Source organism: Phyllobates terribilis, unplaced genomic scaffold (genome assembly GCF_046119375.1).
Source record: "Phyllobates terribilis strain yellow unplaced genomic scaffold, ASM4611937v1 Scaffold_10__3_contigs__length_209671492, whole genome shotgun sequence".
Classification (NCBI taxonomy): Eukaryota; Metazoa; Chordata; class Amphibia; order Anura; family Dendrobatidae; genus Phyllobates; species Phyllobates terribilis.
In genome coordinates, this window is record NW_027362770.1 from 33,512,321 (window position 1) to 33,656,499 (window position 144,179).

Below are 144,179 nucleotides of genomic sequence, written 5' to 3' on the forward strand. Positions count from 1 at the left end.
CCAGGATCGCTAAGGAGCTGATACGTAACAGAGCCAGGAGACGCTTGGGCCCCGCATACTGGGAGCGTGAACTCCAAGAGAAGGCCCTACCACAAGGTCAGCCAGCGCAGGACAGAGACAAAGTTAGGCCTAGCTCCAGGCAGGTCAGAAACTTACTACGCAGAGGCAAGAAACAGGAGGCCCTACACCCGCTCATTGGGGAGGATCCTGATATGCACCCTTCACCCTACAGTGCTCCGGGATGTGCCTGAATTTCCTCCAGTAAAAGGTACTGAATTGACTACCGTGTCCGTTCCCGTTCTTGCTCTGACCCAGCTGGGTCTCGCCTGTCCTGCATTCCCCCTGCATACGCTGCCCTGAGACCGAGCTCCACCTGTGGGAGGCTATACCATCGAGCTGCCTTATCATGGGCCTCAGTGGACTGATGCAGCACTGGTGCTTCTCACCAGATACCACAGGTGGCGTCACGAACTCTTATAAAATTAACAATTATCCCCCCTTTTAAAGAGTGACCCCAGGGTACAGGCCAGGGAGCCGACCACCGCGACATCCCCAAGGCCAGGCAAAGGCCCGGGTGACCTCATCGACTGGCTGACTGTGGGTTGACAGTAAGTGGGATCTCCAACCTTGTCATCATCACCCTGTGTGTTGTCACACCCGTCGTCCTCAAAGCCAACCTCTTCCTGCCCTGACCGAAAAGTCAAGTTGTCGCTCCAATCAGGTATTTGAGTCTCATCATCGTCTTCATCATTGTCTCCACCAACAGGAGTTACAGTTTGGGAACGAGGGTCTACATTATGCTCAGAACCTTCTTCATCTGGTCCTGGATCCGACTTATAAAGATTCTTGGCATCAGTGCAGATCATTTCCTCATCTGGATTAACAGAAGCTCTGGAGCAGACCTCCATTTCCCAGGCTATAGTATGCAGACTCAATCATCTGTGTTACCCCATACTCAGACGCGCAGCTGGAGACTTGGGAGCTGTGAGGAAGCAAGTGCGATTGGGGTGACACCTCTGAGGACTGGAGTATTTGTGATGTTGAAATTGAGGTGGAGGAGAGCCCACTTGAAGGAGCACTTGATATCCGCTGAAGCACCTGCTGTTTTTGTGCCTCATCTGTAATTTGTAGCGATGGGCATGTCCGTAACAAAGGGATCGTATCACATTGTCCACTAAAAGAAGTCGACATGTTAGTTTGGCTGGAAGATGGTCTTTCTTCTGCAGATGTTACTCCCCCCCACCACGGGGGGGCTCGACCCACCAGCGGACAGGCACCAGTTTTGGGAGAGGGGGGCTGGCCGTCTGGGTCCACCGCGGCTCGGGCACAAACCCGGCGACACAGAGGTGGCACGGGCAGGAACGGACTGGCCGTGTCGGCTTCTCACTTTTTGGATTTTAGAAGGGCATGACATGCCTATTAGTGTTGAGCCACCCCCGTAGTGTTCGAGTTCGGTTCAGTTCGTCGAACACCCGTGTGTTCGCCGAACTGTTCGTCGAACTGTTCGTCGAACACCTTCGAACACCGTTAAAACCAATGGCAGGCAAACAAAAACACATAGAAACACATAGAAAACACCTTCAAAGGTGTCCAAAAGCTGACAAACTGCTCAGAAGACACAACTAACACATGGAAAAGTGACAAGTACATATAGTCATGCGAAAAGAAAAGAGGTGGAGGAGTAAAAGGAGGGGGAGACACAGATATAGGCATGTCATGCCCTTCTAAAATCCAAAAAGTGAGAAGCCGACACCGCCAGTCGGTTCCTGCCTGTGCCACCTCTGTGTCGCCGGGTTTGTGCCAGAGCCGCGGTGGACCCTGACGGCCAGCCCCCCTATCCCAATACTGGTGCCTGTCCGCCGGTGGGTCGAGGCCCCCCACGGTGGGGGGGGAGTAACATCTGCAGAAGAAAGACCATCTTCCAGCCAAACTAAGATGTCGACTTCTTTTCGTGGACAATGTGATACGATCCCATTCTTACGGTCACGCCCATCGCTACAAATTCTAGATGAGGCACAAAAACAGCAGGTGCTTCAACGGATATCAAGTGCTCCTTCAAGTGGGCTCTCCATCACCTCAATTTCAACATCACAAATACTCCAGTCCTCAGAGGTGTCACCCCAATCGCACTTGCTTCCTCACAGCTCCCAAGTCTCCAGCTGCCCGTCTGAGTATGGGGTAACACAGATGGCTGAGTCTGCCCAGCTGTTTACTCATACTATAGCCTGGGAAACGGAGGTCTGCTCCAGAGCTTCTGTTAATCCAGATGAGGAAATGATCTGATCCGATGCGCAGAATCTTTATAAGTTGGATCCAGGACCAGATGAAGAAGGTTCTGAGCATAATGTAGACCCTTGTTCCCAAACTGTAACTCCTGTTGGTGGAGACAATGATGAAGACGATGATGAGACTCAAATACCTGATTGGAGCGACAACTTGACTTTTCGGTCAGGGCAGGAAGAGGTTGGCTCTGAGGGCGACGGGTGTGATAACACACAGGGTGATGATGACGAGGTTGGAGATCCCACTTACTGTCAACCCACAGTCAGACAGTCGATGAGGTCAGCAGAGGAGGTGGAGGAGGATGTGACTAGCCCTGGGGATGGGGATGACTCGGTACTCGGGCATTTGCCTGGCCTTGGGGATGTCGCGGTGGTCGGCTCCCTGGCCCGTACCCTGGGGTCTCTCTTTAAAAGGGTGGATAATTGTTAATTTTATAAGAGTTCATGACGCCACCTGTGGTATCTGGTGACAAGCACCAGCGCTGCAGCAGTCCACTGAGGCCGGTGATAAGGCAGCTCGATGGTATAGCTCCCCACAGGTGGAGCTAGGTCTCAGGGCAGCGTATGCAGGGGGAATGCAGGACAGGCGAGACCCAGCTGGGTCAGAGCAAGAACGGGAACGGACACGGTAGTCACTTCAGTACCTTTTACTGGTGGAAATTCAGGCACATCCCGGAGCACTGTAGGGTGAAGGGTGCATATCAGGATCCTCCCCAATGAGCGGGTGTAGGGCCTCCTGTTTCTTGCCTCTGCGTAGTAAGTTTCTGACCTGCCTGGAGCTAGGCCTAACTTTGTCTCTGTCCTGCGCTGGCTGACCTTGTGGTAGGGCCTTCTCTTGGAGTTCACGCTCCCAGTATGCGGGGCCTAAGTGTCTCCTGGCTCTGTTACATATCAGCACCTTAGCGATCCTGGGACTTGTAGTTCTCCAGGGATTCCGGTTATGCCTTACTGGGTCATAGAGATACCGGTAAGCTCGGATCCTGTGTCCGGTAAATGCTTCGGGGTGAGCTGGTTAAGCTCCTCTGCCCCTTATGTACTAACTCGCCACTCGCCTTCGGCCTACTCGGGCCCTCACTAGGCTATACACACTAACGGCAGCTTGCCGCGCTTCACTGATCTTACGGCACCGGCACACCTTAAGCTCTATCTGGGCTCCCTGAATCTAGCAAGCAGGAGCCTCGTGCTCCACTGCTGAACTATTAACTGCGTTCTCTAGACTAGACTGAGCTCCACTGCAGACTGACCTCTCTTAGGCTTCTCTACTGCAGGAACTCTTCAGAGGAACTGAACTGCCTAGCTCCACCTTCCCTATTTATATCCCTAATGGGCTCCCTCTGCTGGTCTGAGGTGGAAGGTGGAGATGTGTGAATGTTTATGGGGGCCTCTTGTGGAGGATTCCATCAATGCACTCTTGTAGGATCTGTGATACCAAGCGCAGCGGGGCATCACAGATGCTATTGACGACGAGGTTAGGTTGCGCCTTCCTGAACAGAGACGGAGTACTGTAAGCACGTCAACAACTGCATCCTCAACCACAACTCTGCCTCTGACCACAAGTCGTAGTGGCTCTTCAGGTCACATGGGCTCTAAGCCTTGCATAGCCTGGGCATTTATTCAGATCGATAAGGATGACCCAACTCGTGTTATCTGTAATATTTGTCAGCAAAAGCTAAGTAGAGGCCAAAAAATACATAGTTTGAGTACTTCATGCATGTACCGTCACATGGATATGAAGCATAAGTTGCAGTGGGAAGCTCACTGTGCTACAATGCGGCCTAGCCGGCTGGGCCAACCACCGTCTGCCCCATCTTGTGCATCCGCAGCCTCTTCATCCTCTGTGACTGGGGGGACAGCAGTCACACATGTTTTTGGACGCAGACCTGCCACCTCTTTACCCGCAACAGCCAGTGTGATTGGCAGGTCGACAGTTCATTGGGAAGTGGAAACACCTGCTAGTGTTGAGCGCTCTCCGACATCGAGAGCACCACCTTTGGATCAAGGCAACCTAACATGTCCGCCTGCATCTTCCTCACAGACCGGCAGTTGCCGGGGACACCCTACTCAACACCGTCTAAGCACAACAGCCAGCCCTCGGTCCCTCAGATGTGGAAAAGTAAAAGACCATTTCCTCCTAGCCATGAGAAAGCTAAGAGGTTGAATTTCACCATCTGCAAGCTGTTGGCTACAGAAATGCTGCCTTTCCACCTGGAGGACACAGAGGATTTTCAAGACCTTATGTCCGTCACAGTGCCCCAGTACCAGATGCCCAGTCGGCACTACTTCTCAAAGAAAGGTGTGCCTGCGCTCCACTAGCATGTCGCACACAACATCACCGCTTCTTTGAGAAACTCTGTGTGTGACAGGGTGCACTTCACCACAGACACTTGGACGAGAAGGCATGGACAGGGGCGTTACATGTCGCTGACTGGGCACTGGGTAACTATGGTGACAGCAGGACAAGGGGCTGCTGTCCAAGTCTTACCGTCCCCACGAGTTGTGTGTTAATCCTCTTTATCTCGAACTTCCTCCACTGCTTCTGCCTCCTCAACCTCCTCTCGGTCCTCCACCTGCACCCAAAGCCTGTCTGGTAATGCCACCTGCTTTCTAACTGCGCAGAAGGAATCCAGCACACCTCCTTACTATGCTGGCAGCAGGGCTAAACGCATCAGTGTTTACTTTGAAATGTCTTGGAAATGTGAGTCACACAGCTGAGGAGTTTTGGTCAGCTCTGGAGACCCAGTTTCATGAAAGGTTGTCTCCACTGGACCTGCAACCAGGGAAGGCCATGTGCGACAATGCTGCAAACCTGGGTGCGGCACTTCGCCGGGGCAATGTCACACACGTGCCTTGTATGGCTCACGTGTTGAACCTGGTTGTCCAGCAATTTTTAGCCCACTATCCCGGACTAGATGGCCTTCTGCAGAGTGCACGGTCGCTGTGTGCTTACTTCCGCCGTTCGCATCCCACAGTTCAACGACTTACATCTCTACAGAAGTCGTTGGGCCTGCCAGTTCACCGGCTGAAATGCGATGTGCCGACACAGTGGAATTCAACTCTGCACATGTTGCAGCGACTGTGGCAGCACCGACAAGCCCTGGTGCAATACATTCTGACGTATAGCCTGGGCCAACGAGATCCAGATGTGGGGCAAATCACGCTGGAGGAGTGGTCTCAGATCAGGGACCTATGCACCCTTTTGCACAGTCTTGAAATGGCGACGAAGATGTTTAGTGCTGACGATGCCATTATCAGCATGACTATTACGGTGATTTACATGCTGGAGCACATGGTAAACAGAATTCGGAGTCAGGTGGTGGGACAAGAGGAGGTGGAGGAAGTAGAGGAGGAGTCGTATGTGGAAGGGATAACATATCCAAGGTCCAGACGGTTGGCAGCACCAAGGCAGGCATGGGAGGGTGGGGGAGAGGGATTAACCAGGGCGCATGGTAGCAGCCAAACTGTTGAGGAAGGTGCAGGAGCCGAGGAAGAAGTGGAGGACGAACTGGCAATGGGCATGGAAGACTCATCAGATGAGGGAGACCTTGATCACATTTCTGTTGTGCGAGGTTGGAGGGAGAGGGCAGAGGAAGGAAGCATGATTCTTACCTCGCTACCAACACAACAAGGACTTGGTCCTTCTGGATGCGCAAGACACATGAGTGCCTTCTTGCTGCACTACCTGCAACATGACCCCCGGATTGTCAGAATTCGAAGTAATCCCGACTACTGGGTTGCCACACTCTTAGATCCCCGGTACAAAAGTATATTTGCCGAAATAATTCCTGCCATAAAAAGGTATTGACGAATGCAGGAGTATCTGTTGCAGAATCTTACATGTGCTTTTCCACAAAACACCAGTGGTGCACGTAGTTAATCTCACAGTTCTAACTTGCCAACGGTGGGACTGTCGAGTCTTCATCACTCAAACAGTAACAGTAACACAGTATCTGCTGGTAACAGCAATTTTGTGGAATCGTTTCACCACTTTTTTAGACGATCCTTTGCAAGGCCACAGGAGACAAGAAGTCTGACACATAGTCAATGCCTAGAGAGGATGGTACAGGAGAATCTCCAAGTGAACATCGAAGCCATGACTGTGTCACTGGACCCTTGCTCATTTTGGTATTCCAATCTTGAAAAATCGCCGGAGCTCGCCACTCACGCCTTGGAGATCTTGTCATGCCATGCAGCCAGCGTTCTCTCTGAACGTGTGTTCAGCGCTGCTGGTGGTGTGCTGACAGATAAGCGCACGCGGCTGTCCACTGAGAATGTAGACAGACTCACGTTCATAAAGATGATCAAATAATGGATTCGCAAGGACATTTCTACCCCTGTGTCATCCTTGGGAGACTAAAAGCTTGGGGATTTGGTAAAATCACCTCACCAACCGTTTTAAGCAACAGTGGGGCAATTGATACCACTTAACCCTAGAACGCATGACCATAAAAATCTACACTTTCACATACCTGGGGCCCTTTAGGCCCGTGTGCAAATAACATGGAATAACTCAAACTCAAATGACAAACAACTATATACATGAAGAATACCTAGAGTTTCAAAATTCTAACTAAAGCAATCTTGCAGAAAATAGAAAACAATTAACTGGGCGGGCCTGCAAGGCCACAGGTATGCGTTCTAGGGTTAAGTGGTGTCTGTGCCACAATTTTGGGAGTCCCCTTGCTGTGTCTTACGTGACGTTGGCATCGTCAATTCCAGGTGGGTTGGGTCGCCCCACCCCTTTTTAACTGTAAGAAACTACATACACTATGGCTTGGGGTAACACAGATGGTTGAGTCTGAAGAGCTGTTTACTCAGAGGTCTGCTCCAAATCTTCAGTGTCTGCTAGTCAGCGTAGAATTTTTAACTGCATCTAGCCTAGGCAATACTTTGGGCGTAGTAGCCCAGCTGCGAAGCAAGCTGCACCGCCTGTGTATCTAATAAGAATATTTAAATTAATCTAGCCTAGGCAGACTGTGGGGACCCCCAACCAAACCCAGATGCTCAGCCCCCCTACCGCCCCCCTTTCATGGACAACCCAATAATGTAACTCTTACAACTGGATGGGTGAGGATCGGTCACAGCTTTATTAACTCTTTATACTCATTCTATTAGAAAGGCATTTTATTTCTAAAATAATTCAGCTTGTTGCAGCATGCCCTGGGTCCCCACTCCGGCAAGTTGGCCAACAAGTGTAACTCTCCAACATGTCCTTTCTATTTCCAGGCCACGGAGGATCCAGCCTACTCGTATGCAGGACTCTGACCCCCACCCATCACTCTTAACGCTTGTTCCACTCCGTCCTGGAGTCCTGACAGGAATATGTCCAGTCCAATATCTATTAAGTGAACACCGTCGGGCCGTATGAGGCCTGCTTTATCTCCTTCCAGTTGTCGGTGTCGTATCACTACACCACCTCTGTCTCTTCTAAATTTTGCCATCCGAATATTTATTACCCGCCTTGTCCATTCGATGGCCGTGATGTCTCGCGCACCTTGCCATACCGCTATCAGCACAATCTCTGACCATACTATAGCTAATTTTGTGAAAAATTCTCTGAAGCGCTCAGTGTCTAGTTTCATTATTGCCATTAGTTATGCGCTCTTGTGATGACCTAGGTTGTTTCCCCCGGCCTGTATAACTAAGATGACCAGACCTCTTGCCTCTCTCCCTACCTTGATTACCTCCATTAGTACCTGTGGCCATAGCAGGCCTCTAATACCTCTCCAGTTGAAATATGTGTTATGAAACTCTAATTTCCTCCCGCCTGGGCGGACTTTCGCCCTTTTTTGTGCCCAATATATATACGAGTGGCCTATCACTCACACTGTTGGCTTAGCGTCACCTGTAAAAGAAACAAACCACGTTAGGATAACAAGTCCGGTCTTATGTATCTCGCCAAACACGTGGAACGCCATCTCCCTATCCTCTGAACTTCCGTTTCTGACAGTCCTGCTCTTGCTGCTTCCTTGGCCGCACCTATGCGGAATGAGTGTGTCCCGTAATCTTTGGGGTGGTTCCCTGCCGATGTTATGCATTTATTAAATATAGCTTGGAACAGGTATCTTGATAATGGCGTTCCATCAATGTGTGATACGAAGAAATTACTTTGTGATCTGATGGTTAGATATGTTTTTACTATTGTTACCCGACTCAGTGTACCGTTTGTGGGTTGTAGAAGTACCCAAGTACCCCTGCCCGCTGGAACCGTTTTCGATTGGTGTATGCATACACGTATTGCATTATTGGCTATGACTACTTCCTGGTGTAATAAGCGTCCACTGGTGGTAATTTTGGATTGAGGGACTAATTCGCTTATACATAGCGCCCCGAAGAAGGCGATCACAAATGCAGTAGACATTAGTGTTGCTTCAAATTGTGAGTGTCATGTTAATGGTGTTAGGGATAAGATGTGAGAAATCAGTTTTAGTGACACGGGACGGGACGTCTACATTCCTGACTTGGCTGACCCCTTTTCCACCCTTTTATGGATTGTCTGATGATGAATCTTTGTCACATCTCCCCAATTCAGTAGTTGGAAGTGAAATGCTACTCCGGTCAGACACCGCTGCGCTGACGCCCCTGATATGCCCCTCATCATTAGCTGGTGGAGAAATTCTATGGTGACTTGTGATCTGGCTTGTTCACATTGGTCAACCCGTCTGCCTGCTACTAGTCGTGTCCACTCTTCCCATGCCTTACCGTATGCTTGCCACGTTGACGGGGCAACTGACGCTCTGATTAATGGCATCAACTATTCGCCATTAGATCCCATAGGGAGGGTGGGCAACTGTTGCCCGATGGGTGGGCGTTGTGGAAGAGCTCTGTGAAAATCTGCCAATTGAATTGTTATAAAGCGTTAGCAGCAGCTTTATACCATTCAGCATAGTGGCTAGCGCGGACCCATACATTGTGTTTTAGGCACAGGAATACTAGCCTGCGTAGTAGGCCTAGCACTGGGAGAGACGATGATGCCATCTTATTAATGCAGTGCGCTAGGCTGGTGTTTTGTGCTATGAAGCGTATATTTTTGTTAGCCAGGCGCGCGCCCCATATTTCTATTGCTACCACTATTGGGAAAAATTATTTTCAGGGCTAGATGCAGCTAAAAATTATTATTAATTTCAAAGCTGGTGGAGCTTGGTATAGATGGCCTAATACAATGAGTCCCACACACTGCTAGAAGCCCAAATATTTTTTCAGAGGTAGATGCAGAAAAAAATATATTCAGTTTGCAACCTGATGGAGGTCTGTATAGATGGATTAATAGAACAAGTCCCACACACAGCTAGAAGCCGAATATTTTTTCAGAGGTAGATGCAGAAAAAAATATATTCAGTTTGCAACCTGATGGAGGTCAGTATAGATGGACTAATACAACAAGTCCCACACACAGCTAGAAGCCCAAATATTTTTTCAGAGGTAGATGCAGATAAAAATTATTTTTAATTTGCAACCTGATGGTGGTCAGTATAGATGGACTAATAGAGAACGTCCCACACACTGCTAGAAGGCCAAATATTTTTTCAGAGCTAGATGCAGAAAAAAATTATATTCAGTTTGCAACCTGATGGAGGTCAGTATAGATGGACTAATAGAGAAAGTCCCACACACTGCTAGAAGGCCAAATATTTTTTCAGAGCTAGATGCAGATAAAAATTATTTTTAATTTGCAACCTGATGGAGGTCAGTATAGATGGACTAATACAACAAGTCCCACACACAGCTAGAAGCCCAATATTTTTTCAGAGCTAGATGCAGACAAAAAATTATTTTGAATTTGCAACCTGATGGTGGTCAGTATAGATGGACTAATAGAGAACGTCCCACACACTGCTAGAAGGCCAAATATTTTTTCAGAGCTAGATGCAGAAAAAAATTATATTCAGTTTGCAACCTGATGGAGGTCAGTATAGATGGACTAATAGAGAAATTCCCACACACTGCAAGAAGGCCACATATTTTTTCAGAGGTAGATGCAGAAAAAAATATATTCAGCTTGCAACCTGATGGAGGTCTGTATAGATGGTTTAATAGAACAAGTCCCACACACAGCTAGAGCCCAATATTTTTTCAGAGGTAGATGCAGAAAAAAATATATTCAGTTTGCAACCTGATGGAGGTCAGTATAGATGGACTAATACAAAAAGTCCCACACACAGCTAGAAGCCCAATATTTTTTCAGAGGTAGATGCAGAAAAAAATATATTCAGTTTGCAACCTGATGGAGGTCTGTATAGATGGATTAATAGAACAAGTCCCACACACAGCTAGAAGCCCAAATATTTTTTCAGAGGTAGATGCAGATAAAAATTATTTTTAATTTGCAACCTGATGGAGGTCAGTATAGATGGACTAATAGAGAAAGTCCCACACACTGCTAGAAGGCCAAATATTTTTTCAGAGCTAGATGCAGATAAAAATTATATTCAATTTGCAACCTGATGGAGGTCAGTATAGATGGACTAATAGAACAAGTACCACACACAGCTAGAAGCCAAAATAATTTTTCAGAGGTACTGTAGATGCAGATAAAAACTATTTTTAATTTGCAACCTGATGGAGGTCAGTATAGATGGACTAATACAACAAGTCCCACACACAGCTAGAAGCCCAATATTTTTTCAGAGGTAGATGCAGAAAAAAATATATTCAGTTTGCAACCTGATGGAGGTCTGTATAGATGGATTAATAGAACAAGTCCCACACACAGCTAGAAGCCCAATATTTTTTCAGAGGTAGATGCAGAAAAAAATATGTTCAGTTTGCAACCTGATGGAGGTCAGTATAGATGGACTAATAGAATGATGCTATGCCCAAAAGATTTTACTTCACTAGGTGCAGTAAAAAAATTGGTATTCTATACACAGGTGGTATATCTTGCAACACAGATAGGCTACTCCACTGACTAACACACTCTGCAATAGGCCAAAAAGGATTAGCTTTGCTAGATTCAGCCAAATGCTGTGAAAAAAACTTGCACAGCACTGGCACAGACCTGCCTGGCAAAAACTGATAGGAACTGATGTAACCTAGTCCTGAAAAGGACTCCAATTACAATTAGTCTTTACTCCCACAACCTATCTATTTAAGAGCACAGACCTGCCTGATAAAAGTCATAGGAAATGCTGTAACCTAGTCCTTAAAAGGACTGCAATCACAACTATTCCCTACTCCCAAGCTATCTGTAGATTTGTGCGAAAATTGGCTTGAAATTAACAAGGTATAGCGCACACAGCAACAGCGGTGCCGTCTAACACGCAGCTGCAGCAGTGAGAAAATGGTGGCGACGGGGAAAATGGCTTGGTCTTATAGGGCAAGGACATGTGACATACACTGCCAATGACACATGCCCTTGCTTGTGTGAAAAAAAGCACTTCGCTCCGTGTGTGCGCTGCTGATAGGCTGACAGATTGCACCTCCCCACTGTAAATGCGGGAAAGAGAAAAAAAAAATGGAGATCTTCATTGTTCCTGCAGAGATCCATCCCCTGCCCCTCCCCCCACCCCGCCGTACACTCAAACTGCGTATTAACATTAATTTTCATCATTGCTGAGAAAAAATCCAGTTATGATTTTGGTGCACGAACAGTTATCGAACATAACCTCGAACAGCCGAATTTTTCTCAAATTGTTCGTGTTCGCCGAACGGCTCGAACACCGCCCAAAACAGCTCGAATTTGAGATTGGCGAACAGTTCGAGTAGAACAACGCTCATCTCTAATGCCTATATCTGTGTCTCCCCCTCCTTTTACTCCTCCACCTCTTTTATTTTCGCATTACTATATGTACTTGTCACTTTTCCATGTGTTAGTTATGTCTTCTGAGCAGTTTGTCAGCTTTTGGACACCTTTGAAGGTGTTTTCTATGTGTTTCTATGTGTTTTTGGTTGCCTGCCATTGGTTTTAAAGGTGTTCGAAGGTGTTCGACGAACAGTTCGACGAACAGTTCTGCGAACACAAGGGTGTTCGACGAACCGAACCGAACTCGAACACTACGGGGGTGGCTCAACACTACTTGGCACCTGTCCACACTGCCAAAAGTACCAATACCTGGTTTAAAAACAACAGTATCACTGTACTTGATTGGCCAGCAAACTCACCTGACCTTACCCCATAGATTGTCAAGAGGAAGATGAGAGACACCAGACCCAACAATGCAGACGAGCTCAAGGCTGCTAACAAAGAAACCTGGGCTTCCATAACACCTCAGCAGTGACACAGGCTGATCGCCTATATGCCACGCCACATTGATGCAGTAATTGATGCAAAAGGAGCTCCGACCAAGTATTGGATGTATTTACTGTACATACATTTCAGTAGGCAAACATTTTGGATTTTAAAAACATTTTTCAAGCTGTTGTTATAAAGTATTCTAATTTACTGAGATAATGACTTTTGTGTTTTCATTGGCTATAAGTAGTGTTGAGCGAGCACTAAAATGCTCGGGTGCTCGAAGCTCGGGCCGAGCTCACCGTGATATTCGGGTGCTCGACCCGAGTAACGAGCCCAATGTTAGTCTATGGAAGACCAGAGCATTTTTGCGGCGGCACTCCCGGCAGTCTGTAGAAAGCCTAAAAAGTGTCCAAAACGATAGTGACAGTGCTCAAATGACATGGGGACAGCATGGGGATCGCCCCAGGAAGCATTTCTGACCCCAAGGTCACTGTTGTCAACAATGTGTTCAGAGGTATTAAGGCTATGTGCCCACGTTGCGGACCTGAAGCATATTTTTTACGCTTCTCCCTGGCGGGAAAATCGCATGCGGATATTACATGCGGTTTTCCCGCCAGGTAGAAGCGTTTGTGAGGCGTCTTTGCATGCATTTCCGCATGCGGGTTATCAAGCACTTCTCCAAGCATCACTTGGAAAAGTGCTTGACAACTTGTTCAGAATGGTAAAAAATAAAAAAATAAACTTTATACTCACCTTCTGATGCATTCTCTGCCCCGTCCGGAGTCTTGAGCGGCTCACGCTGTTGTGTGCAGGACCTGCGGTGACGTCATTGAGTCATGTGGTGGGTCACATGACTCAATGACGTGGCAGGTCCTTCAGACAACAGCGCGACGGAGGGAAAACATCAGAAGATAAGTATAAACTTTATTTTATTCTTTTTTTTACAGGTTCTTTGGTACCCAGGTCTGGATGAGAGTCTCCTCTCATCCAGACTTGGGTACCATCCGCACATTGATTCCGCAGCGCTTCCGCAAAATTAATGAACATGCTGCGGATTTTTGACTGCAGCATATACGCTGCGGAAAAATCCGCAGCATGGGCATTGACATTGCGGAATGCCATTGGGGACCCTGGGGTGCGGATCTACATGCGTTTTTCAAGCGTTTACGCTGCGGAAATTCCGCAGCATATACGCTTGAAAAATGCTACGTGGGCACACAGCCTAAGCCACTTTTACAGGCTCATAATAAAAAGTTCAAAAACGAAAGTGAAACTTTTTTCCTGTGAAATATGTTAAGGAATTTCTTTTCCAGGGTAAAGACTTGTGTATAAGGTAAAATAAATAACCAAAAACAAAAATACTCCTCGACACCTTGGGCTATGTTCACAAGTAGCATTTTTTATGCGTTTTTGCACTTTTGTATTGCTTTCAATTGTGAGAAATGCATTCACCGGGAAATGTCATTTTAACATTTTACAACCTTATCTGGCCATGTGCTGTGTGACACATGCATACAGTGCTGAAAAGACATGGGGACAGCATGGGGAAGACCCCTGGAAGCATCTCTGACTCCCAGGTCACTGCCTAAAAGTGTGCCCATCAGAAGTGATCCTTGCCGCATCAGAAGATGCAGACTTGCAACTATCCCCGTGCAAGTCCTTGTCCCAGGGCAGTGTTCAATTGTACTTCCCCCATTCCTTGCAATGCAAGCGCAAATATGCAGCCAACCACCCACCCGCAGGCTGCAATACAAAACTGCTAGCTTGCACTTGAAATGGGGCCTTTTAGTTTTGATGAGGCCGAAGTTGGCCACTACCTCATGGCTGCTTCGGCAGCGAGGTATCCATACTCAGTCCCCTGCCGCCCGGCAGCCGGGAGTCCGCGCTCAGTCCCCAGCCGCCAGGGGGCGGCCGGGAGTCCACACTTGGTCCCCAGTCGCCCCGCGGCCTGGTGTCCACACACGGTCCACAGCCGCCTGGGGGCGGCCCGGTGTCCATAAATGGTCCCCAGCCACCCCGATTTCTCCACGGAACATCCCCATACACTTTTCTTAGACTGGCCTGCTTTAGAGCAGCATTAGACGAGCCCACCAGAGAACCCGACTCCTCCGGTGGGCCCTGGCTTCTCCATCAGGGGAGTTGAGAGTGCCAAGGTGAGGAGCATGATGATGATAGAAGTTAGCATCTGCTTTGTTTTGTTGAAATGCGAGCGTAAGTGTGCAACCTGCCACCCACCCACCCCAAGGCTGCAATACCATACTGCTAGCTTGCTTGCACTTGAAATTGGGCCTTTTAAGCATGTGGAGGCAGACGCCGGCCACCATGTCATGGCTGCGTCGGTGGCCCTTTTATCCATACTCAGTCCCCAGCCGCCCGGCGGCCGGGTGTCCACGCTCAGTCCCCAGCCGCCAGGGGGCGGCCGGGTGTCCATACTCGGTCTCCAGCCGCCCTGCGACCGGGAGTCCACACACGGTCCCAGCCACCTGGGGGCGGCCCGGTGTCCATAAACGGTCCCCAGCCGCCCCGATTTCTCCACGGAACATCCCCACAGACTTTTCTTAGCCCGACCTACTTTAGGGCAGCATTGGACGAGCCCACCAGAGAACCAGACTCCTCCGGTGGGCCCTGGCTTCTCTATCAGGGGAATTGAGAGTGCCAAGGTGAGGAGCATGATGATGTAGAAGTTAGCATCTGCTTTGCTTTCTTGGAATGCAAGCGCATGTATGTAGTAGCGGCGAGGCCTTAGGTGGTCAGCGTTTTGGCGCATATCCTACCTCCTCCGAGGATTGCTGGATGTTTTCCTGCTACTATCCCAGTTCTATGACTCCTGTTAAAACAAAGCTTCAGGTGATAAATGATGGATGAGGTGGTGGCAAAGGAGAAAGAGCAGGAGGAACAGGGACCATTCACATCACTATCAGGCCAGTCAACCACACATGTCTTGTAGGATATGTTTCTGTAACAAAAGGAGCGGTTCTGCTACACAGTTATAGGGCATACAGTGAGTGCAATGCCTACCAAACATTTCGAGGAACTCCAATGCCCCTTGGAAGTGACATGGAGGTCAGAGGGCCATAACTAAATAGTTTTTTTCCATTTATAGCAACTGGATCTCCTGTACACTGTTGGCCTAAGCAGTGAATGGAAGGCTTTCCAAAAATTATGAGGAACTGCAATGCCCCTTGAAACAGACGTGGATTACAACGTACTAAAAACCTTCTACCCATTATTGGGGAGTGGGTCTCCATTAGTTTTCACCTTTGCATTGAAAAGCAAGAGCTGACTAAAATTAGGAGGAAATGCAATGCCCGTTGGAAGAGTCGTGGAGGTTAGAGGTAATTAAAAATAGCATTTCAATGCCCCTCGGTAGAGACGTGGAGGTCACAGTAGCTTAACAAGACAGTTTTAATGCCCCTTGGAAGAGACGTGGAGGTCGCAGTAGCTTAACAAGACGGTTTTAATGCCCCCTACAAGAGCCATACAGTACAGCATATTAAAAACATTATTCCCATTATTGGGAAGTGGGTCTCCCATAGTCTTTGCTTATGCCTTCCATGCAAAAGGTGCTAAAAATTAGGACGGAGGAATTTGCAATGCCTCTTACAAGAGTCATGCAGTACAGCATATTACAAACATTATTCCCATTATTAGGGAGTGGGTCTCCCATAGTATTTGCTTATGCCTTCCAAGCAAAAGCTTCCAAAAATTAGGACGGAGCAACTTGCAATAACCTTACAAGAGCCATGCAGTACAGCATATTACAAACATTATTCCCATTATTGGGGAGTGGGTCTCCGTTAGTTTTCGCCTTTGCATTGAAAGGCAAAAGCTGACTAAAATTAGGAGGAAATGCAATGCCCGTTGGAAGAGTCGTGGAGGTTAGAGGTAATTAAAAACAACATTTCAATGCCCCTCGGAAGAGACGTGGAGGTCACGGTAGCTTAACAAGATGGTTTTAATGCCCCTTGGAAGAGACGTGGAGGTCGCAGTAGCTTAACAAGACGGTTTTAATGCCCCTTACAAGAGCCATACAGTACAGCATATTACAAACATTATTCCCATTATTGGGAAGTGGGTCTCCCATAGTATTTGCTTTTGCCTTCCAAGCAAAAGCTTCCAAAAATTAGGACGGAACAACTTGCAATGCCTCTTACAAGAGCCATGCAGTACAGCATATTACAAACATTATTCCCATTATTGGGGAGTGGGTCTCTCACAGTATTTGCTTATGCCTTCCAAGCAAAAGCTTCCAAAAATTAGGACAGAGCAACTTGCAATACCCTTACAAGAGCCATGCAGAACAGCATATTACAAACATTATTCCCATTATTGGGAAGTGGGTCTCCCATAATCTTTGCTTATGCCTTCCAAGCAAAAGGTGCCAAAAATTAGGATGGAGGAACTTGCAATACCCTTACAAGAGCCATGCAGAACAGCATATTACAAACATTATTCCCATTATTGGGAAGTGGGTCTCCCATAGTATTTGCTTATGCCTTCCAAGCAAAAGCTTCCAAAAATTAGGATGGAGCAGCTTGCAATACCTCTTACAAGAGCCATGCAGAACAGCATATTACAAACATTATTCCCATTATTAGGGAGTGAGTCTCCCATAGTATTTCCTTATGCCTTCCAAGCAAAAGCTTGAAAAATTAGGATGGAGCAACTTGCAATACCCTTACAAGAGCCATGCAGAACAGCATATTAAAAACATTATTCCCATTATTGGGAAGTGGGTCTCCCATAGTCTTTGCTTATGCCTTCCAAGCAAAAGCTGCCAAAAATTAGGACGTAGGAACTTGCAATACCCTTACAAGAGCCATGCAGTACAGCATATTACAAACATTATTCCCATTATTGGGGAGCGGGTTTCCCATAGTCTTTGCTTATGTCTTCCAAGCAAAAGCTTCCAAAAATTAGGACGGAGCAACTCGCAATGCCTCTTACAAGAGCCATGCAGTACAGCATATTACAAACATTATTCCCATTATTGGTAGTGGGTCTCCCATAGTATTTGCTTATGCCTTCCAAGCAAAAGCTGCCAAAAATTAGGATGGAGGAACTTGCAATACCCTTACAAGAGCCATGCAGTACAGCATATTACAAACATTATTCCCATTATTGGGGAGTGGGTCTCCCATAGTATTTGCTTATGCCTTCCAAGCAAAAGCTGCCAAAAATTATGAGGAAATTCAATGCCCGTTCGAAGAGTCGTGGAGGTCCCAGTAGCCTAACAAGATGCTTTTAATGCCCCTCAGAAGAGATGTGGAGGTCAGAGTGGTATAACAACACGCTTTTAATGCCCCTCAGAAGAGACGTGGAGGTCAGAGTGGTATAACAAGACTGTTTTAATGCCCCTTGGAAGAGACGTGGAGTTCAGAGTAGTATAAAATCATGCTTTTAATGCCCCTCAGAAGAGACGTGGAGGTCAGATTGGTATAACAAGACGCTTTTAATGCCCCTTAGTAGTGCCATACAGTACAGCATCTTAAAAATATTATTCCCATTATTGGGGAGTGGGTCTCCCACGGTTTTTGCTTATACCTTCCAAGCAAAAGCTGACAAAAATCAGGATGGAGGAACTTTCAATAATGGCAACACGGACCACGGTTACCCTGGTGGTATAGTGGTGGTGGAGGCTGAGGATAAGGAGAAGAACATAAAACAGCCGAAATGAGGAAGCGTATACCCATGTGTGGGTGTGAAGCAGTGCATGTGAATACACCTCCCGAAATAACACAGTGGATTTGACTTTATGTTACTCTGCTGTCATTTGGTGGTGATGAGAAGTCTGGCCCAATCCAGCCCTTGTTCATTTTGATAACGGTCAACTTGTCAGCATTGTCAGTTGACAGGCGAGTGCGCTTATCAGTTATAATTCCCCCAGCGGCCCTAAAAACACGCTCCGATAACACGCTAGCGGCAGGGCAGGCCAGGACCTCCAAGGCGTACAGAGCGAGTACATTCCAAGTGTCCAGCTTGGATACCCAATAATTAAAAGGCACAGAGGAATCACAGAGGATGCTGGTATGGTCGGCAAGGTACTCCCTCACCATCTTTTGAAACTTTCCTCTCCTTGTGAGAGTACCCCGCGCTTCAGGGTCTGTCCGAAGGGAGGGTCTGAGAAAACTGTCCCAGAACGTTGACAGTGTTCCCCTGCCTCTGCTGGATTGGATTTGCCTCTCTCTCGCTTGTACGCTTTGGTTGGTCAACAAACTGTGACCTCTGCCGCTAGCGTGTTCAGATGGGAATTTTTTTAACAGTTCTGCAGCAAGGGCCTTCTGGTACTGGCCCATTTTTGTAGACCTCTCCACCTCAGGAATAAGAGAGTGAAAGTTCTCCTTGTAGCGGGGGTCTACTAGTGTCACCAACCAGTTATGACTGTCACCCAACATTTTGACAACGGGAGGGTCACAGTTAAGGCAGCGTAACATAAAGTCAGCCATACGTGCCAGACTGGTAACGGGCAAGATTTCCGTGTCCTCACCAAGATGACGACTGACCATGCTCTCCTCCTCCTCCTCCTCCTCCCCCCTGTCCTCAGGCCACCCACGCTGAACCGACGGTATGACAGTTGTACAGGTACTACCGTCTACAGCGGATTATACCAGCTCTTGTTCTTCCTCCTCCTCCTCCTCCTCTCCCTCATTGTCCCCCAATGCACGTTGGGATGAGATGAGGCTGGGCTGTGTGTAATCGACCGCTACGGCTTCTTGATCCATCTCAACATACTCTGGCTGCAATGCCTCCTCTTTAATTCTCAGAGAGCGTTGCAAAAGACAGACAAGTGGGATGCTGACTTTAATGATGGCGTCATCACCACTCATCATTTTGGTGGCCTCCTCAAAGTTTGCCAGGATGGTACATATGTCAGACATCCAGGTCTACTCCTGAGGTCTTATGTGTGGAGTCTGACCTGAATATTGACGACCTTGTTGCAGCTGGTACTCCACAACTGCTCTCTTCTGCTCACAAATCCTTTGCAACATGTGGAGGGTAGAGTTTCAACGTGTGTGGACATCACACACCAGTCGTTGTGACGGAAACTGCAAACGCTGCTGCAACACAGCAAGGCCGGCGGAAGCTGTAGCCGACTTGCGAAAATGAGCTGACAGGCGGCGTACTTTGACGAGCAGATCTGGCAACTCGGGGTGCGATTTAATAAACCGCTGAACCACGAGGTTAAGCACATGAGCCAGGCATGATCTTGCCTCGCCTCAGAGCCGCCACCAGGTTACGGCCATTGTCACACATGAGCATGCCTGGATGTAGGTTCAGCGGTCTCAACCACAGATCTGCCTGCTCTTTCACAGCTGTCCACAACTCACAAACAGTGTGAGGTTTCTCACCTAAGCTTATGAGTTTCAGCACAGCCTGTTGCCGCTTGGCGGAGGCAGTACTGCAGTTCTTCCAGCTTGTAACTGATGTGGTGATATCTGATATGGAGGCTGAACATGAGGAGGAGGAGGAGGATGATGCGCAGGAGCTGTACACTGTGGGGGCAACTCTGACTGACATAGGGCATGCCATCCTCGGTGTGGGGAGGATGTGTTCCATCCCAAGGTCCGACTGGGTCCCAGCTTCCACTATGTTTACCCAGTGTGCCGTCAGGGAGATGTACTGTCCCTGGCCACAAGCACTTGTCCACGTGTCCGTTGTCAGGTGCACTCTCCCATTAACTGCGTTGTTGAGGGGACGACAGATGTTTTGGGACACGTGCTTGTGTAGTGCAGGGATGGCACACCGGGCAAAATAGTGTCGGCTGGGGACAGAGTACCGAGGGACGGCCACCGCCATAAGGTTGCGGAAGGATTCCGTCTCCACCAGCCTAAAAGGCAGCATTTCCAACGCAAGTAGTCATGAAATGTGCGAATTAAGGACTGTGGCCTGTGGGGGTGTTAGCTGCGAATTTCCACTTTCGTTCAAAGGTCTGGGATATGGACAATTGAACGCTGTGGTGGGACGTGGACGTGGAAGTTGATGCTGTTTCTTCAGAAACTGCCAAAACAAGTGAAGATTGAGAGGAGGGGGCATCTTTGCATGCAGTATGGACAGGGGATTGCCTTGCACACGCAACAGGTGGTTCTTTTGCACGCACAACAATGGAAGAAGCAGTGGTGACACCCACTGACACTGGTTGTGGACCCTGGGGTTCGCCCCACAAAGTCGGGTGCTTTGCTGCCATGTGCCTGATCATGCTGGTGGTGGTCAGGCTGGTAGTTTTGTCACCCCTGCTGATGCTGGCATGGCAGGTGGTAAAAATGGCCTTTTTGGGGTTATCAGTAGATTCTTTAAAAAAATTCCAGATTCTGGTAGACCTACCGGTTGTACTGGCAGCGTCCTTCATGTTGGTGTTACGGGAAATGGTTGCCCGCCTTCTGTGTGCGGCCACCACACTGCTTCTTCCTGCCTGTTGGGGTACTCTGCCTCCCTCCACCTGTGTGCTGCTGGCCTCACTCTGCATGTCCTCCTGCCACGTTGGGTCAGTTACTAGATCATCCACCACCTCCTCCTCTTCCACTTGCGCAGCACGATCCTCCTCCTCACTTCGTGGCAATTGTGTCTCGTCATCGTCCACCTCTAGTGACAAATTGCCAGCGTCGACTTCCTGTGGCCGTGGCTGTTCAAATATTTGGGCATCGCAACATTGGATCTCCTCTTCCACCACTTCAAGAGGAGCAGGCGAGGGGCACAAATCAGGAAATGTACCAGTAAACAGCTCTTCAGAGTGTCCAAGTGTGGGATCAGTTGCTGTCTGACGACACTCGGCATGGTGGGAGGAAGGAGCATCAGGGTGAGGAGAAGTATGCAGTCGAGACTCACGGCTACTAAGAGTCTACAGTGTGGAAGACAGGCCGGAGGTGGTGGTGCCCTGGTAACTGGAACTTTTATCTGCTATCCAATTAATAACCTGTTCACACTGATCAGTTCGCAATACTGGTGTTGTTCTGTGCTTCCCTAGTAATTTGGTCAAGAATTGGGAGTGAGAAGATGTGGCTGTTGGTTGTGGCACATTTTCACTTTGGCTACGGCCCTGTCCTCTGCACTCACCATCACCAGAACGTTCACTTCCACGTCCCTTGCCACGCACCTTGCCCATTGTAAAGTAAGTAAAATAGCTTACACTCGCACTATCAATGGAAAAAGGGTAATAAAAAGTAGATTAGAACCGTGGTAGAGGAAAACCACAGTTCTATTTCTCTGGCCTACATCCGACTCTTTTAAACAATCTGAGCAATCAGGGAGAAAATATAACTGTTTTTCTTTACGGAAAAAATACCAAAAGCTGAATAATAGAGATTTTTTTACCGTGGAACAGCAAAACCACAGTTATAATTTACTGGTGTATACCAGACTTTTTTAAATATATATATATTTGTGGATGAACAGTGAGCGACACACTCAAACTGTTTTTTTTAGATACAAATGGCCCAAAAGTGGATAATACAGAGGTTTGAACCGTGGAACTGCAAAACCACAGTTGTATTTCTCGGGCCTACACCAGACTATTTTCAACAGATATATTTGTGTCTGAACAATCAGGAGACACTATTATTTATTTTTTACGGCCAAAAATTGTGAACAGCAGGATAATACAGAGATTTGACCCATGGAACTGCAAAACCACACTTGTATTTCTCGGGCCTACACCAGACTATTTTCAACAGATATATTTGTGTCTGAACAATCAGGAGACACTATTATTTATTTTTTACGGCAAAAAATGCCAAAAGCAGGATAATAGAGATTTTTTACCGTGGAACAGCAAAACCACAGTTATAATTTACTGGTGTATACCAGACTATTTTCAACAGATATATTTGTGTCTGAACAATCAGGAGACACTATTTATTTTTTACGGCAAAAAATGCCAAAAGCAGGATAATAGAGATTTTTTACCGTGGAACAGCAAAACCACAGTTATAATTTACTGGTGTATACCAGACTTTTAATATATATATATATTTGCGGTTGAACAGTGAGCGACACACTCAAACTGTTTTTTTTAGATACAAAAGGCCCCAAACTGGATAATGCAGAGATTTCACCCATGGAACTGCAAAACCACACTTCTGTTTCTGTGGCCTAAACCAGACTCTTTTCAACAGATATATTTGTGTCTGAAAAATCAGAGACACGCTTTATTTTTTTTTTTAGGGGGGGACACCAATAGGTTAATAAGATGGGTATTTGTACAGTGTGAAGTAGGGAAAAAAAAGAGGATTTAGATGAAAAAAAAGATTTTTCCTGGCCCCCGAGACCTGGAGCTAAGTCCAGAAATTTCAGAAACAGGAGCACACAGGACTGTAATGTAGCGTTTGCTGGTATAACCACTGCATCTCCTATACAGCCAGCCTGCCTGCCTGCCTGATATCTGGGATGGATATTATTCCTGAGAAGGACTAGTTGTTTGATCTGGCAGCCTTTACAGACCCTACACTGACTATTTCGCAGGATAAATCTCTCCCTAGCTCAGCAGCGCTGTCCCTACACTGTCTAATCCGGAGCGACTGTGTCCAAGATGGCGGCGCCCAGTTTTAAATACTCGAGGTGACACTGTGCAGCCAGCCAATCACTGTAATGCCCACAAAAAACATGTTGCGGCATTACAGTAACTGGCTGGCAATCCCTGCATGTTCATTGGCTCTGAAAAGAGCGCCAAACATGCAGGGCGGAGACCCGAGCTTCCACCCGAGTAACCCGGAAATGCTCGGTGCTCACCGAACATCCCGGGTAGCGTGATGCTCGGGCGATTACCGAGCAGTGTCGAGCATGCTCACTCAACACTAGCTATAAGCCATAATCATCAACATTAATAGAAATAAACACTTGAAAAAGATCACTCTGTTTGTAACGACTCTATATAATATATGAGTTTCACTTTATGTATTGAAGAACTGAAATAAATTAACTTTTTGTCCCAATTCCTAGGGGACAGCAGCACACCACTATTGAACCTAGAGCAGTGTCAAAAGGTTGTTGGTTAAATAGCGGATAATGCTTCCAGTCACTTAGCAACCACAACCACCACCACCCTGTCTTCCATACGGTCAAGTCTCAGTAGCCGTGAGTCTAGACCGCATATTTCTCACCCTGATCCTCGTTCCTCCAACCATGCTAAGTGTCCAGAGACAACTGATCCCACACTTAGACACTCTGAAGAGCTGTTCACTTTTCCATTTATAGATTTGGGCCTCTTGCCCGGTTCACTTGAAGCGGGGAAAGAGGAGATCACATGTAGCGATGCCCAAATATTTGTGCAGCCACGGTCAAATGAAGGTGACTGTGGGAAAGTGTCATAAGAGGTGGACGATGATGAGACACAATTGCTAGAAAGTCAGAAGGAGGACCAGGGTGCGGAAGTGGAAGACGAGGTGGTGGATGATATAGTAACTGACCCAACCTGGCAGGAGGATATGCAGAGCAAGGACAGCAGCACATAGGGGGAGGGAGGCAGAGCACGACAACAGGCAGGAAGAAGCAGTGTGGTGGCCGCAGACAGAAGGCAGGGAACCGCAACACCACCACGAAGGAAGTTGCCTGTACAACTGTTAGGTCTTCCCGAGTCTGGTTGTTTTTTAAAGACTCTGCCGATAACCCCAAAAAGGCCATTTGCACCACCAGCCTGACCACCACCAGCATGATCAGGCACATGGCAGCAAAGCATCCGACTTTGTGGGCTGAACACCAGGGTCCAGGAACAGTGTCTTCAGGTGGCACCATTGCTTCTTCCGCTGTTGTGCATGCAAGCCAATCCCCTGTCCATGGTGCATGCGAAGATGCCTCCTGCCCTGCACCTGTCGTTACACACTCTCAAGTATCAGCATCAGGAAGCACGTCCATGTCCTTGTCCCAGCGCAGCATTCAGTTGTCCATAACCCAGTCCTGGGAACGCAAGCGCAAATATGCAGCCAACGCCCCACAGGCCACACATCTAAATTCTCACATTTCACGACTGCTTGCGTTCGAAATGTTGCCTTTTAGGCTCATGGAGATAGAAACATTCCGCAACCTGATGGCGGTGGCCGTCCCTCGGTACTCGGTAACCAGCTGCCACTATTTCTCCCGGCGTGCCGTCCCCGCATTACACAAGCACGTGTCCCAAAACATAAGCCGTGCCCTCAACAACGCAGTTACCGGGAAAGTCCACCTAACCACGGACATGTGGACAAGTGCTTGTGGGCAGGGACAGTACATCTCGCTGACGGGACACTGGGTTAAAATAGTGGAAGCCGGGACCCAGTTGGACCTTGGGATGGAACACGTCCTCCCGACGCCAAGGATTGTGGGCCCTAGGTCAATCAGGGTTGCCCCCACGGTCTACAGCTCCTGAATCTCATCCTCCTCAGCCTCCTCCTCTTCAGCCTCTATCTCCAAAATGACCACATCAGTCACCAGCTGGAAGCACTGCAGCACTGCCTCGGCCCAGCAGCAACAGGCTGTCCTGAAGCTAATATGCTTAGGTGACAAACCACACAATGCTAAAGAGTTGTGGACAGCTCTGAAAGAGCAGGCAGATCTATGGCTCACACTGCTGAACCTACAGCCAGGCAGGGTCATGTGTGACAATGGCTGAAACCTTGTGGCGCCTCTGAGGCGAGGTGAGCTCACACACGTACCATGCCTGGCCTATGTGCTTAACCTCGCGGTTAAGCGGTTTCTCAAATTCTACCCGGAACTGCCAGATCTGCTTGTTAAAGTATGCTGCCTGTGTGCCCATTTTAGAAAGTCAGCTACAGCTTCTGCCGCCCTTGCCGTGTTTTAGCAGCGTTTGCAGCTTCCGGCTCAAAGACTTATGTGTGATGTCCCCACGCGTTGGAACTCTACACTGCAGATGTTGGGAAGGATTTATGAGAAGAAGAGGGCAGTTGTTGAGTACCAGCATCAACAAGGCCGTCGGTATTCAGTTCAGACTCAACACATAAGACCTCAGGAGTGGACATGGATGTCAGACATATGTACCATCCTCCAAAACTTTGAAGACTCCACCAAAATGGTGAGTGGCGATGATGCCATAATTAGCGTCACCATCCCGCTTCTCTGTCTTCTGAAACACTCTCTGCTCACAATCAAAGAAGATGCAGTGCAGGCGGAGCACGATGAGATGGAGCAAGGAACCATACAGGGTGATTACACACAGCCCAACCTCATCTCATCCCGATGTGGATTGGGTGACAATGAGGAAGAGGAGGAGGAGGAGGAGTAAGGACAGGATCTAGTTTCATGCACTATAGATGGTACTACCTGCACAGCTGTCATACTGGCGTGGATGGTCAGAGGACAGAGAGGAGGAGGAGGAGGAGGAGAGCATGGTCAGTAATCCTCTTGGTGAGGACATGTAAGTCTTGCCTGTTAGAAGTCTGTCATGCATGGCTGAGTTTATGTTACGCTGCCTTTCCCATGACCCTCGGTGACACTTCTAGACCCACGCTACAAGGAGATCTTTATATCTCTTATTCCTGATGCGGACAGGTCTACAAAAGTGGGGCTGTACCAGAAGGCCCTTGTTGCGTAACTAGTAAAAAAATTCTCATCTTAAAACGCTGGTGGCAGAGGTCACACTTTGTTGGACAACCAAGCAGTACAGGCGAGAGAGACACAACTTCAATCCAGCAGAGGCAGGGGAACACTGTCAAAGTTCTGGGAGAGTTTTCTCAGCCCCTCCCATCGCACAGGCCCTGAGGCGCGGGGTGCTCTCACAAGGAGTGCAAAGTTTGGGAAGATGCTGAGGGTGTACCTTGCCGACTGTACCAGTGTCCTCTGTGATTCCTCTGTGCCTTATAATTATTGGGTATCCAAGCTCCTCTGTGATTCCTCTGTGCCTTATAATTATTGGGTATCCAAGCTGGATATGTGGAATGAACTGGCGCTCTATGCCTTGGAGGTCCTGGCCTGCCCTGCCGCCAGCGTTTTATCAGAGCGGGATTTTAGCGCCGCTGGTGGAATTATAACTGATAAGCGCATCCACCTGTCAACTGAAAATGCTGACAGGCTGACTGTTATAAAAATTAACAAAGGCTGGATTGGGCCACACTTCTCAACACCACCGAATGATAGCAGCGTAAGATAAACTTAAATCCAGTGTCTTTTCTTGGGAGGTGTGTTCCCATGCACCTTTTCACACTCAGACATGGGTATACGCTTCCTGATTTTGGCTATTTGCTCTTGTCCTCCTCCTTCTCCTCATCCTCCACCACCATATCACCAGGGTGACCGTGGTCCATGATGCAACACCCACATAATTTTTTAAAGGGTGCTTATGATGACCGTAAAAAATTTTTTTTCATACAATATGTTCATGTATACCCCCAGGGATAAATGTTTGTTATCCCATACACTTAATGCACGGGCATTACAAGTATAGGAGGTCTGCTCCTTTCTAATGGGAACATTTTTTTATGAGGCCTTCCTCCACGTCTCTTACAAGGGGCATTGGAGTGCCTCCAAATTTGTGGCAACCCTTGCATTCACTGCATAGGTCAACACTATGGGAGACCCACTTCCTAATAATGGGAACATTGTTTTGAGGAGGCCCTCTGACCTCCATGTCTCTTCCAAGGGGCATTGAAGTGCCTCCAAATTTTTGGCAACCCCTGCATTCACTGTGTAGGCCTGCACTATGGGAGACCCACTTCCTAATAAAGGGAACATTGATTCAGGAGGCCCTCTGACCTCCATGTCTTTTCCAAGGGGCATTGAAGTGCCTCCAAATTTTTGGCAACCCTTGCATTCACTGCATAGGTCAACACTATGGGAGACCCACTTCCTAATAAAGGGAACATTGTTTTCAGGAGGCCCTCTGGCCTCCATGTCTCTTCCAATGGGTATTGAAGTGCCTCCAAATTTTTGGCAACCCTTGCATTCACTGCATAGGCCAGCACTATGGGAGACCCATTTCCTAATAATGGGAACATTGTTTTCAGGAGGACCTCTGACCTCCATGTCTTTTCCAAGAGGCATTGAAGTGCCTCCAAATTTTTGGCAACCCTTACATTCACTGCATAGGTCAACACTATGGGAGACCAACTTCCTAATAAAGGGAACATTGTTTTCAGGAGGCCCTCTGGCCTCCATGTCTCTTCCAAGGGGCATTGAAGTGCCTCCAAATTTTTGGCAACCCTTGCATTCACTGCATAGGCCAGCACTATGGGAGACCCATTTCCTAACAATGGGAACATTGTTTTCAGGAGGCCCTCTGACCTCCATGTCTTTTCCAAGAGGCATTGAAGTGCCTCCAAATTTTTGGCAACCCTTGCATTCACTGCATAGTTCAACACTATGAGAGACCCACTTCCTAATAAAGGGAACATTGTTTTCAGGAGGCCCTCTGGCCTCCATGTCTCTTCCAAGGGGCATTGAAGTGCCTCCAAATTTTTGGCAACCCTTGCATTCACTGCATAGGCCAGCACTATGGGAGACCTACTTCCTAATAATGGGAACATTGTTTTCAGGAGGCCCTCCTCTAAGTCTCTTCAAAGGGGTATTGGGGTGCATCCAAATTTTCAAAGTGGTATTGGGGTGCATCCAAATTTTGGGCAGCCCTGGCACTCACTGCATATGCAATAACAGTATAGGAGACCCACTCTTTAGTAATGGGAACAATAAAAAATAGCCTGCTGATGGCTCTCTAAGAATAGTGAGGGCCGACTGCTGGTCTTTTAAGAATAGTAAAGGCCGCCTGATGGCCCTATAAAAATAGGCTTTGTGACTTTCAGAGTCCCTCCTTCATAAATAAAACACCATATGTCTCATGATATCTCACACATCACATGGCCAGATAAGGTTGTAAAATGTTAAAATGACATTTCCTGGTGAATGCACACATCAAAAACGCTACGTGTGAACATAGCCCAAGGTGTGGAGGAGCAGTTTTGTTTTTGGTTATTTATTTTGCTTTATATACAAGTCATTACCCTGGAAAGGATGTTCCTTAACATATTTCCCAGGAAAATCCATTTTGGTTTCGTTTTTGTATGTGTTATTATGAGTCCGTAAAAGTGGCGTAATTCCTCTGACAACGTTGTTGACAGAAGTGATCTGGGAGTCAGAAATGCATCCAGGGGTCTTCCCCGTGCTGCTCCCATGTCATTTGAGCACTGTTCACATCAATTTGGGCAATTTTTAGGTCCTCTGCAGAGCTCCGGGTGGAGCCGCCTAAAAAATGCTCAAGTTTCCCATAAACTTACATTGGGCTCGTTGCTCGGATCGAGCACCTGAGTATTCCAATGTTCTCGACCAGAGCATCGAGCACCCGAGAATTTTAGTGCTCGCTCATCACTAATTGTTATTGCATCATGTGATGTGGACAATAGAAAAAAATGTATTCTAAAAAACACAGCATTTACGGCCTCAGCATTATATTTTTATTAAATTTTTATGGGCTTAGTAGAGAAAAAATATCAATGACGCCATTTTTTATGCCATTTATTGATCCCTGTTATGATTACGGTAACACTAATATGTCTGTTATTTGCTGATTTCTGATGTTTTTTTACTTTTTAAAAAAGGGCATTAAAATTTAATTATTTTGTTTTTCATTATTTTTAGTCATTTTATAGGAAGAAAATAATCTTTTTTATATGGGGACATAGAAATACACTGTTAAATTTAAGTGTCATCAGCCTGTGGGGTCACGGCTTGCCATACAGATCAAGTATACAAATTATCCTTGAAATTTCAGCAGAGACTGTGGTTCAAAGCTTTAGTTTCCAGATGCAATGTTGCAGATTGTGGGTTCAAGTCCCAGGGAGAGTCACAAAGAAAATTATATTATTTTAATTGTTTTTCATTATTTTTTACTAATTTTATAGGAAGGAAAAAAAATTCTCTTAGACTGCGGTCAGAAGACCGTAAGTTCTCTCATGCGAGATAATTGGTCTGATTATGCTAATGAAACTTGGCTCAAACTCTGTCAGAGATAGAGCCGAGTATCATCCTACAGTGACTTGATTCTCTTGCATGAGAGAATCGCAGTACAAGTGCGGAGAAGATGGAGTACTTAATTCTCCATCTTCTCTACTGTTTCACACAGGGTGTAGGAAAGACTAAGTGCAACACAAAGGGAAGGGGGAAAAGGATGCCCAGACTCTAGGGAAAGGGGTAGTGGAGACCTCCTAGACTGAAATTATATCACCCTGTCTCCCCTAACGTCCCTATATTGGTTCCGCACCAATCGCCGCACAGGAACCTTGCCCTGTCTTTCCCTGGCATTTGGCCCTGGCTAGAGAAGGGAGGAGATGAGTGCTAGTCGATCTCCACTGACTACTAAAGACAACAAGGGGGAACAAACATGGGAAGATAGCTTAGCTTTAGTTGACTTCAGAGAGATGAACACATGTCCTCTTAGTTCCAGAGAGGAAGAAGTAATGCACTTGTTCCGAACTTTCACAAGAGGTCATGTGAGTGTCACCTGCACCTCCCTTTAGCAAACAGCAGGTATTTATACACCCAGGCCAGGGTGTTAATTAGCTAGATGAAGGTAGCCACTGGGTCCTAGAAAGACGGCTTCTAAGAAGGTGACTATAATGCCAAACCAAGAGATCTGCAACCAACTGCAGGGTGACTGTCTGTCACTTCTGTCACACCCGTGACATATTGTCTCTGTGCGCATATATCGGACTGCACTCAGATGACATCCGAGTGCAATCTAAAGTTTCACACTCACCCATACAGTGCTGGCCAAAAGTATTGGCACCCCTGCAATTCTGTCAGATAATGCTCAGTTTCTTCCTGAAAATGATTGCAATCACAAATTCTTTGGTCTTATTCTCTTCATTTAATTTGCTTGCAAGGAAAAAACACAAAAGAGAATGAAGCAAAAATCAAATCATTGATCATTTCACACAAAACTCCAAAAATGGGCCAGACAAAAGTATTGGCACCCTCAGCCTAATACTTGGTTGCACAACCTTTAGCCAAAATAACTGGGAACAGCCGCTTCCGGTAACCATCAATGAGTTTCTTACAATGCTCTGCTGGAATTGTAGACCATTCTTCTTTGGCAAACTGCTCCAGGTCCCTGATATTTGAAGGGTGCCTTCTCCAAACTGCCATTTGAGATCTCTCCACAGGTGTTCTGTGGGATTCAGGTCTGGACTCATTGCTGGCCACCTTAGAAGTCTTCAGTGCTTTCTCTAAAACCATTTTATAGTGCTTTTGGAAGTGTGTTTTGGGTCATTGTCCTGCTGGAAGACCCATGACCTCTGAGGGAGACCCAGCTTTCTCACACTGGGCCCTACATTATGCTGCAAAATTTGTTGGTAGTCTTCAGACTTCATAATGCCATGCACACGGTCAAGCAGTCTCCATGCTCTATGTGGTACACATAAGGACACAGGACAGAGGTTGAGTCAACTTTAATCCATGTTAACTGGCTGCAAGTGTGATTTAATTATTGCCAACACCTGTTAGGTGCCACAGGTAAGTTACTGGTGCTGTTAATTACACGAATTAGAGAAGCATCACAGGATTTTTCAAAGGATGCCAATACTTTTGTCCACCCCCTTTTTTAGGTTTGGTGTGGAATTATATCCAATTTGGCTTTAGGACAATTCTTTTTCTGTTTTTTTCATTGAAGACAAATTAAATGAAGAGAATAATACCAAATAATTTGTGATTGCAATCATTTTCAGGAAGAAACTGAGTATTATCTGACAGAATTGCAGGGGTGCCAATACTTTTGGCCAGCACTGTATGTATGGGTGCACGTGATCCAAATATTGGATGCACTCACAGCATTATGTGATTGTTTTCTTAAATCGGATCAGCATGAGAAAATAATCTCAGATCTGTACTGCCTCATAGTATAATATTGGGTTGGATTGAGTGCTATAAAACAGGGTTCCCCAACTCCAGTCCTTAAGGCTCACCAACACGTCATGTTTTCAGGATGTCCTTAGTATTGCACAGGTGATGGAATTATTGCCTGTGCAGGTGATGGAATTATCACCTGTGCAATACTAAGGAAATCCTGAAAACATGACCTGTTGGTGGGCCTTGAGGACTGGAGTTGGGGAACCCTGCTATAAAACACCAGAGAGCACTCGGCTGTGCTATATGTCAATGTGAGCGAGACCTTTTTCTCGCTGTAGAACATGGGGACATAGAAATACACTGTTATGTACAATGTATCTTTACGTACGATTATAGTCTGACTGTGCGGTCAGTGGCTGCAATACATGTCAAGTTTTTAAAATTCTCATACATATGTCACTGGAGTTTTTTGCTCCTGGATGCACTTATAAAAGTTCTGGCCTCAAGTCCTGGGGAGGCTCACAAAAAATAGAAAATCATATTTTTGGAATTCTTTTTTATTATTTTTAGTTGTTTTAAAGGGACAAAAAAATCAGGCTTTTTATTCTCCTCTAGAATACAGGAACATAAAAATACACTGCTATACACAATGCATTTCTGTGCACCTGTATCATCCGCTTCTGGGTTCACTGACTGCAAAACAGCTCAAGATTACCAAATTTTCTTATATTTATCATTGTGCATGTGGCTCATAGGTAGAACACTTGCCTGCAAACATGAGGTTGTGAGTTTGAGTCTTTGGTAAACCAGGTCACAAGAGAAGGGAAGAAGTTTATTTAATTTATGTCACAGCAGAGCGATGTGTTCCTGCTCCAGAAGGAGGAGGAGCCATGGAGCGATGACGACAACATCAGAGAGAGGTGAGTACTAGAAGTCAGAACAAATCCCTAACCTGATGGGACCGTCCCGCTTAATCCGGGTTGGTTGGGAGCTATGTACATGGCCAAATAAGACATAGGAAGGGCATTCAACCATCTGCAGTGAGTACAGCCGGGATCCTAGAGAAGAGCTGTGGATTGTGAGGCCCGAGTGAACTAGAAGGAGTAGGACTGAGAGGCACCATGTTAGGCCCCTTAACTAGTGATGGGCGAGCACTAAAATGCTCAGGTGCTCGATGCTCGGGTCGAGCACATTGGAATACTCAGGTGCTCGACCTGAGCAACGAGCCCAAAGTAAGTCTATGGGAAACTCTAGCATTTTTCAGATGGCTCCCCCCGATGGGAGTGCCCAAATCAATGGGAACATTGCTCAAATGACATGGGGACAGCATGAGGAAGACCCCTGTAAGCATTTCTGACTCCCAGGTCACTTCTGTCAACAACATTGTCAGAGGTATTACGCCACTTTTACGGACTCAATTAAACATACAAAAACGAAACCAAAATGGATTTTCCTGTGAAATATGTTAAGGTACATCCTTTCCAGGGTAATGACTTGTATATAAAGCAAAATAAATAACCAAAAACAAAAATGCTACTCCACACCTTGGGCTATGTTCACACGTAGTGTTTTTGATGCATTTTTTCACTTTTGCATTGCTTTCAACCGTGACAAATGCATTCACCAGGAAATGCCATTTTAACATTTTACAACCTTATCTGGCCATGTGGTGTGTGAGATATCATCAGACACATGGTGTTTCATTTATGAAGGAGGGACTCTGAAAGTCACAAAGCCTATTTTTATAGGGCCAGCAGTCGGCCCTCACTATTTTTAGAGAGCCATCAGCCGGCTATGTTTTATTGTTCCCATTACTAAAGAGTGGGTCTCCTATACTGTTATTGCGTATGCAGTGAGTGGTAGGGCTGCCCAAAATTTGGACGCACCCCAATACCACTTTGAAAATTTGGACGCACCGCAATACCCCTTTGAAGAAACTTAGAGGAGGGCTTCCTGAAAACAATGTTTCCATTATTAGGAAGTAGATCTCCCATTGTGCTTGCCTATGCTGTGAATGCAAGGGTTGCCAAAAATTTGGAGGCACTCCAATGCCCCTAGGAAGAGACGTGGAGGTCAGAGGGCCTCCTGAAAACAATGTTCCCATTATTAGGAAGTGGGTCTCCCATTGTGTTTGCCTATGCAGTGAATGCATGGGTTGCCAAACATTTGGAGGCACTCCAATGCCCCTTGGAAGAGAAGTGTATGGGCTGACAAACATTTACCCCTGGGGGGTATACATGAACATACTGTATAAAAACTTTTTTTTACAGGCATCATAAACACCCTTTAAAAATTTGATGTGGGTGTTGCATCATTGGCCACAGTCACCCTGGTGATATGGTGGTGGAGGATGAGGAGAAGGAGGAGGACAAGAGCAAATAGCCAAAATCAGGAAGTGTAGACCCATGTGTGGGTGTGAAGAGGTGCATGGGAATACATCTCCCAAAAGAGACACTGGATTTGAGTTTATGTTACGCTGCTATCATTCTGTGGTGTTGAGAAGTCTGGCCCAATCCAGCCCTTGTTCATTTTTAAAAGAGTCAGCGTGTCAGCATTTTCAGTTGCCAGGTGGATGCACTTATCTGTTATAATTCCACCAGCGGCACTAAATACCCGCTCTGATAAAACGCTGGCGGCAGGGCAGGCCAGGACCTCCAAGGCATAGATGGCCAGTTCATTCCATGTATCCAGCTTGGATACACAAGAATTATAAGACAGAGGAATCACAGAAGATGTTGGTATGGTCGGCAAGGTACTCCCTCAGCATCTTTCCAAACTTTGCACTCCTTGTGAGAATACCCCGCACCTCAGGGCTTGTGCGATGGGAGGGGCTGAGAAAATTCTCCCAGAACTTTGACAGTGTTTCCCTGCCTCTTCTGGATTGAAGTTGTGTCTCTCTCGCCTGTACTCCTTGGTTGTCCAACGAAGTGTGCCTTCTGCCACCAGCGTTTTCAGATGAGAATTTTTTTAATAGTTCCGCAACAAGGGCCTTCTGGTACAGTCCCATTTTTGTAGACCTGTCCACCTCAGGAATAAGAGATATAAAGTTCTCCTTGTAGCGTGGGTCTAGAAGTGTCAATAACCAGTAATGACTGTCACCAAAAATTTTGAGAACACGAGGATCATGGGAAAGGCAGCATAACATAAAATTAGCCATGCGTGCCAGACTGCTAACAGGCAACACTTCCATGTCCTCACCAAGAAGATGACTGACCATGCTCTCCTCCTCCTCCTCTCTGTCCTCTGGCCATCCACGCTGAGCAGACGGTATGACAGCTGTGCAGGTAGTACCATCTATAGCCAATGAAACTAGCTCCTGTTCTTCCTCCTCCTCTTCCTCATTGTCACCCAATCCACATTGGAATGAGATAAGGCTGGGCTGTGTGTAATCACCCTGTATGGTTCCTTGCTCGATCTCATCATGCTCCGCCTGCAATTCATCCTCTTTGATTGTGAGCAGAGAGCATTTCAGAAGACAGAGAAGCGGGATGGTGACACTACTTATGCCATCATCGCCGCTCACCATCTTGGTGGAGTCCTCAAAGTTTTGGAAGATGGTACATATGTCTGACATCCATGTTCACTCCTGAGGTCTTATGTGTTGAGTCTGAACTGCATACCGACGGCCTTGTTGATGCTGGTGCTCAACAACTGCCCTCTTCCGTTCACAAATCCTTCCCAACATCTGCAGTGTAGAGTTCCAACGCTTGGGGAGACATCACACACGAGTCTTTGAGCTGTAAGCTGCAAATGCTGCTGAAACACGGCAAGGGCGGCGGAAGCTGTAGGTGACTTTCTAAAATGGGCACACAGGCAGCACACTTTAACAAGCAGATCCGGCAGCTCCGGGTAGGATTTGAGAAAACTCTAAACCATGAGGTTAAGCACATGGGCCAGGTATGGTACGTGTGTGAGCTCACCTCGCCTCTTAGCCACCACCAGGTTCCAGCCATTGTCACACACGACCATACCTGGTTGTAGGTTCAGCGGTGTGAGCTACAGATCTTCCTGCTCTTTCAGAGCTGTCCACAACTCTTCAGCATTGTTTGGTTTGTCACCTAAGCATATTAGCTTCAGCACAGCCTGTTGCCACTGGGCAGAGGCAGTGCTGCAGTGCTTCCAGCTTGTGACTGATGTGGTCATTTCGGAGGTGGAGGCTGAAGAGGAGGAGGAGGCTTAGGAAGATGATGTGCAGGAGCAGTAGACTGTGGAGGCAACCTTGATTGGGCCTAGGGCCTGCAATCCTTGGTGTCGGGAGGACATGCGTCAGGGAGATTTACCGTCCCTGCCCACAAGCACATGTCTACGTGTCCGTGGTTAGGTAGACTTTCCCGGTAACTGCGTTGTTGAGGGCACGGCTAATGTTTTGGGACACGTGCTTGTGTAATGCTGGGACGGCATACCGGGAGAAATATTGGCGGCTGGGGACCGAGTACCGAGGGACGGCCGCTGCCATCAGGTTGCGGAATGCTTCCGTCTCCATGAGCCTAAAGGCAACATTTTGAGCACAAGCTGTCGTGAAATGTGGGAATTTAGTAGTGTAGCTTGTGGGGCATTGGCTGCTTATTTGTGCTTGCTTTCCAAGAACTGGGGTAGGGACAACTGAACGCTGCGTTGGGACAAGGACGTGGACGTGCTTCCTGATGCTGCTGTTATGATCTGCAAACAAGTACTAAGGAAAGAAGAGGAAAGATTTCCCTGCAGTAAGACTAAGCTGAATTCCTATGATGTAGCGGGCTGCCTGTTCCTAGCGACCAGACCCACCTTAGTCCTAGGCTAATCTGAATGAAGACCTATAGAATAAAGGGAATGGGTCCCTAAAAGAACTAAGGACTGGAACAAAAATCGGAAACCCCCTGAACAGAGAGGCGTCTTCACATGCACCATGGACAGGGGATTGGCTTGCATGCACAACATCAAAAGAAGCAATGGTGCCACCCGCAGACACTGTTCCTGGACCCTGGGGTTCTGCCCACAAAGTCAGGTGCTTTTCTGACATGTGCTTGATCATGCTGGTGTTGGTCAGGCTTCTAGTTTTGCCAGCCCTGTTTATGCTGGCCTGGCAGGAGGTGCAAATGGCCTTTTTGGGGTTATCGGCAGAGACTTTATAAAACAACCAGACTCGGGAAAACCTTACATTTGTACTGGCAACTTCCTTCGTGTTGGTGTTACGGGGAACGGTTGCCTGCCTTCTGTCTGCGGCCACCACACTGCTTCTTCCTGCCTGTTGGGGTGCTCTGCCTCTCTCCCCCTGTGTGCTGCTCTCCTCGCTCTGCATGTCCTCCTGCCAGTTTGGGTCAGTTACTATATCATCCACCACCTCGTCATCCATTTCCGCACCCTGGTCCTCCTCCTGACTTTCTAGCAATTGTGTCTCATCATCGTCCACCTCTTGTGACACTTTCCCACCATTGCCTTCGTGTGACCATGGCTGCTCAAATATTTGGGCATCGCTACATGCGATCTCCTCTTGCCCCGATTCAAGTGGAAGGGGCGAGAGGTCCAAATCTATAAATGGAAAAGTGAACAGCTCTTCAGAGTGTTCAAGTGTGGGATCAGTTGTCTCTGGGTACTCGGCATGGTGGGAGGAAGGAAGATCAGTGTGAGAAATATGTGTTCTTGACTCACGGCTACTGAGACTTGACTGTGTGGAAGACAGGGTGGTGGTGGTGGCTAAGTGACTGGAAGCATTATCCGCTATCCAACCAACAACCTATTGACATTACTCTGGGTTCAATAGTGGTGTGCTGCGGTCCCCTAGGAATTGGGACAGGAAGATCAGGCGAGAAGATGTGAGTGTTTGTGGTGACACAATTTCAGCTTGCCCACGGCCTCGGCCTCAGCATCTGCATGCAGCATCATCATCACCATCACGTCCAGTTTCCCGTCCCTTGCCACGCACCTTGGCCATTTGAAATGGAGGACAATATCTTCCACGCGCACTACAAATGGCTGAATTTGGAGCGAAGTTATATGTAATCCGTGTGATGGAGAAACCACAGTTTTAAATTCCTGGCCTGTAGGTAACTATTTTGAACAGCAAACCGGTGCCAAAACTTTGCTGACACATGGAAAAAAAATTAGAATGGAAACGAGAAATGGCAGAATTTTCAGAAAACGTATATGTGATCCGTGTAATGGACAAACCACAGTTTTAAATACCTGGCCTGTATATAACTATTTTGAACAGCAAACCGGTGCCAAAAACTTTGCTGACACACAGAAAAAAAATTGAATGGAGGCCAAAAATGGTAGTATTTTCAGCGCAATTATATGTGATCCATTTGACGGACAAACGACAGTTTTAAATAGCTGGATTTTTAGCACTGTAATATGTAAAGGACCTGGCTGTATTCTGCAGTGCCAACAATCAAATGGCACAGAAAAACTGTGTTCTCTGGATTGCTTTTTAAGCAAATAATGAGGATTAAGATTCCAAAAAAATTATTCCTTGCCCCTGAGACCTGGGCCTTTGTCTAGAAATATCTAACAGCCGCAGAAGGCAGAACTGGAATGGAGCCTCTTGTGCTATATGCACTGCAGTCTGCTATATACCCTGCCTGCCTGCCTATATACACTACCTGCCTGATTTCTCTGCAGATGGATTAGTACTCAGAAAGACTGTTTGTTGAGATGGATATGTGCAATGCACTTGTTTTCTCCCTACACTACCTAATACACAACCAAATCTCTCCCTAGCTCAGCAGCACCTCTCCCTACACTGCCTGATTGTGGAGTAGACTGACGAGCATGGCAGCGCCCGTTCTGATAATCTATCCGTCTATGCACATGTCCATGTTTTCACACAGATCATGCGTCCGTGTGACCCACTTGTAGACATGTTCATTTTCTCCAGCAGCACGGATGACAATACGTACCGCACACATGCACAAGGCAATAATTATGTATGTCACGGATATCTACCTATCTATCTATCTATCTTTCTATCTACAAAAAATAGAAAAACCTGACCAGCACCTCCTATGTGTGAACTGGTGCCAGCTGCCGTGACTGCAAAATATAAAAAGAGAACGCAGAAGCACTCAGTATAGGACAAGCTACATTATAACAATGGAAATATTGAATCTAAATTGCATTTTTGCTCAGCAACATGTACTTACAAAAAACTAAGGTTCTTAGTGCATAAATTGGCCAATTCATGTGTGCCCGTCAACCGCAGCAAGGTGACCTCCCTCTGATGGGTAATTGCTCTACCCTACATGCCACTTTTGGGTTATAAGCCTACAACTAAACAGACAAACATGTTTCTCCTAGGCTGAAAACACCTACAATTAACTGGGCAAGTAGAACTGATTGTACATCACCTGCTGGTTAGTGGGAGTAGTGCAGAGTCAGGCAAGAGGTAGTTACAACCTCCTATAGCAATACAAAATAGAAAAACCTGACCAGCACCTCCTAAGTGTGAACTGGTGCCAGCTGCCGTAACTATAAAATATAAAAAGAGGTGCTTGTGAGGTTTTCTATTTTGCATTGCTATTGCTTTTGTTAGTGGGAAAACCCTTCTATGTGGGAGAACAGAAATCATTTTTGTGTTTGTGGTATCCATCTTGTCTCATTCTTTTGTTGCATGGTAACCAAATAGTTAACATTGCTGGGCAGAGAAGTTTCACAATTCTGTTAACACCCCGGAATTCTTATAGGCTACATCTTTCAGTGGGAAGGGTTCTTTGTCTGTGACACTGCAAAATCTGTATTAACCCCTTCACCCCCGGGCCATTTTCCATTTTTGCGCTATCGCTTTTTTCTCCCCTTCTTCCAAGAACCATAACTGTTTTATTTTTCCATCAACATGGCCATGTGCAGGCTTGCTTTTTGCAGCACGAGTTGTAATTTTGAATGACAGTATTGATTTTACCATATAATGTACTAAAAAACAGGAAAAAAAATCCAAGTGCGGTGAAATTGCAAAATAGTGCAATTCCACAATTGTGTTTTTTTCACTAAATGCTAAAACTGACCTGTCAATATGATTCTGCAGATCATTATGAGTTCAGAGATACCAAACATGTATAGGTTATTTTTTATTTAAGGGGTGAAAAAAAATTTAAAGTTTGTAAAAAAAATGAAAAAAAATGGCGCCATTTTCCTAGACCCGTAGCATCTCCATTTTTCATGATCTGGGACTGGGTGAGGGTTTATTTTTTGTGTGCCGAGCTGATGTTTTCATTGATACCATTTTGGTGTAGACACGATGTTTTGATCGCCCATTATTGCATTTTATTGCAATGTGGCGGAGACTAAAAAAAATAATTTTGGCTTTTTGATTTTTTTCTCGTTATGCCGTTTACCGATCAGATTAATTCTTTTTATATTTTGATAGATTGGGTGTTTTTGAATGTGGCAATACTAAATATGTGTATTTTTGATTTTTTTATTGTTTTATTTTGAATAAGGCGAAATGGGAATGATTTGAACTTCTAATTTTTTTTTTATATTTTTGAAAACATTATTTTAACACTTTTTATCTGATTCTATAGTCTCCTTAGAAGACTTGAAGCTGCGATCTTCTGATCGCTTGTGCAACACATAGCAGAAATGCTCATCTGCTATGAGCGCCGACCACTGGGCAGCGCTCATAGCAAATCGGCTATGACAACCACAGGAGTCTCCTGCAGACCCTAGATTGTCATGCCAACCCATCGGCACACCGCGATCATGTGACAGGTGTGCCGACTGGCAGATCTTATGACGCGCTTCTGACACGGCCATCTTAAATGCCCCTGTCAGAGATTTCCAGCGGCATTTAAGATGTTAACAGCCGCAGGTGGACCATGGCTGTTAGGGGCACATGACAGTTGATCATATCAGCTGTCATGTGCCTGAAGCGATGCAGACTTAGCGCCGGAGCCTGCATCAAAGAGGGGGAGGCGACAAAGGATATATATATGTCATATGTTGTTAAAGGGTTAATGAACAAGAAATTCTGAGTACACCATAGAAGGTTGTGCTCTCTGATTTCTTGAGCTTTTCATAAAACATATCTTATTTCAAATTCAAAAGGCCTAGATGAGAGTGTATTTCACTCACAGCTAGAACCTATGCACAACACAGAAACTAGTAAATAAATGTTATGCCTCATACCTATTACTTGAAGCTTTGTTCAAGATGTTTAGTAAAAGGTTTTGTAGTTTTGTAACCAAAAGTGAAACTTTCTTGATTCATATTACATCAGTGGGGTCCCCTCTTGTTATCTGCCAGTATGTGAACATCCTATACCCGTTTACATCAACCTCTGTTTTTAGAGACTAGGGTTACGTAGCACAACCCTGCCAGAGTATTTCCTATATAATGTTAAAAAAGTAAACTGCAAAATGACTCTGTATAGAAAAGCAGAATACACTATTTCATACAACCTCAAAAGATATACCAATTACACCGCCTGGCACAAGCCAAAAAGACTTTCTTTTGGCTTCCATTGAGTGAAATGGATATGAAAATGTTTATCATACTGTATGTGCTGGGAGCATTCCTGGCTCATACAGCAAACAGATTCTGCAATATAAGAAGCCTACACTTTTCAATACTAAAGCATGGGGTATACAGTATTTTGTTTTAAATAGCACTTCACTTGGTGTGGCATACCAGTTCATATGTTGATACATTTGAGGTAGGAAGGAAAAGGGATTTGGTGTCAATATTAGTGTTGAGCGAGTATGTTCTATTAAACCTTTCGCCGAGTATGCTCGGGCCGAGCTCCGAGTATTTACAGCTGCTCGGTGATAAGGTTAAATCGCTCCCGTGTGCATGATTTGCAACTGTTTGACAGTTTTATTACATGTGAGGAATGTGTAAGAAATAGACATTCCTCAGATGTAATAAAGCTGTTAAACAGTTGCAAATCATGCACACGGGAGCGATTCAAACATATCACTGAGCAGCTGAAAATACTCGGAGCTCGGCCCGAGCATACTCTGACAGAACATACTCGCTCAACCCTAGTCAATATCAATTAGTAAATATGCCAGTTCACTTCACTGAGGACTAAATTATAACGACTTTGCCTAGTTAAATGTTATTTTAAGCTGTCTAAAACTAAATCTTAACAAAAGGAAAGCAAACATTTAGTCACACTCAAAGAAGATATAGAGAAGATAATTACTACTGGGAATGTGAGAGTCAAAACAACTGCTTTTATTACTGCGTAAACAGATACACAAGCAATCATCAGATTCATCGAAAGTGCATATAGCTTGTTTAGCATGGTCTATGCAATTTACAAAAAGGGTTGTTTTTATCTTTTCTCCTATTGTCAGTGGAACTTCATTGCTGCTTTTTAGTGTTCTTCATTGAAAGGCAATCCATTTCTAATTGTGTGGCTCCTACTGCGTTACCCAGCAGAGGACATCTTTATGGTTTTATGTATGTAAAACTTATTTAGGCTTAACTTAGCAAATACATAAAAGCTGGGTGTTTCGGATTTATAATTGTAAGAAACAAAAGTCACCTACGTTTTGTAGATTAGTCAGTTTAAAAATCGTACAAAGTGCATTATAGCTCTTTTTAGTAAAGGCCCAGGGGTGTCATTTTTATTTATTTTGTTTCATTTTCTTTTAAAAAAGGACACATTTTAATTTTTGAATATCTATTCTATACCTCACAACCATACTGCATGCTGTTTGCGCTTATATCAATGCAATGTTTTAGGGTTAGTTTGGTAAATTAATTTTAAAGAAAAAGATTACAAAACATATAAGATTTTGCAATTGTTTTACTAGTTTATTTTCACATGCATAGGCGCCTCTATAATACTGCTGGCTGTTGCCACAGCTTCATTTCTGTGCATATACCTATTTAGCAACATGTTTTTTTTTAAGGTTATAGAATTTTTGTTGAGGGGGAGAATTCAAATAAACAATATACAGTAGAGGGTGGTCAAAAAGTAGGTGGACAGAAAGTGTAATAAGGTTATGAAGGGGTAGATTTATCAAACACTAAATTGCAACCGCCTGTCTGGATCATCCTCCAATAAACCATGAAGTAGACATGGACGATAAGCTTTCCACCCAATAGATTTCAGGATTAGCATGATAGAAGCTCGTGAAATTCCCAATTCCAAAGAGGCTCTTCTGTGGACTTTTTTGGACTCTGAACAAATGTTTCAGCAACAAGTTTTTTATCATCTTCTGTACAGACTGTTTTGGGTCAACCAGTTTTTGGAGCATTAAGGATTGAGCCGGTGGCATTGAATTTGTCACGAATGCGGTAAATGGTTTGTTTCTTTGGGGCTTGAGTACCAAATGTTTCAACCCAATTTGCTCTAACGGTTTCAGCATTTTGAGATTTCCAATACTCTGTTAAAATCCATTTTCTTTGATCTGTATTTAAATTATTTGCCATTATGTGTTATCTGAATTATCTGAAAAGAAAACAGATTTGGGGGAGATCTATCTGTGAAAACTAGATCTGTGAAACTGGCTCAGTTGCCCTTAGCAACCAACCAGATTCTACCTTTCATTTTCCAAAGAGGAATGAAAAGTGGAATCTGATTGGTTGCTAAGGGCAACTGAGCCAGTTTCACTTTACACCATGTTTGATTAATCTCCCCCTTCATAACCTTATTACACTTTCTGTCCACCTACTTTTGGACCACCCTGTATATAAAAAATTCCAAAAATGTCTTTTGCTTAACAATTTTACCATTCCAATTTAACAAGTGTACACGCTAAAACAATACTGCTGTCTGTCACTTCAACTTACTTTCTGAGCATATACCTACCAATTACAATAATATTCTTGGTTACAGTATTTTGACGGGGACACATTAGTGATTAAAAGACATTTTTAAGACATTCCTTTTTAAATCATTATACATGTTTTACTTTTTACATACCTGTTTTAATATTCCCATTTGGCAACCATACACCACACAACTATACTATGGGCTATTACAGGATTTTTGTGCCATGTTCCTATCTACTGGTATTTGTTGTGACAATGTCCTTTTTAAGCATGGGTGAATAATAAGCTTTAACCCTTTTGCGCCAGAGCCTCTTTTTGCCTTCGTTACCAGGCCAATGTTTTCAATTCTGACCACTGTCACTTTGTGAGGTAATAACTCTGGAACGCTTCAATATATCCCAGTGATTCTGAGAATTTTTTTTTGTGACATATTGTACTTCATGATAGTGGTAACATTTTTTCGATATAACTCTCGTTTATTTCTGAAAATATTGGAAATTTAGTGAAAATTTGAAAAATTTAGCAATTTTCAAACTTTGAATTTTTATGAACTTAAACCAGAGAGTTATGTCACACAAAATAGTTAATAAATAACATTTCCCACATATCTACTTTACATCAGCACAATTTTTGAAACATAATTTTTTTTGTTAGAAAGTTAGAAGGGTTAAAATTTGCAATTTGCAATCAGCAATTTCTCATTTTTACAGCAAAACTTACAAAACTATTTTTTTTTACGAACCACATCACATTTAAAGTGACTTTAAGGGGCCTATATGACAGAAAATACCCAAAAGTGACACCATTCTAAAAACTGCACCCCTCAAGGTGCTCAAATCCAAACTCAAGAATTTTATTAACCCTTCAGGTGCTTCACAGAAATTAGTGGAACAAGGAAGAAAAAAATGAACATTTTACCTTTTCCCCCAAAAATGTTACTTTAGGCCCAAATTTTTCATTTTTACAAGGGTAACAGGAGAAAATGCACTATAAAATGTGTTGTGTGATTTCTTCTGAGTGCTCTGATACACCATATGTGGTGGAAAACTACTGGTTGGGCGCACGGCAGGGCTCAGAAGAGATGGAGCATCATTTGAATTTTGGAATGTGAAATGGCTGGAATCGATAGCGGACACCATGTCGCATTTAGAGAGCCCCTGAGGTGCCTAAACAGTGAAAAAAAAACCCAAGTGACCCCATTTTGTAACCTAGACTCCTCAAGGAATTTATCTATATGTGTGGTAAAACCTTGAACCTTCAGGGGCTTCATAGAATTTTATAATGAGGAGCCGTGAAAATTAAAAAACACATTTTTCCCACAAAAATATTATTTTAGCCCCAAATTTTTCATTTTCACAAGGGTAATAGGAAAAGTGCACTATAAAATTAGTTTTGTGATCTCTCCTGAGTACACTGATACCCCATATGTGGTGAAAAACTACTGTTTGGGTGCACGAGAAGGCTCAGAAGGGAAGGAGCACCGTTTGCGTTCCGGAATGCAAAATTGACTGGAATTGATAGCAGACGCCATGTTGTGTTTGGAGGACCCCCCATGTGTCTAAACAATGAAAAATCCCCACAAATTATCCCATTTTGGAAACTAGACCCCTCAAGGAATTTATCTAGATGTGGGGTGAGCACCTTTAAGATTCAGGTGCTTCACAGAATTTTATAATGCTGAGCCGTGAAAATTAAAAAACACATTTTTCCCACAAAACTATTATTTTAGCCCAACATTTTTTATTTTCACAAGGGTAACAGGAGAAAATGGAAGCCAAAATTTGTTCTGCAATTTTTCCTGAGTATGCTGATACCCCACATGTGGTGGAAAACTACTGCTTTGGCGCACGGAAGGGCTTGGAAGGAAAGGAGCACTACTTTGGCTGGGATAGTTTGTCACATTTGAAGAGCCCCTGAAATGCTGAAACAGCAGAAATCCCCACAAGTGACCACATTTTGTAAACTCCACCTCTCAAGCAATTCATCTAGGGGAGAAGTAAGTATTTTTAACACTCAAGTGATACACAACCTTGTATTTGGCTGAGTAAATGAAATATTACTATTTTGTTCCACTAAAATGTTGCTTTGACCCCAAGTTTGCAATTTTTAAAAGGGGTAATAGGAAAAATGTTACTCAATTTCTCTTGAGTACATCAATACCCCATAAGATGTTAGGCACAGTGCAAAGTTCAGAAGGGAACAAGCAATACCCCATATGTGGCTGTACAGTACTGCTTAGCCATACGAAGAGACGGGAGAGACAGAGCGCTATTTGACTCTTGAACAAATTATTGTAGAATAGTTTGCGGACTCCATATACAGAGCCCTTAAGTGCTAGAAGAGCAGAATCCCCCATCAAGTGACCCTATTTTGGAAATTTTTCCCCTTTGGGAATTTATCTACAGGTGTAGTGCAGATTTTGACTCCATGGGTGTTTTCTAGAAACAAGCAGCAGTGGATGTTGCTGAGTGAAAATTGCAAACTGCCATTGAAGTGACTTGTACATTGTGCCCAGCTCATGCTTCTGGATGCATGCACCTCTAAATTAGGCGGACTCTCATCGCTAAAGAAATGACAAACATGTGGACCCTAAATATGGTTTAGGCACTATGTAGGGCTCAGGAGGGAGGGGAGCATTTAGATTTGAAAGTACAGAATTTGCTGAATTTCTTTTGGGGGGCAAGGGCCATTTCACTTTACCAGAGCCTTTGTGCTACCAGTAATATAGAAGCCCCCTAAATCTCCATTAACAGGTGGCGGACCTGAGTGGGGACTTGCTTTTATTGTGGATTGAGTTGAAGTTTTTATTGGAAACATTTTACATAACATTTGGGATCACATTTATCCTGCACTCTATGCTGAGCACTTACTTTGTGGTTTCCATCTAAATTTCCAAGTGACATAATTTAGAAGAAACCCCCTGAGGGATCCATTCTGCTTCACAGAATTTTATAATGCTGAGCCGTGAAAATTAAAAAACACATTTTTCCCACAAAACTATTATTTTAGCCCCACATTTTTTATTTTCACAAGGGTAACAGGAGAAAATGGATGCAAAAATTTGTTCTGCAATTTTTCCTGAGTATGCTGATACCCCACATGTGGTGGAAAACTACTTCTTTGGCGCACGGAAGGGCTTGGAAGGAAAGGAGCACTACTTTGGCTGGGATAATTTGTCACATTTGAAGAGCCCCTGAAATGCTGAAACAGCAGAAATCCCCACAAGTGACCACATTTTGTAAACTCCACCTCTCAAGCAATTCATCTAGGGGAGAAGTAAGTATTTTTAACACTCAAGTGATACACAACCTTGTATTTGGCTCAATAAATGAAATATTACTATTTTTTTCCACTAAAATGTTGCTTTGACCCCAAGTTTGCAATTTTTAAAAGGGGTAATAGGAAAAATGTTACTCAATTTCTCTTGAGTACATCAATACCCCATAAGTGGTTAGGCACAGTGCAAAGTTCAGAAGGGAACAAGTGCCATATTACAGTGCAGATTTTACGGTTGTGGTTTGCATGTGACATGACCCACTGGGAGAGCCCCTGAGGTTCCAGAACAGCAGAAAGCCCCCATAAGTGACCAAATTTTAAAAACTACACCTCTCAATGAATTTATCTAGGGGTGCAGTGATCATATTGACATCATTTGTGACTCACAAAAATGTATACCATTAGGCGGTGAAGAAAAAATAATTATATTTTTGCCACAAAAAAATAGTTTTACCCCAGATTTTACATTTTCACACTGGAAAATGGGTAAAATTTCTGCCTAACGTAGCAATACCCCATATGTGGCTGTACAGTACTGCTTAGCCATACGAAGAGACGGGAGAGACAGAGCGCTATTTGACTCTTGAACAAATTATTGTAGAATAGTTTGCGGACTCCATATACAGAGCCCTTAAGTGCTAGAAGAGCAGAATCCCCCATCAAGTGACCCTATTTTGGAAATTTTACCCCTTTGGGAATTTATCTACAGGTGTAGTGCCGATTTTGACTCCATGGGTGTTTTCTAGAAACAAGCAGCAGTGGATGTTGCTGAGTGAAAATTGCAAACTGCCATTGAAGTGACTTGTACATTGTGCCCAGCTCATGCTTCTGGATGCATGCACCTCTAAATTAGGTGGACTCTCATCGCTAAAGAAATGACAAACATGTGGACCCTAAATATGGTTTAGGCACTATGTAGGGCTCAGGAGGGAGGGGAGCATTTAGATTTGAAAGTACAGAATTTGCTGAATTTCTTTTGGGGGGCAAGGGCCATTTCACTTTACCAGAGCCTTTGTGCTACCAGTAATATAGAAGCCCCCTAAATCTCCATTAACAGGTGGCGGACCTGAGTGGGGATTTGCTTTTACTGTGGATTGAGTTGAAGTTTTTATTGGAAACATTTTACATAACATTTGGGATCACATTTATCCTGCACTCTATGCTGAGCACTTACTTTGGGGTTTCCATCTAAATTTCCAAGTGACATAATTTAGAAGAAACCCCCTGAGGGATCCATTCACTATAATGATGCAGTAGAGTTACTCTGGACTCCGTCTGGCCTCTGTTCAGCTGTGTTCTTCTTTTCAGAGGTGCACAAAACTGTGGCCATCCACACTTTTATGCATGCCTAAAAAAACTGACAACGCTGAATCACAGGTCAGATGGCATCCACAGTCCATCTGCCTCATCACAGGAAATCTTCCACCTGGGGTTCTGTCTTAAAAATGTATTTCAGAGATTTACACGGAAGCCCCGATGTAAGCACTCAGCGCAGAGCGCAGGATAAATGTGAGGCTAGCCATACTGCGATATTTTGGGAAGCAGAATGAACAAAATCAACAGCACTTGAAGAATTGGTTTTTATTATTTCTTATGCCATTCCTTATGCAGTAAAAGTAATTAGATGACTTTATTCTTTGGCTCGGTGCGATTACAGCGATACCAGATTTATATCCGTTTTTTGTGATTGGTAGCTATCATACACTAAAAGACGCTTTTTTTGCAACAACTAGTTTTAAGAGCTACAATTTTTCCATATTTCGGCTGACAGTCATGTGAGGGCTTGTTTTTTGCAACATCAGTTGATGTTTTTATTGGTACCATATTTGGGCACACAAATTTTTTTTAACGCTTTCTATTCCATTTTTTGGGAGGCAAAATGAACAAAAACCAGCAATTCAGGATTTGTTTTTTGAGTTGTTTTTAATGCCGTTCTGTGTGACGTAAAATTGATCAGACAGCTTTATTCTCCGGGTCAATTACAGCGATACCACATTTATATAGTTTTTTATGTTTTTGTACTTTTTACACAATAAAAACTGTTTTATGGGAAAAATAATTTTTGCATCGCTTTGTTCTGAAATCTAGAACTTTTTTGTTTTTCCACTGATGGAGCTATATGGCAGCTTTTTTTTGTAGGACAAGATGACATTTTTAGCGGTACCATTTTTATTTCCATTTGGATTTTTGATCGCATTTTATTTCACTGTTTATTTGGCCATTTGCTCCGCTTTTATTTTTTTATGATATGCACAGCAGGGGTTAACTAGTGTGACAGTTTTATAGATTGGGTTGTCTGGACTTGGCAATACCAAATATAAATACTTTTTTTGTTTTTGCATAAATATACAGATTTATTGGTTTAATATTTTTTTATTATTTATTTATTTTGTGATTTTTTTTAAAATAGTTTGAAAACATTTTTAAACTTTTTTTTAAACTTTTTTACTTAGTTCCTGTATGGGACTTCAATTTTTATCTTTCTTGTACTGGATTGCACGAGACCTCACAGTTTTACACTGGCAGATCTCCTGTTAGACTCAGCTGCAGGCTGAGCCTAGCAGGCCACTGTACATGGCAGACCCGGAGGTCATTATGTGACCTCCGGCTGTCATGACAATGCCAGATCTTATCACAGGGCCGTTGGAAAGGTGAGTGGACGACCCCCTTTCCCTCTCACTATCTTCTAAATGCTATGAATTGTGGCATTTAAAGATAGCAAAGGGTTAACATCATGATTTTACCTGTCAGAGCTGTCGCTCCGCAATGGAATCGTACCGCGCTTGCAGGACCTAAGCGCTGCGAGACCGCCGACCGTTCATAAACGTCTGCGCTACAGGGCCTAGCAGGCGCGGATGTTTATTTATAGTGGGCGGTCAGGAAGCAGTTGAGCAAAAATCTGAAAACAAATTATTACAGTAAATTGAGACATTAAAATGAGTACGACTGTTTTGGTAAACTTACTTAAATTGTCAAATTGGAGATACATACACAAAACATTTATATTGGATTTCTGAAGATGTGAACCTGCATTTTTAATGCTTTTTAGTACTACAGAAAAGCTTTGATTCTGTACTTAAAAATGCAATGGTGTTTTTTTTCCATGTGTTTTTTTTAGCCTCCTCATAGGAGCCTATTGAGAAAAACAGCACCAAATCTGCACAGTTCAGCAGCATCTTTAGACGCACCGTGGGCAGAGATTTCATGAAATGACATCCACTTTGCTTGGACATTTAGACCATAGCGTACATTTGCATATAGCGTAAATGCTGCATATTTGCTGCTGCTTTTTTGCACTGAAATTCTGCCGTGTTTAAGGACTCTTTCAGATGTCCGGATATTTCTGGTTCTGGAAAAAACAGTACTGGAGATATCTGTGTCAGTGTGCACCTGTATGGCACATGTGTGGCAACCGTGTGCCTCCTGTTTGCCGCATCAGGATCACACATACTGGTGCTTTGGAATCAGCAGCACAGTTAGCACTGTTCCCTAGCGCTGTGTGCTGAATGCTGCCTTCATCATTGTCCCCTGCCGACACTGTGATCAGTGCTAGCAAGGGACAATGTTGAGAGTAGTAGTTTGCTCTCACTGTGTCCTGGTGTAAAAATAAGAATACAATGAAAAAATTCTTACACTCACTTGTCCTAAAAGTGCCCCGCTGCAATCCATCTGACCTCTCATGCCAAAGAGCCAGGGAGAATGACTCGCTGCAGAGAGCGGTGTCCTGTCACTCACTGAGCTCAGCGCAGCTCCGGAGCCTGCTCGCTGGAGCGAGTCATTCTTCCCGGCTCCTCGGCGTGAGTGATCTGATGGGTTACAGTGGGGAACACCTTCGGACAGGTGAGTTTAAGGATTTTTTAAATTTTATTCATTATTTTTATACCAGGACAAAGTGTGAGCAGACTACTATCCTCATCATTGTCCCTTGATCATGCTGATCGCAGAGCCGGCAGGGGACAATGATGAGGGCAGCGTTCACCACCCAGCGCTTGGGAAAAGCGCTAACGGTACTGCTAATTCCCAAACGTCGGTATGTGTCACACGGGTAAAACATGGATGTCATTCATGTGTCATCACTGTGCACATGTGTGGGACATTTTGCAGACCGTGCTGTGATAAAAAAACAACATGACAGCGTGTTTTGCCTAAGGACACACCATCCGTGGAAACACGCTGACATGTTCACAGACCCATTCATTTGAACGGATTCCATATGTACTCAAAACACTGATGTGTGAAAGAGCCCTAAGGCTATGTGCACACGATGCAGAAATGAAGCAGAAAATTTCTGCATCATTTCTGCATCTCCCTGGTAGAAAAAATGCATGCAGATTGTGCATGCATTTTTCCTGCAGAATACATGCGGATTCACATGCGTTTCCACATGCATTTCCGCATGTGGATTGACAAGCGCTTTCCAGGCGTTTTTAGCATCACCTGGAAAGTGCTTGACAACTAGGTCACACTATATAAATCCATGCAACCGGCATGGATTTATATAGTGTGACCCGAGAGAGTGGTAAAAATAAAAAATAAATGTATACTTTACCCTCTGATGGCCCGCGCTGTCCTGCTCAATCCGTTCTCCTTCGCCGGCAACTTTGAATTGAAAGACCGGCTGACGTCAACGTCACGTGACCCATCACATGACTCTGACGTCAGCGCAGGTCCTTCAACTCACTGCAAAGTGCTGGGAACCAAGCAGGAGCGGTGCGCGGGCCGACAGAAGGCAAGTATACATTTATTTTTTATTTTATTCTTTTTTTACAGCTTTTTTAATGGCACCTGGGTATGGATGAGACTCTCCTCTCCTCTACACCCGGGTACCATCCGCACATTAGAAGGCGCCAAACACGCAAGTACAGATGCAGTCTTGTGGAATTGGCGCGTTCTAATGCAAGTCAATGGCGGTGAAAACGCCGCATTTACGCAAAATAATTGACATGCTGCGGATTTTTGAGCGCAGCGTTTACGCTGCGGAAAAATCCGCATCATGAGCACAGCACATGCGGATTTCAATTGGGGAACATTGCTGCCCTTCTACCATGCGTTTTTAATGCGTTTCCGCAGCGTTTACGCAACTGCAAAAACACCGCGGAAATGCATTAAAAACGCAACGTGTGAACTCAGCCTAACTGTCCAAGCAAAGTGGATTTGATTTCATGATAACCGCGCCTACTGTGCGCCTTATGATCCTGCTGAACTGTGCAGTTTTGTTGCTTTTTTTCTCTGTAATCTTCAATGTGGAGACTAAAAAAACACATGTAAAAAACTGCAGTTAATTTTTTAAGTGCAGAATAAAATCTTTTCTGTACTATAAAAACACATTAAAAACACGGCTTCACATCTGCATCAAGACAGATCAAATAAGGGGGAAAAGGCCTAATAATGCAGCAATAATCAGAGAAGATTGTTATTGAGTAGTTTGGGGCAGACACCTGCAGAAAACAAAAACACAGTATTTGCACTATGTCTAAACACTACTTTACAGATGCAAAAAAAGCCAGATATCATATAGTAGAACTACATAAAGATGAGAAAGTTCTGGCTGCTACTACTGTGAATGAAGGAACAAAAAAATAAATCTGGAGGTCTCAACTAGAGATGAGAAGGACACACAGATGATGTTGCATCGGCCCTTGCTAATCAAAAGCCGCGCTGGGGACGCCAGAAGGTAAGAGATTTGAGGGTTTCTTGTCCATCCGGCAGGTAGCACTGATCTGATAGATGGTCTGAAGTTCTGTGAATCGATCCGCTCATCTCTAGTCTCAACTGTCCAGGATACAGTTCTGGTTTTGTTTATATGTGCTGAAGTTTAGGTTGTCTGCTGAATGTCCTTCACTTCCACCACAACTCTGACATCTTCTCCTGTCAGGGGAGAAAGAAATAGTAAATGGGTGTGGATTGCGGTGTGGCTAAAGGCGGGGTCACAATGTGCCACGACATGCATAGGGTGCTGCATAATTTGTCTCCCTTTCTGTACTTCAAAAGTTGGGAGCTATGCATGTATACAGTACCCTGGCCATATAGGACATATTAGACAAGGACCTGCTACCCATTTTTTGTACTCTCACTTCTCAGCATGCAGATTTTCCTTACAAACGTTAAAGTCTAGCTCCATTTGCCTGGAAACAGGAATTATTTTCCTCATAGTTCCCCTGCAACTCTTTCCACTTTCTGAGCTGGCATCTGTTAACCCTGTCATCCCCAACTATCTAGTCTGCCAAAGCCAAAATGGGAGTTAACCAAAATTCAACTTATTCCAATTACATCACACAAAATCTTCAGAGAGGGTGTTTGATAGCTTCTCCTCCTTTACAATGGGAGCCTATCCATTGGTATCCACAGGAGATATCTGTAAAAGTTAAGTTGTGCATCAGGAAATCTGTGAAAGCAGCCAATTCATCTATACTCTTCAATACAGCTAAAACATTATGCCAATCCAAGCCTCTCAAATCCATGCCATCGAGCCTATAATCCTGTATGACAAAGGAAAATGAGGAAACATACCATAAGTGGAGCCTTGACTGCTGTATGAGGTCCTGTGTTTAAAGGGGGCTACAACAACATTACGGTTTCCAAAGCTTGAAGAATTATTACAAAATGTTTAAATTGGTCTGTACAATTAGGATTTGTAAAAAGGATGCACATGCTGCGGAAAAAATCCTATCAGGCTATACATATGGTGCCTCAGTATAGTACTTTAGAAGGGGATTACTTAAAATAAAGCAAAGCCATATGTTATTTCTGTAGGATTCATGAATGCCTAGTATTTATTCATTTCATGGGCACTTTAAAAAATTATTAGAAGATAGTCAACCTCTTTAATATGATCATATCCATGAAACTTTATCAAAGGTCAGACGGGTCAGTCACTAATAATACAGATTTTTAACCATGTGACAGATAATGATTAGGAATATGCACATTTCTAAAAATTCAATGACATGTCGATGTGTTAATTAACAGCCATTAATAACATATATGAGACTTATAGTGGTGGTTTAAAATTGCATAAACATGGTTACCTTTTTCTAAAACAGAGCTACTCAAGCCATTGGCTGTGTCTAATATTATATCTCAGCCCTAATTACTCCCAACCTCACCAATATTTCATGCTGCTTTGGGTTAATAATTAGTAACAATTTATATACAGAAAACTAATTACTGCATTTATTACAGCACGCTGAAATGATATATATGTATAATATCAAACAGCTGACTTGGCATCCATTGTGTTCAAAATCTTCGATCTTTTTTTTCCATACAACAGTGAGAATGCAACATATTGTAATATTAATATTGAATCCATTTCAATTAACATGACCAGAGCTAGGGCCATATCTTCATCAGCGAGATACCGTGGTTTGTCCAGGTTTCCTAACGGGTCCCTGCTAATTCTATGCCAAAACTGGCTGTGGATATCTTCCTTTTAATCTCCCATAATGCCTCATTCGATTATTGTCAATGCTCTCCAACTGTGTACTGTCCCTTCAAACATCTAATTCCCTCAGCTGAGCAAGTCAGTTGAGTCTTTGCCTTGCAAAAGGAAATCAAGGAGCAAAAAAAAGGGGGAGAAAACCTCCTTCTGCACTACACAGATTTTCATCAAAATTAAGATGGATTATTGAAAAAGAAAAGGAAAACCTATGGCATGTGAAGCTTACCACGGGTGACTGGTCACAGAGATCTTACTGGAAATTTTATCAGCACCGAAGCATGGCTTGGCTAATCTTCTGGATGTACTACATTGCTTCATGGTAAGTGGAGAAATTAACTTCAGATATATCATCATTTACAAAGCTGCTCATCGAGCCATTCTAAAGAAACTTGTATGAATGCATTTCTAAATAAATATTTAATATATCCATATGAACATCCATATGTTCACAGGACAAAAGGTTTTGGAGATTCTTCTGTCTATGACAATGTTTTCTCAGAAAATATAACACGCATCTTAGATAGATTACTGGATGGTTATGACAACAGACTGCGTCCTGGATTTGGAGGTATTTTTCTTTTTTAAGGGCAAAATACTGTACTTTTAATAAAAATTGAACACTAATATCCATTATATCATTTTATTTGTATTGACTGTTAATGTTTTTGTTAGTTTTGCTTTTATTTTTCTATAAACCAAAAATTTTATGCAAATGAGATTATTTCCATTAATCACAAATGTAGTTTTAAAATAAATTTCAGGTCGCGTCACTGAAGTCAAAACTGATATATACGTAACAAGCTTTGGTCCAGTTTCGGATGTCGACATGGTAAGAGTTTCATTTTATTCTTTCTGCGTTTTTTTGTATGTTGGGTAAAATGTATCCCATAGTAAATAGTTGTTGTTACTATGTTATTCCCTCATGTTATAATGCATCAGCAGTGCTTAAGCAAACTGATTAGAACAGATTACTTAGTATAATCTTCTTGTCAGCATATTCTACGGAAGGAATTTGTGCCCTATTTCTACAAATGTGCTTTATTTATAAACGTTAGTTAATCAGAAATTGGTAAATGATTACATAACACAACAATATTAGTCATTTTAGGCAGGTTAAAATAAAATAGTTTAAATGTATTAGAAGTCTAAAGTTTTCAAAGTTTTTGTGTAAAATACAAATAAATAAAAATAAATATCAGTCAAGTAAAGTAATGGCAAACTAATCCTAATATATTAATTTTAAAAAAGTAGACTAATTGTAACTATGTTCTCACCCCCAAAAGAGAAGCAAGAAGGAAAAAGTAGGGAGGGTAAACAAGAAGATTGTTTACATAATATAAATAATATTCATGAATCAATATACCAGATCCATGGAGTCCAAATTTGATCAAACCTCTATTTGTTTTTAAAGTTTTCAAACTTCTATATCAAGCTCTAATAGCTGTTGTCTCAATAAGACCCAATCTAATCCAAAGAGATCAACTAGAATAGTCATGAGTAATATTAATAAAAATACATTAGGCCGTAAATTATTTGGATTCAATGAAGAAAATAAGTTCACGTGCTTTGGCAATACATTGCATGCATTCTAATGACAGCCAAATTGTCTTTCATAATCTTGACTTAATCTTTACTTTATTATGTAATAAATATTTTACATTTAGATCATGGTAAATTGAAAATTGGCATTACTCCCAATGTATTTACTAAATCCAACAAACATAAAAAATCTGCCTTAAACTGAAAGACATACAACTTCTTTGTGCATATTTTGTATGTAAGATCATGTTAATTTAAAAATATAGATGTAATATTTCTGCAACTTAACACACAACATGTTACCTATTCGATGATCAGAAATTATCTTGATGCAGAAACCCATAATTTGACGCACAGAACGAGCCATTGAACATGTTACAATTAGAAGTTGATTACAGTTTTACAGCAATTTATCTTGATGCATTATGTTAAGTGTGTCAAGTTGGAAAATATGAGTAAAACTAGAAGGACAAAAGAGCATAAAATAGAGTGTAATCCAGACAACAGGCATTTATCAATGTAGAAATTGCTCAATAAGAGGTCCAGCTGTTGCGATTCGGCAGGTTGGCAATCCCAACTTTGAAATTAACAGATGTGGAGAAGCTCTGCTGCTCTACTGAATAGATACTGATGTCAGAAAACACTTGAGATAGTAGAACATGTAATGTGGTTTTATTCTCAACAAGTTTCAAAATGTGCTCACTTCTTCATCAGGAAAACAACAAGCCTTATGGTCTCCTGATGAAGTAAGTAGACTTCGAAACCCTTTGAGAATAAACTGTCTCAAGTGTTATCTGACATCAGTATCTAATGAGATATCTGATGCCCAGCATATCTGCTTCTCCACATCTATTCAAGTTGGAAAATATGACATCGTTAAAATTTGCAGTGCAGCCATTTTTACTGGAGATCAGTCGTTAATGAGATGCTCACTGGTGGCCATGGATGCAAGTAATGGGAGGTAACATTATAGATAACAGGAATGCGAACCAAACATTGGACTGATTATAACAGCAATGAAAATCAAAACATTCTCCAATTGGGATTATCAATAACATTTGGGATTTGTGTTATAGAATGAGTATTTGGTCATGAGCTCAAGGTTACAAAAATGTTGGTCTACATCAAAACAGATTCCTAATAAAATGTGTGAGAGTACCTAGAAAGTAACACATTCTAGGGTGTAAGTAAGCAATCAAAAGAGCCCCACAAAAGTGTATAAAAAGATGTGATTATAAATACTAGATGGGTGCTTCTCAAACTTTTTCTAATGAGTCCCCAGAAGAACAAGGTGACTCTAGAGCCTCACGTATCGTCAAAGTTCATGCCAGTAACATCTTGTTGTGATCTGTAATAGTACAAATATAATTAAAAACAAATAGGATAAAATGGTAAATGCTTTTGTTCAATTGATTCATACAGAATTGATAGAAAAAAATGACATGTTTCTTTAAAGAATTATTGCACACATATTCTACCTTATACCATGCTATACAGAAGCATGACAGTGTGTAGTGATGAGCGAGTATGTTCTGTTAACTCTTTCGGCAAGCATGCTTGGATGCTAAGAAACAGGCAATCCTCACATGTATTAAAGCTGTCAAACAGTCACAAATCATGCACACGGAGTGACTGAAACATAGCACCCGAGCAGGCAGAAGATACTCGGAAAACACCCGAGCATGCTCATAAATCTCGAGTATCGAGCATGCTCGCTCATCACTAATAGTGTGGCATCCTGAGAACATATGGCTCTGTGGTGTAGAACCATAGGAACTCACTCCAAACTGCCTCCATTTTTACAATATATTTATGTATTTTTCCACATGACAGGACCAAATGATATAGTGAAATGTGTTATGATTGTATAATATACTGTTTTACATAATTAAGTTGATAAAAAGTCAATAGTTTTGATAATATAAAACATAGTATAATAAAGCTTCCTTGTTCTTTATGTTAGTATTTTTTAAAGACTTTTTTTTAAGTATATATTTGCATATAATTATTCTACAGGTTTTCAGCTAATTTGCCTTAAAACATTCAAGCCATTTTGTACTGCTTGATTAAGTTTTTGTTCAGCGAGACGTTAAGTAAAAGACTCATTCCCCCTCCCCCTGTCGTAGCTTTTTTAAGTAACTGCTTAATGGTAATAGGATTAAAATCATTAAGCAGTGACAGAAGTGTGGCTAACATGCTAGTTAAGTTGTCTATTAAATTACTGGGTCTGGTGTTGTGGCCTGAAACCTTTAATGGTCTTAATTTTCCCCTAGGAATACACAATGGACGTTTTTTTTCGACAGACATGGATTGACGAGCGACTAAAGTTTGAAGGCCCTACAGAAATATTAAGGTTAAATAACTTAATGGTTAGTAAGATCTGGACTCCAGATACCTTTTTCAGAAATGGAAAAAAGTCAATCTCTCACAATATGACAACTCCCAATAAACTTTTCAGAATCATGCAGAATGGGACCATCCTCTACACAATGAGGTGAGCAAATTGCATCTTAAACAACTGTCTATGTCTGAGCCGAAACAATTTTCGTGTATTTAAAATACATTTTCTTTCTGTTTCCATTTGACATTTTCACGTGATACATACTAAATCACCCATAAATGTCAAAGCCTAACATGATATTAAACTTTAGCTGACCCTGATAATTAGTGTTAAAAGACAAGAGTAATAGTAGGTCATCTGGAAGCATCTCATATTGAGGACCACCAATTAATTCATTTAGTAGAGGGGATATTTGGCCAACTTGAAGCCTCAAGTAATGATGAGAACTAGTTATGATGGCAAGCATAAGTAAGTAAACATTGACAGCCATGGAACAGGTAGATGACTTAACCCTTCCATGGCCAACTATTTAAACTTTTTTTTTAATTATAAAATATAATAGACACCACTCTTTTCTTTGATTAAAATTGAGAAATGTTTTTGAAACATGCAATACCTATTTTCACCACTAGCATGAGTGTAGTAATTTCCGTAGCATCACACCAATCATATCACTTTCTCTATATCAATTCAAATTTAGATAGTTTTATAAAAATATGTTTTTTTCAAACTACCAAAATACTATTTTTTTTTCAGAAAGTTTTAAAATTTGTAGAAGATTAAGGCTCAATCTGTCTATATTAATATTCATTTTTCTAGATTTTCTAAATGATTTAGATTTTCAGAAAATTGGATTGGTCTACATTTTGAAGAATGTAGATTTTAAAATTTACCCATATCCTGACAGGCCTACATTTTATAAACCCTTCCTACTGCAGACAATTTTCATTTTTGTATTTTTGTTTTTTTCACTCCCTATTTTCCAAGACCCTTTTTTTTCTTTAGTCATCAACATACTGTACTATAGCTGTATAGTGTCTTGTTTTTAACTGGCATAAGTTCTAGATTTAAATGTTGTAATTTTTGCTTGGACCATATTGAGGTACATGTGACTTTTTGATTTCTTTTCTATCATTTTTTGGGGTAGGAGTGGTGATTGAAAAATGTATTTTCTATAATTTTTAGCGTTCACCATGTGTGATAAATAATTTTATATTTTCAAGCATCAGACTTTTACTGACAAGATGATACCAAAAATGCTTTTATAAATACATATTTTTTTATTTTCACAATGGGAAAAGGGGATAATTTGAACTTTTAGTTTTTTATATTTTAAAACATTTTTAGCCAATTTTTTACACATTTATTTATTCTATATGGGGGGTCTTCCTTTGATTGCTTTTACATTTCATAGCATTACACTAGTATTATAGTGTATTGTAAAATGAATGATATATGAGTATATACATAGCACTCAGGGGGGCATTCAGTAGGTTCATTTCAGCACCCTGTGATTGTGTTGTTTGGTGGTGGGCAGATGGGGAAGTGGAGGACTGTAAGAAGTCCCTGTATCTAACTGCTTAAATGCCACTGTCTGATTGGCAGCAGGATCTAATGGTTTACTCAACAGTTAGATGTAGGTTTGAGGCAGGTGTTGGCTGTATGTAGGTAGTTTAATGTTCTGTACACCAATGCCCAACACGTTTAATCTATTGTAAAAAAGAGATGTAAATGAAACTCTGAGCCACACAATCATATTGGATGCATAATTACAAGAATTTTAAACTACTTCTGGACTGCCCATAGACTTTATATATACTAGCAGTCCACACTTTACCCTGTACTGATGTTCCAAAGCATTAATGAAGTGTAAGCAGCTAGCACAAGATTGGGGTGAAAAGCTGGCTGTCACACACAGTCAGACTTTCCAAAGAGAAAAAGAGCATTGTTTATTACCATGCTTACCTTTTCAATCTCTGTATAATCAGTGCTGGGACTCTGTGATCATGTGATTGCCAGGAATAGCTAAGGGAACAAATGCTGCTGTGTCCAAGGAGACTCAGTCAGCTCAGCTACGCAGGCAGAAAGCTGAAATTCCCCTGTAACTGGTGAGAATGTACAAGCCAGAATTACAGGGAAAGTGAATAATAAAAAGAATGCTTTAATATTTTAAAATATATTTCCTTCCCATAAATGTCTTATAATATCTTAAGGGGGCACAATGTGTGAAATAAATCCAAAAAATAAAAATAGCAAAAATAAAATAGAAAAAAGCATAAAGAAAAAAAGCTAAACTAAAGAAAAAATTAGACACTGACTGTCTAAATAGCTGTTTCTATATATAATTGTTATGGAAAGGGAAATGCAATTTAAAATGTTCTTAGTGTTCCGTAAGAAAAAAAAATATTTTTAAAAAAATAGCAATTTATTTTCCCCCAATATCAGCCAAAAAAGGAATATGAAATGACATGAAAATTAAGCCCCAAAGTATTTAAAAAAAGAGGTAAAAATTACTTAAATATCTGAAAGTTAACATTTTTTAGAGCCTATAAAAGTGATAAAACCTGAAAATGTGTCTGGATCAAAAAGGGCGGAAATAGCCCAGTTGAACTGGTTAAACTATCACAGAAAGATATTGTATGAATTTAATAGCAATGATCTAGTATAAAATCTGATTTATACCATCATTATCTTTATTTCAGGTTGACTATCAAAGCAGAATGCCCAATGAGGTTAATAAATTTTCCAATGGATGGACATGCATGCCCACTCAAGTTTGGCAGTTGTAAGTAAAATTAATGCATCTTTGAGAATTTTACTGGAGCTGTATAATGACTTTTTTAATGATACATCTCAAAATGGTTTACAAAAGTAAAATGGGCATACTCATCTAAATGATCTCTCAACACTTCTGCTCCCATGATGCTGCATTAATGTCCACTTCCTGCTGCAGCTGTGATATCCCGATACAGACACATGTGACCACTATATCTAGTCACTGGTTACATTGGTGACCGAATATAGCCAGTAATTGGCTTCAACAGTGATATGTTCCTGTGTCAAGACATTAATCCCACCGCAGAATGTAGAGACCAACCGACAAGTAATCTGGCGTCATCAGACTGGGAGCAGCAGGGGATCTGTGAGAATGCTTATTTATTCATATAAACCTTTCTGAGATGTTTTAAAGTACCTCTAGACCAAATTAATGCCATCTTGTTCTCTCTACAATGAGTGATTTATAGCTTCCTCTTTTTGGGCCAAAGGTGACTTGATTTTGCGTGTTGACAATGACCTTTGACTAGTGATGCACGAACGTGCTCAGATAAGGTGTTATCCGAGCATGCTCGGGTGCTAACCGAGTAGCTTCGGCGTGCTCGAAAACTATGTTCGAGTATTTATGTCTCACTGCTGTTAGATAGCCACAACATATGCAGGGATTGTCTGTTTCTTAGACAATCCCAGCATGTGTTGCGGCTGTCTAACAGCCGTGAGACATGCAGCCGCAGCGGCTCGAACATAGTTTTTGAGCACGCCAAAGCTACTCGGCTAGCACCCGAGCGTGTTCAGATAACACCTTATCTGAGCACTTTCACCCAACACTACCTGGACTTGTCTGGTTTATTATGATTTTTTGACCTGTGTGGTCCCATCTTGACCGTCAGCTTAATATTGTTACTTTGTGAAGTTTGCTAATTTCTTATTAAGTGAATGTTGCTCTTTGTTCTGCTTAGAATTTCTCTCTCTTAATGTTATAAGTCTTTACGTAATTTTTCATGCTATGCTATGTTGGAAAAAATAGCAATCAGTAATATGATATTTAAAAAAAAAAAGAAAAAAATGTTGCTGGACAACCACTTTAATTAAGTTATCTATAATTTTAGTGTTGCAGATTGAAGGATTATGCTTATAAAATATTGGGATCTAATGATCAATTGCTGTCTCAACTTTTTTTTTCATTTTTTTGATTAGAATTAAAGGAGTTTTCCCGTGAATGAAAGTTCATTTTATTCAATAGATCTTGGAATAATAATAACTTCCACAATTGGATGTATTTACATAAAATGTTCCTGTGCTGAGATAATGTTATAAATGTGCCCCTGCTGTTTACTGTGTAATGGCTGTGTCTGACCGTACAGGGATATGGTCTGATCATACCACAGCTCCTGGGCAGGGGAGTAAGCCAAAGAGTATACAGACATTTCATCATGGGATCACAGCCTATTTCTTTTTGTGAGGTAAAACATTTTCCTGCCTGTTTTTAAACAATGTTTTACTTCAAAGAAAGAATCAGCTGTGATCCACTGCTGTAATGTCTGTATACTCTTTTGAGTCCTCCCCTGCCCAGGAGATGTGGTATAATCAGACCATGTCCCTGCACGGTCAGACACAGCCATTACACAGTACACCACAGGGCACATTTATAAGATTATCTCAGCACAGGAACATTTTATTTAAACACATCCAATTGTGGAACTTATTATTATTCCCAGATAGACAGTTAGGTCCATATATATTTGGACAGAGACAACATTTTTCTAATTTTGGTTCTAGACATTACCACAATGAATTTTAAGCAAAACAATTCAGATGTAGTTGAAGTTCAGACTTTCAGCTTTCATTTGAGGGTATCCACATTAAAATTGGATGAAGGGTTTAGGAGTTTCAGCTTCTTAACATGTGCCACCCTGTTTTTAAAGGGACCAAAAGTAATTGGACAATTGACTCCAAGGCTATTTCATGGACAGGTGTGGGCAATCCCTTTATTATGTCATTCTCAATTAAGCAGATAAAAGGCCTGGAGTTGATTTGAGGTGTGGTGCTTGCATTTGGAAGATTTTGGTGTGGAGTAAACATGCGGTTTAAGGAGCTCTCCATGAAGGTGAAACAAGCCATCCTTAAGATGCAAAAACAGAAAAAACCCATCTGAGAAATTGCTACAATATTAGGAGTGGCAAAATCTACAGTTTGGTACATCCTGAGAAAGAAAGAAAGCACTGGTGAACTCATCAATGCAAAAAGACCTGGGCGCCATGGAAGACAACAGTGGTGGATGATCGCAGAATAATCTCCATGGTGAAGAGAAACCCCTTCACAACAGCCAACCAAGTGAACAACACTCTCCAGGAGGTAGGCATATCAATATCAAAGTCTACCATAAAGAGAAAACTGCATGAAAGTAAATACAGAGGGTTCACTGCACGGTGCAAGCCACTCATAAGCATCAAGAATGAAAAGGCTAGACTGGACTTTGCTAAAAACCATCTAAAAAAGCCAGCACACTTCTGGAAGAACATTCTTTGGACAGATTAAACCAAGATCAACCTCTACCAGAATGATGGAAAGAGAAAAGTATGGCGAAGGTGTGGTACAGCTCATGATCCAAAGCATACCACATCATCTGTAAAACACGGCAGAGGCAGTGTAATGGCTTGGGCATGCTTGGCTGCCAGTGGCACTTGGTCACTAGTGTTTATTGATGATGTGACACAGGACAGAAGCAGCCGAATGAATTCTGATGTATTCAGAGCCATACTGTGTGCTCAGCTCCAGCCAAATGCAGCCAAACTGATTGGTCGTCATTTCATGCTATAGATGGACAATGACCCAAAACATAAAGCCAAAGCAACCCAGGAGTTTATTAAAGCAAAGAAGTGGAATATTCTTGAATGGCCAAGTCAGTCACCTGATCTCAACCCAATTGAGCATGCATTTCACTTGTTAAAAACTAAACTTCAGACAGAAAGGCCCACAAACAAACAGCATCTGAAAACCACCACAGTGAAGGCCTGGCAGAGCATAAAAAATGAGGAAACACAGCGTCTGGTGATGTCCATGAGTTCAAGACATCAGGCAGTCATAGCTAACAAAGGGTTTTCAACCAAGTACTAGAAATGAACATTTTATTTACAATTATTTAATCTGTCCAATTACTTTTGGTCCCTTTAAAAAGAGTGTGGTACATGTTAAGGAGCGGAAACTCCTAAACCCTTCATCCAATTTTAATGTGGATACCCTCAAATGAAAGCTGAAAGTCTGAACTTCAACTGCATCTGAATTGTTTTGTTTAAAATTCATTGTGGTAATGTCTAGGACCAAAATTAGAAAAACCTTGTCTCTGTCCAAATATATATGGACCTAACTGTATTGATTAAATCAACTTTTGTTCGTGGGAAAACTCCTTTAACAGGATCGATGGTGGTTCAATAGGTATTTTATTTGAAAGAATAGAGCAACATAAAGATATTATGAACAGAGCCTAACTGGATTAAGCTCTGGTCACACTGGCTTTATGGCTTTGTTTTTATAGGATCTATGACGGATATGAAAGATTAGTTCTTTTAAATCAGATTAGATTAGTTGTGATCTATTATAATATGATCTTTTTTTTCAATGGACTTATAGTCGATCCATGAGTAGCCCATTATAGGATCAAAGAGTGAATCCATCTAGCTCAGATTTGTACACTAGCATATGCTGGTGCATATAATGCTTCACATATGATTACTTTAGAACTTGTTCTCGAGGCTAAAGTATAGCAAATGAAAGAGGGCAGCAGAGCAGGCAACCTCAAAACCCTCATACTAATAGTTGAATAGTTTTGAACTATATAGTTCTACATCATGCATAGCATCATTCTGAATTCTTGCTGAAATGAAAAAGCACTATAGGTACCATTGTGATATTTTATTATACATAGGGTTTATAGTTATAGGGAAAATGAGAAAATTAAAGTTCCTAAAATAGTAGAAGTTTTCGGCATGCAAATGTATGCCATGATCTGGATATTATTGCAGTAAAGTATGCTGCAGTTTCATTGGTTTTTCAATAAAAAATTAGATACTTGCTCAAATTTGATGTGTGCTCCTGATCCTATGTGTGCCTCCCTTCAAAAATTAATTAGGCATAAATATTTTAAAATATCCTATATATTTCATTATACGCAATTCTTTGCCAAAAAATGCTATTTCTTTTATTGTATCTATCAAATTAGCAGCTTCTTTGCAATTGTCATATTTATCACATATCCACAGATGCCTATCCCAAATCTGAAATTATTTATACATGGAAAAAGGGTCCTCTGTATTCAGTTGAAGTGCCACAAGAGTCTTCAAGCCTTCTACAGTATGATCTTGTTGGACAAACTGTTTCCAGTGAAACATTGAAGTCTAATACAGGTAACTGAGATTGCATGAATTAACTTAGATATAATCTATCCCTTAGTGACCACCAATATGTCTTTTTACTGACCTGAGATATAAGAGACTAGCATCCCCCGACAGGTGACAATCCAGCAGCTGTCAGATGTACACTATAGCTGACAACTTGATGCATTAGCCATGATCAGTGTTTGCACCTACCATGACTGTTTAATACCTTAGATGCTGCTGTTAATTGTGACTACAGCATCTTAATGGTTAACAGAGATTGGGGGCTCCCTTTCAGCCACATTTGCACCCCGAGATCTTGATTGTGTGGTCCTGATGTTTGCCATGGCAGTTTATTGGCCAAAAAAACACCTCAGAGCCTGCCGGCTATAGTGACCTGCTCAGAAGTTATCAAAATTTAATTGTTAAAAATAAACTTTTTCATTCCTGTCATGTCGCTTTGCATTAATTCCTGAAAAGTGCCTGAAGGATTAATGAAGTAATTGAAAGCAATTTTGAATACGTTGAGGGGTGCTGTTTTTAAAATGGTTTCACTTTTGGGTGGTTTCCACTATATAAGACCCCCAAAGTCACATCAAAATTAAACAGGTCACTATAAAAATAAGTTTTCAAAATTTACTCGAAAAAATGAAAAATTACTGCTACATTTTTAAACCTTCTAAAATTCTAATAAAATAAAACAACATTTTACAAATGGTGCTGATGTAAGACAGACATGAGGGAAATATTATTTACTAATGTTTTTGTGTGGTATGACATTCTGGATTAAAGGGATAATCATCAATAATCAAAGTTTGAAGATTGCTATTTTTTTTAAATTGTTATCAAATTTCTGATAGTTTTATAAATAAACGCAAAACATACCAACCTAAATTTACCATTATTATAAAGTATAAGGTGTCATGAAAAAAAAAACCATTCTCAAAATCTATGAGATATGTTGAAGCATTCCGGAGTCATTAATACATAAAGTGACACATCAGATTTAAAAAAAAATGTCCAGTAACTAAGGGGTTTATAATCAAGTTTTTAAGTAAATATTTTTTTATTTATATAAAAAAAAATCATAATAAAAAATTACAACCAAAAAGTAAAAAAAGATTAGAAAAAATAATATATTTTAAAGTGTGCATTAATTTGTAAAGAAATAAAGTAATGTCTACTGTATATCCAGGGCATGGCCAAAGTGACTGGCAGGACATATGCCTGATGTGCAGATACAGCTGAGAGGAGCAAGAGTGCAGGCCAAAAAGTATGTCACTGACAGCTACAGTGCCTACAAGTAGTATTCAACCCCCTGCAGATTTAGCTGGTTTGATAAGATGCAAATAAGTTAGAGCCTTCAAACTGCAAACGAGAATAGGTTTTATGAACAGAAGCATAAATCTTACAAACCAAAAAGCTATGTTGCTCAGTTGAATTTTATTAAATTTTAAACATAAAAGTGTGGGTCAATTATTATACAACCCCTATGTTTAATATTTTGTGGAATAACCCTTGTTTGCAATTACAGCTAAAAATCGTCTTTTATAGGACCTGATCAGGCCGGCACAGGTCTGTGGAGTTATCTTGGCCCACTTCTCCATGCAGATCTTCTCCAAGTTATCTAGGTTCTTTGGGTGTCTCATGTGGACTTTATTCTTGAGCTCCTTCCACAAGTTTTCAATTGGGTTAAGGTCAGGAGACTGACTAGGCCACTCCAACACCTTGACTTTTTCCCTATTGAACCAGGCCTTGGTTTTCTTGGCTGTGTGCTTTGGGTCGTTGTCTTGTTGGAATATGAAATTACGACCCATCTTAAGATCCTTGATGGAGGAGCGGAGGTTCTTGGCCAAAATCTCCAGGTAGGCCGTGCTATCCATCTTCCCATGGATGCGGTCCAGATGGCCAGGCCCCTTGGCAGAGAAACAGCCCCACAGCATGATGCTGCCACCACCATGCTTGACTGTAACGATGGTATTCTTGGGGTCGTATGCAGTGCCATCCAGTCTCCAAACGTCACGTGTGTGGTTGGCACCAAAGATCTCGATCTTGGTCTCATCAGACCATAGAACCTTGAACCAGTCTGTCTCAGAGTCCTCCAAGTGATCATGAGCAAACTGTAGACGAGCCTTGACATGACGCTTTGAAAGTAAAGGTACCTTACGGGCTCGTCTGGAACGGAGACCATTGCGGTGGAGTACGTTACTTATGGTATTGACTGAAACCAATGTCCCCACTGCCATGAGATCTTCCCGGAGCTCCTTCCTTGTTGTCCTTGGGTTAGCCTTGACTCTTCGGACAAGCCTGGCCTCAGCACGGGAGGACACTTTCAAAGGCTGTCCTGGCCGTGGAAGGCTAACAGTAGTTCCATAAGCCTTCCACTTATGGATGATGCTCCCAACAGTGGAGACAGGTAGGCCCAACTCCTTGGAAAGGGTTTTGTACCCCTTGCCAGCCTTGTGACCCTCCACGATCTTGTCTCTGATGGCCTTGGAATGCTCCTTTGTCTTTCCCATGTTGACATTGTCTGAGTGCTGTTCACAAGTTTGGGGAGGGTCTTAAATAGTCAGAAAAGGCTGGCAAAAGAGATCTTTAATCCACACATGTGAAGCTCATTATTCTTGGTGCCTGAACTGCTTCTTAATACTTTAGGGGGACCAAACAGAATTCTTGTGGTTTGAGGGGTTGAATAATAAATGACACTCTGAATTAACTTTTTACGTTTTAAAAAAATAAAAAAAAATTGCTGCAGTGCATTTCCCACTTCCAGGCTGATCTACAGTACAAATGTCACAATGCCAAGTTAATTCCGCATGTGTCAACCAGCTAAATCTGCAGGGGGTTGAATACTACTTGTAGGCACTGTACATAAGTCTACTTTCATCCACTACGCCACAAGCTACATTAGCCCTGTAGGCCCTGCAACTGTGGGAAAACACGGCTTTTTTTAAGTGAATAAACATGTATATTGCAGTGAGTGACCGGAATGAACACTATGCAGCAAAGTTTTTCCTAAATCTAGCTGTGGATAAAATTGGTTGGGGAGGAGCATCAAATACTAAACTTCATGTAAAGGGGTGTCCTACTGAAAATTTTGCTCTTGGGAAAGAAATATGTCTTTCCTTTAAATTATATCTTTTCCAGCATAAAGTCATTCAATATCGAATCTTAAGTTCAATCTTTTTCTATGTTTTTAAACTTGTCTCACCTATGTACAGACCCCAATTGGACATTTGGTACATATAATTAAGTACACCATATTAGATGTGATACAGCTGAAAGTACCTGGGATCTTGTAATCCTGATGTGAGTTGGGAATGTTTATCTTGTCTGTTGTCATCATATACGGACAGGTTTTACATTTTTTATGGATGCATGAAAACATTCCTGTTGTGGTTGGAGAGGACAGGGAGTTTCTGAAAATGATGCATCTTATATTTGGGGGCTGCCTAAAATACAGAAGAAGGAGACAGGACTAAACCTAGAACAAGAATGAAATCTCATAGCCACATAATAAAAGAAAAAAGAATAGATACACCTGTGGTCAGGCATTTTTGCAGCCTTGATTGCAGCATCATGGATAATTGCTTGTATTGAAGGGCAACTTAAAATTCCTGAGAGATAGAAGAGTCTAGGAGTGCAAAATTGTGACAACTTTTGAAGTCAATAGTGACCCTTTAATGAGCCTTATCACATGAATTAGGATAAAAGCCAAGACCAGAAACTCAATTTGAAGACACTGTGTTTTGGGGTACTGCCCCTCGTCAGTGCAAAGTGTGAATTCTGGTTTGGCTGGGTGAGAGGCGTCAGACATAAGAAGAAAATGTATCTAAGAAGTAATGTTTCTCCTTGCGGAGAGCGACATGCTAAGCACGTCAAGGTGAGGAGACTTTTCAAGCAGCAATGCTCCTTTGGGAAATATGCAAAGTCTGATGCCTGTCACCCAGCCAAATCAGAACTTACACTTTGCACTGACAAGGGGCAGTACCCCGAAACACAGTGTCTGTAAATTGAGTTTCTGTCTTGGTTTTTATCCTAAGTCATGTGATAAGGCTCGTTAAAGGGTCAATATTGACTTTTAGGATTGCTACAATTTTCATAGTCATGAAAATACAGAAAAATCTTTAAATGAGAAGGTGTGTCCAAACTTTTGGTCTGTACTGTATATGTGGTGGTTCAAATTTTGTGTTATTCTATGCCTTATGAGGAGATCTGAGTAGTCTCGAAAGCTGCTATTTGTTACCATCTTTTCAATCAGCCATTAAAAGGTATCAAACATTGAGGACACTCGAATTTTAATATTTTTCTACATACTGACTAGTACAGTACAAAAATATATTTTTCCTAAAATTAAGCTGTGCATTTAAGTTACCTGATATGATATTTGTGATCTACTCTGATGTTTTCAAGCTATTATACAGATTTCTGCTATGCTACTTGTACGTTATGACTGCTCAGTATTTTTATGTGATTAGTAGAGATGAGCGTTGTTCTACTCGAACTGTTCGCCAATCTCAAATTCGAGCTGTTTTGGGCGGTGTTCGAGCCGGTCGGCGAACACGAACAATTTGAGAAAAATTCGGCTGTTCGAGGTTATGTTCGATAACTGTTCGTGCACCAAAATCATAACTGGATTTTTTCTCAGTAATGATGAAAATTAATGTTAATACGCAGTTTGAGTGTACAGCGGGGCGGGGGGAGGGGCAGGGGATGGATCTCTGCAGGAACAATGAAGATCTCCATTTTTTTTTCTCTTTCCCGCATTTGCAGTGGGGAGGTGCAATCTGTCAGCCTATCAGCAGCGCACACACGGAGCGAAGTGCTTTTTTTCACACAAGCAAGGGCATGTGTGATTGGCAGTGTATGTCACATGTCCTTGCCCTATAAGACCAAGCCATTTTCCCCGTCGCCACCATTTTCTCACTGCTGCAGCTGCGTGTTAGACGGCACCGCTGTTGCTGTGTGCGCTATACCTTGTTAATTTCAAGCCAATTTTCGCACAAATATACAGATAGCTTGGGAGTAGGGAATAGTTGTGATTGCAGTCCTTTTAAGGACTAGGTTACAGCATTTCCTACGACTTTTATCAGGCAGGTCTGTGCTCTTAAATAGATAGATTGTGGGAGTAAAGACTAATTGTAATTGGAGTCCTTTTCAGGACTAGGTTACATCAGTTCCTATCAGTTTTTGCCAGGCAGGTCTGTGCCAGTGCTGTGCAAGTTTTTTTCACAGCATTTGGCTGAATCTAGCAAAGCTAATCCTTTTTGGCCTATTGCAGAGTGTGTTAGTCAGTGGAGTAGCCTATCTGTGTTGCAAGATATACCACCTGTGTATAGAATACCAATTTTTTTACTGCACCTAGTGAAGTAAAATCTTTTGGGCATAGCATCATTCTATTAGTCCATCTATACTGACCTCCATCAGGTTGCAAACTGAATATAATTTTTTTCTGCATCTAGCTCTGAAAAAATATTTGGGCTTCTAGCAGTGTGTGGGACTTGTTCTATTAGTCCTTCTATACTGACCTCCAGCAGGTTGCAAACTAAATATAATTTTTTTCTGCATCTAGCTCTGAAAAAATATTTGGGCTTCTAGCGGTGTGTGGGACTTGGTCTATTAGTCCATCTATACTGACCTCCATCAGGTTGCAAATTAAAAATAATTTTTTTCTGCATCTAGCTCTAAAAAAATATTTGGGCTTCTAGCAGTGTGTGGGACTTGGTCTATTAGTCCATCTATACTGACCTCCATCAGGTTGCAAATTAAAAATAATTTTTTTCTGCATCTAGCTCTGAAAAAATATTTGGGCTTCTAGCAGTGTGTGGGACTTGGTCTATTAGTCCATCTATACTGACCTCAATCAGGTTGCAAATTGAATAAAAAAATTTTCTGCATCTAGCTCTGAAAAAATATTTGGGCTTCTAGCGGTTTGTGGGACTTGGTCTATTAGTCCATCTATACTGACCTCCATCAGGTTGCAAATTAAAAATAATTTTTTTCTGCATCTAGCTCTGAAAAAATATTTGGGCTTCTAGCAGTGTGTGGGACTTGGTCTATTAGTCCATCTATACTGACCTCCATCAGGTTGCAAATTAAAAATATTTTTTTTCTTCATTTAGCTCTGAAAAAATATTTGGGCTTCTAGCAGTGTGTGGGACTTGTTCTATTAGTCCTTCTATACTGACGTCCAGCAGGTTGCAAATTGAATATAATTTTTTTCTGCATCTAGCTCTGAAAAAATATTTGGGCTTCTAGCGGTGTGTGGGACTTGGTCTATTAGTCCATCTATACTGACCTCCATCAGGTTGCAAATTAAAAATAATTTTTTTCTGCATCTAGCTATGAAAAAATATTTGGGCTTCTAGCGGTGTGTGGGACTTGGTCTATTAGTCCATCTATACTGACCTCCATCAGGTTGCAAATTGAATATAATTTTTTTCTGCATCTAGCTCTGAAAAAATATTTGGGCTTCTAGCGGTGTGTGGGACTTGGTCTATTAGTCCATCTATACTGACCTCCATCAGGTTGCAAATTAAAAATAATTTTTTTCTGCATCTAGCTCTGAAAAAATATTTGGGCTTCTAGCGGTGTGTGGGACTTGGTCTATTAGTCCATCTATACTGACCTCCATCAGGTTGCAAATTAAAAATAATTTTTTTCTGCATCTAGCTCTGAAAAAATATTTGGGCTTCTAGCAGTGTGTGGGACTTGGTCTATTAGTCCATCTATACTGACCTCCATCAGGTTGCAAATTGAATAAAAACATTTTCTGCATCTAGCTCTGAAAAAATATTTGGCCTTCTAGCGGTGTGTGGGACTTGGTCTATTAGTCCATCTATACTGACCTCCATCAGGTTGCAAATTAAAAATAATTTTTTTCTGCATCTAACCCAGCCAATAGTTTTGGCCTAATACCACAGTTTGGCCACTCAGCTCTGCTCGGTTACCATCCATTGTTTTTTTGTGCAAACAACTCCAGAGTTGTGAATTAGTTAACCACCAAAATGAGTGGAAAAAGGCCTGCTGCTGGTGGAAAGGGGAATAGGCGTGTTGGGAAGGGGAAAAAAGGTTGTGTCCGTGGGGTAGGTGCAGAAGAAAGACCATCTTCCAGCCAAACTAAAATGTCTACTTCTTTTAGCGGACAATGTGATAAGATCCCTTTCTTACGGCCACGCCAATCGCTACAAATTCCAGATGAGGCACAAAAACAGCAGGTGCTTCAACGGATATCAAGTGCTCCTTTAAGTGGGCTCTCCTCCACATCAACTTCAACATCACAAATACTCCAGTCCTCAAAGGTGTCACCCAAATCGCACTTGCTTCCTCACAGCTCCCAAATCTCCAGCTGCCCGTCTGAGTATGAGGTAGAACAGATGGTTGAGTCTGCAGAGCTGTTTACTCATACTATAGCCTGGGAATCAGATGTCGACTCCAGCACTTCTGTGAATCCAGACGAGGAAATGATCTGCACTGATGCCCAGAATCTTTATGAGTCGGATCCAGGACCAGACGCAGAAGGTTCTGACCATAATGTAGACCCTCATTCCCAAACTGTAACTCCTGTTGGTGGAGACAATGAGGAAGACGATGATAAGACTCAAATACCTGATTGGAGCGACAACTTTAGTTTTTTGTCAGGGTAGGAACAGGTTGGCTGTGAGGATGACGGGTGTGATAACGCACAGGGTGATGATGATGAGGTCGGAGATCCCACTTACTGTCAACCCACAGTCAGCCAAGAGATGAGGTCAGCAGAGGAGGTGGAGGAAGATGCTAGTGACGACGAGGTCAGGTTGCGCCTTCCTGGACAGAGACGTAGTACTGGAAGCACGTCAACAACTGCATCCTCAAACACAACTCTGCCTCTCACCACAAGTCGTGGTGGCTCTTCAGGTCGCATGGGTGCTAAGCCTTGCATAGCCTGGGCATTTTTTCAGATCGATAAAGATGACCCAACTCGTGTTATCTGTAACATTTGTCAGCAAAAGCTAAGTAGAGGCCAAAAAATACATAGTTTGAGTACTTCATGCATGAACCGGCACATGGACATGAAGCATAAGTTGCAGTGGGAAGCTCAGTGTGCTACAATGCGGTCTAGCCGGCCGGGCCAACCACCGTCTGCCATATCTTGTGCATCCGCGGCCTCTTCATCCTCTGTGACTGGGGGGACAGCAGTCACACCTGTTTTGGGGCGCAGACCTGCCACCTCTTTACCCGCAACAGCCAGCGTGATTGGCAGGTCATCATTTTCTTTGGAGGTGGTAACACCAGCTGGTCTTGAGCGCTGTCCGACATCGATAGCACCACCTTTGGATCAAGGCAACCTAACATGTCCGCCTGCATCTTCCTCACAGACCGGCAGTTTGCCGGGGACACCCTTATCAACCCCGTCTAAGCACAATAGCCAGCCCTCGGTCCCTCAGATGTGGACAAGTAAAAGACCATTTCCTCCTAGCCATGAGAAAGCTAAGAGGTTGAATTTCACCATCTGCAAGCTCTTGGCTACAGAAATGCTGCCTTTCCGCCTGGTGGACACAGAGGATATTCGAGACCTTATGTCCGTCGCAGTGCCCCAGTACCAGATGCCCAGTCGGCACTACTTCTCAAAGAAAGGTGTGCCTGCGCTCCACCAGCATGTCGCACACAACATCACCGCTTCTTTGAGAAACTCTGTGTGTGACAGGGTGCATTTCACCACAGACACTTGGACGAGTAGGCATGGACAGGGGCGTTACATGTCGCTGACTGGGCACTGGGTAACTATGGTGACAGCAGGACAAGGGGCTGCTGTCCAAGTCTTGCCGTCCCCACGAGTTGTGCGTCAATCCTCTTTATGTCATTTTTCCTCCACTGCTTCTGCCTCCTCAACCTCCTCTCGGTCTTCCACCTGCACCCAAAGCCTGTCTGGTCATGCCACAAGCTTTCTAACTGCGCAGAAGGGATCCTGCACACCTCCTTACTATGCTGGCAGTAGGGCTCAACGTCATCAGGCGGTTTTTACATTGAAATGTCTGGGAAATGTGAGTCACACAGCTGAGGAGTTGTGGTCAGCTCTGGAGAACCAATTTCATGAATGGTTGTCTCCACTGGACCTGAAACCAGGGAAGGCCGTGTGCGACAATGCTGCAAACCTGGGTGCGGCCCTTCGCCGGGGCAATGTCACACACGTGCCTTGTATGGCTCACGTGTTGAACCTGGTTGTCCAGCAATTTTTAGCCCACTATCCCAGACTAGATGGCCTTCTGCAGAGGGCACGGTCGCTGTGTGCTCACTTCCGCCGTTCGTATCCCGCAGCTCAGCGACTTACATCTCTACAGAAGTCGTTGGGCCTGCCACTTCACCGGCTAAAATGCGATGTGCCTACCTGGTGGAATTCAACTCTGCACATGTTGCAGCGACTGTGGCAGCACCGACAAGCCCTGGTGCAATACGTTCTGACGTATAGCCTGGGCCAACGAGATTCAGAGGTGGGGCAAATCACGCTGGAGGAGTGGTCTCAGATCAGGGACCTATGCACCCTTCTGCACAGTTTTGAAATGGCGACGAAGATGTTTAGTGCTGACGATGCCATTATCAGCATGACTATTCCGGTGATTTACATGCTGGAGCACATGTTAAACAGAATTCGGAGTCAGGTGGTGGCACAAGAGGAGGTGGAGGAAGTAGAGGAGGAGGAGTTGTATGCGGAAGGGCTAACATCTGCAAGGTCCAGACGGTCGGCAGCACCAAGGCGGCAGGCATGTGAGGGTGGGGGAGATGATTTTACCAGGGCGCATGGTAGCAGCCAAACTAGTGAGGAAGGTGCAGGAGCCCAGGAAGAAGTGGAGGACGAACTGATGGAAGACTCATCAGATGAGGGAGACCTTGATCACATTTCTGTTGTGCGAGGTTGGGGGGAGAGGACAGAGGAAGGAAGCATGATTGCTACCTCGCCACCAACACAACAGGGACTTGGTGCTCCTGGATGCGCAACACACATGAGTGCCTTCTTGCTGCACTACCTGCAACATGACCCTCGAATTGTGAGAATTAGAAATAATCCTGACTACTGGGTTGCCACACTGTTAGATCCCCGGTACAAAAGTAAATTTGCAGAAATTATTCCTGCCATAGAAAGGGATGCACGCATGCAGGAGTATCAGCAGAGACTGTTGCAGAATCTTACATGTGCTTTTCCACAAAATACCAGTGGTGCACGTAGTGAATCTCACAGTTCCAACTTGCCAACCGTGGGACCGTCAAGTGTTCAGCACTCAAACCGTAACAGAACCACAGTATCTGCTGGTAACATCAATTTGGCGGAATCATTTCACCACTTTTTTAGCCCATCCTTTGCAAGGCCACAGGAGACAAGAAGTCTGACACATAGTCAACGCCTAGAGACGATGGTACAGGAGTATCTCCAAGTAAACATTGAAGCCACGACTGTGTCACTGGACCCTTGCTCTTTTTGGGCTTCCAATCTGGATAAATGGCCGGAGCTAGCCACTTACGCCTTGGAGATCTTGTCATGCCCCGCAGCCAGCGTTCTGTCTGAACGTGTGTTCAGCGCTGCTGGTGGTGTGCTGACAGATAAGCGCACGCGGCTCTCCACTGATAATGTAGACAGACTCACGTTCATAAAGATGAACAAATCATGGATCCGAAACGACTTTTCTACCCCTGTGTCATCCTGGGGAGAGTAAAAGCTTGATGATTGGTTAAAATCACCCTACCAACCGTTTTAAGCTTTCAAATTACTAATCATGTTTATCTGTATCTTGACTGGAAAATAATTTGGGCTTTGTAGCAGTGTGCAGCACTGATCCTATTAGGCCATCTATAATAAGCTTCACCAGATTTAAAATTAAAAATAATTTTTAGCTGCATCTAGCCCGGAAAATAATTTTGGGGCTCCGAGATGCGCAAGACACATAAGTGCCTTCTTGCTGCACTACCTGCAGCATGACCCTCATATTGTCAGAATTCGAAGTAATCATGACTACTGGGTTGCCACACTCTTAGATCCCCCAAACTTTTCGATCAACCTTTTCATTTTAATAAAGACCAAAAAAATGGTCATTTTTGAAATTATAAGCATTAGCAGGTTGTTAGAAACTGAAATCAAACAGTTTTCAACTCAAAACTTTATTCTAGGTGATGTTACATTTTCACATAGGACCCCTTGTTCGAAAGGAGCTTCTGAACTCTCTCGTCCATTGAGTTTGTCAGGTTTTGGATGGTTTCTGCTTCAATTGTTTTGCATGAGGACAGAATACCCTCCCAGAGCTGTTCTTAGATGTGAACTGCCTCCCGCCATCATAGACACTCCTTTTAATGATGCTCCAAAGGTTCTGAATGGGGTAGAGGTCAGGGGAGCATGGGGGTCACACCATAAGTTTGTCCCCTTTTATGCCCATATCAGCCAGAGATGCAGATGTTTTATGTGCAGCATGAGATGGTGCATTATCATGCAGAAAAATGATCTTGCTGTGAAATACACGGTTCTTCTTCTTGAACCATGGCAGGAAGTGCTGTTTGAGAAAATCCACATACATTATGGAGTTCATCTTTAGCGCCTTCAGGGATCCTAAAGGGGCCGACAATCTCTCTCCCCATGATTCCAGCCCAAAACATTACTCCACCTCCTCCTTGTTGGCGCTGTAGCCGTGTTTGCGTGGGGTGTCCATCAACCAGCCATCCTCCACTCCATTCATCTGGACCATCGAGCGCTGCACGGCACTCATCCGTGAACAAAACAGTTTTGAAATCAGTCTTCATGTAATGTTTGGCCCACTGGAGCCGTTTCTGCTTGTGTGAAGTGGATAGAGGAGGTCGACAGGATGGCATATGCACAGCTGCAAACCTCTGAAGGACCCTGCATCTTGTTGTTCGGGGGACGTTGGAGGCACAAGCAGCTTCAAAAACTTGTCTGCTGCTATGACAAGGCTTTTTTGCCGCTGCTGTTTCAACCTGACGTAATTGCCTGTAGGAAAGAGTCCTCAATTTGCCCTTATCAGCACGCACACGTGTGTACTGTGAATCAGCTACATACTTCTTGATTGCCAAGACACTTCATCCTGATCATCGCACAATGTTGATTGTAGTCATGCCTTGACCTAAACACTCCACAATTTGTTGCTTCTCAGCAGCCGACACATCCTTTTTCTTTCCCATTTTGGCAGAAAATGTAGGCTGCTTAATAATGTGAGAGAGCCTTCTTAAGTAGTCTTGCCTTTCATTGGACGCACCTGCCAAACTAATTAGCACAGGTGTCTGCAATTGCTTACAGTGATATAAAGAGCCCTGACACACATCACCATCAATGAGTTTAACTGACAAACAAACAAATTCTTCCCTTATCACTCCTAAACACTTTTTGCATAATAATTTGGAACGCGGTGTACATGTGCTTTTCCACAAAACACCAGTGGTTCACGTAGTGAATCTTACAGTTCTAACTTGCCAACCGTGGTCTGTATGGAATTGTTCAATAAAGGGCCCAAAATTAAGATAACATAGATGGGAGAGGTCTCTATGAATAGGAATTCCTAAGTATTTGATACCCTGTGAGGGCCAGGCAAAGGGAAAGTTGGACTGGATGGAATCCTATATGGATTTAGGGAGGGAGACATCGAGGGCCTCAGACTTCGCTGCATTGATTTTAAAATTTTACCATGTAACAAAGTGATCTATTTCAGCCATAATAGCAGGGATGGATATATGTGATTGAGTGATATATACTAGGACATCATCAGCAAATAGAGAGCACTTGTACTCGGTGCCTCCCACCTCAATCCACCTAATATTGGGGTTATGGCGAATTGATGAGAGCAGGTGCTCCGTCACTAGGATGTATAAGAGAGGGGACAGAGGACATCCCTGCCTTGTCCCATTGGTGATTGTGAAAGGTGATGAAAATGTTCTGACGCACCCCCTGGGCCTTGGGACACCTAGAGCCGGACCCTTTTTGGTGGATGCTGGTGGTTGTAGTCTTCGTGGCGGCGATCCGGTTCCGTGGCTCAGGGCGGTCAAACCAGTGGCGGAACTATTTATGTGGTTTTGATGTTTAAATGTCCGACTACGCCACCCGTGGATTGCGGTCAGAGTGAACCGCCGCTACAGGGCAGACCGCTAAGGCTGGTGTTGTGGGTGCAGCAGAGCGTAGCATAACTCCCCACGGGAGGAGTATAGCCTCAGGGCAGTGCATGCGGAGGATGGGGGTGATGGTGCAGGGCAGCAGCAGTAACGACACGGAGTCAGTGATGCAGTTCAGGTCCTTTACTCACAGTTCTTATTATCCAGGCCACGTCTGCAGGTAACGGCTGCCCACGTCGTACTGTGCTCACCAGGTGAGGGGCTCAGACAACTCCCAGATAACTTTGGAGCGCTTCACAGGACCCCCTTTGTGTGTCCTTTGTCTGGCCTTTCTTACCAACACTTCTGTCCGGCTGCCTCGGGCCTCCTCTTGGTAAACTTGGCGCCAGTTTCCCTGACCCTATGTGGTGCCTTCCTAGCGGGTGGAGCAAGGGGCTGCGCCACATAAAATGTCAGAGCCTCTGGTTTCTAGCTGAGGGTCGTTTCCTGCCTCCACTAGTTCGGGGACCGGTCTCCCCCTTTGGCCTGACCCCTCCACGCAGGTGGATTCGGGCGTGCGGTGGCGACTCGCCCGTCCGCACCCCTGGGATCCCTTCATTCCTCGTTCCTGGAGCCTTCTCCGCTCCTCTTCCTTCCTTCTCCCTCTTGCAGGCCTGGGCCTCTGTTACTAGGCCCGCCTCCGGAGCAGAGCTCATGCAGAGCCCCTGCTCCCTGCCACTTCTGCTCAGACTTCTCTGCACTGAACTAAGATGGTGCCCACCTTTTATACTCCCTTCTCAATGCACCCAGGAACTGCTTCCTCCCTGCTCCTGCACTGCAGGGTTCCCCTTCCTCAGTGTTCCCTTCCCCCACTCCAGCCAGGGACAGGGACTGTCGTGCCCATCTCAGGGGCATATTGGTCGCCCTGCCCCACGGCAATGTGGTGTAATGCATGCAGGTGTCAGGTCCTGATCCACACTCCATCCTTATCTGAGAGTGAGATATCACACCTCTGGGTGAGGTGCAATACGTCTGTAGCAACCGAGCCCTCGGTGCTACAGTTCCATTTATCTTCAGCCTAGGTGACGTATTGTGATACAGGGCCGTGATTTTGGCTATAAAAGGGTCCCCTAGACCCCTACCCCAAGCTTTTTAAGAGAATCATATATGGCGTGCCAGGAGACTCTATGGAATGCTTTCTCAGCATCCAACGAGAGTATCTACTTACAAATTTTTAACTGCATCTAGCCCAGGAAATACTTTGTGCCTAGTAGCAGTGTCTGCTAGTCAGCGGATTATCCCGGCTGTTAAGCAAGCTACACCACCTGTAGTTTGGACACTTAATTTTTTCAAAGGAAATGCTTCGGGACCACGGGATACTTAGTGAAGAGCATCAGGAGGCACCCCAAGGCATAGGGGCTGGGACTGGCACTAGGATGCCTTGCGGTGGACAGCCGAGCTCGATCCTTATAAAAGCTTTTTAACTGCAGCAGCTTTAGTGGACGCTACTGGAGCTGGAATTACGCGGCTGCTGGCATGAGACTTGCCCTCCAATAGATCCTTGTAAATGGATTTAAAGTGTATTCATTCAAATTAGAGGGACAATTTAAATTAAAAAGCTTAGAGCTGCCTCCACCACAGGGGGGCTCTCTCGACCCACCAGCGGACAGGCACCAGTATTGGGAGAGGGGGGCTGGCCGTCAGGGTTCACCGCGGCTCTGGCACAAACCCGGCGACACGGAGGTGGCACGGGCAGGAGCGGACTGGCCGTCTCGGCTTCTCACTTTTTGGATTTTAGAAGGGCATGACATGCCTATATCTGTGTCTCCCCCTCCTTTTACTCCTCCACCTCTTTTCTTTTCGCATGACTATATGTACTTGTCACTTTTCCATGTGTTAGTTGTGTCTTCTGAGCAGTTTGTCAGCTTTTGGACACCTTTGAAGGTGTTTTCTATGTGTTTCTATGTGTTTTTGTTTGCCTGCCATTGGTTTTAACGGTCTTCGAAGGTGTTCGACGAACAGTTCGACGAACAGTTCGGCGAACACACGGGTGTTCGACGAACCGAACCGAACTCGAACACTACGGGGGTGGCTCAACACTAGTGATTAGACAGCTCGCTATAATACTAAATTGAAAATAATCCTGCAAGATCCCAGTGCATTTAGACTGCAATCAATAGCTGCTGTGTATCATTTATGATTCTTTCAAGCGAACCTAGAAGTGGCAATACCAAGTTATATATCCTCTCTGTAAATAGAGAGAAAATGTATAATTTTGTAAAAAATGACAAAACTATTAGTACAACAGGAGATTGACTTTTACAGGTGCCTGCTTTACAGATATAAGCCCTTCAATTTCTTGCTATGGTTTGCACCTTGTTCGATACATAGGATTGCCTATCCTAGGCATAGGAATCAATACATAGGAATACCTATTCTATACATAGGTATGTTCCCATAGAAAAAATTGCTCTTTGCTATATGGGGTTGTGTAGAGCACCATATACTGTTCTTCGAGTTGATTATAGCTAAGTTTAAAAGACTGAATCCCAAGCGGTTGCAGCCATTTGCAGCTAAAATCATGTCCACATGCGGTGGCCAATGGTCCAACGATTTTGAAGATAAAAATATAAATTTAGCTATATGCCACTGTAAGTATTCATACTTGTGGGTGTAATCAGCATCCACATTATAGAACGCACTGTCAAGAGACTCAAAGGAGCTCATCAGATAGTGACCTGCATCTGGATATAAAGATTAAATAAGGGTGGACATTTTTCTTTGCTAATCCAAAATTTGTTAGTAATGTCAACATTTTGTTTGAAATAATTTAAAATCATTGTTAATATATCAATGTTATCTTACTTCTTTCTCGTCAACAGGTGAATATATTGTTATGACGGTACACTTTCATCTTCAAAGGAAAATGGGCTATTTTGTAATACAAACCTATATACCTTGCATAATGACCGTCATTCTTTCCCAGGTTTCTTTTTGGATCAACAAGGAATCTGTTCCAGCCAGAACAGTTTTTGGTATGACTACTGTTCAGTGGTATTTCCATAAAGTCAATGTCACCGCTACTCATTTGCCATCCAATGCTTATCTATTGTAGGTGAATATTCTCATCAAGTTGTGTTGTTCTTCCTGCGAAGGAAAATAGGGTATTACATCATCCATACATACATCCCATGCAGCATGACCGTTGTATTGTCTCAAGTTGTGTTTTGGATCAACAAAGAATCGGTCCCAGCAAGAACTGTTGCTGGTATGGATCTTGGACTAGTTATGTATCTATGTTATACATATTATACATTTATTACAACAATCCAAGCATTAATGAACAGGTTGTTTTAGACTAGAAATACATGATGTATATTTCTAGAAAGAGTATCATGCTAATCTACGGAATAATGTTTGGTATTGTAGCACAATTTCTTTTGAGTAAAGAGTGTCACCACCAAAATAAGTTCTGAAAGCCATGTTTTTTCTTAACCTACAACAACTCCTTTAAAGGGTTTCTATCATTGGATTCATGCTGCCTGTGCTATGGCAGCACAAATCAGACACCGGCTGTATTATAGCCACCATGAATATTTTACTCTGAATCTCTGTTATGTTTCAGAGTAAAATATTTTAAAGTATTTTAAAATGCCAGCCATAGACTTTATATCTCGGCTGACTTGTCCGAGGAAGGTCTCCAGTAGCTTCTTCTCAACCTAAGTTTCAAAACTAACAGGTCTTTCCTTATATATGTCTACTGTATAGAGATAGACCTATCCGTTAATAGATGTTTGTGAAGAAGATACTGGGGATTATTCAGCCAAGACACATATTTCCTGTCAGGCTTTTCGAAGTATACTTTTTATGAAATTCTGCAGAGTATTTGAATAAAACATTCACAGCTGCATTAATCCAGTGAGTATTTGATTCATGCTGCCTGTGATTTGGGCAACACGAATCTCATGATAGGTTCCCTTTAAGCTCCCTTCCTTTATTCATTTGCCATTTAGTTGTCAGATATAGTATGCAGATGCTGAATGTCAGAATTTCCATCCAACCAATATGTATATCACTACTGTCTCACAGTACTGGGGTTATCAGCTTGCAATGCAGCGAGACAACTTCTCCTTGACATTTAAATGCCCGAAATGTATTTTATATTGGTACTCTAGTTTTTCCATATAGTTAAAAAACAAACCAGTGTGTCAAATCTTATATTTGCTCAAATTTGTTGAAAGACTCTAATTTCTCATAAAACAAATTATCATTATTGTTTATTTATATAGCGCCATTGATTCCATGGTGCTGTACATAAGAAGAGGTTACATACCAAATACAGATATCACTCACAGTAAACAAACTAACAGTGATAGACTGGTACAGAAGGAAGAGGACCCTGCCCTTGCGGGATTACATTCTATTGGAATGGGGAAGGAGACAATAGGTTGGGGAGTTGCGGTAGCTCCGATGTTGTTGAGGTGGCAGCAGGCAAGGTCATGGCAGGCTGTAAGCTTGTTTGAAGAGATGGGTTTTCAATTTCCGCCAGAAGGGTCCAAGTGTGGCGGATAATCGGACGTGTTGAGGCACAATTCCATAGGATGAGGGATATTCAAGAGAAATCTTGGAGGCGATTGAGCGAGGAACGAATAAGTGTGGAGGAGAGATGGAAGAATGTATCGGGAGATTAGTTCAGAGATGTACGGAGGAGAGAGGTTATGAATGGCTTTGTAGGTCAGTGTTAGCAGTTTGAACTGGATACGCTGGGCAATTGGGAGCCAGTGAAGGGATTTGTAAAGAGGGATAGCAGAGGAGTAGTGAGGTGAGAGATAAACTAGTCGCACAGTAGAGGAGGATGGATGTGTGAAAGCATTAGCAGGAAGGCCACAGAGGAGGATGTTGCAGTAGTTGAGGCAGGAGATGATGAGGGCATGCACAAGCAGTTTAGTAGATTGAGGGTTGAGGAAATTATGGATTTTGGAAATATTTTGAGCTGGAGGCGACAGGAGGTGGCGAGAGCTTGAATGTGGGGTTTGAAGGACAGGGCAGAGTCATGGCTTACTCCAAGGCAGAGGATTGCCCATACAGGGGAAAGTGTGATGTCATTTATTGTGATAGAAAGGTCATGTGAGGAAGATATGCGAGATGGGGGAAAGATGATGAGTTCAGTTTTGTCCACATTGATCTTGAGGAAGCGGGAGGAGAAGAAGGAGGATATGGCTGCTAGACATGCTGGGATTCTGGATAGCAGAGAGGTGACATCTGGGCCTGAGAGGTAGATCTGGGTGTCATCAGTGTACAGATGGTACTGGAAGCCATGGAATTTTATGAACTATCCCAGGCCAAGGGTATAGATTGAGAAGAGTAGGGGTCCTAAGAAAGAGCCTTGAGGGACTCCAACAGAGAGGGGGCGGGGTGAGGAGGTAGTGTATTAGTGGGAGATGCTAAATGTGTGGTTAAAAAGGTATGAGGAGATCCAGGATAGGACAAGGTTTTTGATGCCAAAGGAAGAGAGGATCTGTAGTATGAGGCAGTGATAAACTGTGTCGAAAGCAGAGAACAGGTCAAGAAGAAGGAGTATAGAGAATTGTCTGTTAGCTTTGGCTGTAAGTAAGTCATTGGTGATTTTGGTAAGGGCAGCTTCAGTGGAATGGTGGGGGCGGAAGTCGAATTTTCAGTTGTCGAAGAGAGAGTTAGATGAGAAGTGAGAGGAAAGATCTGCATGAACGTATTGCTCAAAGAGTTTGGAGGCAAATGGGAGCAGCGATATGGGGCGGTAGGGGGACAAGGTGGTTGGGTCGAGGGATGGCTTTTTGAGGATGGGCATCATTGTGCATGTTTTGAAGGCAGCAAGGAAGGTACAATAAGTTAGTGATAGATTGAAGAGATGGGTTAGGGATGGGATGAGTGTGGGGGTGAGGTTGGGGAGGAGGTGGGATGGGATGGGGTCGAGTGCACAAGTGGTGAGGTGTGCTTTGGAGAGGAGACTAGTAAGGTCTCCTTCCATTATGTTGGGAAGGGAGGTTATGGGGGAAGGGCAATGGTCCAGAAAACAAAGGGGTTCTGGTGGTTGGGCAGTAAAGTCTTGCCTTGTTTGATCAATCTTGTTTTTGAAGTGTGTGACAAACTCCTCAGCAGAGATGACGGAGGTCAGAGGGGGCAGTGGAGGCCAGAGGAGAGATTTAAAAGTGTTGAATAGCTGTTTGGGGTTGTAGGATAAGGAAGATATGAGGGTTGTGAGGTAAGCCTATTTATCAGAGGTGAGGGCTGATGTGAATGCGAGTGTTGCTTGTTTGAATGTTGTGAAGTCATCTTGAGAATGTGTTCTCTTCCTACACCCCTCTGCAACCCTGGATGTCGAAGCTGTTTAGTGAGGTTGGTGCCTATTGACTCGTTGTGCTCTGCCATGCATAAGAGGGGTGACCGAGTCAATAGCTGATGCGAGAGTGGCATTGTAGAAAGCAGTGGCGCTGTCTGTGTTGTGGAGTGAACATATAGATGTTAGTGGTAGAATAGAATCAGAGAGTGTGTGAGTGTCTAGATGTGCAAGGTTTCTGTGGGGATGTGCTAGTTGCTGGACAAAGGTGACAGGTGAGCAGGACAGGGATGAGAATGTGAGTAGATGGTGGTCAGATAGGGGTAGGGGGGAGGTGGTAAGGATAGATAGGGAGCTGAGTCTGGTGAAGATAAGGTCTAGTGTGTATCTGTCTGTGTGGGTGGCTGAGGAGGACCACTGAGCAAGTCCAAAGGATGAAGTAAGCTACAGGAGTTTGGATGCTGCTGGCTGGCGAGTGTCAGTGGGGATGTTGAAATCGCCCTTGATGATTGTGGGAATGTCAGCAGAGAGAAAGTAAAGAAGCCAGGTGGAGAATTGGTCAATAAAGGCAGTGACCAGGCCTGGAGGTCAGTATATGACAGCCACTTGGCGCTTGGAGGGAGATTAGATGCGGACAGAGTAGACTTCAAAAGAAGGGAGAATAAGGGAGGGTAGAGGTGGGATAGGGCTAACAGTGCAGTTGGTAGAAAGGAGAAGACCCACTCCTCCACCATGTCTGTTACCAGGGAGAGGAGTGTGGGTGAAGTGGAGGCAACCATAACACAGAGCAGCAGGGGAGGCAGTGTCGGAGGGTGTCAGCCGTGTCTCTGTGATGCCCAGGAATTAGAGATTGCAAGAGGTAAAGAGGTCTTGGACAAAATGGAGATTGTTGCACACTGAGCGGGCATTCCAGAGTGCTGCAGAGAGAGGGAGCAGGGGGGTGGCGTCAAAACAAAACAAATTCAATATATTATCACTGCATGCTACAAAAACTATTGACAGGCTGCAGTCATCACAACAGCTAGGCAGCCATTCATAGACACATAAAGCATAAACTTCTCATGCAAGAGTATTCCAAAATGTTCTTTTACCAACTTTGTCAACTTCTGCCACACTTCTCTGGATCTGTTGAGTCAAGAGCATATCTAAGGCGGGACACATCTGTAGTCAGTATAATTATCTTAATAACATAACCAGTATGTTTTAATCAAGGAAAACTTTCGTGTGATGCCCCCTTCCCTAGTAGAGGCCTTATAGTTAATGCAAAGCATACAGGCAGATATGCACAGGGGCAAACTGATCTGCTAGTTATGATCCCTGAATTTGTTATCCTGGAAATAAAAACTTTGTCCCTCATTTGTCCCCAACCGCAACATAATCAACACCAACAGCACCTTACAGATGATATTGATTTTATAATTAGGTCTGTTGTGTTTTGGTCATGGTGGAAGTTAATTTGCTATATAAAATAGAGCATCATGATGTTCTGTTATATCCTGCATTTTTGGCGGAATTTGGAAAAGAGACTTAAGTCTTTTTCTTAAGATAACTTTTATCATTCACTCATTCAAATATTCGCACATTAAGTCATCAATCTCTAAGGTTTAGGAATTATTTTATATCTGTCAAATTTTAAATAAAAATTAGTCAATTCTTTAAAAAAATGCTAAACCTGTAATTTTTTTTATGTTGCCTTTCAGGAATTACAACGGTTCTGACAATGACCACTTTAAGTATTAGCGCAAGACATTCCTTCCCGAAAGTGTCCTATGCCACTGCTATGGATTGGTTTATAGCTGTATGCTTTGCCTTTGTCTTCTCTGCACTCATTGAGTTTGCAGCAGTGAATTATTTTACCAATCGACAGACTCAACAGGCAATGATGAAAACAGCAAAAGAATCTTCCCTAGCAGCCGTGTCTGTAGCAGCGTCCACAGAAGGAGGAGATATTGTCACGGTAGGGTCTCCATACAATTGCATCAAAAATTTCTTGGTACTGTGTAAAGTCATTACAAGAAATGGGTCAATGACGTATATCAGTGACCATCCCAAGAGTGGTCAACACTTTACAATAGGTTTATGATTTTTTGTAATAGGTTAATTTTTTTTAAAAAAATACCATGGCTGTTGAGAAAAAAAAAACCTGTAAAAGCACAATAGTAACATAGTTTTTAAGGGTGAAGGAAGACTAAGTCCATCTAGTTCAATCCATAGCCTAACATGTTGATCCAGAGGAAGGCAACAAAAAAAACATGTGGCAAACACTAAGCTCCACATTGGGGAAAAAAATTCCTTCCTGACTCCATAGGAGAATCAGACTAGTTCCCTGGATCAACGCCCTATCAAGGAATCTAGTATATATAACCTGTAATATTATACTTTTCAAGAAAGGCATCCATGCCCTTCTTAAATTTTAGTAGTGAATCACTCATTACAACATCATGGGGCAGAGAGTTCCATAGTCTCACTGCTCTTACAGTAAAGAATCCGCATCTGTAATTATGATTAAACCTTCTTTCCTCCAGATGTAGAAGATGCCCCCTTGTCCCCGTCTCAGGCCTCAGAGTAAAAAGATCTGTAGAAAGGTCTTTGCACTGTCCCCTCATATACTTGAACATAGTAATAAGATCACCCCTAAGCCTTCGTTTTTCCAAAGTAAATAACACCAAGTATAATAACCTGTCTTGGTATTGCAGACCCCCCAGTCCTCTAATAACCTTGGTCGCTCTTCTCTGCACCCGCTGTAGTTCAGCTATGTCTTTACCTGAACAGTTGGAAATTTGCCTTCCTGAAGTTTAGTGTCCTTGTAACCCCTCTACTTCACATCTTATTAAAGGATACATGAAAACGTATTATTTTGTGATCACTATTACTCAAGTGACCCCCAACTCGTATATTTGATATGCAGTCTGGCCTGTTGGTTAATATTAGGTCCAGCAGTGCCCCCCTTCTTGTTGGGTCCTGAACCAGTTGTGAAAGGTAATTGTCTCTCATAGTTGTCGAAAAACTATTACCTTTGCTTGAACTACAGGTTTCTGTTCCCCAATGTATTTCAGGGTAGATGAAGTCCCCCATAATAATGACTTCTCCTTGAGTCGCTGCTTCATCTATTTGCTTTGCGAGGATATTCTCCACTGCTTCCATTATTTTTGGAGACATATAACAAACCCCTATCAGTAATTTATTATTTTTTTCCCCTCCCCTTATCTCCACCCACAGGGACTGTACATTTTCATTAGATTCACATATATTCTCACGCAAGATGGGTTATAAGGATGATTTTACATATAAACACACACCCCCCTCGCTTGTATGTACGGTCATTTCTGAACAGACTATAGCCCTATAAATTAACTGCCCAGTCATGGCTCTCGTCCAGCCATGTCTCACATATCCCCACCATGTCATAATTATTTTCCAACAAAATTAATTCTAATTCCTCCATTTTGGTGGTGAGTTTTCTGGCATTAGTGTACATGCATTTTATGTATCTCTCTGTACCTCTATTCCTTGTTACTATATTCACTGTTCTAACCCCACCTTCAATTTCTTTATTTGTGCCCAGATCATTAGCAGCACTATCTTCCCTACCTATAACATGAATACCCTCCCCCCCAATCCCTAGTTTAAATACTCCTCCAACCTTCTAGCCATTTTCTCCCCCAGCACAGCTGCACCCTCCCCATTGAGGTGCAGCCAGTCCCTAGCGTAGAATCTGTAGCCAACTGAGAAGTCGGCCCAGTTCTCCAGGAACCCAAACCCCTCCCTCCTACACCAGTTCCTGCGCCACTTACAGTACAGACCAAAAGTTTTGACACACCTTCTCATTTAAAGATTTTTCTGTATTTTCATGACTTTGAAAATTGTACATTCACACTGAAGGCATCAAAACTATGAATTAACACATGTGGAATTATATACTTAACAAAAAAGTGTGAAACAACTGAAAATATGTCTTATATTCTAGGTTCTTCAAAGTAGCCACCTTTAGCTTTGATGACTGCTTTGCACACTCTTGGCATTCTCTTGATGAGCTTCACGAGGTAGTCACCGGAAATGGTCTTCCAACAATCTTGAAGGAGTTCCCAGAGATGCTTAGCACGTGTTGGCCCTTTTGCCTTCACTCTGTGGTCCAGCTCACCCCAAACCATCTCGATTGGGTTCAGGTCTGGTGACTGTGGAGGCCAGGTTATCTGGCGCAGCACCCCATCACTCTCCTTCTTGGTCAAATAGCCCTAACACAGCCTGGAGGTGTGTTTGGGGTCATTGTCCTGTTGAAAAATAAATGATGGTCCAACTAAACGCAAATCGGATGGAATAGCATGCTGCTGCAAGATGCTGTGGTAGCCATGCTGGTTCAGTATGCCTTCAATTTTGAATAAATCCCCAACAGTGTCACCAGCAAAGCACCCCCACACCATCATGCTTCCTCCTCCATGCTTCACGGTGGGAACCAGGCATGTAGAGTCCATCCGTTCACCTTTTCTGCGTCGCACAAAGACACGGTGGTTGGAACCAAAGATCTCAAATTCGGACTCATCAGACCAAAGCACAGATTTCCACTGGTCTAATGTCCATTCCTTGTGTTCTTTAGCCCAAACAAGTCTCTTCTGCTTGTTGTCTGTCCTTAGCATTGGATTCCTAGCAGCTATTTTACCATGAAGGCCTGCTGCACAAAGTCTCATCTTAACAGTTGTTGTAGAGATGTGTCTGCTGCTAGAACTCTGTGTGGTATGGACCTGGTCTCTAATCTGAGCTGCTGTTAACCTGCGTTTTCTGAGGCTGGTGACTCGGATAAACTTATCCTCAGAAGCAGAGGTGACTCTTGGTCTTGCTTTCCTGGGGCGGTCCTCATGTGAGCCAGTTTCTTTGTAGCGCTTGATGGTTTTTGCAACTGCACTTGGGGACACTTTCAAAGTTTTCCCAATTTTTCAGACTTACTGACCTTCATTTCTTAACGTAATGATGGCCACTCATTTTTCTTTACTTAGCTGCTTTTTTCTTGCCATAATACAAATTCTAACAGTCAATTCAGTAGGACTATCAGCTGTGTATCCACCTGACTTCTGCACAACACAACTGATGGTCCCGACCCCATTTATAAGGCAAGAAATCCCACCTATTAAACCTGACAGGGCACACCTGTGAAGTGAAAACCATTTCTGGTGACTACCTCTTGAAGCTCATCAAGAGAATGCCAAGAATGTGCAAAGCAGTCATCAAAGCAAAAGGTGGCTACTTTGAAGAACCTAGAATATAAGACATATTTTCAGTTGTTTCACACTTTTTTGTTAAGTATATAATTCCACATGTGTTATTTCATAGTTTTGATGCCTTCAGTGTGAATGTACAATTTTCATAGTCATGAAAAAACAGAAAAATCTTTAAATGAGAAGGTGTGTCCAAACTTTTGGTCTGTTCTGTATATATCTCCCTAATCTCCCGTTGCCTCTCTGGCATGGCACGTGGTACAGACTACCACCTTGGAGGTCCTTGCTTTAAGTTTGCAGCCTAATTCCCTGAAATCATCTTTAAGGATCTTCCACCTAGCTCTAACTTTGTCATTTGTGCCAATGTGCACCATGACCGCTGGGTCCTTACCAGCCCCTCCCAGTAATCTGTCAACCCGATCAGTGATGTGCCGGACTCGAGCGCCAGGTAGGCAGCACACTGTTCGACGATCCCTGTCTTTGTGACAGATTGCCCTATCTGTTCCCCTAATAATTGAGTCCCCCACTACAAGCACCTGCCTGGCCTGCCCTGCACTCCTATTTACCTCCCTTACTGGAGCTGACACACCTCCGGCTTTCAGAGGACATGCCTTGCTGCAGCAGTGCTACCCCTGTACCGACATGGCAGATTTATCCATTAATACCAACCTTTGGCCACTTTGCACTATAACCCAGCTGCAATTTCCACAGTCTTTCAGCTCCACTGAACTGTTCAAAATATAATACAAAGGCTCCATTCAAAATTAATTTAACAGATCCATTGAAAGGTATTTTTTTTATTCATTTTCTAACCCCTTTTTGACATGATCAGTAATAATACATCCTTGTGCCCTGGGCCTATTGAGCCAGGGACGTACTATTACTGCATATCATGATCGCGCCCACACACAAGCGGTGCAAGGCGATCGCCGCCGGGTTTTAGCTGATTGTCACAGCTGACACCCGGTGCTATGTGCTGGGAGTGGCCCCGCACTTCTCCCAGCACATTAACCCCCAAAATGCTGCGATCAAAGTCGATCACAGCATTCTGGGAGCAAAGGGAGGTAACCGCCGATACTTACCTCCTCTCCGGCGTCCAACGATGTTTGAGCAGAGTTCCGGTAATTGTCATGATGACATCTGGGTCACCAGACAGCAAGAAGTCACTTTTATCATGCGCAGTGCGGTATCAAAGTAACTTCTCTCTCTGTAGCTCTCACAGCCTGGATAGCACAGGGATGCTGCTGCATTCATGTGCTATACAGGTGATCAAAATGTAAAAAGTGAAAGTCCCATAGTAGAACAAAGTATAAAAGTTTCAAAAGTGTCAGAAAGTGGAAAAAAAAATATGCTTCGCGGCCAAAAAATCTCTCAGGGATTGCCTGACATGCACGAGCAATTCCCGTGTGTTTTTTTGGGGTGTCTAACAACCGTAAAACATGTGGTGTGGGGACTCAAGCATCTGTGATACATGGGGCATACTCAAATACCCGATGCAAACTCAAGTAGCGAGCACTTATGCTCAAGACTAGTGACAACTTATTCAATATGTTGACCTAATGTTATATAATTCTGTCATACCTTGGTGGGTGTAGTTTCCAAAATGGTGTCATTTGTGGGGGTTTTCACTGTTTCGGCACATCAGAGGCTCCCCATACAGTACATGATGTCCGCTAATTATTCAAGCAAATTTTACATTCAAAAAGTCAAATGGCGCTGCTTCCTTTCCGAACCCTGCTGTGTGCACAGTGTTTTTTCCTCACATATGGGGTATCAGCTTACTCAGGAGAAATTGCACAACAAATTGCATGGTGCAATTTCTCCTGTTACCCTTATGAAAATGTAAAATTGGAGGCTGAAAAACATTTTTGTTGAAAAAATGTGAATATTTTATTTTTACGGTTCAATGTTATAAACTTCTGCGAAGCACCTTGGGGTTCAAGGTGCTCACCACACATGTAGATAAGTTTCCTGAGGTTCAAGGTGCTCAATACACATCTAGATAAATTCCCTGACGGATCTAGTTTCCAAAATGGTGTCACTTGTGGGGGGTTTCCACTGTTTCGTCACATCAGGGGCTCCCCAAAAGCAACATGGCGTCTGCTAATTATTTTAGCAAATTTTACTTTCAAAAAGTCAAATGGTGCTCCTTCCCTTCCGAGGCCTGCCTTGCGCCCAAACAGTGGTTTTCCCCCACATATGGGGTATCAGCTTACTCAGGAGAAATTGCACAACAAATTGCATGGTGCAATTTCTCCTGTTACCATTATGAAAATGCAAAATTGGAGGCTGAAAAACTTTTTTGCTGGAAAAATGTGAAAATGTTATTTTTACGGTTCAATGTTATAAACTTCTGTGAAGCACCTAGGGTTCAATATGCTCACCGCACATGTAGATTAGTTCCCTGAGGGGTGTAGTTTCCAAAGTGGTGTCACTTGTTGGGGGTTTCCACTGTTTCGGCACATCAGGGGCTCCCCAAATGCAACATGGCGTCTACTAATTATTCAAGCAAATTTTACATTAAAAAAGTCAAATGGTGCTCCTTCCCTTCCGAGGCCTGCCTTGTGCCCAAACAGTGGTTTTCCCCCACATATGGGGTATCAGCTTACTCAGGAGAAATTGCACAACAAATTGCATGGTGCAATTTCCTGTTACCCTTAAGAAAATGCATAATTGGAGGCTGAAAAACTTTTTTGTTGGAAAAAATGTGAAAATGTTATTTTTACGGCTCAACGTTATAAACTTCTGTGAAGCACCTGGGGGTTCAAGGTGCTCACCGCACATGTACAGTGGGGAAAAAAATTATTTACTCAGCCACCAATTGTGCAAGTTCTCCCACTTAAAAAGATGAGAGAGGCCTGTAATTGACATCATAGGTAGACCTCAACTATGAGAGACAAAATGAGAAAAGAAATCTTGAAAATCACATTGTCTGATTTGGAAATATTTTTTTTAAAATTTTGGTGGAAAATAAGTATTTGGTCAATTACAAACAAGCAAGATTTCTGGCTCTTACAGACCTGTAACTTCTTCTTTAAGAGGCTCCTCTGTCCTCCACTCATTACCTGTAGTACTGGCACCTGTTGGAACTTGTTAGCAGTATAAAAGACACCTGTCTAGGTAAAAATATAGAAGAAAAAATATTTTTTTTGGTATATCATAACTAGTGATGAGTGAGTATGTTCGGTTAACCCTTTCGGCGAGTATACTCGGGCGAATACCGAGTATCTTCAGCGTACTCGGTGATATGTTTGAATCCCTCCCGTGTGCATGATTTGCGACTGTTTAACAGCTTTAATACATGTGAGGAATGCCTGTTTCAGTACACTCCACAATCATGGGGAAGACTGCTGACTTGACAGATGTCCAGAAGGCATCATTGACACACTCAATAAGGAGGTTAAGCCTCAAAAGGTCATTGCTAAAGAAGCTGGCTGTTCACATAGTGCTGTTTCCAAGCATATTAATGGAATGTTGAGTGGAAGGAAAAAGTGTGGTAGAAAAAGGTGTACAAGCAACCGGGATAACTGCAGCCTTGAAAGGATTGTTAAGAAAAGGTCATTCAAACATTTGGGGGAGATTCACAAGGAGTGGACTATTGCTGGAGTCATTGCTTCAAGAGCCACCACACACAGACGTATCCAGGAGATGGGCTACAAGTGTCACATTCCTTGTGTCAAGCCACTCATGACCAATAGGCAACCCCAGAAACGTCTTACCTGGGCCAAGGAGAAAAAGACTTGGACTGTTGCTCAATGGTCTAAGGTGTTGTTTTAAGATGAAAGTAAACTTTCATTTGGAAATCAAGGTCCCAGAGTCTGGAGGACGAGTGGAGAGCCACACATTCCAAGCTGCCTGAGGTCTAGTGTGAAGTTTCCACAATCAGTGATGGTTTGGGGAGCCATGTCATCTGCTGGTGTAGGTCCACTGTGTTTTATCAAGACCAAAGTCAGCGCAGTTCCCCTCTGCCGACAAGCTTTTTGGAGATGGAAATTTCATTCTCCAGCAGGACTTGGCACCTGTCTATGTAAGGTGCCCCAACGAGGTAGTCATGGGCAAGTTGTGACCCCTGCTCCCTTTGACACTTTACAGACAATTCATGTCCTCCCTCTGATGTGTGGCTGTGCATGTGACATTCTTCACTTACTTCACACCATCCGGTCGTGGCTGTCTCCAGACATTTCTCTTCTGGGACCAGGGCAGTAATAATTTCAGAGGACTCAAAGTTATTAACCATAACTGGAGTTTTACTTGGGGGAACGGAGTAATTACAATATTTACAGTGTGGTAGATTGGATAAGGCCCAACAGGTTCTTGTCTCCCATACAGGTGCTAAAATAATCTTCAGCCCTGGTGCCCTCTTTAGGTGAAGCATCTCTCTGTTTCTATTCCTTATCCTAAGAGATGGTTCCTCACCAGAGACAGTGTGCCCAGATCGTTTATCTCCCTCACGGCTTATCCTGGTGTTCTATTTTCCTCTGCTAACGCAAACTAGAAGTTCCCCTGGTCCTCAATACCTCTGTTGAGTTTCTCCGGCCGGTTAAAGGGACTCCTGCGTGAGGAGATATTCACATTAAGGATTCACTGTCTGAGGGTAGAGAGCCCCCGTCTACCCTAGCAGCCAATTTCCCTGGACGTCCGCACATAAGAGTTCCTGTCACGTCCCTGACAGGGCTTCAACTCACTCAAAAATAACGGCTGCAGCTATTTTTAGCACACCCAGAGGCTCCACCCACTAAGCCATCTGCTTAGCAACTGGCTTGCCTCTTACTGACAACTGTGCCCAGCAGTGGCATATTGTGGCTGATTAAAAGTACTGCAGCCCCACAATTTATTATATCTAACCTCTAGACATGTACAATGTCTATCCCTGTCACTACGTTTCCCCCTTACTCCACTGACTGCGCCACTGAAATTAACCCCGTAACTTGACCTAATAATAGTTCAGAGAGAGCCTAACTATGGGGATATGTAATTCTAACTACTTCAGTCCCAAGGGAAGGTTACATCCTTCCTCACTATTACATCTACACTGCCAAAAGTACCAATAGCTGGTTTAAAAACAACAGTATCACTGTGCTTGATTGGCCAGGAAACTCTCCTGACCTTAACCCTATAGAGAATCTATGGGGCATTGTCAAGAGGAAGGTGAGAAACACCAGACTCAACAATGCAGACGAGCTGAAGGCTGCTATTAAAGCAACCTGGGCTTCCATAACACCTCAGCAGTGCCACAGGCTGATCGCCTCCATGCCACGCCGCATTGATGCAGTAATTGATGCAAAAGGAGCCCCGACCAAGTATTGAGTGCATTTACTGAACATACATTTCAGTAGGCCAACATTTCGGATTTTAAAAACATTTTTCAAGCTGTTGTTATAAAGTATTCTAATTTACTGAGATAATGACTTTTGTTTTTTCATTTGCTGTAAGCCATACTCATCAACATTAACAGAAATAAACCCTTTACATAGATCACTCTGTTTGTAATGACTCTATATAATATATGAGCTTCACTTTTTGTATTGAAGAATTGAAATAAATTAACTTTTTGATGATATTCTAATTTTGTGAGAAGCATAAGGGGTATATAAGGGCTTGTTTTTTGAGGGATGATATGTAATTTTCAATGGTATAATGATAATTTTTTTATGCAGATCATTGGGTAACCTAAGTGACAAGCTGGTTTTACAGTTTGGGTTGTTATAGACACAACAATGCCAAATATGTGTAGTTGGTAATTTTTAAAAAAATTTTTTGATGTAATACTTAAAACCTAGTATTAGGCCCCTTTCACATGTACGTGTCTCTGGTACGTGTGGCATCCGTTTTCTCACGTACAAGCGACGCATATCCACGCGTACCCATTATAACCTATGAGGCTGCTTATATGTTCATGTTTTCACACAGACTGTATGTTTGTGTGACCCACACATGTAGACATGTCTATTTTTTTTCCGGCAGCATGGATGACCGGGCTAATAAAAGTCTATGGGTCCGTGTAAACATGTACAGCATACGGATGACATCTGTGTGACATATGTGCTGCACCTATCGGAAAAGAATGCAGATTAGAAATTACAGATTTGTATGTGTTAAAGATGTGCAAAGATGATTGAAAGATAGAAAGATAGATATCCATGAGATATATCATTTGTGCCTTGCATGTGTAACTTACTGTACATCTTTTAACCTAATAAATAAATAAATGAATGAAAAAAGTGATGTGGGCCCCCCCATTTTTGGTAACTAGCAAAAGTAAAGCAGACAGCTGAGAACTGGCATTATCAGGCTGGGAAGGTCCATGGTTAATTGGGCCCTTCCCTGCCTAAAAATACCAGCCCGCAGCCTTCTCAGAAATGTATCACATACCCGCATTATTAACTCCCAATGTGATCCAATTCTCTCAGATGAGAGAGTCATAGAACACTGTGATGAGAAGATGGAGAACAACATTTCTATATTTTCTCCATTCTGTGAGTTCGTGGAAATCGGACTGCACTGGGTTGTCATCTGAGTGCAGTCCAATGATTTCTACGCACCTGTAGACTACAATGGGCGAGTCTTGTCTGATTTACGTGTCAATTTGCAGTATGCTGTTTTTTTTCTCATGCTGAAATAGTATGACCCCCCCCCCTGATCAGCACTATCCCATTACATACAGTATCATTGATCTGAGTGCTGTCCGATAAAAAAAATTGGATAGCATTCGTCCAATTAATACGGTGGTGTGGGCAAGCCTTTAAAATGAGAGCTGAAAAGTTCAGTGGACTATTTTTAATATAACTTTTTACTAGGCATCAATGCCAAGTGTAATCATTTTTGCAGACATGCAATTGAATATATGTTCGGAACATACATATGGCAATCTTTCCTAAAAATTCTGTCTGCAAAATATGTTTTTTATTCCCAAATCTCTTACTAATATTTATGTAGTAAGTGTCTTGTAGGGGTGTCTTGTAGAATGTGAGGGTCCTCTCTCCTACTGTACCAGTCACTGACTTGTATTGTTTAGGATTATTGTAGTTGTTTTTTTTACAGGTAAAGCGCCATGGAATAAATGGCGCTATAATGATAAATTATAATAATAATAATAATAATGTGTTTATATGCTTACTGATTGCCATCTACTCTAGTTCCTACTAATGTCCTAGACTCCTAATCCTTTTCTGAACCATGTGATGACATTTCAGACTAGCCTGCTCACACAACGTCTCCTCTGTTCACATTGCTTTCTCAATGTAAGTCTCAATTCTCATTGAGGTTTTCATCGACTTACATTGAGACAGCAGCTTCCAGTCCACACATAGAGTGCAGGTGATCCTGCTAGTCTGAATACGGTCGTGTGGTTCAGTGGAAGATTGAGAGATCATTAGGAACCGGAGAAGATGCTGTTCGATAAGTGTTTAAATACAAACAACACTACACTACATACATATTGATAAGGGATTAGGTAATATAATATTTTCTGGCAGTACTATGTAAGAGTGGTGGACTGTACTATCATTTTCTTACCCCTGAAGACACCAATCACTTCATGTGTATAATGTCGTGCATTTTATACATATAATGTGTTATGTGAAATGTGAACTAGGTACTGCAATTTTAGTGTATATTGCGAATAGACTGTAGTATGGTAGTGTACAATATATGGTAGAGATACTGTATCGATTAGGATCTAAGACACAAGATAAAGGACACAGCCTTAGTACATACTGTTATGAGAGAGTAACTGTAGTTAGCTAAGACATAGCATAAGATACAGTTAATGTTTGGTACTAGCCCACAGTGGGAGGGATATGTTAGTAAAAAAGGACTGTTTCCTGTTGGAGACTTAGAAAGGAAAGTACAGTAACCAAGGTCAAGTTAAAGTGCAGTGTGCTGCTAGCTTCAGCAAGACTATATTGTTCATGGCAATGGGATGCCTTGCTAGAATCCCTTGCGGACATTCCTGCAATGTCCAGAGATCAGGGCTTGGAATGGGTACTATGGAGAGTGTTTGCTTATATCTAGTGTTGAGCCACCCCCGTAGTGTTCGAGTTCGGTTCGGTTCGTCGAACACCCGTGTGTTCGCCGAACTGTTCGTCGAACTGTTCGTCGAACACCTTCGAACACCATTAAAACCAATGGCAGGCAAACAAAAACACATAGAAACACATAGAAAACACCTTCAAAGGTGTCCAAAAGCTGACAAACTGCTCAGAAGACATAACCAACACATGGAAAAGTGACAAGTACATATAGTCATGCGAAAATAAAAGAGGTGGAGGAGTAAAAGGAGGGGGAGACACAGATATAGGCATGTCATGCCCTTCTAAAATCCAAAAAGTGAGAAGCCGACACGGCCAGTCCGCTCCTGCCCGTGCCACCTCCGTGTCGCCGGGTTTGTGCCAGAGCCGCGGTGAACCCTGACGGCCAGCCCCCCTCTCCCAATACTGGTGCCTGTCCGCTGGTGGGTCGAGCGAGCCCCCCTGTGGTGGAGGCAGCTCTAAGCTTTTTAATTTAAATTGTCTCTCTAATTTGAATGAATACACTTTAAATCCATTTACAAGGATCTATTGGAGGGCAAGTCTCATGCCAGCAGCCGCGGTAATTCCAGCTCCAGTAGCGTCCACTAAAGCTGCTGCAGTTAAAAAGCTTTTATAAGGATCGAGCTCGGCTGTCCACCGCAAGGCATCCTACTGCCAGTCCCAGCCCCTATGCCTTGGGGTGCCTCCTGATGCTCTTCACTAAGTATCCCATGGTCCCGAAGCATTTCCTTTGAAAAAATTAAGTGTCTAAACTACAGGTGGTGCAGCTTGCTTAACAGCCGGGATAATCCGCTCACTAGCAGACACTGCTACTAGGCACAAAGTATTTCCTGGGCTAGATGCAGTTAAAAATTTGTAATTAGATACTCTCGTTGGATGCTGAGAAAGCATTCCATAGAGTCTCCTGGCACGCCATATATGATTCTCTTAAAAAGCTTGGGGTAGGGGTCTAGGGGACCCTTTTATAGCCAAAATCACGGCCCTGTATCGCAATACGTCACCTAGGCTGAAGATAAATGGAACTGTAGCACCCTGAGGGCTCGGTTGCTACAGACGTATTGCACCTCACCCATAGGTGTGATATCTCACTCTCAGGTAAGGATGGAGTGTGGATCAGGACCCGACACCTGCATGCATTACACCACATTGCCGTGGGGCAGGGCGACCAATATGCCCCTGAGATGGGCACGACAGTCCCTGGCTGGAGTGGGGGGAGGGAACACTGAGGAAGGGGAACCCTGAAGTGCAGGAGCAGGGAGGAAGCAGTTCCTGGGTGCATTGAGAAGGGAGTATAAAAGGTGGGCACCATCTTAGTTCAGTGCAGAGAAGTCTGAGCAGAAGTGGCAGGGAGCAGGGGCTCTGCATGAGCTCTGCTCCGGAGGCGGGCCTAGTAACAGAGGCCCAGGCCTGGAAGAGGGAGAAGGAAGGAAGAGGAGCGGAGAAGGCTCCAGGAACGAGGAATGAAGGGATCCCAGGGGTGCGGACGGGCGAGTCGCCACCGCACGCCCGAATCCACCTGCGTGGAGGGGTCAGGCCAAAGGGGGAGACCGGTCCCCGAACTAGTGGAGGCAGGAAACGACCCTCAGCTAGAAACCGGAGGCTCTGACATTTTATGTGGCGCAGCCCCTCGCTACACCCGCTAGGAAGGCACCACATAGGGTCAGGGAAACTGGCCCCAAGTTTACCAAGAGGAGGCCCGAGGCAGCCGGACAGAAGTGTTGGTAAGAAAGGCCAGACAAAGGACACACAAAGGGGGTCCTGTGAAGTGCTCCAAAGTTATCTGGGAGTTGTCTGAGCCCCTCACCTGGTGAGCACAGTACGACGTGGGCAGCCGTTACCTGCAGACGTGGTCTGGATAATAGGAACTGTGAGTAAAGGCCCTGAACTGCATCACTGACTCCGTGTCGTTACTGCAGCTGCCCTGCACCATCACCCCCATCCTCCGCATACACTGCCCTGAGGCTATACTCCTCCCGTGGGGAGTTATGCTACGCTCTGCTGCACCCACAACACCAGCCTCAGTGGTCTGCCCTGTAGCGGCGGTTCACTCTGACCGCAATCCACGGGTGGCGTAGTCGGACATTTAAACATGAAAACCACATAAATAGTTCCGCCACTGGTTTGACCGCCCTGAGCCACGGAACTGGGTCGCCGCCACGAAGACTACAACCACCAGCATCAACCAAAAAGGGTCCGGCTCCGGGTGTCCCAAGGCCCAGGGGGTGCGTCAGAACATTTTCATCACCTTTCACAATCACCAATGGGACAAGGCAGTGATGTCCTCTGTCCCCTCTCTTATACATCCTAGTGACGGAGCACCTGCTCTCATCAATTCGCCATAACCCCAATATTAGGTGGATTGAGGTGGGAGGCACCGAGTACAAGTGCTCTCTATTTGCTGATGATGTCCTAGTATATATCACTCAATCACATATATCCATCCATGCTGTTATGGCTGAAATAGATCACTTTGTTACATGGTAAAATTTTAAAATCAATGCAGCGAAGTCTGAGGCCCTCGATGTCTCCCTCCCCAAATCCATATAGGATTCCATCCAGTCCAACTTTCCCTTTGCCTGGCCCTCACAGGGTATCAAATACTTAGGAATTCCTATTCATAGAGACCTCTCCCATCTATGTTATCTTAATTTTGGGCCCTTTATTGAACAACTCCATACAGACCACGGTTGGCAAGTTAGAACTGTAAGATTCACTACGTGAACCACTGGTGTTTTGTGGAAAAGCACATGTACACTGCGTTCCAAATTATTATATAAAAAGTGTTTAGGAGTGATAAGGGAAGAATTTGTTTGTTTGTCAGTTAAACTCATTGATGGTGATGTGTGTCAGGGCTCTTTATATCACTGTAAGCAATTGCAGACACCTGTGCTAATTAGTTTGGCAGGTGTGTCCAATGAAAGGCAAGACTACTTAAGAAGGCTCTCTCACATTATTAAGCAGCCTACATTTTCTGCCAAAATGGGAAAGAAAAAGGATGTGTCGGCTGCTGAGAAGCAACAAATTGTGGAGTGTTTAGGTCAAGGCATGACTACAATCAACATTGTGCGATGATCAGGATGAAGTGTCTTGGCAATCAAGAAGTATGTAGCTGATTCACAGTACACACGTGTGCGTGCTGATAAGGGCAAATTGAGGACTCTTTCCTACAGGCAATTACGTCAGGTTGAAAGAGCAGCGGCAAAAAAGCCTTGTCATAGCAGCAGACAAGTTTTTGAAGCTGCTTGTACCTCCAACGTCCCCCGAACAACAAGATGCAGGGTCCTTCAGAGGTTTGCAGCTGTGCATGCGCCATCCTGTCGACCTCCTCTATCCACTTCACACAAGCAGAAACGGCTCCAGTGGGCCAAACATTACATGAAGACTGATTTCAAAACTGTTTTGTTCACGGATGAGTGCCGGGCAGCGCTCGATGGTCCAGATGGATGGAGTGGAGGATGGCTGGTTGATGGACACCCCACGCAAACACGGCTACAGCGCCAACAAGGAGGAGGTGGAGTAATGTTTTGGGCTGGAATCATGGGGAGAGAGATTGTCGGCCCCTTTAGGATCCCTGAAGGCGCTAAAGATGAACTCCATAATGTATGTGGATTTTCTCAAACAGCACTTCCTGCCATGGTTCAAGAAGAAGAACCGTGTATTTCACAGCAAGATCATTTTTCTGCATGATAATGCACCATCTCATGCTGCACATAAAACATCTGCATCTCTGGCTGATATGGGCATAAAAGGGGACAAACTTATGGTGTGACCCCCATGCTCCCCTGACCTCTACCCCATTCAGAACCTTTGGAGCATCATTAAAAGGAGTGTCTATGATGGCGGGAGGCAGTTCACATCTAAGCAACAGCTCTGGGAGGGTATTCTGTCCTCATGCAAAACAATTGAAGCAGAAACCATCCAAAACCTGACAAATTCAATGGACGAGAGAGTTCAGAAGCTCCTTTCGAACAAGGGGTCCTATGTGAAAATGTAACATCACCTAGAATAAAGTTTTGAGTTGAAAACTGTTTGATTTCAGTTTCTAACAACCTGCTAATGCTTATAATTTCAAAAATGACCATTTTTTTGGTCTTTATTAAAATGAAAAGGTTGATCGAAAAGTTTGGGGGATCTAAGAGTGTGGCAACCCAGTAGTCATGATTACTTCGAATTCTGACAATATGAGGGTCATGCTGCAGGTAGTGCAGCAAGAAGGCACTTATGTGCCTTGCGCATCTCGGAGCCCCAAAATTATTTTCCGGGCTAGATGCAGCTAAAAATTATTTTTAACTTTAAATCTGGTGAAGCTTTAGTATAGATGGCCTAATAGGATCAGTGCTGCACACTGCTACAAAGCCCAAATTATTTTCCAGTCAAGATACAGATAAACATGATTAGTAATTTGAAAGCTTAAAACGGTTGGTAGGGTGATTTTAACCAATCATCAAGCTTTTACTCTCCCCAGGATGACACAGGGGTAGAAAAGTCGTTTCGGATCCATGATTTGTTCATCTTTATGAACGTGAGTCTGTCTACATTATCAGTGGAGAGCCGCGTGCGCTTATCTGTCAGCACACCACCAGCAGCGCTGAACACACTTTCAGACAGAACGCTGGCTGCGGGGCATGACAAGATCTCCAAGGCGTAAGTGGCTAGCTCCGGCCATTTATCCAGATTGGAAGCCCAAAAAGAGCAAGGGTCCAGTGACACAGTCGTGGCTTCAATGTTTACTTGGAAATACTCCTGTACCATCGTCTCTAGGCGTTGACTATGTGTCAGACTTCTTGTCTCCTGTGGCCTTGCAAAGGATGGGCTAAAAAAGTGGTGAAATTATTCCGCAAAATTGATGTTACCAGCAGATACTGTGGTTCTGTTACGGTTTCAGTGCTGAACACTTGAAGGTCCCACGGTTGGCAAGTTGGAACTGTGAGATTCACTACGTGCACCACTGGTATTTTGTGGAAAAGCACATGTAAGATTCTGCAACAGTCTCTGCTGATACTCCTGCATGCGTGCATCCCTTTCTATGGCAGGAATAATTTCTGCAAATTTACTTTTGTACCGGGGATCTAACAGTGTGGCAACCCAGTAGTCAGGATTATTTCTAATTCTCACAATTCGAGGGTCATGTTGCAGGTAGTGCAGCAAGAAGGCACTCATGTGTGTTGCGCATCCAGGAGCACCAAGTCCCTGTTGTGTTGGTGGCGAGGTAACAATCATGCTTCCTTCCTCTGTCCTCTGCCCCCAACCTCGCACAACAGAAATGTGATCAAGGTCTCCCTCATCTGATGAGTCTTCCATCAGTTCGTCCTCCACTTCTTCCTGGGCTCCTGCACCTTCCTCACTAGTTTGGCTGCTACCATGCGCCCTGGTAAAACCATCTCCCCCACCCTCACATGCCTGCCGCCTTGGTGCTGCCGACCGTCTGGACCTTGCAGATGTTAGCCCTTCCGCATACAACTCCTCCTCCTCTACTTCCTCCACCTCCTCTTCTGCCACCACCTGACTCCGAATTCTGTTTAACATGTGCTCCAGCATGTAAATCACCGGAATAGTCATGCTGATAATGGCATCGTCAGAACTAAACATCTTCGTCGCCATTTCAAAACTGTGCAGAAGGGTGCATAGGTCCCTGATCTGAGACCACTCCTCCAGCGTGATTTGCCCCACCTCTGAATCTCGTTGGCCCAGGCTATACGTCAGAACGTATTGCACCAGGGCTTGTCGGTGCTGCCACAGTCGCTGCAACATGTGCAGAGTTGAATTCCACCGGGTAGGCACATCGCATTTTAGCCGGTGAAGTGGCAGGCCCAACGACTTCTGTAGAGATGTAAGTCGCTGAGCTGCGGGATGCGAACGGCGGAAGTGAGCACACAGCGACCGTGCCCTCTGCAGAAGGCCATCTAGTCTGGGATAGTGGGCTAAAAATTGCTGGACAACCAGGTTCAACACGTGAGCCATACAAGGCACGTGTGTGACATTGCCCCGGCGAAGGGCCGCACCCAGGTTTGCAGCATTGTCGCACACGGCCTTCCCTGGTTTCAGGTCCAGTGGAGACAACCATTCATGAAATTGGTTCTCCAGAGCTGACCACAACTCCTCAGCTGTGTGACTCACATTTCCCAGACATTTCAATGTAAAAACCGCCTGATGACGTTGAGCCCTACTGCCAGCATAGTAAGGAGGTGTGCAGGATCCCTTCTGCGCAGTTAGAAAGCTTGTGGCATGACCAGACAGGCTTTGGGTGCAGGTGGAAGACCGAGAGGAGGTTGAGGAGGCAGAAGCAGTGGAGGAACTTTGACATAAAGAGGATTGACGCACAACTCGTGGGGACGGCAAGACTTGGACAGCAGCCCCTTGTCCTGCTGTCACCATAGTTACCCAGTGCCCAGTCAGCGACATGTAACGCCCCTGTCCATGCCTACTCGTCCAAGTGTCTGTGGTGAAATGCACCCTGTCACACACAGAGTTTCTCAAAGAAGCGGTGATGTTGTGTGCGACATGCTGGTGGAGCGCAGGCACACCTTTCTTTGAGAAGTAGTGCCGACTGGGCATCTGGTACTGGGGCACTGCGACGGACATAAGGTCTCGAAAATCCTCTGTGTCCACCAGGCGGAAAGGCAGCATTTCTGTAGCCAAGAGCTTGCAGATGTTGAAATTCAACCTCTTAGCTTTCTCATGGCTAGGAGGTAATGGTCTTTTACTTGTCCACATCTGAGGGACCGAGGGCTGGCTATTGTGCTTAGACGGGGTTGATAAGGGTGTCCCCGGCAAACTGCCGGTCTGTGAGGAAGATGCAGGCGGACATGTTAGGTTGCCTTGATCCAAAGGTGGTGCTATCGATGTCGGACAGCGCTCAACACCAGCTTGTGTTACCACCTCCAAAGAAAATGATGACCTGCCAATCACGCTGGCTGTTGCGGGTAAAGAGGTGGCAGGTCTGCGCCCCAAAACAGGTGTGACTGCTGTCCCCCCAGTCACAGAGGATGAAGAGGCCGCGGATGCACAAGATATGGAAGACGGTGATTGGCCCGGCCGGCTAGGCCGCATTGTAGCACACTGAGCTTCCCACTGCAACTTATGCTTCATGTCCATGTGCCGGTTCATGCATGAAGTACTCAAACTATGTATTTTTTGGCCTCTACTTAGCTTTTGCTGACAAATGTTACAGATAACATGAGTTGGGTCATCTTTATCGATCTGAAAAAATGCCCAGGCTATGCAAGGCTTAGCACCCATGTGACCTGAAGAGCCACCACGACTTGTGGTGAGAGGCAGAGTTGTGTTTGAGGATGCAGTTGTTGACGTGCTTCCAGTACTACGTCTCTGTCCAGGAAGGCGCAACCTGACCTCGTCGTCACTAGCATCTTCCTCCACCTCCTCTGCTGACCTCATCTCTTGGCTGACTGTGGGTTGACAGTAAGTGGGATCTCCGACCTCATCATCATCACCCTGTGCGTTATCACACCCGTCGTCCTCAGAGCCAACCTGTTCCTGCCCTGACAAAAAACTAAAGTTGTCGCTCCAATCAGGTATTTGAGTCTTATCATCGTCTTCCTCATTGTCTCCATCAACAGGAGTTACAGTTTGGGAATGAGGGTCTACATTATGGTCAGAACCTTCTGCTTCTGGTCCTGGATCCGACTCATAAAGATTCTGGTCATCAGTGCAGATCATTTCCTCGTCTGGATTCACAGAAGCGCTGGAGTCGACCTCTGATTCCCAGGCTATAGTATGAGTAAACAGCTCTGCAGACTCAACCATCTGTTCTACCTCATACTCAGACGGGCAGCTGGAGATTTGGGAGCTGTGAGGAAGCAAGTGCGATTTGGGTGACACCTTTCAGGACTGGAGTATTTGTGATGTTGAAGTTGATGTGGAGGAGAGCCCACTTAAAGGAGCACTTGATATCCGTTGAAGCACCTGCTGTTTTTGTGCCTCATCTGGAATTTGTAGCGATTGGCGTGGCCGTAAGAAAGGGATCTTATCACATTGTCCGCTAAAAGAAGTAGACATTTTAGTTTGGCTGGAAGATGGTCTTTCTTCTGCAGATGTTACTGTTGCTTTAACACCTACCCCACGGACACAACCTTTTTTCCCCTTCCCAACACGCCTATTCCCCTTTCCACCAGCAGCAGGCCTTTTTCCACTCATTTTGGTGGTTCACTAATTCACAACTCTGGAGTTGTTTGCACAAAAAAACAATGGATGGGAACCGAGCAGAGCTGAGTGGCCAAACTGTGGTATTAGGCCAAAACTATTGGCTGGGTTAGATGCAGAAAAAAATTATTTTGAATTTGCAACCTGATGGAGGTCAGTATAGATGGACTAATACAAATAGTCCCACACACTGCTAGAAGCCCAAATATTTTTTCAGAGGTACTGTAGATGCAGATAAAAATTATTTTTAATTTGCAACCTGATGGAGGTCAGTATAGATGGACTAATAGACCAAGTCCCACACACTGCTAGAAGCCCAAATATTTTTTCAGAGCTAGATGCAGAAAAAAATTATTTTTAATTTGCAACCTGATGGAGGTCAGTATAGATGGACTAATAGACCAAGTCCCACACACCGCTAGAAGCCCAAATATTTTTTCAGAGCTAGATGCAGAAAAAAATTATATTCAATTTGCAACCTGCTGGAGGTCAGTACAGAAGGACTAATAGAACAAGTCCCACACACTGCTAGAAGCCCAAATATTTTTTCAGAGCTAAATGAAGAAAAAAATTATTTTTAATTTGCAACCTGATGGAGGTCAGTATAGATGGACTAATAGACCAAGTCCCACACACCGCTAGAAGCCCAAATATTTTTTCAGATCTAGATGCAGAAAAAAATTATTTTTAATTTGCAACCTGATGGAGGTCAGTATAGATGGACTAATAGACCAAGTCCCACACACTGCTAGAAGCCCAAATATTTTTTCAGAGCTAGATGCAGAAAAAAATTATTTTTAATTTGCAACCTGATGGAGGTCAGTATAGATGGACTAATAGACCAAGTCCCACACACCGCTAGAAGCCCAAATATTTTTTCAGAGCTAGATGCAGAAAAAAATTATATTCAGTTTGCAACCTGATGGAGGTCAGTATAGATGGACTAATAGAATGATGCTATGCCCAAAAGATTTTACTTCACTAGGTGCAGTAAAAAAATTGGTATTCTATACACAGGTGTTATATCTTGCAACACAGATAGGCTACTCCACTGACTAACACACTCTGCAATAGGCCAAAAAGGATTAGCTTTGCTAGATTCAGCCAAATGCTGTGAAAAAAACTTGCACAGCACTGGCACAGACCTGCCTGGCAAAAACTGATAGGAACTGATGTAACCTAGTCCTGAAAAGGACTCCAATTACAATTAGTCTTTACTCCCACAACCTATCTATTTAAGAGCACAGACCTCCCTGATAAAAGTCGTAGGAAATGCTGTAACCTAGTCCTTAAAAAGACTGAAATCACAACTATTCCCTACTCCCAAGCTATCTGTATATTTGTGCGAAAATTGGCTTGAAATTAACAAGGTATAGCGCACACAGCAACAGCGGTGCCGTCTAACATGCAGCTGCAGCAGTGAGAAAATGGTGGCGACGGGGAAAATGGCTTGGTCTTATAGGGCAAGGACATGTGACATACACTGCCAATGACACATGCCCTTGCTTGTGTGAAAAAAAGCACTTCGCTCCGTGTGTGCGCTGCTGATAGGCTGACAGATTGCACCTCCCCACTGCAAATGCGGGAAAGAGAAAAGAAAATGGAGATCTTCATTGTTCCTGCAGAGATCCATCCCCTGCCCCTCCCCCCACCCCGCTGTACACTCAAACTGCGTATTAACATTAATTTTCATCATTACTGAGAAAAAATCCAGTTATGATTTTGGTGCACGAACAGTTATCGAACATAACCTCGAACAGCCGAATTTTTCTCAAATTGTTCGTGTTCGCCGAACGGCTCGAACACCGCCCAAAACAGCTCGAATTTGAGATTGGCGAACAGTTCGAGTAGAACAACGCTCATCTCTACTTATATCTTATACATTTGCTTTTTTGTTTTTATTGGCTAATCCCATTAATGGCAGTATTATAACCAATAACAAGAAAAGGGAAATTTTATTTTATTGCACTAACATTTTGCTAATAAATAAATCTTAAATTGGTGGTTTATTGAACACTACTGAAAGTTTTTACTCTCCTTTACATTTGATTACATAACTAATGTCTGATAAAATATGATGTGTTCTGTTTTCAGCATTCTGACTCCAACTGCAACTTAAAGAAGCGAGTCAACTCAATGGTCTCTCAAGGAAATGTGTCAACTGAAGACAACCTACCATCGTACGGGGCATCCTACTGTTCACAACTAGAAGCTCCACCTGCAGATCTTTCACAGCTAGGAATGTCTACAAACCCTTTAAATGGAACTAGCAAAATAGACCAATATGCAAGAATACTATTCCCTGTGGCATTTGCAGCATTTAATTTAGTCTATTGGGTTGTTTATCTTTCGAAAGACACAATGGAGATAAATAGCAGTGTTTAAGAAAATAAAAGGTAAGCAACTGCAAAAGTACATTTAATTCTATGAAGTTAACACTAGCATTACATTTGTTTTTCTTCATTTATATACCCAAATGGCTAAAATCACATTTCTGAAGATTATACGAAATAAAGCAAAACGTAATTTGTCATTCAAATGCCCAGTGAGTCAAACTTTTAGAAGTTTTGACAACTCAATTCTAACCATCTAGCTCACTGCATAATCAGACCACAAGGGAATCTGGAGTTTTAAGGGATGTGTGGTCTTCTGGTGAAAGTGTGAAAACTTCTCAATCCACAAAGTGTTCACACTGCACCCTTTCAGAATTCCCTAGTGTTGGGGGTGAAAGTGGGTGGGCACATGACTCTTAGTATGCGATTTGCATATTTCCAACCACATTCCTACTAGACATTTTTGGCTTCACTCAATTCACTTATATTGAGCAAGGCCAAACACATCTATTCGTCAAGTTACTTCAGGGATACAAATCACATACTTGTGGCACGTGACCACCTGCTTTTGCCAGCAACACTGAATAATCCTGACAACAAGTGATGAGATGAGCTCGCTGTAAGGATTCAGAAGTCTGTAGTCTCTTTGAGTGACTGCAGACTTTTATCAGAAGACTGATTAACGCTTTAATTGTAACCTTAGTATTGAGTTACAGCAGTAAACATTGACGATAGTAAACAAAGACACGAAACACAACACAGGCAATACAGCATTACAGTTAAATAGCAGAATTAATACAAATAATAGAAATAAAGGTTAGCAATATAGGATACCAGCAATTAGGATAGATGCTCCCAAATCCAAATTCGAAAACACAGACATTGCAGAGTTTGGACGCAAATAGCAGAGATGAGTTTCCTACATGAACTGTAGTCAAGACGTTAGGCCGTACAGCATTTGAATAAAAAATAAGGTAAAGTAGCAGTAGGTACCGGTGAACCTAGTTGGCAGTAGCAACATCAGATTCAGGATGCAGGTTCACAGATTTATAGTTTTATACCCAAAGGCCCTTTTCCTTCAATCCATAAGACTTAAGGGTAGTTACAAAATGCAAAGTGAAGCTGGGTCATTGGTAAACTGCGTGGTCTCAGGAGACCCATATTCAAGGTTTAGGATACAACCATGGTTATCTCGGTCAAGGGTGGACAGTGTTAAATTTGTAGCATGCAGCAGCAGGATCTCAGTAGCTTCACATTCAGGACATCGAGATTACAGCGTTCTGGATACAGGGGTTCTAGGTTCACATTAGGCAGGAAATTTGGCATACATGTTCTGAACTGGATAAAGAAGTCAAGTTAAATACAAAGTTCTCAGGATACAGGGTGCTTGTCCTGCAATGGATACAGGCTTAACATCTAGAATAGTTGTGGATCAAAGAACAAGGTTAACTCAATACACCTGTTCACATAAGTGATTGTGCGCTGATCAACTGTTATTACCTTAGTAATTAGTTATAAACTCCATATTAAAGAAAAGTCTATTGGTTAACCCACTACACGGGAAACTAACTGAAATATTGTGGAGATATAAGAGGAAATGATCAAAGCACTTGACTTCCCTACAGTGTCCACAAACACCATCCTATATTGCATCATATAAATTTGTTAGAAACCTGAAATAATGTGTTAAATTCACCTCAAGCACAGTTATCCATTGATTTTCAATAAACAATAATTTGAACATTATTTATTATTTTAAGTCCATAAAATATACAATGTTTAGTAAATTTGTGAAGAAAGAGGAATGAAATACTAATTGAGGCTTAAAGCGCACCTGTCAGCAGGATTGTGCTTAGTAAACTACATACACTGTCAGGTGGGCGACATTACACTGAGTAAAATGATACCTTTAGTGATGAAATCCGTCCAGTGGTTCTTCTGGAATCTTTATTTTCGGTCCTGCTATAATGATATGCATGTGCTCTGGTGCTCTCATTATATATTCATGTACTCCTATCTGTGCCTTCTGACAGGTCACTGTGCTTTCAGTGACCTGCCTACTGTTTTAAATATTGCCTGTGTAATTTCTGTTCAAAACTGAAAATTTACATTCCACAATATTGCCGCCGTGGCCCACTCATGCGCAGTAGCATCTTTTGGTTGCCGAGAGATGCTACTGCGCACAAGCGGGCGCAATTTTGCTTCAGGAAAAATAATTTGGATGCAGCAATATGGCACCAGTCATGTGCAGTAGCATCTCTCGACAATCGAGAAATGCTACTGCGCAAGTGCAGGCAGCGGGGGACATATTGCTGCAGACAAATTTATTTTTCCTCCAGCAAAATGGTGCCTGCGCATGCGCAGTAACATCTATCGCTTGCTGATGATACTGCGCATGCGCCAACACCATTTTGATAGAGGAAAAAGAAATTTGCCTGCAGCAATAAGGCCCCTGCTGCCCGCGCTTGTGCAATAGCATTTCTCGATCGCCAAGAGATGCTACTGCGCATGCATGGCATCATATCGCTGCAGCCAAATTATTTTTCCTGAAGCAAAATGGCGCCCACACGTGCGCAGTAGCATCTCTCGGAAAACAAAAGACCCTACTGCGCATGTGCGGGTTGCAGCAGCCATATTGGGGGATGTAAATTTTCAGTTTTGATTAGAAATTACACAGGCAATATTTAAAACAGTAGGCAGGTCACTGAAAGCACAGTGACCTGTCAGAAGGCACAGATAGGAATACCTGAATACATAATGAGAACACCAGAGCACATGCATATGATTATGGCAGAACTGAAAATAAAGATTACAGAAGAACCACTGGACGGATTTCATCATCAAAGGTATCATTTTACTCAGTGTAATGGTGCCCACCTGACAGTTTATGTAGTTTACTAAGCACAATCCTGCTGACAGGTGCGCTTAAAACATTTACACCGATGTGAAATGACCTTATTATTTTATAAACTTACAGTATAGCTCCCATGAAGTGCCTGAATGAAACTGAGTAGGTGGTAACTCGAGCTTAACACATCAGTTGTAAACAAATTGAATTTCATTAGAATTTCCCAAAATTCATGTGTTCTAGGAAAATAGAAATTTGGGGAATTCAATTCATGCGAATCCAGGAAAAAGATTAGAAACAATTAGTTATCATACTCCACTAGCCCCTCACCTGTTTTGGCTACTGTAGCTCCCCAACATTACTCAACTGGATTCCTAAAACACTCGCTTTGCTCAGTCGCTTAGTCTCCTCTTCACTCTTTTCCAGTTCTTCTGCTTTTGGTTAGGCATCGATGCACATTCTGGGGTCCTGACATCACAACATGTTTTGCCCCACACAGTCATGTGAGACGGCTCATGGAGTGACATAATAACTTGTGTTGAGGCCTAGCTGGCATTGAAAGTGCCTGCGAAGAGTGAAAAGGAGACCAAAGCCGCAGAGGCGTGGCTGCCTTAAGAAGTCAACTGAGGGAGCTGGGGCAGTGTAGACTGGTTAAGGACAAGCTGAGTATCATAATTTAATGTCTTTTAAACCCTTCCCAGCTCATCTATTTATTATGCTTTGGGAACTGGAGACCTCAGACCATAAAATATATCATTTTTTAGCAGCCATCGGGGCTCAATCAAATACAAATTGATATTTATATTTTATTTCATGTAGAAAGGACATTTGTATTCATATTTAATAAATGTTGTTAAAGCATTAAATTATGTTACATTTATATTAATTTTCAATGCAGCATGACATAAATACTAGAAGTATTATTAAGATAAGGCTGCATTTACATCTGTATTTATGTTTTGCTTTTTTAGGTTAAAGGGAGTGTATCACCTCAAAAAACACTATTTAGCTGCAGATATAGGGTTAATCGGCAGGCAAATAGCATTAGAAGTCTGCCTGGCTGCCTTACTGAAAGTGCAGTTGCCGGAGAAAATTAACTTATTTTTACCCTGAAGGCACTGGCTTTCAGCCATGCATGAAGTGGCTACAATCATCACTCACAGCATTGCTCTCTATATTCTGAGCAACAGCAGTAAGCAAACCCTGACACTATGATTGACAGGTGGCTCAGTAACAAGTATGTGCAGAGTGAGTTGTCTATCAGAATGCTATGAATGGTGGTTGTAGCTACAGTACTCTGTGAACTCCCCTATAACTGAAAGCCAGCGGCTCCTGGGAGAAAGCAAGTTAATTTTCTGCTGTTAGCCACAACTTCAGTAAGCTGGCCGAGCAGCATTGTAACACTATTTACATATAAATTAACCATACATCTGCAGGTGAATAGTGTTTTCCGAGGTGACAGGTTCCCATTAAAAGGTAGAGTATTAGCTGCTCACTCTATTCCCACATAGTAGAAACTAATGTAACATACATAGCTCAAAATGGCACTGGGTCAGATTTTTTGGATGGCACAGAAAACTCTGTGCTCTGCCTGCACTGGTATTTTATTTTCTGTTTATAAGTTAACTATATGTTTGTTATCTTTGAAAGACAATCAGTGTATGATTGGTGGAAGTTCAATCCCTTGAATAAGCCCAATTTGTGCAGTGAAGTGGTACATCAATGTACTGCACATAACAGTGTGGCTGTACCTACAATAACTCAAAATCTCTTTATGGAATTATTTCAAAAGAATTTCAAAAGAAAATTTTATCTGTACATAAGTTTTTGCATTTTTCCTGCAATTTGTAATCTACACTAAGTGAAGCAATAATGTATACATAATTAACGGTGGTTCAGAATTTTGAGTTTGCCTTAAAAATATGCACAATTGTTCTGTTTTTTATTTCTTTGCATTTAGAATGGAAAACTATTGCTATTCTGTCACCACTATTTGTTATGAGAATTGTAATAATCCTAATAAATTATTTACTAAACTTTAATCTTGCTAATGAATAATTTTCTGTTAAAAAATAATTTAGGAAATTACATATTTTTTTTGTACCTTAGCAAATAGGATATGCACTTTCATTTTATTACATATATAAGACATTAGTTTTTTGAAAAGTCTAAACAAAAACTACATTTGGGAACACAAACTTCCAAACAAGTTTTTTGTGCCACACAACCTTTTAAAGTTGCCATAAAGAATTTGCGGTTTCACCATTTCTCACACTGATGAGGCATCAGAGAGCATCCTGCATTGCCATACAAGCCTCCCATAATATTCTGTAGCTATTAAAGTTTATGGATTATCATACCTTGTACAGTGGGGGTTATTACCTGAGCCATCTGAAAACACCATTTTCATTGGAGCACAGTTTGCACGGCGGAGTTGTTTTTCATCTCCAGAGTCATTAGGTAAGTGTCTCTATTTTGCAGAGTGTAAGCTCCTATGGTTAGTTGGGTCTATTCTATCTATCTATCCTGTAGAGTATAAGCTGGTATGGTCAGTGGGTTCCTCACTCTCTATCTCACATGAAGAGTATAAGCAAGCTTCTCTTTCTCTCTCTCTTTCTTTCTCTCTCCTATAAAGTGTAAGCTCTTATGGTCTGTAGTGTCCCCTCTCTCTCTTTCTCTTTTCTGTAGAGTGTAAACTCTTATAGTCAGCGGGGTTCCCTCTCTAATTTAGAGTGTAAGCTCTTATAGTCAGCGAGGTTCCCTCTCTCTTCTGTAGAGTGTAAGCTGTTATAGTCAGTGGGGTCCCTCTCTCTACTGTAGAGTCTAAGCTCTTATGGTCAGCAGGTTCCTCTCTCTCTCTTCTGAAGAGTGTAAGCTCTTATGGTCAGCAGCGTCCTCTCTCTCCTGTAGAGTTCAAGCTACTATGGTCAGCAGGGTCCTCTCTCTTGTCTAGAGTCTAAGATTTTATGGTCAGCAGGTTCCTCTCTCTCTCTTCTGAAGAGTGTAAGCTCTTATGGTCAGCAGCGTCCTCTCTCTCCTGTAGAGTTCAAGCTACTATGGTCAGCAGGGTCCTCTCTCTTGTCTAGAGTCTAAGATTTTATGGTCAGCGGGGTTCCCGCTCTCTTCTGTGAAGTGTAAGCTCTTATGGTAAGCAGGATCCTGTGTCTCTCTCCTGTAGTGTGTAAGCTCTTATGGTCAGTGGGGTCCTCTTTTTCTTTCTTCTGTAGAGTATTAGCTCTTATGGTCAGCAGGGTCCTCTGTCTCTTTTTTGTAAAGTGTAAACTCTTATGGTCAGCAGGGTCCTCTGTCTCTCTTCTGTAGAGTGTAAGCTCTTATGGTCAGCAGGGTCCTCTCTATCTCTTCTGTAGAGTGTAAGGTCTTATGGTCAGCAGCATCCTCTCTCTTCTGTAGAGTGTATGCTCTTATGGTCAGCAGGGTTCTCTATCTCTCTCTCTTTTGTAGAGTGTAAGCTCTTATGGTCAGCAGGGTCATCCCTCTTCTGTAGAGTGTATGCTCTTATGGTCAGCAGGGTTCTCTATCTCTCTCTTCTGTAGAGTGTAAGCTCTTATGGTCAGCAGCGTCGTCCCTCTTCTGTAGAGTGTATGCTCTTATGGTCAGCAGGGTTCTCTATCTCTCTCTCTTTTGTAGAGTGTAAGCTCTTATGGTCAGCAGGGTCATCCCTCTTCTGTAGAGTGTATGCTCTTATGGTCAGCAGGGTTCTCTATCTCTCTCTTCTGTAGAGTGTAAGCTCTTATGGTCGGCAGGGTCGTCCCTCTTCTGTAGAGTGTATGCTCTTATGGTCAGCAGGGTTCTCTATCTCTCTCTCTCTTCTGTAGAGTGTAAGCTCTTATGGTCAGCAGCGTCGTCCCTCTTCTGTAGAGTGTATGCTCTTATGGTCAGCAGGGTCATCCCTCTTCTGTAGAGTGTATGCTCTTATGGTCAGCAGGGTTCTCTATCTCTCTCTTCTGTAGAGTGTAAGCTCTTATGGTCGGCAGGGTCGTCCCTCTTCTGTAGAGTGTATGCTCTTATGGTCAGCAGGGTTCTCTATCTCTCTCTCTCTTCTGTAGAGTGTAAGCTCTTATGGTCAGCAGCGTCGTCCCTCTTCTGTAGAGTGTATGCTCTTATGGTCAGCAGGGTTCTCTATCTCTCTCTCTTCTGTAGAGTGTAAACTCTTAATGTTATCAGGGTCATCTCTTTTCTCTCTCCAACATGTATTTTGCAAGGAATTACAAGCTTTCCTGCATTGAGATTCACATAAATTGAATCACAATGAATCAATTTTTGTGGGGAGAATTAGGCAAAATCAAGGGAATTCAAATTTTAAAATATCCGCTCGTTTATTGCTATTAGTTTCGAAGGGGCAAAAAAACCTGAAGATTTTGTGTCATAGATAGTATCTTGCTAATTATAAAAAAATGTTAAAATTAATTTCAATATAAGCAATATATTTGACTTAAGATTACATTTTAAAAATACAGCTACATTAATCATAAATCTATGTCTGATTAAGAGCAAATATCAATGTGTTTCCCTTGTCACCCATTTTCCCTTTTGTACTTTTTCTCTGTCTATTTTGCACGCTCTAATAAATTATTATAGCTGCTGTACAAAGACTTAATAGTGAAACATATATGTGTATCCATTTATATTTGCTGAATGTGCTCTTTTCTGTTCAGTTGATGGATGGTTTCCCAGAGGAAAATCTTTATTTTTTGTGTATATCTGCAGAGCAAACTAGGGTCAACTTTTAACAAATAGGGGCAGAAATCAACAAGGGAATTCTATATAAATAGACCTGCAAACTATATAAGATTAGAGACCTACCGTTCAGATGTGTTTGAAGTTCTGTTCTGTTATTTTCTTCTAAATTTTTGCTTTCTGCTAACTAAAGTGACCTAACTATTGCATACAATTATATGTTGTATACTAACAACATATAATTGCTTTATAATTTGAAACAAAACAACACAGTATATACAGTAGCAACAAAAAATTTAGCATTTTTTTTTAAAGTGTGATTCCTTCTGTTTGTTGTTTGTGATGCCATTTCCCTGGTGATGAATTGAAACTGCATGAAGTTGTCATCATGCAAGACTTTAATTTTAACAAAAATGCTTTTTGACATAGGTATGGTCATTTGATTAAAGAAACTGCCTACCAAAAGTTTTGCATCTACTATTTATTGATCACAACATAGAGAGAAATTCATTGTTTACAATGCCATAACTTAGTATTTTATAGCATAACCTCTTGCTTTAATTACTGCACCACACCGACGAGGCATTGAAGCCACTAGGGTATTCAAGACATCTTGAGGGATCTTGCTCCATTCTATTTGCAAATCTGCAAACAATTCATCTTTATTGCTATGTGGACGGGTCGCCCTAACTTATCCCAAAGGTGCTCTATAGGGTTTAAATCAGGTGATTGGCTTGGCCATTGCAACAGGTGAACATTTTTCTTTGCTAACCAATTTTGGCTAAATTGGATGTGTACAACTCATATTGATCCCTGAGATATTTAAGGACGCTAAATATTACCAAATGACATATAATATATCATATGGATGGCAGGACCAAATAAATAGTTCAAGATCTTATGGTGAAGGCACCCCCGCCAAAAAGCGCATAGGGGAAGTGGCACCATCATTTGGCTTACCATTACACATGTAAGTCATGCTCTACTACTATGTGGCATACAACTAACTTTGATAAGATTTATTCTTTGCAACTATACTGGCTGAGTTATTTGCACTCTGCACTTTACTTTTATAGTTAATTTGCCAGCATAGTGTGTAAGGTATCAGTGTATATAGCTATACTGGCTATGCTATGTTCACTTGTCACTTTAATGTAAATGCTGTTCAGATGTTTGTATTCTGTGTATGAAACCCGTTTATCAATCTCAAGGGTTCTTGCTTTGTAATTGCCATGTTTACGACTTTATCATGTGCATATGTCATCCGATGGTGCCCCCTTTCTTGGCAATAGCCACTTTAAACTTGTCACCATCATTATATCGCATATTGTTTTTAATATTAAGTAATTAAAAATTTTTTATTTTTTTATACTTATTGCAAGTTCTTGAGACGTCTTTTCTTATTTGTTGTCTAAATTGGATGTGTGCTTAAGATCATCGTCTTGCTGGAATTTACATCCCTGCCTACCCCTGTTTTACTGTGTGGCAGCATTACATTCAGCAGTATATCCTTGCACATGTTAGCATTCATATTTCCATCAATTCTATGCAGAGAGCCAATGGCAGAGGCAGAAAAGCAGCCCCAAACCATGACATTGCCACCACCATGTTTCACTGTAGGTGTTTGGTGCCTTACATCATTACGTTTTCCAACTGGGCGGTATATATAGTGCTTGCCATCACTACCAAACAGATTGAACTTGGATTCATCCGACCACCACACCTTAGACCAATTTGTCTCTTTTAGTGATGAACGATCCTGCTCGCCACTACTCGGTACTCACCCAAGCATCACTGTGCTAGACAAGATCGGCGAGTATTTTTGGCTTGCTCGGGCGGAAGCTCGGGTCCCTGCCCTGCATATATGGCGCTCTTTAGAGAGGCAATGAACATGCAGGGATTGCTTGCCACGCACTGTAATGTCATAGCCATGTTGGTTGTGGCATTACAGTGATTGGCTGGCCGCATAGGGTCATCGTGTCTATATAAGACCTGGTGGCGCTATGCTCGTCACAGTCTACCCCAGAAACAGGCAGAGTAGGGAGAGCTGATCCTGAGTCAGGGAGAGATTTGCTTGTTTATAGTTAGCATAGGTATTCCACAGCATATCTATATATCTATCTGAACTAACAGTCCTTCTGAGGACTAATACAGCTGTGCATATTCAGTGGTGGTAGCAGGAGTTAGGCAGGCAGGCAGGGTTTGTGGCAGTGCAGTGCATACAGCACAAGAGGGTCCATTGCACGTTCTGACTGATCCTGCTGTTACAGATATTTGTAGACATAGCCCCAGATATCAGGGGCCAGTGCTATTTATTTTTTTATCTTAATCCTGATTATTTGCTGAAAAAGCAATGCAGGCAGGCAGGGTATGTGGTAGACTGCAGTGCATGTAGAACAAAAGGGTCTATTGCACGTTCTGTCTGCTGCTGCTGTTACAGATATTTGTAGACATAGCCCCAGATATCAGGGGCCAGGGCTAATATTTTTTTTTCTTAATCCTAATTATTTGCTTAAAAAGCAATCCAGAGTACACCATTTTTCTGCTTCATTTACTTGTTAACACTCCAAACTACAGCCAGATCTTTTCCATATTACAGCGATAAAAATCCTGACATTTGTAGTGAACATGGAAATTATTGGCCTCCATTTACAGTTTGTTGCTTTGTGTCAGTGAAGCTATTCACACTTGCTGGCTGTGAAAAATAGTAAACTACAAGCCCGCTATTTAAAACCATTGTTGTCCGTCAGACGTATCACATATACAGTACAGACCAAAAGTTTGGGCACACCTTCTCATTTAAAGATTATTCTGTATGTTCTTGACTATGAAAATTGTACATTCACACTGAAGGCATCAAAACTATGAATTAACATATGTGGAATTATATACTTAACAAAAAAGTGTGAAACAACTGAAAATGTGTCTTATATTCTAGGTTCTTCAAAGTAGCCACCATTTGCTTTGATGACTGCTTTGCACACTCTTGGCATTCTCTTGGTGAGCTCCAAGAGGTAGCCCGCAAGAGCAGGGTCCTCTTCCCTCTGTACCAGTCTATCATTGTTAGTTTGTTTAGTTTAAGTGATATCTGTATTTGGTATGTAACCCCTTCTTATGTACAGTGCCATGGAATCAATGGCACTATATAAATAAATAATAATAATAATTAACATTTTTTCTAGGAAAATCCATTTTGGTTTCGTTTTTGAATGATTTATTCTGAGTCCGTAAACGTTGCGTAATACTGTGACAACATTGTTGACAGCAGTGACCTGGGAGTCAGAGATGCTTCCAGGGGTCTTCCCCATGCTGTTCCCATGTCATTTGAGCACTGTTCCCATCGATTTTGGCAATTATTAGGCCCTCTGCAGACCACCGGAAAAATGCTCGAGTTTCCCATAGACTTACATTGGGCTCGTTGCTCGGGTCACGCACCCGAGCATTCCAATTTGCTTGACTCGAGCAATGAGTAACTGAGCATTTTAGTGCTCGCCCATGATTAGTCTCTTTCCATTGGCTGTGTTCTTTGGCAAACTCAAGTTGGACCTTCCAGTTCTTTGCAGAGATGAAAGACTTATTGACTGAAACTCGTGCATTGAACCCTACTGCTCTTAGCCATTGCACTACAGTTTGGCGACTCACTTTGACCCCATATTCTTCATTCATTTAGTGTGAAATCTGTACAGGACTTGTATGGACATCAGATCAGTTCACTGACTTTGTCTTAATAATGTGATCAACTCTGGAGGAAGTTTTCTGTGATCGTCCACTTCTAGGTTTGTCAGCTGTTCCAGAACCTTCTTTTTCTTGTTGTAATATACGTGACACTTGACTCTGAGAACAGTTGAATTCCATAGCTACCTCTTTTTGGCTTTTGCCTGACTTTACTCTCAGAATAATAAGCTTCCTGACTTCTGATGATAAATTTGGCTTTGTCAATGCATGTTTTAACCTGAAAATACACAAATAAAAAAAAAAATTAGGCAAAATTCGACTACCCATAACAAAATATGCAAAACATTTGGCCCAGCAAATGTTGAAAACTAACACATCAAGGGATAAAACAATGTCAAGCATAATTTTCTTCCTTATAGATGACAACCATTTGCTTCGGTTTACTAAAATCACCAGGAAAATGGCATCACAACAACCAGATAGAAGTCATCACACTTTTAAATAAAATGCTACATTTTTGGTCACTACTGTACTGTACATTGGATAGCCATAGCAATAAAAACATTGGTGACGGAAATAATTTTGCTTTTTTCATTTCATTGGTCCACATTAAGAATGTGGGATGTATAAATTAGGCTGCAAGGGAACAGTCAGTTCGTAAAGGAGTTTTCCCAGAATTTTAAGGTTTTTTTTATCCATACAAGAAGCAAGGAGAGTACAAAAACAATAATAATATTAATAAACTTAACTTTTCATCATAAGGAATAAAAATAGCTATGCTCAGAAATACCCAAAGCAACACAAAACAGGGTTATTACGAGCCCTTTAGATTAAACCAATACTACCACATGTTTTACTAAGCAGTTACCGATCAGCAACCTATTTAAAAAGGGTACTAGTCTTATTGCTTAGTAAACAATGTAGTACTAGAATCAGTCTCTTGGTCATGAAAATGGGCACTGTCCATATGCTCAACCTCTACTCCAGTCATTGTCTATGGGACTGACTGAAAAAAAATGGAGTTCAGGGCCTTATTTACAACACATGCTGCCATTGTCACTAAAATTTAAATATACCATCCTCCCCCACACCCAATTCAAGGCACATTCACTACAGTTAACATTATGATTAACTCTTTTTCAGCAATCATTAAGATCATTGGTCAACGTTAACAAAGGAAACATTCAAGATGAGAGATGTGATGCCATAAGATTATTCAGTTGCACAAAAGATAAATGTACCTGCTGGTCAGAGACATATACACATGGCATGGTGTTTAGGCTACTACCAGGTCCTCGAGTTTCAGTGATGGGGACAGTGTTCCCAAATATTTAAGTGCTTTTTTGGGAACTACAGGGTACACAATGCTGTACCAGCGTTTGGAATGGATTTACATAAATTAGCTATACCACCAAAGAAGTCAAGCACATGTACTTTATTCCATTCAAGTCAGGACCGTTCTCACTATCCAGAGCATATTGCTGAGTGTCCCTGTGATCAGATTCCCATAGATAAGTTCCCCGTTTTTATATGGATAGAAAATAAATCTATAGAAGCTGTAAGTCACCATCAGTGGTGGTGGTAACAGGACTCTCTAAGATAGTCAAACAAGAAGCAAGGAGAGTAGAAAAATAATAATATTAATAATAATAATAATAATAATAAAATATACGCAGCCTATATTTTTCTGAGGCTGTGCACCACTCTGCACGTCTCTATTAAGGTTTCTTTTATACCACTGCAGGGCCCTTATTTATATACATTATAATTAGTAATTTTTCCCCCCTTTACGCTCTTGATGATGCCTCACTGAAAGGGCTGGGGATGAAACGCGTTGGGAAGGATTTATTTGTATCTTTTCCTATCTGATATAGGTTCTACACTTGGGTACTACCCTTGTCAGGGCATAAGTCACTACATGGGGAACGACAAGGGAAATCAGATATACAATATTCGTCCCTAGCCTCATGCACCTGCCTCTTTCATAGTTTACCTCTACTGCAGCAAACTGGTGAGATCTGACCTTTATATCCTGCACTGGTACTTTTAGGCACTTTATCATACATAGTCCCAATTTGTTATATACCCTGTTTTGTGTTGCTTTGGGTATTTCTGAGCATAGCTATTTTTATTCCTTATGATGAAAAGTTAAGTTTATTAATATTATTATTGTTTTTGTACTCTCCTTGCTTCTTGTATGGACAGAAAATAACTTAAAATTCTGGGAAAACTCCTTTACGAAATGACTGTTCCCTTGTAGCCTAATTTATACATTCCACATTCTTAATGTGGACCAATGTAATGAAAAAAGCAAAGTTATTTCCTTCACCAATGTTTTTATTGCTATGGCTATCCAATGTACAGTATTTTATTTAAAAGTGTGATGACTTCTATCTGGTTGTTGAGATGCTATTTTCCTGGTGATTTTAGTAAACCGATGCAAATGGTTGTCATCTATAAGGAAGAAAATTATGTTTGACATTGTTTTATCCCTTGATGTGTTAGTTTTCAACATTTGCTGGGCCAAATGTTTTGCATATTTTTTTATGTGTTGTCGAATTTTGCCTATTACAACAAGAAAAAGAAGGTTCTGGAACAGCTGACAAATCTAGAAGTGGACGATCACAGAAAACTTCCTCCAGAGTTGATCATTTAATTAACACAAAGTCAGTGAACTGGTCTGATGTCCATACAAGTCTTGTACAGATTTCACACTAAATGAATGAAGAATATGGGGTCAAAATGAGTCGCCAAACTGTAGTGCAATGGCTAAGAGCAGTAGGGTTCAATGCATGAGTTTCTGTCAAGAAGTCTTTCATCTCTGCAAAGAACTGGAAGGTCCAACTTGAGTTTGCCAAAGAACACAGTCAATGGAAAGAGACTAGTCATGGGCGAGCACTAAAATGCTCAGGTACTCATTGCTCGAGTCAAGCAAATTGGAATGCTCGGGTGCTTGACCCGAGCAACGAGCCCAATGTAAGTCTATGGGAAACTCGAGCATTTTTCTGGTGGTCTGCTGAGGGCCTAAAAATTGCCAAAATCGATGGGAACAGTGCTCAAATGACATGGGAACAGCATGGGGAAGACCACTGGAAGCATCTCTGACACCCAGGTCACTGCTGTCAACAATGTTGTCACAGTATTACGCAACTTTTACGGACTCAGAATAAAGCATACAAAAACTAAACCAAAATGGATTTTCCTAGAAAAAATGTTAATTATTATTATTATTTATTTATATAGTGCCATTGTTTCCATGGCGCTGTACATAAGAAGGGGTTACATACCAAATACAGATATCACTTACACTAAACAAACTAACAATGATAGACTGGTACAGAGGGAAGAGGACCCTGCCCTTGCGAGCTTACATTCTACAGGAATGGGGAAGGAGACAGTAGGTTGGGGGTTGCAGTAGCTCCGGTGTTGATGAGGTGGCAGCAGGCAAGGTCATGGCAGGCTGTAAGCTTTCTTGAAGAGATGGATTTTCAAGTTCCGTCTGAAGGATCCAAGTGTGTCGGATAATCGGACGTATTGAGGCACAGATAGGATGAGGGATATTCGGGAGAAATCTTTGAGGTGATGGGGATGAGGAATGAATAAGTGTGGAGGAGAGAAGGAGGTCTTGGGAGGACCGGAGATTATGTGAGGGAATGTATTGGGAGATTAGTTCAGAGATGTATGGAGGAGAGAGGTTATGAATGGCTTTGTAGGACAGTGTTAGTAGTTTGAATTAGATACGCTGGGCTACTGGGAGCCAGTGAAGGGATTTGAAAGGGGGATAGCAGAGTTGTAGTGAGGCAAGAGATGAACGTACAACCACCGTTTTAAATAGCGGGCCTGTAGATTATTATTCTTCACAGGCAGCACGTGTGAATAGCTTCACTGACACACTGCAACAAACTGTAAATGGAGGACAGAAATGGCTGAATTTGGACCTCAGTTATATGTGATACGTCTGACGGACAACCACGGTTTTCAATAGCGGGCTTGTAGTTTACTATTTTTCACAGCCAGCAAATGTGAATAGCTATCACTGACACAAAGCAACAAACTGTAAATGGAGGCCAATAATTTCCATGTTCAGTACAAATGTCTGGATTTTTATCGCTGTAATATGGAAAAGATCTGGCTGTAGTTTGCAGTGCTAACAAGTAAATGGAGCAGAAAAATGGTGTACTCTGGATTGCTTTTTAAGCAAATAATCAGGATTAAGATAAAAAAATATTAGCCCTGGCCCCTGATATCTGAGGCTATGTCTACAAATATCTGTAACAGCAGCAGCAGACAGAACATGCAATAGACCCTTTTGTTCTACATGCACTGCAGTCTACCACATACCCTGCCTGCCTGCACTGCTTTTTCAGCAAATAATCAGGAGTAAGATTAAAAAAAATAATTAGCACTGGCCCCTGATATCTGGGGCTATGTCTACAAATATCTGTAACAGCAGGATCAGTCAGAACGTGCAATGGAGCCTCTTGTGCTGTATGCACTGCACTATCACAAACCCTGCCTGCCTGCCTAACTCCTGCTATCACCACGGAATATGCGCAGCTGGATTAGTCATCAGAAGGACTGTTAGTTCAAATAGATATATAGATATGCTGTGGAATACCTATGCGAACTATAAACAAGCAAAGCTCTCCCTGACTCAGGATCAACTCTCCCTACTCTGCCTGTTTCGGGGGTAGACTGTGACGAGCATAGCAATCACTGTAATGCCACAACCAACATGGCTATGGCATTACAATGTGTGGCAAGCAATCCCTGCATGTTCATTGCCTCTCTAAAGAGAGCCAAACATGCAGGGCAGGGACCCGAGCTTCCGCCCGAGCAAGCCAAAAATATTCGCCGATCTTGTCTAGCACAGTGATGCTCGGGTGAGTACCGAGTAGTGGAGAGCAGGTTCACTCATCACTAAAAGAGACAAATTGGTCTAAGGTGTTGTGGTCGGATGAATCCATGTTCAATCTGTTTGGTAGTGATGGCAAGCACTATATATACCGTCCAGTTGGAAAACGTAATGGTGTAAGGCACCAAACAGCTACAGTGAAACAAGGTGGTGGCAATGTCATGGTTTGGGGCTGCTTTTCTGCCTCTGTCATTGGCCCTCTGCATAGAATTGATGGAAATATGAATGCTACCATGTGCAAGGATATACTGAAGAACGTAATGCTGCCACACAGTAAAACAGGGGTAGGCAGGGATGCAAATTCCAGCAAGACGATGATCTTAAGCACACATCCAATTTAGACAACAAATAAGAAAAGACGTCTCAAGAACTGGTAATAAGTATAAAAAAATTCAAAATGTATTAATTACATAATATTAAAAACAATATGCGATATAATGATGGTGACAAGTTTAAAGTGGCTATTGCCAAGAAAGGGGGCACCCTAGGATGACATACTGTATACACATGATAAAGTCGTAAACATGGTAATTACAAAGCAAGAACCCTTGAGATTGATAAACGGGTTTCATACACAGAATACGAACATCTGAACAGCATTTACATTAAAGTGACAACTGTACATAGCATAGCCAGTATAGCTAGATACACTGATACCTTACACACTATGCTGGCAAATTAACTATAAAAGTAAAGTGCAGAGTGCAAATAACTCAGCCAGTATAGTTGCAAGGAATAAATCTTTTCAAAGGTAGTTGTATGCCACATAGTAGTAGAGCATGACTTACATGCGCATTTTTGCACTTTCACAGGTGCAAGGGCTGTGGAGCGTAGTGGGATCCTGCTCTACATGCAGAACGGGATCCCACAACTTGGAGTTTCGGACTTTACTTTTGGCAGAAAGTCAGGTCCTTTGGCTTGCTATTAGGGACACTTCGCAACTTTTCTTAAATAAAAAGGGCAGCTACAGACTCGAGATAGGTACTTTTTAAATGGTAACTATTGAAAAATGGCTATTGATGAAAATGGCTTCATAGGAAGCGGGAAAAGCAATGAGGACTTTGTTGTAGTGCAAATATCTAAAATCATCAAAAGAAAACAGGTTAATTAACTCATCTGACACAATGCATAAAGAAGATGTATTTTATATAAACTGCATTTATAATCCTTATCTTTTGTATTTTATCTATGATACATTGTAACTTATACAGCTACTGGCAAAAAAATAAGAATACAGTCATGGTCTAAAATGTTGGCACTAGTGTTGAGCGAGCACTAAAATGCTCGGGTGCTCAAAGCTCGGGCCGAGCTCGCCGTGATACTCGACCCAAGCAACGAGCCCAATGTTAGTCTATGGGAGACCCGACCATTTTTGCGGCGGCACCCCCGGCAGTCTGTAGAAAGCCTAAAAAGTGCCCAAAACGATAGTGACAGTGCTCAAATGACATGGGAACAGCATGGGCATCACCCCAGGAAGCATTTCTGACCCCTAGGTCACTGCTGTCAACAACGTGGTCAGAGGTATTAAGCCACTTTAACGGGCTCACAATAAAACGTTCAAAAACTAAACTGAAACGGTTTTCCTGTGAAATATGTTAAGGAACTTCCTTTCCAGGGTAAAGACTATAAGGTAAAATAAATAACCAAAAACAAAAATACTCCTCCACACCTTGGGCTACGTTCACAAGTAGCATTTTTTATGCGTTTTTGCACTTTTGTATTGCTTTCAACCGTGGCAAATGCAATCACCGGGAAAAGTCATTTTAACATATTACAATCTTATCTGGCCATGTGCTGTGTGACACATGCATACAGTGCTGAAAAGACATGGGAACAGCATGGGGAAGACCCCTGGAAGCATCTCTGACTCCCAGGTCACTGCCTAAAAGTGTGCCCATCAGAAGTGATCCTTTCCGCATCAGAAGATGCAGACTTGCAACTATCCCCGTGCAAGTCCTTGTCCCAGGGCAGTGTTCAATTGTACCTCCACCATTCCTTGCAATGCAAGCGTAAGTGTGCAACCTGCCACCCACCCACCCCCAGGCTGCAATACCATACTGCTAGCTTGCTTGCACTTGAAATTGGGCCTTTTAGGCATGTGGAGGCAAACGCCGGCCACCATCTTATGGCTGAGTCAGCGGCCGGGTATCCATACTCAGTCCCCAGCCGCCCCGCGGCCAGGTGTCCACACACGGTCCCCAGCCGCCTGGGGGTGGCTGGGTGTCCATAAACGGTCCCCAGCCGCCCCTATTTCTCCTTGGAACATCCCCCCACACACTTTTCCTAGCCCGGCCTTCTTTAGGGCAGCATTGGACGAGCCCACCAGAGAACCAGACTCCTCTGGTGGGCCCTGGCTTCTCCATCAGGGGAGTTGAGAGTGCCAAGGTGAGGAGCATGATGATGATGATAGAAGTTAGCATATGCTTTGTTTTCTTGGAATGCAAGCGCATGTATGTAGTAGCGGCTAGGCCTGAGGTGGTCAGCGTTTTGGTGCATATCCTACCTCCTCCGAGGATTGCTGGATGTTTTCCTGCTACTATCCCAGTTCTATGACTCCCGTTAAAACAAATCTTCAGGTGATGAATAATGCATGAGGTGGTGGCAAAGGAGAAAGAGCAGGAGGAACAGGGACCATTCACATCAATATCAGGGCAGTCAACCACACATGTCTTGTAGGATATGTTTCTGTAACAAAAAGAGAGGTTCGGCTACACAGTTATAGGGCATGCAGTGAGTGCAATGCCTTCCAAAAATTTCAAGGCACTCCAATGCCCCTTGGAAGCGACATGGAGGTCAGAGGGCCTTAACTAAACCATTTTTTCCATTTATAGCAACTGGGTCTCCTGTGCACTGTTGGCCTAAGCAGTGAATGGAAGGCTTTCCAAAAATTATGAGGAACTGCAATGCCCCTTGAAACAGACGTGGATTACAGCATACTAAAAACCTTCTACCCATTATTGGGGAGTGGGTCTCCCTTAGTGTTCGTCTATGCATTGAAAAGCAAAAGCTGACTAAAATTAGGAGGAAATGCAATGCCCGTTGGAAGAATGGTTGAGTTTGCAGTGATATAAAAAGAAAATATCAATGCCCTTTGAAAAAGTGGTGGAGGTCGCAGTAGCTTAACAAGACGGTTTTAATGCCCCTTGGAAAACTGGTGGAGGTCTCAGTTGCTGAACAAAATGGTTTAAATGCCCCTTGGAAGAGATGTGGAGGTGGCAGTAGCTTAACAAGACTGTTTTAATGCTCCTTGGAAGAGACGTGGAGGTCGCAGTAGCTTAACAAGACTGTTTAAATGCTCCTTGGAAGAATGGTGGAGGTCGTAGTAGCTTAACAAGACAGTTTAAATGCCCCTTGGAAGAGACGTGGAGGTTGCAGTAGCTTAACAAGACGGTTTAAATGCCCCTTGGAAGAGACGTTGAGTTTGCAGTAGGTTAACAAGGCGGTTTTAATGCCCCTTGGAAGAGACGTAGAGGTCACAGTAGCTTAACAAGATGGTTTTAATGCCCCTTGGAAGAGACGTGGAGGTTGCAGTAGCTTAAAAAGATGGTTTAAATGCACCTTGGAAGAGACGTGGAGGTCGCAGTAGCTTAACAAGATGGTTTAAATGCCCCTTGGAAAAATGGTGGAGGTCGCAGTAGCTTAACAAGACGGTTTAAATGCCGCTTGGAAGAGACGTGGAGGTTGCAGTAGTTTAGCAAGATGGTTTAAATGCCCCTTGGTAGAAACGTGGAGGTCGTAGTAGCTTAACAAGCTGGTTTTAATACCCCTTGGAAGAGACGTGGAGGTCGCAGTAGCTTAACAAGACGGTTTAAATCCCTCTTGGAAGAATGGTGGATGTCGCAGTAGCTTAACAAGATGGTTTTAATGCCCCTTGGAAGAGACGTGGAGGTCGCAGAAGCTTAACAAGACGGTTTAAATGCCCCTTGGAAGAATGGTGGTGGTCGCGGTAGCTTAACAAGACAGTTTAAATGCCCCTTAGAAGAGACGTGGAGGTGGCAGTAGCTTAACAAGACTGTTTAAATGCCCCTAGGAAGAATAGTGGAGGTCGCAGTAGCTTAACAAGATGATTTTAATGCCCCTTACAAGAGCCATGCAGTACAGCATATTAAAAACATTATTCCCATCATTGGGGAGTGGGTCTCCCATAGTCTTTGCCTATGTCTTCCAAGCAAAAGCTGGCAAAAATTAGGATGGAGGAACTTGCAATGCTGGCAACACGGACCATGGTCACCCTGGTGGTTTAGTGATGGTGGAGGCTGAGGATAAGGAGAAGTGCAAAATACATCCGAAATGAGGAAGCGTATACCCATGTGTGGGTGTGAAGAGGTGCATGGGAATACACCTCCCGAAATAACACAGTGGATTTGACTTTATGTTACTCTGCTGTCATTTGGTGGTGATGAGAAGTCTGGCCCAATCCAGCCCTTGTTCATTTTGATAAGGGTCAGCTTGTCAGCATTGTCAGTTGACAGGCGAGTGCGATTATCAGTTATTATTCCACCAACGGCACTAAAATCACGCTCCGATAACACGCTAGCGGCAGGGCAGGCCAGGACCTCCAAGGCGTACAGAGCGAGTTCATTCCAAGTGTCCAGCTTGGATACCCAATAATTAAAAGGCACAGAGGAATCACGGAGGATGCTGGTACTGTCGGCAAGGTACTCCCTCACCATCTTTTGAAACTTTCCACTCCTTGTGAGAGTACCCCGCGCTTCAGGGCCTGTAAGCTGGGCGGGTCTCAGAAAACTGTCCCAGAATGTTGACAGTGTTCCCCTGCCTCTGCTGGATTGGAGTTGCGTCTCTCTCGAGTGTACGCCTTGGTTGGTCAACGAACTGTGACCTCTGCCGCTAGCGTGTTCAGATGGGAATTTTTTTAACAGTTCTGCAGCAAGGGCCTTCTGGTACTGCCACATTTTTGTAGACCTCTCCACCTCAGGAATAAGAGAGGGTCACGATTAAGGCAGCGTAACATAAAGTCAGCCATGCGTGCCAGACTGGTAATGGGCAAGACTTCCGTGTCCTCACCAAGATGACGACTGACCATGCTCTCCTCCTCCCCCCTGTCCTCAGGCCACCCACGCTGAACTGACTGTATGACAGTTGTACAGGTACTACCGTCTACAGCGCATGAAACCAGCTCCTGTTCTTCCTCCTCCTCCTCTCCCTCATTGTCCCCCAATGCACGTTGGGATGAGATGAGGCTGGGCTGTGTGTAATCGCCCACTATAGCTTCTTGATCCATCTCATCATACCCTGGCTGCAATGCCTCCTCTTTAATTCTCTGCAGAGAGCATTGCAAAAGACAGACAAGTGGGATGCTGACGCTAATGATGGCGTCAACGCCACTCACCATCTTGGTGGACTCCTCAAAGTTTGTCAGGATGGCACATATGTCAGACATCCGGGTCCACTCCTGAAATCATATGTGTGGAGTCTGACCTGAAAATCGATGGCCTTGTTGTAGCTGGTACTCCACAACTGCTCTCTTCTGCTCACAAATCCTTTGCAACATGTGGAGGGTCAAGTTCCAAAGTGTGGGGACATCACACACCAGTCGGTGTCCCGGAAGCTGAAAATTCTGCTGCAACACAGCAAGGGCGGTGGAAGCTGTAGCCAACTTGCGAAAATGAGCTGACAGGCGGCATACTTTGACGAGCAGATCTGGCAACTCGGGGTACGATTTAAGAAACCGCTGAACCACGAGGTTAAGCACATAAGCTAGGCATTAAACTTGTGTGATTTCGCCTCTCCTCAGAGCCGCCACCACATTAGGCCATTGTCACACACGACCATGCCTGGATGTAGGTTCAGCGGTCTCAGCCACAGATCTGCCTGCTTTTTCACAGCTGTCCACAACTCGCAAGCAGTGTGAGGTTTATCACCTAAGCTTATGAGTTTCAGCACAGCCTGTTGCCGCTTGGCTGAGGCAGTACTGCAGTACTTCCAGCTTGTAACTGATGTGGTGATTAGAGATGAGCGTTGTTCTACTCGAACTGTTCGGCAATCTCAAATTCGAGCTGTTTTGGGCGGTGTTCGAGCCGTTCGGCGAACACGAACAATTTGAGAAAAATTCGGCTGTTCGAGGTTATGTTCGATAAATGTTCGTGCACCAAAATCATAACTGGATTTTTTCTCAGTAATGATGAAAATTAATGTTAATACGCAGTTTGAGTGTACAGCGGGGTGGGGGGAGGGGCAGGTGATGGATCTCTGCAGGAACAATGAAGATCTCCATTTTTTTTTCTCTTTCCCGCATTTGCAGTGGGGAGGTGCAATCTGTCAGCCTATCAGCAGCGCACACACGGAGCGAAGTGCTTTTTTTCACACAAACAAGGGCATGTGTCATTGGCAGTGTATGTCACATGTCCTTGCCCTATAAGACCAAGCCATTTTCCCCGTCGCCACCATTTTCTCACTGCTGCAGCTGCGTGTTAGACGGCACCGCTGTTGCTGTGTGCGCTATACCTTGTTAATTTCAAGCCAATTTTCGCACAAATCTACAGATAGCTTGGGAGTAGGGAATAGTTGTGATTGCAGTCCTTTTAAGGACTAGGTTACAGCATTTCCTACGACTTTTATCAGGCAGGTCTGTGCTCTTAAATAGATAGATTGTGGGAGTAAAGACTAATTGTAATTGGAGTCCTTTTCAGGACTAGGTTACATCAGTTCCTATCAGTTTTTGCCAGGCAGGTCTGTGCCAGTGCTGTGCAAGTTTTTTTCACAGCATTTGGCTGAATCTAGCAAAGCTAATCCTTTTTGACCTATTGCAGAGTGTGTTAGTCAGTGGAGTAGCCTATCTGTGTTGCAAGATATACCACCTGTGTATAGAATACCAATTTTTTTACTGCACCTAGTGAAGTAAAATCTTTTGGGCATAGCATCATTCTATTAGTCCATCTATACTGACCTCCATCAGGTTGCAAATTGAATACAATTTTTTTCTGCATCTAGCTCTAAAAAAATATTGGGCTTCTAGCTGTGTGTGGGACTTGTTGTATTAATCCATCTATACTGACCTCCATCAGGTTGCAAACTGAATATAATTTTTTTCTGCATCTACCTCTGAAAAAATATTTGGGCTTCTAGCTGTGTGTGGGACTTGTTGTATTAGTCCATCTATACTGACCTCCATAAGGTTGCAAACTGAATATAATTTTTTTCTGCATCTACCTCTGAAAAAATATTTGGGCTTCTAGCTGTGTTTGGGACTTGTTCTATTAGTCCATCTATACTGACCTCCATAAGGTTGCAAACTGAATATAATTTTTTTCTGCATCTACCTCTGAAAAAATATTTGGCCTTCTAGCTGTGTGTGGGACTTGTTCTATTAGTCCATCTATACTGACCTCCATAAGGTTGCAGATTCAAAATAATTTTTTGTCTTCATCTTCCTCTGAAAAAATATTTGGGCTTCTAGCTGTGTGTGGGACTTGTTCTATTAGTCCATCTATACTGACCTCCATAAGGTTGCAAACTGAATATAATTTTTTTCTGCATCTACCTCTGAAAAAATATTTGGCCTTCTAGCTGTGTGTGGGACTTGTTCTATTAGTCCATCTATACTGACCTCCATAAGGTTGCAAACTGAATATAATTTTTTTCTGCATCTACCTCTGAAAAAATATTTGGGCTTCTAGCTGTGTGTGGGACTTGTTCTATTAGTCCATCTATACTGACCTCCATAAGGTTGCAAATTCAAAATAATTTTTTGTCTGCATCTACCTCTGAAAAAATATTTGGGCTTCTAGCTGTGTGTGGGACTTGTTCTATTAGTCCATCTATACTGACCTCCATAAGGTTGCAAACTGAATATAATTTTTTTCTGCATCTACCTCTGAAAAAATATTTGGCCTTCTAGCTGTGTGTGGGACTTGTTCTATTAGTCCATCTATACTGACCTCCATAAGGTTGCAAACTGAATATAATTTTTTTCTGCATCTACCTCTGAAAAAATATTTGGCCTTCTAGCTGTGTGTGGGACTTGTTCTATTAGTCCATCTATACTGACCTCCATAAGGTTGCAAACTGAATATAATTTTTTTCTGCATCTACCTCTGAAAAAATATTTGGCCTTCTAGCAGTGTGTGGGTCTCATTGTATTAGGCCATCTATACCAAGCTCCACCAGCTTTTCAATTAATAATAATTTTTCGCTGCATCTAGCCCTGAAAATAATTTTTCTTCCCAATAGTGGTAGCAATAGAAATATGGGGCGCGCTCCTGGCTTCCAAAAATATACGCTTCATAACAAAAAACACCAGCTTAGCGCACTGCATTAATAAGATGGCATCATCGTCTCTCCCAGTGCTAGGCCTACTACCCAGGCTAGCATTCCTGTGCCTAAAACACAATGTATGGGTCCGCGCTAGCCACTTTACTGAGGGGTCTAAAGCTGCTGCTAACGCTTTATAACAATTCAATTGGCAGATTTTCACAGAGCTCTTCCACAATGCCCACCCATCGGGACAACAGTTGCCCACCTTCCCTATGGGATCTAGTGGCGAATAGTTGATGCCATTAATCAGAGCGTCAGTTGCCCCGTCGACGTGGCAAGCATACGGTAAGGCATGGGAAGAGTGGACACGACTAGTAGCAGGCAGACGGGTTGACCAATGTGAACAAGCCAGATCACAAGTCATCATAGAATTTCTCCACCAGCTAATGATGAGGGGCATATCAGGGGCGTCAGCGCAGCGGTGTCTGACCGGAGTAGCATTTCACTTCCAACTACTGAATTGGGGAGATGTGACAAAGATTCATCATCAGACAATCCATAAAAGGGTGGAAAAGGGGTCAGCCAAGTCAGGAGTGTAGACGTCCCGTCCCGTGTCACTAAAACTGATTTCTCACATCATATCCCATAGAACACCATTAACATGACACTCACAATTTGAAGCAACACTACTGTCTACTGCATTTGTGATCGCCTTCTTCGGGGCGCTATGCATAAGCGAATTAGTCCCTCAATCCAAAATTAGCACCAGTGGAGGCTTATTACACCAGGACGTAGTCATAGCCAATAATGCAATACGTCTACGCATACACAAATCGAAAATGGTTCCAGCGGGCAGGGGCACTTGGGTACTTCTACAACCCACAAACGGTACACTGAGTCGGGTAACAATAGTAATACCATATCTAACCATCAGATCACAAAGTAATTTGTTCCTATCACACATTGATGGGACGCCATTAGCAAGATACCAGTTCCAAGCTATATTTAATAAATGCATAACATCGGCAGGGAACCACCCCAAAGATTACGGGACACACTCATTCCGCATAGGCGGGGCCACAGAAGCAGCAAGAGCAGGACTGTCAGAAACGGAAGTTCAGAGGATAGAGAGATGGTGATCCACGTATTTGGCAAGATACATAAGACCGGACTTGTTATCCTAACGTGGTTTGTTTCTTATAAAGGTGACGGTAAGCCAACAGTGTGGGTGATAGGCCACTCGTATATATATTGGGCAGATTAAAGGGCGAAAGTCCGCCCAGGCGGGAGGAAATTAGAGTTTCATAACACATATTTCAACTGGAGAGGTATTAGAGGCCTGCTATGGCCACAGGTACTAATGGAGGTAATCAAGGTAGGGAGAGAGGCAAGATGTCTGGTCATCTTAGTTATACAGGCCGGGGGAAACAACCTAGGTCATCACAAGAGCGCATAACTAATGGCAATAATGAAACTAGACACTGAGCGCTTCAGAGAATTTTTCACAAAACTAGCTATAGTATGGTCAGAGATTGTGCCGATAGCGGTATGGCAAGGTGCGCGAGACATCACGGCCATCGAACGGACAAGGCGGGTATTAAATATTCGGATGGCAAAATTTAGAAGAGACAGAGGCGGTGTAGTGGTACGACACCGACAACTGGAAGGAGATAAAGCAGGCCTCATACGGCCCGACGGTGTTCACTCAATGGATATTGGACTGGACATATTCCTGTCAGGACTCCAGGACGGAGTGGAACAAGCGTTAAGAGTGATGGGTGGGGGTCAGAGTCCTGCATACGAGTACGCAGGATCCTCCGTGGCCTGGAAATAGAAAGGACATGTTGGAGAGTTACACTTGTTGGCCAAGTTGCCGGAGTGGAGACCCAGGGCATGCTGCAACAAGCTGAATTATTTTAGAAATAAAATGTCTTTCTAATGGAATGAGTATAAAGAGTTAATAAAGCTGTGACCGATCCTCACCCATCCAGTTGTAAGAGTTACATTATTGTATTGTCAAGGAAAGGGGGGCGGTAGGGGGGCTGAGCGTCTGGGTTTGGTTGGGGGTCCCCACAGTCTGCCTAGGCTAGATGCATTTAAAAATTCTTATTAGATACACAGGCGGTGCAGCTTGCTTCGCAGATGGGCTACTACGCCCAAAGTATTGCCTAGGCTAGATGCAGTTAAAAATTCTACGCTGACTAGCAGACACTGAAGATTTGGAGCAGACCTCTGAGTAAACAGCTCTTCAGACTCAATCATCTGTGTTACCCCAAGCCATAGTATATGTAGTTTCTTACAGTTAAAAGGGGGGGGGGAGCGACCCAACCCACCTGGAATTGACGATGCCAACGTCACGTAAGACACAGCAAGGGGACTCCAAAAAGAGTTTCCATTTTTTCCCAAAATTGTGGCACAGACACCACTTAACCCTAGAACGCATACCTGGGGCCTCGCAGTCCCGCCCTGTTAATTGTTTTCTATTTTCTGCAAGATTACTTTAGTTAGAATTTTGAAACTCTAGGTATTCTTCATGTATATAGTTGTTTGTCATTTGAGCTTGAGTTATTCAATGTTATTTGCACACGGGCCTAAAAGGCCTCAGGTATATGAAAGTGTAGATTTTTATGGTCATGCGTTCTAGGGTTAAATGGCATCAATTGCCCCACAGTTGCTTAAAATGGTTGGTGAGGTGATATTACCAAATCCTCAAGCTTTTAGCCTCCCAAGGATAACACAGGATTAGAAAAGTCCTTGCGAATCCATGATTTGTTCATCTTTATGAACGTGAGTCTGTCTACATTCTCAGTGGACAGCCGCGTGCGCTTATCTGTCAGCACACCATCAGCAGCACTGAACACACGTTCAGAGAGAACACTGGCTGCAGGGCATGACAAGATCTCCAAGGCTTGAGTGGCGAGCTCCGGCCATTTTTCCAGATTGGAATACCAAAATGAGCAAGGGTCCAGTGACACAGTCATGGCTTCGATGTTCACTTGGAGATACTCCTGCACCATCCTCTCTAGGCATTGACTATGTGTCAGACTTCTTGTCTCCTGTGGCCTTGCAAAGGATGGTCTAAAAAAGTGGTGAAACGATTTCACAAAATTGCTGTTACCAGCAGATACTGTGTTACTGTTACGGTTTGAGTGATGAAGACTCGACAGTCCCGCGGTTGGCAAGTTAGAACTGTGAGATTCACTTCGTGCACCATTGGTGTTTTGTGGAAAAGCACATGTAAGATTCTGCAACAGCGTCTGCAGATACTCCTGCATGCGTCAATCCCTTTTTATGGCAGGAATTATTTCGGCAAATTTACTTTTGTACCGGGGATCTAAGAGTGTGGCAACCCAGTAGTCGAGATTACTTCGAATTCTGCAATCTGAGGGTCATGTTGCAGGTAGTGCAGCAAGAAGGCACTCATGTGTCTTGCGCATCCAGAAGGACCAAGTCCTTGTTGTGTTGGTAGCGAGGTAAGAATCATGCTTCTTTCCTCTGCCCTCTCCCCCCAACCTCGCACAACAGAAATGTGATCAAGGTCTCCCTCATCTGATGAGTCTTCCATGCCCATCGCCAGTTCATCCTCCACTTCTTCCTCGGCTCCTGCACCTTCCTCAACAGTTTGGCTGCTACCATGCGCCCTGTTTAATCCCTCTCCCCCACCCTCCCATGCCTGCCTCCTTGGTGCTGCCAACCGTCTGGACCTTGGAGATGTTATCCCTTCCGCATACGACTCCTCCTCTACTTCCTCCACCTCCTCTTGTCCGACCACCTGACTCTGAATTCTGTTTAATGTGTGCTCCAGCATGTAAATCACCGGAATAGTTATGCTGATAATGGCATCGTCGTCAGCACTAAACATCTTCGTCGCCATTTCAAAACTGTGCAGAAAGGTGTGTGGCGCCCCTGAGGGTGCAGTCACCACAGAGTTACTGCATCTCACCCAGAGGTGTGGTATCTCACCCTCAGGTAAGGAAGGCGTATGGCTCGGGACCCTAACACCTGCATCCAACACATACCCGCAGTGGGGTTAGGGCGAGATTGCTCCTAAGGGAGAGCACAGTCCCAGGTCCCTAGCTGGTGGGAGGATCCTATGTAGTGGGTGCTTAGGGGAGCAGCTTAGGGGAGCACATGACAGGGAGAGTATAAATAGGAAGCCATCTTAGAAAGAGCAAGTCAGTCAGAGGAGGAAAAGTGACAGGAGCAGAGGCTCGGCATGAGCTCTGCTCCGGAGGCGGGCCTAGCCTGGGAGGCCCAGGACTGAAGGAGAGAAGAGAGGAGTGGGAGCAGGAAGGCTCCAGGAACCGTAGGGACACTAGGGCTACGGGCCGTGCAGAAGGCCACCTGTACTCCCGCTGCTACCAGGAGGTAGAGGGGTCAGGCCAGATAAGGGGAACCGGTCCCTCAACTAGAGGAGAAACAGCAAGGCTCAACTAGAAACCGGAGGCTGCAGCATTTCATGTACTGCAGGCAAAAGTCCACACCAGTCTCACTAAGAAGGTAGCCACATAGGACCCAGGGGACGGAACACAAGTCGCCCGCCAAGGCCCGAGGATACCAGATAGAAGTGTCACTGGGTGTGAGGTGCAGGGAGAAAGCCAGAGAAAGGACACACAGAAGGGGGTCCTGCTAAGTACTCCGGAGCTATCTGGGGGTGGACTGAGCCCCTCACTGAGTACGCACAGCACGACGGGTGAGATAGCTCTGGTACCTGTAATCTGGACTGCAACAACTGTGAGTAAAGATCTTGGGACTGCATCACACGGACTCTGTGTTCATTACTGACTCCCTGCACTACAACTACCATCATCCACCCACACTGCCCTGAAGCTACACTCTTCCTGTGGTGAGTAATAATACCATTGCAGCAAAACCACCAGCTTCAGAGGACTGTTCCGCAGCGGCGGCCCCTTTGGACGCACTCCACAGGTGGCGTAGTCGGACATTATAAAATCCATATATACAAATTACCGTTGGATTGACCGCCCTGGGTCACGGACCGGGTCACCGCCACAGTGACTACAACCCCCAGCATCTACCGGCCCGGCTCCGGGTACCCCACGGCCCAGGGGGCGTGTCAACTTCATAGGTCCCTGATCTGAGACCACTCCTGCTGTGTGATTTGCCCCACCTCTGGATCTCGTTGGCCCAGGCTATACATCAGAAACTATTGCACCAGGGCTTGTCGGTGCTGCCACAGTCGCTGCAACATGTGCAGAGTTGCATTCCACCGTGTCGGCACATCGCATTTCAGCCGGTGAACTGGCAGGCCCAACGACTTCTGTAGAGATGTAAGTCGTTGAGCTGCGGGATGCGAACGGCGGAAGTGAGCACACAGCGACCGTGCCCTCTGCAGAAGGCCATCTAGTCCGGGATAGTGGGCTAAAAATTTATGGACAACCAGGTTCAACACGTGAGCCATACAAGGCACGTGTGTAACATTGCCCCGGCGAAGGGCCGCACCCAGGTTTGCAGCATTGTCGCACACGGCCTTCCCTGGTTGCAGGTCCAGTGGAGACAACCATTCATGAAACTGGGTCTCCAGAGCTGACCACAAGTCCTCAGCTGTGTGACTCACATTTCCCAGACATTTCAAAGTATACACTGATGCCGTTGAGCCCTGCTGCCAGCATAGTAAGGAGGTGCGCAGTTAGAAAGCAGGTGGCATTACCAGACAGGCTTTGGGTGCAGGTGGAGGACCGAGAGGAGGTTGAGGAGGCAGAAGCAGTGGAGGAACTTCTAGATAAAGAGGATTGACGTACAACTCGCGAGGACGGCAAGACTTGGACAGCAGCCCCTTGTCCTGCTGTCACCATAGTTACCCAGTGCCCTGTCAGCGACATGTAACGCCCCTGTCCATGCCTACTCGTCCAAGTGTCTGTGGTGAAATGCACCCTGTCACACACAGAGTTTCTCAAAGAAGCGGTGATGTTGTGTGCGACATGCTGGTGGAGCGCAGGCACACCTTTCTTTGAGAAGTAGTGCCGACTGGGCATCTGGTACTGGGGCACTGCGACGGACATAAGGTCTCAAAAATCCACCGTGTCCTCCAGGCGGAAAGGCAGCATTTCTGTAGCCAACAGCTTGCAGATAGTGAAATTCAACCTCTTAGCTTTCTCATGGCTAGGAGGAAATGGTCTTTTACTTGTCCACATCTGAGGGACCGAGGGCTGGCTGTTGTGCTTTGACGGGGTTGAGTAGGGTGTCCCTGGCAAACTGCCGGTCTGTGAGGAAGATGCAGGCGGACATGTTAGGTTGCCTTGATCCAAAGGTGGTGCTCTCGATGTCAGAGAGCTCTCAACACCAGCAGGTGTTTCCACTTCCCAATGAACTGACGACCTGCCAATCACACTGGCTGTTGCAGGTAAAGAGGTGGCAGGTCTGCGTCCAAAAACATGTGTGACTGCTGTCCCCCCAGTCACAGAGGATGAATAGGCCGCGGATGCACAAGATGGGGCAGACGGTGGTTGGCCCAGCCTGCTAGGCCGCATTGTAGCACAGTGAGCTTCCCACTGAACTTATGCTTCATATCCATGTGACGGCACATGCATGAAGTACTCAAACTATGGATTTTTTGGCCTCTACTTAGCTTTTGGTGACAAATATTACAGATAACACGAGTTGGGTCATCCTTATCGATCTGAAAAAATGCCCAGGCTATGCAAGGCTTAGAGCCCATGCGACCTGAAGAGCCACTACGACTTGTGGTCAGAGGCGGAGTTGTGGTTGAGGATGCAGTTGTTGACGTGCTTCCAGTACTCCGGCGCAACCTAACCTCGTCGTCAATAGCATCTGTGATGCCCCGCTGCGCTTGGTATCACAGATCCTAGAAGAGTGTATTGATGGAATCCTCCACAAGAGGCCCCCATAAACATTCACACATCTCCACCTTCCACCTCAGACCAGCAGAGGGAGCCCGTTAGGGATATAAATAGGGAAGGTGGAGCTAGGCAGTTCAGTTCCTCTGAAGAGTTCCTGCAGTAGAGAAGCATAAGAGAGGTCAGTCTGCAGTGGAGCTCAGTCTAGTCTAGAGAACTCAGTTAATAGTTCAGCAGTGGAGCACGAGGCTCCTGCTAGCTAGATTCAGGGAGCCCAGATAGAGCTTAAGGTGTGCCAGCGTCATAAGATCGGTGAAGCGCGGCAAGCTGCCGTTAGTGTGTATAGCCTATTGAGGGCCCGAGTAGGCCGAAGGCGAGTGGCGAGTTAGTACATAAGGGGCAGAGGAGCTTAACCAGCTCACCCCGAAGCATTTACCGGACACCGGATCCGAGCTTACCGGGATCTCTATGACCCAGTAAGGCATAACCGGAATCCCTGGAGAACTACAAGTCCCAGGATCGCTAAGGTGCTGATACGTAACAGAGCCAGGAGACGCTTAGGCCCCGCATACTGGGAGCGTGAACTTCAAGAGAAGGCCCTACCACAAGGTCAGCCAGCGCAGGACAGAGACAAAGTTAGGCCTAGCTCCAGGCAGGTCAGAAACTTACTGCGCAGAGGCAAGAAACAGGAGGCCCTACACCCGCTCATTGGGGAGGATCCTGATATGCACCCTTCACCCTACAGTGCTCCAGGATGTGCCTGAATTTCCTCCAATAAAAGGTACTGAAGTGACTACCGTGTCCGTTTCCGTTCTTGCTCTGACCCAGCTGGGTCTCGCCTGTCCTGCATTCCCCCTGCATACGCTGCCCTGAGACCTAGCTCCACCTGTGGGGAGCTATACCATCGAGCTGCCTTATCACGGGCCTCAGTGGACTGCTGCAGCTCTGGTGCTTCTCACCAGATACCACAGGTGGTGTCACAAACTCTTATAAAATTAACAATTATCCACCCTTTTAAAGAGTGACCCCAGGGTACGGGCCAGGGAGCCGACCACAGCGACATCCCAAAGGCCAGGCAAAGGCCCGGGTGACCTCATCGACTGGCTGACTGTGGGTTGACAGTAAGTGGGATCTCCAACCTTGTCATCATCACCCTGTGTGTTATCACACCCGTCGTCCTCAAAGCCAACCTCTTCCTGCCCTGACCGAAAAGTCAAGTTGTCGCTCCAATCAGGTATTTGAGTCTCATCATCGTCTTCATCACTGTCTCAACCAACAGGAGTTACAGTTTGGGAACGAGGGTCTACATTATGCTCAGAACCTTCTTCATCTGGTCCTGGATCCGACTTATAAAGATTCTGGGCATCAGTGCAGATCATTTCCTCGTCTGGATTAACAGAAGCTCTGGAGCAGACCTCCGTTTCCCAGGCTATAGTATGAGTAAACAGCTGTGCAGACTCAACCATCTGTGTTACCCCATACTCAGACGGGCAGCTGGAGACTTGGGAGCTGTGAGGAAGCAAGTGCGATTGGGGTGACACCTCTGAGGACTGGAGTATTTGTGATGTTGAAGTTGAGGTGGAGGAGAGCCCACTTGAAGGAGCACTTGATATCCGCTGAAGCACCTGCTGTTTTTGTGCCTCATCTGGAATTTGTAGCGATGGGCGTGTCCGTAACAAAGGGATCGTATCACATTGTCCACGAAAAGAAGTCGACATGTTAGTTTGGCTGGAAGATGGTCTTTCTTCTGCAGATGTTACCCCCCCCCCCCACCGTGGGGGGCTCGACCCACCAGCGGACAGGCACCAGTATTAGGAGAGGGGGGCTGGCCGTCAGGGTCCACCTCGGCTCTGGCACAAACCCGGCGACACGGAGGTGGCACGGGCAGGAACGGACTGGCCGTGTCGGCTTCTCACTTTTTGGATTTTAGAAGGGAATGACATGCCTATATCTGTGTCTCCCCCTCCTTTTACTCCTCCACCTCTTTTCTTTTCGCATGACTATATGTACTTGTCACTTTTCCATGTGTTAGTTATGTCTTCTGAGCAGTTTGTCAGCTTTTGGACACCTTTGAAGGTGTTTTCTATGTGTTTCTATGTGTTTTTGTTTGCCTGCCATTGGTTTTAACGGTGTTCGAAGGTGTTCGACGAACAGTTCGACGAACAGTTCGGCGAACACATGGGTGTTCGACGAACCGAACCGAACTCGAACACTACGGGAGTGGCTCAACACTAGTGGTGATATCTGAGATGGAGGCTGAACATGAGGAGGAGGAGGAGAATGATGCGCATTAGCTGTACACTGTGGGGGCAACTCTGACTGATATAGGGCCCGCAATCCTTGGTGTGGGGAGGATGTGTTCCGTGACAAGGTCCGTCTGGGTCCCGGCTTCCACTATGTTTACCCAGTGTGCCGTCAGGGAGATGTACCGTCCCTGGCCACAAGAACTTGTCCACGTGTCCGTTGTCAGGTGGACTCTCCCAGTAACTGCGTTGTTGAGGGCAAGGCAGATGTTTTGGGACACGTGCTTGTGTAGTGCAGGGATGGCACACCGGGAAAAATAGTGTCGGCTGGGGACCGAGTACCGAGGGGCGGCCACCGCCATAAGGTTGCAGAAGGATTCCGTCTCCACAAGCCTAAAAGGCAGCATTTCCAGCGCAAGCAGTCGTGAAATGTGCAAATTTAGGACTGTGGCCTGTGGGGAGTTGGCTGCGAATTTCCGCTTTCGTTCAAAGGTCTGGGATATGGACAATTGAACGCTGCGGTGGGACGTGGTCATGAACTTTCATGCTGTTTCTTGAGAAACTGCCATAACAAGTGAAGACTGAGAGGAGGGGGCATCTTTGCATGCAATATGGACAGGGGATTGCCTTCACGCACAACAGGGGGTTCTCTTACACGCACAACAGCGGAAGAAGCAGTGGTGACACCCGCTGACACTGGTCGTGGACCCTGGGGTTCACCCCACAAAGTCGGGTGCTTTGCTGCCATGTGCCTGATCATGCTAGTGGTGGTCAGGCTGGTAGTTTTGTCACCCCTGTTGATGCTGGCATGGCAGGTGGTACAAATGGCCTTTTTTGGGTTATCAGCAGAGTTTTAAAAACAGTCCAGACTCTGGAAGACCTACCGGTTGTACTGGCAATGTCCCTCGTGTTGGTGTTACGAGGAACACTTGCCCGACTTCTGTCTGCGGCCACCACACTGCTTCTTCCTGCCTGTTGGGGTACTCTGCCTCCCTCCCCCTGTGTGCTGCTCGCTTCGCTCTGCGTGTCCTCCTGCCACATTGGGTAAGTTACTAGATCATCCACCACCTCCTCCTCTTCCACTTGCGCACCACGATCCTCCTCCTCACTTCGTGGCAAATGTGTCTCGTCATCGTCCACCTCTTGTGACAAATTGCCAACGTCGACTTCCTCTGGCCGTGGCTGTTCAAATATTTGGGCATCGCTACATGTGATCTCCTCTTCCACCATTTCAAGCGGAGCAGGCGAGGGGCACAAATATGGAAATGGACCAGTGAACAGCTCTTCAGCGTGTCCAAGTGTGGGATCAGTTGCTTTCTGACGACACTCGGCTTGGTGGGAGGAAGGAGCATCAGGGTGAGGAGGAGTATGCTGTCGAGACTCACGGCTACTAAAACTTGACCGTGTGGAAGACAGACCGGAGGTGGTGGTGCCCAGGTAACTGGAAGTATTATCTGCTATCCAATTAATATCCTGTTCACACTGATCAGTTCGCAATAGTGGTCTTGTTGTTGTGTGCTTCCCTAGTAATTCGATCAAGAAGTGGGAGCGAGAAGATGTGGCTGCTGGTTGTGGCACATTTTCACCTTGGCCACGGCCCCGTCCTCTACACGCACCATCACCAGAACGTCAAGTTCCACGTCCCTTGCAACGCGCCTTGCCCATTGTAAAGGAAGTAAAATAGCTTACACTCGCACTATCAATGGAAAAAGGGTAATAAAAAGGAGATTAGAACCGTGGAAGAGGAAAACCACAGTTATATATTTCTAGCCTACTCCAGAATCTTTCAAACAGATATATTTGTGTCTGAACAGTCAGGGAGACACTAGTACTGTTTTTCTTCTTGGAAAAAATACCAAAAGCTGGATAATACAGAGATTTGACCTGTGGAACTGCAAAACCACAGTTATATTTTTCTGGCCTACACCAGAATCTTTCAAACAGATATATTTGTGTCTGAACAATAAGGGAGACACTAATACTGTTTTTCTTCTTGGAAAAAATACCAAAAGCTGGATAATACAGAGATTTGACCTGTGGAACTGCAAAACCACAGTTATATTTTTCTGGCCTACACCAGACACTTTTAAACAGATATATTTGTGTCTGACCAGTCAGGGAGACACTATTGCTGTTTTTTTATGGCAAAAAATGCCAAAAAAAGGATAATACAGAGATTTGACCCGTTGAACTGCAAAACCACAGTTATATTTTTCTGGCCTACACCAGACTCTTTTAAACAGATATATTTGTGTCTGACCAGTCAGGGAGACACTAGTACTGTTTTTTTTTACGGCAAAAAATGCCCCAAAAAAGATAATACAGAGATTTGACCTGTGGAACTGCAAAAGCACAGTTTTACTTTTCTGGCCTACGCCAGAATCTTTCAAACAGATATATTTTTGTCTGAACAATCAGGGAGACACTATTACTGTTTATCTTTACGGAAAAAATACCAAAAGCTGGATAATACAGAGATTTGACCTGTGGAACTGCAAAACCACAGTTATATTTTTCTGGCCTACACCAGAATCTTTCAAACAGATATATTTGTGTCAGAACAATCAGGGAGACACTATTACTGTTTTTTTATGGCAAAAAATGCCAAAAAAAGGATAATATAGAGATTTGACCCGTTGAACTGCAAAACCGCAGTTATATTTTTCTGGCCTTCACCAGACTCTTTTAAACAGATATATTTGTGCCTGACCAGTCAGGGAGACACTATTACAGTTTTTTTTTACGGCAAAAAATGCCAAAAACAGGATAATACAGAGATTTGACCTGTGGAACTGGAAAACCACAGTTATACTTTTCTGGCCTACACCAGAATCTTTCAAACAGATATATTTGTGTCTGAACAATCAGGGAGACACTATTACCGTTTTTTTTACCATAAAAAATGTCAAAGAAAGGATAATACAGAGATTAAAGCTGTGAAACTGCAAAACCACAGTTATATTTTTCTGGCCAACACCGGACTCTTTTAAACAGATATATTTGTGTCTG

General features: G+C 43.6%; 1 protein-coding gene across 1 annotated transcript; it reads left to right on the forward strand.

Moving 5' to 3' along the window:
- Positions 1–53,648: 53,648 nt before the first annotated feature.
- On the forward strand, positions 53,649–109,635 carry GABRA6 (gamma-aminobutyric acid type A receptor subunit alpha6). Its single transcript, XM_073649522.1, has 9 exons — positions 53,649–53,942; positions 54,076–54,191; positions 54,385–54,452; positions 57,436–57,656; positions 60,206–60,288; positions 64,538–64,681; positions 80,593–80,745; positions 85,727–85,983; positions 107,521–109,635. Exons 1-9 carry the CDS (start codon positions 53,902–53,904, stop codon positions 107,809–107,811), a joined length of 1,374 nt encoding a protein of 457 aa, XP_073505623.1. The 5' UTR covers positions 53,649–53,901; the 3' UTR covers positions 107,812–109,635.
- Positions 109,636–144,179: the final 34,544 nt, after the last annotated feature.

Excerpts from the sequence above, each read along its gene's own strand:
- GABRA6 (XM_073649522.1), top strand. The coding sequence starts at position 53,902 with ATGGCTTGGCTAATCTTCTGGATGTACTACATTGCTTCATG. Across the intron at positions 53,943-54,075 it reads ATGTACTACATTGCTTCATG|GACAAAAGGTTTTGGAGATT; the intron begins GTAAGTGGAGAA and ends ATATGTTCACAG. Across the intron at positions 54,192-54,384 it reads ACTGCGTCCTGGATTTGGAG|GTCGCGTCACTGAAGTCAAA; the intron begins GTATTTTTCTTT and ends AATAAATTTCAG.